Source organism: Gorilla gorilla, chromosome 14 (genome assembly GCF_029281585.2).
Source record: "Gorilla gorilla gorilla isolate KB3781 chromosome 14, NHGRI_mGorGor1-v2.1_pri, whole genome shotgun sequence".
Taxonomy (NCBI): domain Eukaryota; kingdom Metazoa; phylum Chordata; class Mammalia; order Primates; family Hominidae; genus Gorilla; species Gorilla gorilla.
This window is the reverse complement of record NC_073238.2, coordinates 120,384,067-120,528,245: the sequence shown is the minus strand read 5'-3', so window position 1 is coordinate 120,528,245 and position 144,179 is coordinate 120,384,067. Positions and strand designations below refer to the sequence as shown.

Below are 144,179 nucleotides of genomic sequence, written 5' to 3'. Positions count from 1 at the left end.
ACATGGTTCATAGTGAGATCAAAGTTAGCTGAAAGGAAAGTATCCATTCTAATGGCTACAGTTACAGGAAGGGAAGCTGGGAGATTTTTTAAAAGGTTACATTTTCTTCCTTACCTTTCCTTTCTTTTTTCATTTTCTTCCTTTCCTTTCCTTCCCTTCCTTTCCTTTCCTTCCCTTCCTTTCCTTCTGCTTCTTCCTTTCCTTCCCTTCTTTTCCTTCTGCTTGTCTTCCTTGCTTCCCAGTAATTCTTCCCGGTAATTCTTCTCTTCCTTGCTTCCCAGTAATTCTTCTCTTCCTTGATTCCCGGTAATTCTTCCCAGTAATTCCCAGTAAATCCTTGCTTCCCAGTAATTCTGTACTTTCTTTTCAATCACAGTTGTTACAATATTTGCTAAACTCTGATGGTTACCATTAATGACTAAATTTTGTTTTATTAATATTAAACCAAAACCAATATTAATATTAAATATTAATATTACAGCCAAGAAAAACCAAACAAAAAACTTGATTAAAGGTATTACCTCAATTATGTACAGAAAAAAAGATCATGATTGTTGTATTAAAAAGTAGCAGAGGCTTGTGACAGCAAGTTTGGATGGACTTGCAAGCATTCTTTAATTTGTCATTTGCACAGATTATAGCAAAGTGAATGAGTAGGTGTATATTGTCTAAAAGAAATCAAGAAGATGCTGGGTAATACAAAGCACTCAATAATGAGACTTTATCATTTTTTTCTATGCAAAATTACTTATTTTACTGTTAACTCATTTTTGTTGGAGTTTGTTTGTTCTTCTCCTATGTGAAATGGTACATTATAAAAAAAAATCAAGTAAGAAAACATTCTTTGCCAAAATTGTAGGCTCAAATTGGTCATTCTTTTCAGATGAAGAGGTAATTAGAACTATTTCTAGTTTTTCAAAAGACATTAATTTCTTGGTTTTGCTACATCAAATGTAAGGAGATTACCTTAAGAAACTCTCCTAACAAGAACAAAACAACACATCTTTGTAAATAGTTAAGAGAACATAACGAAGATTCTAAAATGTCACAAGAGGAAGACATTCATTGAAGAACAAAAATTACTCCATGGAAAAGACTAAAAATGGGGGTGGAAGAAAATTACTTTCCTGCTTTTCTTTTAAATGAGTTTCTTTTTAAAGGATAAGCATTTTGTGTAGTGATCTGTTTCTCTTTCTGATTTTTTGTTTTCATGCTGTGACTCTTTCTGGTCATGATTGGTTTTTAGTCCTCTGAAAATCTATAATATTCTATAATTGTGAGATCGGAGGGATTAAAAATAATCGTCTGTTTTTATAATTGTCTATTGTATATAATGGACAGATAGTTGGGGCAAGTTTGAGATCAAAGCCAGCAAGAAAGACTTGGATAATGGCATGGAAGCAATTTGGAAAACTAGCCAATCAATAACTCAAGGGGATGTCAGGATGGAGCTGAAAAGAGGCTTTCCGTGTTGGAAGGTCGGTGGTGTCTACTCATCAAGAGATGGGTTGAATTGCAGTGTATGGGGTCTGTGAGGTCACCGACGGATCTGTGAGGTCTGCCATGGATGAGCATGTGCAAGAGTCTTGATAAGATTCTTGTACTTTTGTAGCCCCATATTAGTGTAAAAATGGATAAAAAGTGGCTCAGAATATGCTGAGGTATATAAAAGCAAAAAGTGCAAGGAGTTTCAACTCAGCTTCAGTGACTACGTCTGGGGAGATCCTGTTCAAAGGAATCCAACGTGAGTTTAAGGAACTGCAATATTAGTTTAGGTAAACTTGAAGCCCAGATGAGAACATAGGAGTCATATTTTAAGAAGACTGGAAATGAGGAAAAAATCACCTTTACAAAATGACTTGTGTGTGTGTGGCAGACACTAGGTTAGACACCATAGATACATAACTTATTCACTTTCTAAAACAAGTTCGATATTATTTTCTCTGCAGTGAAGTCATTGCGCCTCGCAAAGGTTAAGTCACCTTTTCAACACTGTACGACAATCAGCACCTGGATCAATGAGACTCCCGAGCCATTCTTTCTCCTGGACCATTCTCTTTCCTTGTTTTTCTTTTCATTTCTTCTCACATGATACATGGCAGATGATACGGTTTGGATTTGTGTCCCCACCCAAATCTCATGTTGAATTGTAATCGCCAGTGTTGGGGGAGGGTCCTGGTGGGAGGTGATTGGATCATGGGGTGGATGTCTCCCTTGCTGTTTTCATGACAGAGAATGACTTGTCACAAGATCTGGTTGTTAAAAAGTGTGCAGTACCTCCTCCTTCACGCTCTTCCGCCTTCTCTGCCATGTGAAGAAGGCGCTTGCTTCCCCTTCGCCCTTCCGCCATGATCATAAGTTTCCTGAGGCCTACCCAGCCAGCTTTATGTACAGCCTGCAGAACTGCATGTCAATTAAACCTCTTTTCTTTAAAAATTACCCAGTCTCAGGTGGTTATTTAGAGCCGTGTGAAGTGTAAAAATGGGCTAATACAGTAGATAACCCTCTGTGTGTCTGTATATGACTCCTTCTCATAGGAGAACCTGGAACTTGGCTAAGTTTCTCCCTTTGTCTCCACCTCTTTCCTGTCTCCTCCAGAAAGCATTTTTGAACACGGGTGAATAACACTATTTCAAAAAGTTAATCCTGAATCTGTCCTAATAAAAACAGCAGCTACTATTTGCTGAGTTACTTACTTTGGGCCAGGCAATGAACTAAGTGTCTCACAAGTGTTAATCTCTTTCAATCTCTCCACCAGACCAATGAGGTAGTAAAACTAGCCTTAGAAATTAGGAAGAGCCAGCAGTGTTGTTTAAATCCACATTTCTAATTTCAAAGTCCTGCTCTTCACAACTGCTGAGGGTTGCTCCTCAGAAATGCAGAGTGAAAGTGGTGCCAAAGCTTTTCATATATACTTACGAGAGATGTGCTATATATGTGAATAAGAAATAATTTACAAAAAGGTAAATCATTCTCAACCTCTCATATTGTGACTGAATGCTAATAAAATATTTGCGATAGTTTTGACCCCTGACATCAACCCATGGGTGAGTAATAAAACTGTAAGAGAAATTTTCCCTTGGTCAGTTTCTCTTTGCGGCAAATGCCTTCAATTTTCTGGCAGAGAGAAAAAGCCAAAACCAGAGAAAGCAAGTGAGATGATGAAGACATTGGGAAGTATGTGATCTCCCCATACCGACGGTGTTTAAGAACTGGTAGTTGTTCTGGCTGTGTTTCAAAATAATGGCACACATGGTCTTGCCTGAGAAAACTCATTTTCCAGTGTGAGAACAAAGGACAGATAAGCAAAGTGTTACAAGGTGCTTTGTTAAGGGTTCCAACAGAGGCAACTGCTGAGTACCATGGCATCCAAGAAGGGTCTAGTGCCACCTCAAGAGAGGAGAGGCAGTGACAAAATTTAGGTACTCGACAGGAATCAAGTTGATAGCTTGTTTTATGGAGAGGATGGCCAGGTTTCTCAAATAAAAATAAAAGCATCCCAATTAAATTGGAATGTCACATAAACATTCATTTTTTCTGGTATAAATATGTCCCAAACGTTGCATAAGATATACTTAACTAAATAAAACAATTCCATGTTCTTTGTTATTTTAAAGATGGTGTCTTGCTCTTTCACCCAGGTTGGAGTACAGTGGCACGAGCATAGCGTACTGCAGCCTCTAACTCCTGGGCTCAAGCAGTCCTCCTGCTTCAGCCTCCTGAGTAGCCGAGACCACAGGCATGCCATCATGCCAGCTTAATTTTTGTATTTTTTGTAGATACTGGGTCTCACCATGTTTCCCAGGATAATCTCGAACTCCTGGCTTCAAGTGATCCTCCCACCAGCCTCCCAAGGTGCTGGGATTACAGGGGTGAGCCACCGCACCCAGCTGATCTCCTGTTTATCTGAAACTTAAATTTAACTGGGAAGCCTATATTTTATCTGGCAACCTTGTTTATTGGTAATCTAGAGCCCAGATAAGTTGACGAGTAGGATAGATAGAGATTTTCATATCTAATTCACACTCTCAGGTCCTCACCTTTAATAATCTTTAAAAAAATTACCACTTGTACTCTTACAAAAATTGTCTAATATAAGTTTGTAATACTATGGAGGGCTGTGTAAACTATATTCTCAATTGAGAGGGAAGGCTTACTTAAGATATTTTTATAAATACTAAAACTTTTTCTCAGCCCAAAGTAGATCTGATTTACCAAGATATTTTGATATATCACCACTTAAATGAAGCACGAGTGGGGGAGTTACAACTGAGCACGTTCCAAGTCCTTGTCCAACCCAGAGATTGACTCAGAAACGAAAAAGCAGCAGGAGGTACAATTCCTTACTCACCTCAAAAATATTGCCCAAATGCCTCTTAGAATAGACCTGGGTTCAAAATTTTCTTTCTGAAGTTGGATATTACCTCATGTTTCCCTAAACCTTCTATTACAAATATAATAATTAAGTAATTAATAATGGTTAAGTGACATGCCTGAGACTACACCCTGGGTCACCGGCTGAACAGGGAGCAGAGTTCTCAGCTTTGAGTTTTCAGTCCTCTGCCTCAGCCATGCGGCTGCTCCTGGCTTCTCCCTACTTTAAAATGCATGTCCCTGATAGCTTCAGACATTAACTTCATCAGTGATTGAACAGACGCAAGAAAATTGGGCCTTGAATGCTATATGTGAATCAGCCAGGATTTAAACAGTATTCTCTGCCAAAAATGTACGCTGGGAGCCTCGTTCGAAACTTAGTTGTAGAAGGACACAGATTCATTTCTCCATAAAATCACACACCAATACCTATATCCAAAAACCCAAAGAAAAAGGAGCTGACATTTCTGTAATTCCACTGAAAAATAAATGTTTACTTGGAAAATGGACCTTTTTAATATCTATTTGCTTATGAACTCTAAAGAGAAACTCCAAGTTGGATGAGCTAATGTAAACGGACTTTAAAAAGCAAACACATATTTTTATGTAGTTTTCAGTTTTCCTAGTTGTATGTTTCTTTTGCCAAGTCACTTAGTCTCCCTCACTCCAGAGCTTGTGGGGAAAATATATGGGACAGTAATAAGTGAGCACAAATTCTTATCTTTTAAAAAATGCATATACCCTCATTCTCTTCTCCAGGAAATAAATTGTAGAATACCACCAGTAATTGTTTTTCAATAATTTTAAAAGAACAGTTTCTGGCATTTTATTCTATGCAAATATACAGTTTGCTTAATTTTCTAGTCTTTTCTTCATGTTTCTATAAAGAATTTGGCTCAGGCAACGGAGATAGATCACCCTATCTGTTTTTCAACTGTTTTTAACCCTGTCTGTTTACTCAACTCTCAGTAGCATCCCTCATATTGGAGAGATAGATTATTTCACAGGCTGTCCTCTGGCTTTGCCTCCTAAGGTCACTCACAATCACATTAGGCCACTGACTGTTCAGTAGTCTAGCCCTTCAAAGGAGCATTATGTGTAAGCGTTGATTAAAAAAAGAAAAATAAATCAGTGTGGTAAACTCCTTTCCCAAATGTTGCAGGAATTTTTCTCTGCATTTATTGGCTTTTCTAACACTTGGTGATAAATATGTATAAAATGTTTAATATCAAGAGGGAAAAAAATGTCAAATGGTTCTTTCCAAAATGTGAAGGAATGTTTGGGAGATACATTGAGATGCAGAAGGAATCTGGATAGAGCAGAAAGTGGCAGCGACAAGCCTGACAAGGAAAATATGGCTCTAAGATCCTCAGTGACAGCAGGTAATGGAGACCCTTGCCACAGACATGACCTCAATTATCCATGCAGGACAGGTTCCCTTCATTCTTCTTCCCTTAATGGAGCCGGTTAGGTTGAGATTCTAGCCCAGTGCTGTCATCCTTCCCTCATCTAGAGGGACAGTTGGAAAGCCAAAATCATCAGCCAACCTGAAGTCTACTATGTCTGGAAGCAGCCAGGAGATGCTGCTGCCATAGCATCTGCTCATGGTAAGGGCAAGAGAAAGGAGCCTTAGCAAGGGAAACTCTTCTCCTGTCCAGTTTGTGCCCTGCATTCACAGAGAAACCAGTTGTGCTGGTAAGTGATATAAGCGCAAGCCATCTGGGTCTTCCTCATGAAACTTGTCATGTCTATTAATAAATTGTATTGCTTTTCTTCAGGACTGCATAGGAAAGCAAGGGAGATAAAAGACTTGGGTGTACTTTGATCTTAAAGGTCAGGTGGACAAAGATGTTGGAGATTTTTGCTTCATTTTTCTTGACTACAGAGATTCGATGTATCCTTCTAGGCTCTGAGAGGACCACTAGCGTGTGGCTCGTTCTGCTGAATGTCTGGTACATTTCCAAGCTGTGCTCTCTCTTGCTTATTTATGGAACTAATTCATGGAGCCTCAGCACTTTTCATCAGGGAAAAGAAAGGAAGCCTATTGATCCCTTAAAATGTACCTTTTCCCACATTTATAATCCTTTATTTCTGCTCCTTCATACATTTTTAACCACTATATTGTGAAGAAAACATTAATAGAGATGTAGAAACATATAGTTGTGCCTTGTTGGTAAACATCTCTCATGGAATGTTCCATTGGTGGTTCAAAGAGCTGTGCCTAAAATACATATACATACATATGTGTATATGTGATAATATATATACACATATATATGTGTATATGATAATATATATACACATATACATGTGTATATATATAATATATATACACATATATATGTGTATATGATTATATATATACACATATATATGTATATGATAATATATATATACACATATATATGTGTATATGATAATATATATACACATATATATGTGTATATGATAATATAATATACACATATATATGTGTATATGATAATATAATATACACATATATATGTGTATATGATAATATATATACACATATATATGTGTATATGATAATATATATACACATATATATGTGTATATGATAATATATATACACATATATATGTGTATATGATAATATATATACACATATATATGTGTATATGATAATATATATATACACATATATATGTGTATATGATAATATATATATACACATATATATGTGTATATGATAATATATATGCACATATATATGTGTATATGATAATATATATACACATATATGTGTATATAATATATATACACATATATGTGTATATAATATATATACACATACATGTGTACATGATAATATATATACACATATATATGTGTATGTGATATATATACACATATATATGTGTATATATCATATACACATATATATGTGTATATATCATATACACATATATTATATATGATATATATAGACATATATTATATATATGATATATATAGACATATATTATATATATGATATATATACACATATATTATATATATGATATATATACACATATATTATATATATGATATATATACACATATATTATATATATGATATATATACACATATATTATATATATGATATATATACACATATATTATATATATGATATATACACATATATTATATATGATATATACATATATATTATATACATATATGTATGTGTGCTTGTGTATATATATATATATAATTTAGAGATAATTCATACGTATTACCAGACTTTTCTATATCATGAACTATCTGACTCTTGTTTTTAAAAGTGGGCCTCAATTCAGAAAGAAGTTAATCATAGAAAATATAATTTGTCCATAGTTAGGTAATTCTAACTTTAAAACTTTACTTTCAAGTTAAGTAAATTTGGAGTGGAAAAGAGAAAGATGTAGACCAAGTACACAATGAAATCTCAGAATTAGCTTCTTATATTTTACTATTTTCTGATTATAAAAGCAAAGTCAAAATTATGGACATGTTTTAAAATACAGAAAGATATAAATAAGAAAACAAATACACTTATATATGTGTGTACACATACATGAACATACATGGAAAATCAATGCTGCATGATTATCTATTCTCTACTCTCTTTCCCTCACCTATTGCTGGCTGAGGATTGCTGCCCAGATTAACTTGAAAAAGCTCCCTGTTGAAAATGGCAGCATTTCTATCAGAATGAGTCCCTGAATGACAGCCTCCTAACAATGAGATTTTATATGTTAAGAAATAAATTTTTATTTGGGGAAATCTTCTAGAATATTTATTTATTATAGCAGCGAATTCAACTTTAACTAATATAGGCCATACTTAATAATTTTTTTCTAGATTTCTTTTCCACAAAAATATGAGTATTTTTCCATGTCACCACTTTTTTCTTCTTTGTTAAAAGTATTCAATGTTTGCATGATATTCTACTATATGTATACAGAACATTAAACTCCTGCTATTGCGCATTCACATTGTTTCAACTTTTCACTATTGAATCTGTTTGTTGCAACATATTTTTACATATCTCTATTTCTGTAGGAAACATGCTTACATTTATAATTATGGCACCAAAGGGTTGACCCGTTTTTGTGTGTATATATATATATATAAAATATATATACACTATATATATTATATATACTATATATAGTATATACTATATATAGTATATATATAGTATATATATACTATATATAGTATATATATAGTATATATATACTATATATAGTATATATATAGTATATATATACTATATATAGTATATACTATATATAGTATATATATACTATATATAGTATATACTATATAAAGTATATACTATATTTTTTATAGTATATACTATATATCTATACTATATATAGTATACTATATATACTATATATACTATATATACTGTATATATACTATATATACTATATATATACTATATATAGTATATATAGTATATATACACTATATATAGTATATATATAGTGTATATATACTATATATACTATATATAGTGTATATACTATATATATACTATATATACTATATATAGTATATATATCTACTACAAAAAATATATATATAGTACAAAAAATATATATATGTATAGTTTCCTGGGACTTTAGAAGGGTTGCACCAATACTGCCAATTATACATATATACATATATAGTACATATATACTTTATACATATACATACACATATATGCAATATACATATATATGCTACTCTCTCTCTATATATATATATTTATTTATTTATTTATGTTTTTTCCTGTGACTTCAGAAGGGTTGCACCAATACTGCGGATTGCTCTAATACTGCTGACGAGAGTGTAACCTCTCATAATAATACTAATTTTTATTTTGACTTCTAAGGGCTTCATTGGCTGAATTTTAAGGATTGCGATCATGAAACCATTATTGGACCGGTTTTTCATACAAGTGACATAAACAGTGTTCATACAATTCACATAAACACTGTTCTATAACAGTGTTATGAAAAAAGGGCCTCTTGCTCATTTATTAGTAGGATTCATGCATAATTTTCTTGGCGTGCAAAGATCTTCCTCTGAAAGAAAGTAGCATTTTTATTCAGCTTCTGTTTAAAATCACCATTCTTAAATTGAGGGTGATTTGCTATGACAGTATTTAACGCAGCTCTTTCTTCTGCTTCCTTACTCTCGTCCCACTCACGTTACAACCATTCCACTTGTCCTCCAGATACATGGTAATAGAATCTTATTCTATGGGAAAATATCTTCTTCTCCCTATATTTTCTAGTTATTTTAATTTTTTAAAATTAAATTACAGAGAAATGGGAAAATAGTTCATGTCCTACAATTCTCATTGCTCATATTAAGTGGTAAAATATGTTGAGAGTAGCAGCAATAGAATGCTTTAAGAGATATCTTCCAACTCATATGATATGTTTTCCCATCTGGGGACTCCACATCTTTCTCTTTCATCATAATAAAAAGGCTTATATATTAGAGTTTTTAAATTTCTATATTTCCAACTGAATTATTAGTATTTATGAAGAAAAAATAAAGCTGTATTATTTTATTACATGGATTACATACCTTATTTTTGTCAGTGACATAAATAAGTACAAAAATAATAGATGCTTAGTGAGATGTCTTTCTTTTTTTTAGAACTGCTTTCAGATTACATAACAGGATTAATTATATTATGAGTAATTTTTCTTTGTCATATTTTTAAAAATTAAAGGTCCAACAAAACTGGGAGAAATATCTGTAGAATCTTTGAGAATCTAAAACACTTGCTAGTCATTTGTGTGGAGCTCTTTATATCAGTATTTAGATGGGTATGCTAAATGCTCTGTTTGCTGTATTATTAGCTAAATGAGTCAAGGGGTTCTGGCTTTTGCAAATTAATAGAGCATCTTTTTATCTTGATGTAGTCTGTCAAATGATTCTCCGTACTTTTTTAAAAAACAACTTTTTATTCAAAAAGCCTTTATAGGGGAGTAAGGACTTTGGGTCAATTTTACCCAGAGCTACATGTCAAAGATCAACTATTTTATTAGTCTGATGTGAATAAGGATTATAATTACAGTTCAATGTGATTGATTTATATGTGGGCTTTAAAATTATTTTTATTAATGCATAGTAGACATTATCTCCTTGGATTGTATTTAATATATTCAGTATAAATTTGAAATATAAGTTTGTGAAAAATACTAGAGCAAATTATATTTGTTTCTCAACCAAATCTGTACCCATTAGATTTCTAGATAACAGTAAGTCTGTCGTGTACAGTGAATAATGCAAACCGTAAATGACAGCATTCCTTCAACCAGAGGGGTGGATGAAATTGTCCACTAAAGTCCAGTTTGGTTGCTTGTCTGAAAGACCACATTTTTTTCAAATATGTTCAAATTAAAATACTTAAGTCATGAGATTAAAATGTTTACTTTAAATCAATTGCATCTGTTTAGCTTGTATTATATTAAAAAGAAAATAACAGAGTTCAGTAATGAAGAATAGGAGAGGGAAATAATCACAACCAAACTCTAACACTGTAAAGCTACCACAATTCACTCTGAGCCTCTTTCTGAGCTTTCTAGTAGCCAAAGTAAATACAGAAAACCAGAAATTTTATGGCTCCCCTTTTCTAATAAAAGGAAGTAAATTAATCAGAAGAGATCATTTTTGCCTAATCTGATAGAATTTTTTACACATCTTTTATGAGGAATATTGAATACCATGGTAAAGACTGTCTTCAGAGGGAGTTTTACCACAGAAAATGCATTGGTGTTTCATCTATGGCTATGTGATACAGCCATCTTCCATAAAATCTGTTAACAGACATTGTTTGGCTTCATGAAGGCCTGAAGGTGCTTTATCTTGCCAAACTGTGGGCACCTACAGGAATGATTAGCATCCCTAAGTACCTGTGATGAGCAGATACAGTATGTTGTGGTGAGAAAGGACACAAGTGCTGAGGCCAGACCACCTGCATTTAAACTACAGCTCTACTCCTAGGTAGCTGTGCGACCTATGGCAAGGTACTAACATTTTTGTATAGGAGTACATTACTTAGAAAATGTCTGATTTATGTTAATTACTCAAGATAAGTTAGCCATTATTATTTTTATTAGTATTGTTATCAATGTGTACTTTGAAAACCAGAAATATTCTACTTGTTCAAATATATTGTAATAAAGATGAATTTGTGGCCAGTTAAACAGCCATTTCTCTTGTTTCCTGTCCACATTTGGCAATCATGAGATGTGTTGAAGAATTACGTTCCATTGCTTCAAAGGCATTGTGCAAAAGGGTTTCATGAGGAAAGCCACATTCCAAATGAGACACTCTGCTTGTCACATATATGGCACTTTTCCATTGGAACGTAAAAAACAAATAAAAGAGAAAGAAGCTGCATTCAAGTACACAATAGTGTACTTTTATGTGCAAAAATAGAATATTCGTAGTGGTGGGCAGTAATAAGGAATAAAGATCTGTTTATAATATGAATCTTTATGTGACAAGCTAAAGGGCCAAATGGCAGCTATAATGAGGTCTTGGAACACAATGTGTCACTTCTTTAAACTCTGTTTACCCAGAGGTGTCCACTGGGTCAGACTCATCACCTAGGTTGCAGAAATTATAGGGCCAGAACCAATTTCTTCTGTTTTTCCTCACTCACATCACTAAAATCAGCTTACAGACCATTTTTCCTAAGACATATATAATGATCTCGAGCAAAATGCTCAACCTCTTTGGACATTAGCTAACTCATCTGCATTTAGATTTAAATACCTGTTATTTCTGACTAACAGAGGGGTTGTGTTGATCAAATGAAAACCAGATCCATGAAAATAAATTGCTCATTGTGATGGAATAACAGGATACAATGAGAAGATCTCTGCCTGCCCAGCAGATTGTTACTAGCTGGGTGAGATTGTTCACTTGACCCATTTGGAAATGAGCTTTATTCTTTGTGACATGATGGCATCAGTGTCTATCCCACATAGTTATGCTGTTATATTCCCTCATTATTTCAACACATATTTATTGAGTGGCTGTCATGTGCCAAGAACTGAAATTGTTGAGTGCCTATGACATCATTATCACCACCACCACCATGATCATCTTCATTATCATTTAAGCAGCTAATATTTTTTGTCATAATATTCTTTCCACTGTGCCACTATTCTCAGATGAATTATTTCATTTTGTCCTCACAACATTACTATTTTATAGTACTAATGATACCATTTTACGGATAGAGAACTCCAGGCTCAGAGAACTTATGTAACTTGCATATTTGCATGCAGAATGAGTATGCCTTGGTTATTATGAAATATTGCCTTGACAATTATTAAATATTGTCCCCCATATATACAGTTTAGTATGAAGGTTTTGAAGGCTGCTAGAGCAGTGACTACAGACAGCAATATCCAGGTAAGGAACATAGACTCAGTTCTGTTTTATATAATTATGTGAACAGATGGGAGCGGCTAATGACTTAATCCCAGTTGCATTTAACAATATTAAAGACGCTGACAAAGACCAAAGGTCTGTGCTGAAGACTTTCTATTGCATTACCCATATCCCAACTCATTTTGTCTCTGAGTGTTGGCATCATTCTTTTAGCCTGTACTGAGGACTGTGTGTACTATGTGTGTAGGTGCATGCACTGCTATCTCTTTTTTCCCTATGACATCACAGATCCTTAATACCAGCTTCAGACCATTTTGATTTCCTGTTTATAGGAGGCTAGAAATGACTGCAGCCTTTGGGTACACAGCTTCATAGCTATTTTAGGCTCTGCTACTTAATTAACTGTGGATGGACCATCTGGGCTTTTCCAAGTTTTGCATGGCATTTTCTCCAACTCACCTCGGAATTTTATATTTAGGCATATTTGTCAACTTATGAACAAGCTTCTTGGGTAAACAGCAAGATCTGTTCATGAGCCATTCATTATAGAAGTGTAGGGGAAAATGGAGGCATTTCACTACTTTTTTATTGCTTAGAATTGAGAAAGCTAAAAATGTATAGGTTAGCATAACTTGGAATTACTCTGTTTGTCACATAATCTTTCTATACAAATTTTGGAACACAATCCTGCATTCAGTTTCCCCCATCTCATATTGCTTTGTGATTCAGCCTTCTTTCTTTAATTTTGTTCAATTTCAACTTCTGGCAATCGAATAAAATAAGGTATGGGGACATGTTGTAAATACGTTAACTCAGTTTCCAATATTACAAAAAAAGTTTATGAAAAACATATTGTTTCATATATACTTCACTAAAATTGGTTGAACGATATATTCTGTTTACACACCAAAGGTTCTTTGTAACATAAGCCATAGCTAAAGACTGCCTGCTGTTGCCATCACTGTGTAGAGGATATACGTAATGCATTTTCTTATGAATAAGTCTTCAGTCTGTTAATGCAGTAAGTCAATAATGGAGAATGAACTGTCTCAAACAGGCACACATATAACAAACTAAGATACTACATGTATGTGGTAGATCATGTCTGTGTATATGAATGGTTTTAAGAAATTGTAACAAGAAGCAATATAAATCTTTATTTCTTCCTGCAAAGGATCTTAGATGTACTACTATGGAAGTGATTGGTTTCATAATTGTTTAGAGCCAATAGGCTTAGGAAATCCTTTGTAATAAAAACAGACCATGCCATTTGCTTTCTCCTTTTTGGAGAATGAACATATAAACTCAATATGTAAAATGCAAATAGTTTAATTTAAAATTACTTACATTTGAAGAGTTTTTGAAAAAAAGATTTTAAAGACTGAAGCAATGACACAAGAACATGATCATAAATATTTATAAATTAATATTCAAAGTTGTGTATTACATTCATCACTTTCAGAAAATAGCCTTTTGTTTTCTTATTTTCTCTAGTATTGTACTGTATAAATCTGATAATCATTGAGAATATAAATACTATTATTGCAACAACCCAAACTGTAACATACATAGAGCTACCTAACCATAATGCATTACTCTGAACAAGTTCCATGTGAACTCAATAAAAGACTAACTGAAATAAATAGTACAGGATGGCAAACATAATGATAACAATGGCAGCAGTGGTACTAATAAAACCAACATCAACAATAACAAGATATTGTCATAAAACAACTTTGTGCTTAAAGAAATTACTATGTTACCCTAAAGAAAGCTATTATCCAAAAAGTTTAAAAAAATAAAAACAGCACTTTTTTCTAAATCCATATAGCATGTAGCATGCTTCAACTTTGGCCTGACAGAAATTCTATGTTTTTCAAAGTATTAGCCTACCATCCACAAGTCTGACTAATTACAGCAGAAATTTTGGATCAGCATTATTTAAAGGCAAGTTGGTGCCCTTACTCCTTTCCAGAGCTTTTTGGCTCAGTGAAACTCTTTCTAACCATATATGCCTGCCTGTATCCTGGTCCTTGTATTTATTATCGCTTTTACTTTTGCCAAAAATATTCATTGATTTCCCCCAAACTGTCTCTAAAATTTTTGTAACTTTAAAACTAAAATTAAAAATAATCTTGAAGTTCTGAACTTTACATTTCAGAAAACACTAATACTGTAATACTAAGACAGGAATAGGCTTAAGCATCAGTGCAATATCTTTTTATAGTGAACATGAAAAGAAATTGATTTAAGCATTATTGCCCAAAGCTCGAAATTTTTAGTGCTTTTTATTTCTTACCAAAGAGCTTCTAGAAAATAAATTTAAAATGGAAAATATTCAAATAGTATGGAGGTTTACTTTTTTTGGTTTGCTTCTTACTTAACAGACCATTTCTTTTTCTTTATTGGTCGTTTGTTTGTTAGTTAGACACATTGTCTGGGAAAGGGTGATTGAGAGAATGCTGGATACACTGGAGAGGGAATTCCAAGATTGAAATTCTCTGAGATGGGCAGAAAGGGGACGGAAGGGCACAGGACAGTAAACATCAATGGAAACATCCCTTTCTCCCTCAGTTAGACCTGGGCTTGGATCCTGGCTCTTCCATTTCCTAGTTGGATGCCCCTGGGCAATTTAATGAACTTTTGAATTTGTTGATCTTTAAATGACAGTAAACATAGTTACTTAGCGTGCAAACATCCTGTTACATTCTGTTTTACTAGGAAACGATATCTTTGAATATCTGCTGTATATTTCATAAACGAATGTACTTTTGCATAATGTCTAATTTACTTGGTGGTACAACATAATGACTTGAGAAGACAAATACACAGAGGAAGATTTCTTGGGAGAGTTTACAACAGATCCTTGTGACAAACATTGTCAAAGCAATGACCTGATCCAATTCAGCAACTTCCAGATGTACCACAAAGGAGATAGAAGACATAGTAGAGTGGAGTTATCCATTGACTGCAGGTTGATTGATGGGAAAAGTGGCAAGGAGGAAGAATCAATTTCCCAAAATTCCAGGCAGCACTGCTTCCAAATTGTGTTGATTTTCCCATAGCAGAAAAGAATATATTTCATAATTGTGGTGCTCCCTATGTTAACAGAAAAACAGTCAAAATGTAAGGAATGACAGTGGTCATAATCCAACCTCTAGAAAAAACAAGGGCTCAACCCAATCTTCCACGAGAAACATTTTAATGAGTCAAGACTCAAAACCCGAGTGTCTTTAAATTCAATAAATAAGGATTGAAAACTATGAATGGAGAGAAAGCAAAACTCTGTATTTGCATACTAGGCCAACTCTTTGGTATCCTTGGTGGGTCTTTTCTTATCCTCTTGGTCCTTCCTTTTCTCCCTTGAAAGTCCCTATGTATGGTAAGGTGACAGGGTGAGGGTCTCACCCCACTGATAGGTGCTTCCAATATTTTTTCCATTCACTATCAGAAGGATACATGGAAGCCTATGTAACAGACAGAGAAGTGGAGGTTTGAGACTGGCTACGCTTTTTGCACCTAGTTCATATTAGCTTTTGGTGTTTTGGTCTTTAGATCTTACAGAAGTGATTCTGTAGCTTGGCTGGCAAGATGTGACATAGCATGCTAGTTTTCCTCAAAAGCACGGGATCAACACGCTGCATCTTCCTGGAAGATTCAGAGGTGGAGAAAATAATTTATATTAAAAAATATGGTCAGATATGGCAGAAAATTTGAAATTCACATAAATGTTGTAAAAGCAAAACTTTGAAAAAAATTTGTGTGTTTGGCGTGCTGCATTAGGCCCTGACTCTGGGTGATGGTGCTATGGGCTTGGGCATGGAGGAGAGGTGAGAGAAATGCTTAGAGGCCATTGCCCCATATTAATAAATAGTGCATGTTTTCTAGAGTTGCCTTTGAAACTCTCTCTATTAGGAACTGGAGTTATTCTCATTGATAACATGGAAATATCCATGCTGGCTGTCATCATTATGACCAAAAATTATGTATGTTGTTATATTTTGTAAAATGTAAAGCACAGAACACAAAGAAGGCTATATGATGTTAAATTTGAAGATGTTTTCATTCTGAACTTGTTAATTTTTCTCTATTAGACAGAATACTCTTTAATCAAGCATATCTTTACAAAAATTATGAAGGTGTATAGGCAAGTATGTGTGTTTGTATATGAGTTTTGGTGAACTAAATTCTTTTTTCTACAGAAATTAGTTCTTTTTTCTTTATGGTACATTCTCAAATTGAGTTATGACACATTAATTGACTCTACTGTAAATAAACAGAATTTTCGTGTCTATAACAATTTATAGTTCACATGGTAGATGATACACCATTGTTTTCTTTTAATTGACTGATATTTCTCCAGGAAAAATTTTATGAAACTTGTGGAAATGGAAAATTAGGAAAACTTGATTTGACAAACAGCTGCCTAAATTCCATTTCTCCACTCCTACAGTTTTTATAATGCCATTAATGTTTATACATGCACAAGACACAGGAAATACTCAAAAAGTTAAGAATTTGTTTGGGTTGATCTAATTGGTTTATTGGCTTACCTACAAGAGCTTTTGAAAAAACACATGTGGAACATCTCAATGGTAGCTATTTGTTTTAAGTTTCTTAAGTAAAATGCAGGCAGCAGTAAGTCAATTTTAAGTTTTTATACATTTTCTTAAAGAAACCTAAGAACATTTCCATGTTTTAATTTTATGTTTCTTTAATTTATATTGCAAATACTGTATTGACAACTTGAAAAACATCATACATTCTCTCAGAGGTCACATATTTTCACAAGTGTTTCCAATAAGGCAGTCTACATACATATCAATGAAATGAAGCATTACATGAACGCATAGAAAGCTGAAGACCACTCCTGTTATCAGGTAAGCATTTTTACCAAATCCACAGGTGTACAAATGTTATCATTTAAGAATATTGTGCATGTAAAGAATTGATATTCATCTTTGAGGACTAAACACCTTAATATGGGCTCTTCTCACCTCTTTTATTACATTAATTGCCACCTGATATGGTTTGTCCCCACTCAAATCTCAGGCTGAATCATAATCCCTAATGTTGGAGACGGATCCTGGTGGTAGGTGATTACATCATGAGGGTGGATCCGTCGTGAATGGTTTAGCACCATCACCTTGGTGCTGTTAGTGTGATAGTGAGTTCTGGTGCGGTGGCTCACGTCTGCAATTCTAGCACTTCGGGAGGCCAAGGCGGGCGGGTCACACGGTCAGGAGATGGAGACCATCCTGGCTAACACGGTGAAACCCCGTCTCTACTAAAAGTACAAAAAATACACACACACACAAAAATTAGCTGTGCGTGGTGGCGGGCGCCTGTAGTTCCAGCTACTCTGGAGACTGAGGGAGGAGAATGGCGTGAACCTGGGAGGCGGAGCTTGCAGTGAGCCGAGATCGCGCCACTGCACTCCAGCCTGGGCGACACAGTGAGATTCCGTGTCAAAAAAACAAAAACAAAAACAGAAACAAAACAACAAAAACAAATGCAAAAGATAGTGAGTTCTTATGAGACCTGGTTGTCTAAAACTGTGTAGCACCTCCCCGCCCTTCCTCCTCCAGCCGCAAGTGCCTCACCCCCCTTTGCCTTCCGCCATGACTATGTTTCCTGAGGCCTCCCTAGAAGCTGATGCTGCCATGGTTCCTGTACAGCCTGCGGAGACATGAGTCAATTAAACCTCTTTTCTTTATCAATTACCCAGTCTCAGGTATTTCTTTTTTTTTTCTTTTTCTTTTCTTTTCTTTTTTTTTTTTTTTTTTTTTGAGACGGAATCTTGCTCTGTCGCCCGGGCTGGAGCGCAGTGGCGCGATCTCCGCTCACTGCAAGCTCCGCCTCCCGGGTTCGCGCCATTCTTCCGCCTCAGCCTCCTGAGTAGCTGGGACTACAGGCACCTGCCACCACGCCCGGCTAATTTTTTGTATTTTTAGTAGAGACGGGGTTCCACCGTGATAGCCAGGATGGTCTTGATCTCCTGACCTCGTGATCCGCCCGCCTCAGCCTTCCAAAGTGCTGGGATTACAGGCGTGAGCCACCGCGCCCGGCCTCAGGTATTTCTTTATAGCAATGTGAGAACGGCTTAATACACTACCTAATTCCTTTCTCCTCCAGTTGTTTTGCTATTTTACCTTTCTTAGTCAGGCAAATATTTTCTAAAACGTCTTTTTCACGATGGCATGCTTTAGTCTTAGAGCCTGCATGAAACCTCCGTCCCTACCACTTCAAACAACTCTGCTTGTATTTTCAATTTATAAAGTGTTTCTTGTCCTTATATGTTTATCAATTGTGTTCATATTTGTACTTCTCTGGCTAAAGATAATGCTCTCTTTCCTTTTACTTCAGGTGAGACTCTAAGTCTCACTTAAAATTCTTACTAATGCTTGTAAAAATGACAGATTTGGGGCCTTTCCCCATTAATGCAAGATCTGTTATTTATTTATTTATTTATTTATTTATTTATTTATTTATTTTTTGAGACGGAGTTTCACTCTTGTTGCCAAGGCTGGAGTGCACTGCTGCAATCTCGGCTCACCACAACCTCTGCTTCCCAGGTTCAAGCGATTCTCCTGCCTCAGCCTCGGTAGTAGTTGGGATTACAGGCATGTGCCACCATCCTCAGCTAATTTTGTATTTTTAGTAGAGACGGGGTTTCTCCATGTTGGTCAGGCTGGTCTCGAACTCCTGGCCTCAGGTGATCCACCCGCCTCGGCCTCCAAAAATGCTGGGATTACAAGTTTGTTTGTTTGTTTTCTGAATTAGAGTCTCGCTCTGTCTCCCAGGCCGGAGTGCAGTAGCGCAATCTTGACTCATTGCAACCTCTGCCTACTGGGTTCAAGCGATTCTCCTGCCTCAGCCTCCCAAGTAGCTGAGATTACAGGCACCCACCACCACGCCTGGCCAATTTTTATATTTTTAGCAGAGAAAGGGTTTCACCATTTTGGTCAGGTTGATCTTGAACTCCTGACCTCAAGTGATCCACCTGCCTCAGCCTACCAAAGTTCTAGGATTGCAGGCATAAGCCACCGTGCTCAGCAGATCTGTGAATTTACATAGAATTTTACATTACAATCATGGATTTCTTATAACTAAAAAACTGTGATAAACTGAATATGACTTCAAAAAAGCCAAAGATCATGCTTACTAATAGAAGCATAACGCTGAACCTAACAAGTGGATTTGGGAAAAATGCTCACTGGATAACAGATGTGGTCTTTCACTTTGCATGCATTCACTGTAATGCCCATTTATTCATATGTATGTTCAGTGCATTATTGGCAACAATTTTTAAAGTATGTGACCTCTGAGAGAGTATATGATGTTTTTCAAATCAAGACAGTATTTGCAATATAAAGAAGCATAAAATCAAAACATGAAAATGCTCTTGGTTTTTAAAAAGAAAAACTTACAAAATATTGGATGTTGTTCTCCTAGAACTTATACTATGTTCTAATCCTTTATTCCAGCAAAGTGTTAATGAAATAAACATGAGAGTTATTCAGATAAGTACTCCTAGAACTTATGCTATGTTCTAATCCTTTATTCCAATGAAGTGTTAGTGAAACAAACATGAGAGTTATTCAGATATGTAAAAATGTTAACTTAAACCCATTTATTTTTTATTCATATAGTATAGTAGCTTAACATGGATTTTATGTATTATATTCTTTCTAAAAACCTAAATACACTTAAACTTAGGAAACAAATTAGAGATGGAACTTTCATCTTTATAGCTTCTGTTGTTCAAGAACAATTACATCAAAGTTGGAAACTATAATATTTTGATGTATAAAATTATCAAGATCATCACAGAGGTAGACATATATTCATTCATATGCAACTATGAGATGAAATGTTTATTCAGTAACTTAAACAAGACCTTAGAGGTCCATTGGTAACTTAGCTATTTACAAATGCACATAATTAAACAGTTTTTCAGTGTGTAGAAGGCCAAGCTATGTAGTTAGGCATTGCATTATTTGACATGTTTGAAAATTGACAGTTCATGCTAAGTGCTGTAGGTATTAATAGTTGAGTTGACATTTTTAGTTCATTTGGCCAATACACAACTTCTTCGTGGATGGAAATGAGGGGGAAAAGACTTGAAACACAACTATATTTTAGTTGCTTACTATTTGTGGTTTATATAGTTTTTCAAATATGTACACTAGAGAGTATATGATACAGTATATTTTTGTCAATATTGGAAATATTTGCAGACAGAGCAGAAGTCATAGGTAATAAAGTTGCCTCCACTCCCGCTATTATAGAAACTTGATAAGAGCAACGACTTTGCAATTTGTTAACAACTATATCCTAGCAAGTAGAAAAGGGCCTTATGTACTGTATGGTAGGTTATTCGTAGATATTTGTTAAAGAAAAAAAAGGATATAACATCCTACTGTTTATAAAATAGGAAGGACCTGATACACCTGTTCAAGCAAACCAATGGTCATGATTGATAATGATCACCTGATTATCCCTTATGAAGCTTAGCAAAAGAGCATATTTCAGGCTCAAATATATCCAATTTGAATTCTGGTGCTAATGCTTATACTAACTCTATGACTGTGGGCAAGATATTTAAGCTTTTTCAGCTCCAATGTGTTCACTAATAAAATTGGGATAATGCACTAACTTCTGGGAATACTGGAATATTATTGAATAAGTAACATATATGAGTTGCCTAAAATAGCACTTGGAATGAAATAGGCACTCAATAAATCTTGTTATCGTTCCTTCAATTGCAGAAGTGCCATGGAAGTCATTATAACATCATGCCCAGGTCTGTTACCTTTGCTCCTACCTAGATCTCTCCAAACCATCTCCTATTGGGACATTTTCTCTGCTTTGATCTGGTGACAACTCAGAAATGATCTGATGAACTGACATCCAATTAAAGTATTATTAACAGACAATGGATTAAGACTTCAAGGGTGATTAGTTATTTATAAAGGGAATTGTTGAAGCCTTTAAAGTCTCACTACAATAGAACAAAGATGCAATGATACACTTTTAGATACAGGGTCAAGAAAATGAGCAAGAAAACTTTGACTAGGAGCACAACCTTCCAAATGACAATATCACTTTATATGGCTACTGGTGCCGAGTATTAACCTGGTAATGAGAATGAATGTTCTCAAACTTTCTGTGATTTTTTTTTTCACTTAAGCCTTAATAATGAACTTGAGGCACTTAAGTATTTGAGTGGGTAAAAAGATGAATTCATGGAAGAGTATTGGCGGGCTTCTCTTTCTCCGGAATCTCAGTGCATCCTGAAGAAAAAATAAAAGCAACCAACAAGTATGTGGCTATGATCCCAGTTTTGGAATGTTCTAATTATGGCTTTGAATGTTCCTGGTATATCATGACCACTGTTTAGGAAAACCTGGTCATATCAGGATGTGAGTTTTTACTGGATCCACTCTCTTGTGTTATCTGCTGTTTATTATAGTAATAGCAGATGTTCTGTGAAGTAGGTCAAGGATTTTTAAGGTTATCTAGGGAAGATATGTTAGAATCCCACTGAAGAGACTAAAAATTACCTTTCGCATAGAACAACTACATCAGTTCATGGATTGTTCCCATGCAGAGAATTTTAGAACCTACATGCTGTAGATCTTTGCTAATGATGACCATGGCTACATAAATATACTTTAATAATAATACAGTTAGAATCATAAGGTCATCTACTTCACAGAGTGATTCTGAGTATCAATTAAGCTAATGAAATTAAATAGTATTGATCACAGAGTCTCTATCCCAGTCTGTCTCAATCTTAAAGGCATATGACTCAGTTCCAAGTTAACGCTATAAGTGAGAATTTTTGTCAAGCATCTGAACCTGCTGCATGCAGTTAGAGGAGACCTTTGCTGGTATTTTGATGCCTCAGGGAATCTCCTGTTCCTGGGGAATGTGAGATCTCTAGAGGAAAGATAAAAAGAAATTATGTCAGCATTGTGAAAATGATCAACAGCCCACCAAAATCACCAACTGTCTGTTGCCAGGCAGTTATCAAACATATATTGACTGTCTACCTTGATTGAGATACTCCAGGAAGCCCTGAGTATAGAAAGATGAAAAAGAAAAACAGCGCTTTCCTCAAGAAGGATAGTTTTTGGAAATAATCAGCCATAAAAATGTTATAAGAGCTATAAAATGAGAATGTATATAATGTTCTTTGAGAACATAGCAGAGAATATTGGCTTCTGCCCAGAAAAGAAGGTTAGAGTCAAGAGAGGTTTCAGAGTTTCATAAAGGATGAGTAAGTGTTTTTACAAAGACGAAGAAATAACAAGTGTACAAGGGTTTGGTCTGTTCAGGAAGATTCATAAAATACAATGAGGACACATGGACACAGGGAGGGGAACAACACAGCACTGGGGCTTGTCGGGGGCAGGGGAAGGGAGAGCATCAGGATAAATAGCTAATACATACGGGGCTTAATACCTCAGTGATGGGTTGATAGGTGCAGCAAACCACCATGGCACATGTTTCCCTATGTAATAAACCTGCACATCCTGCACATGTATCCCAGAACTTAAATTAAATTAAATTAAATTTGAAAAAAAATATAATATTTTTGTAATATAGGATATACTGGAAGACAGTGGCAAAAGAATGGGGTTGGAAAGATGGCCAGGGCTCAGACATTTGAGGATTTTGTTTGCCAAGCTAAGGAGTTAAGCCTTCCTAGTCTAAATCATAGAGTTCATTAAAGAATTTTCAGCAGAGAAAATAAAAACATGATTGGCTTTGAATTTCTTAAAGATTACCTTCAGCAGTGGGAAAAACAATACATACATAGGCAAGCCAGGAGGCAGGAAAACACGTTGGAAGTTTGCTGCGTCAACTTGGTCCAGAAGTGACGGGGTTTGAATCAAAGCTGTGGGAGTTAAGGTGGAAGAGGACCACTAGGAAATAGAGACTGTTGCATGGAGAACAATGTGTCTGCCTAAAATTCAGGGCTTTGTTAAAGGAGAAAGGGGAGAAGGAATATTGGAGTAGGCAGATGGTGTTCTTAGCCATTGTCAACAGGACCAGTCAATGACACCGAACGTTTTTCCATCTACTCCTCCCACAATTCTGGCCTCTTCTAAGCAGGTAGTCTGGCCCGATGTGACAACATTTACATTGGAGTGCTACACGACAGTAATTCCAATGTTTTTAAACTTTGGGTTTGAAAGTTTGTCTTGGCAGATTTCCCTCGTTTTGGGTTTGGTTTGTTTGGCTAGAAAGTGGCATATTCAGACAGGCTTAAATACCAACCCTAGCAAACACAATCTCAGGCTTTTCAGATTCTTTAGTTCAACACACCGGTGATCCTAGGTAGACAGCCCTGGATTATACATGTGACGTGCTGGTGAGATGTGGAAGTTAAGTAATGGATACGGCTGCCTCGCTGGCATAGAGGGAGGAAGAAATCTGCATCTGGAGTCTGGAAAGTTGGTTCAGGCCTGACTTTGCCACTTGCTCGTTTTATTCCCTTGGGGAAAATATGTCAAATTAAACTTTTAGATAAACAACAAAATAGCTAAATTTTAGACAAACTTCCTATAAATAATCACCTATCCATTTGTTTCTCATTTCAATTTTGTTATCTAGAAAACTTTCATAGGCGAAACATATTTCTGCTTTGTGCTTACATCAACTTATCTTCCTATTTTGAGTAAAACAGCCACGTTGATAATTTAAAATATACTTTTGGTTATTTATATGACACTACTGCCTTAAACAAAACGATTACTGGCATTTGATAATTTAATGAATCTTTATTTTTCCTGGAACCAAGCACATCGATGTAATAAAGGAAATGATTATAAATGTTTTATTAAAAGAAAATCCGGTAATCAAATATAATCTAAAATTGAGACAGGTACATATGGCTTAGTGGACTGGAGGAACATAATGTCTTTTAGCAGAAAACAATCTATTATAAAAGAAATAACCAGCACTTATTACCTTGACAACTCTTTGGTCCAGGGATGCTTACATCTAACATTTGGACACTAATAGCTAGACTGCTGTTGTCTCTGAGCTTGTATAGCTCTTTTGTAAGTTGGGAAGGTCGTCCATTTCACTGGCTTGTGAGGAGTTAATAAAACAACATACTATATGTAAAATCATATTGAATATTTAAAGCCAAAGTACAAATGTTTATTATTATTGTTATTCTCACAGGAGGCTAAGATTTTCCATTAGTTACAACGGCTCTAAGGAGGATTCAGAAAATTTTTCCATGAGACAGTTTTCCATGGACACATAGAATTTGGGGTTTGACTCTTAGATAATACAAATGGGTAACCTTGCTTCAATTGCCCAAGGAAAAACATCTCACTAAGGGAACTGGATAATGGCACTGTAAAGCACATTTGCAGACGGGTCTAGTGAGAAATATTAAACTTAAAATGGACATGGAAAATAACCTATTGCAGCATGAGATAGTTGCTTTAAAAATTGACACAGAGGATATTGCTTCAGCCAAGAATGGCAAGAAAAATAAATGAGAGATTCATGTATATGTATATAAACATATACATATAAACATATATATATATAAACATACATGTGTGGGTGTTTTTTTTTTCCTCTAGTGACAGAGAAAAGAGAAAAAAATTAGAATATGACATACAAAATAACCCTGGATTACAAATGTGAGTTTACCCATAGCACAGTGTTTTTATTAGGATGATTTAATTATGTCTATAATTCTAGAAGATATAACATTCACTTGATAGATGATCTGATTTCCATATAACAACTAAATTGTTTGATTATTATAATCAATCTTACGAAAAGATACAAGGTTTGCTTTGTCTATTGTTTTCCAAAAGTTGTTATGTATGTGATAGGTGCAATTCAGGTACTGTTGACCCTTGAACTACATGGGTTTGAACTGTGCACATCCACTTATGCACAGATTTTATACACAGATTTTTTAAAATAAATATACTGGAAAATTTTTGGAGATTTGTGACAATTTGAAAAGCTTGCAGATGAACTGCCATCCCTGAGACAGCAAGACCCACCCCTCTTTTTCCTCCTCTTCAACCAACTCAATGTAGAGACCATGAGAATGACCTTCATGATGATCCACTTCCACTTAATAAATAGGAAATACATTTTCTCTTCCTTATGATTTTCTTAATATCATATTAAGTATTCAAATATCATATTTCAAATTTTCTTTTCTCTACCTTAGTTTTATTGTAACAGTATAGTATATAATACATAACATACAAAATGTGTGTTAACCAACTCTTTGTATAATCAGTAAGACTTCTGGTCAGCAGTAGACTATCGGTAGTTAAATTTGGTGATTCAAAAGTTGTATGCAAATTTTCGACTGTGCAGGGAGGAAGGTCAGCACCTCTAACCCTTGCACTGTTCAAAGGGCAATTGCATAAATGTTGTATCTTTCTCTAGCAGTAACAAGGTTTTAAAAAATAATCCCAGGCAATATGTTGATTTATTTATAAACATTATCTCGTTTTATTCCCCAAAAGGAACCCTTAAAGTAGGTACTATTTTCATCTTCAGTTACATGGTCAACTGAGCCTCAAGACAGTTGAACAATTATCCTTAGATCACACAGCCAGCACATGGCCAACCCAGAACTGAATCCAGATCTGTCTGATACAAAACCGCTTGTTTTTAGTAAACTTACATACTGATGCTTAGCAAATTTACAATGGTTTGTTATAATCTCAGAGGGACTCTCAAATTATCTGTGGTGAAGGGCCAATTTTTGTTTTTGTTTTTTAAATTTCCAGTTCGTGGAGGACTCATGTTTTTATCAAATATGCTAAAAAGATACAGTGATGTCCAATTTCTGTAAAAGTTTTTAAATGCTTACTCTCACTGTCTACATTTACTATAATTCATTTTGTTCCAGCTTTATTGAGGTATAATTGGCAAATAGAAATTGTATATATTTAAGGTATACAGTTTGATATTTTGATACACATATAAATTGATGTCTTAGTCCATTTTGCTTTGCTATAAAGGAATGCCTGAGACTGAGTAATTTATAAAGAAAAGAAGTTTATTTAGCTCATGGTTCTGCAGGCTGTACAAGAAGCATAGCACCAGCATCTGGGTGCCATGGGAGGGCTTCAGGCAGCTTCCACTCATGGAGAAAGGTGAAGTGGAGCAGATGTATAGAGATCACATGATGACAGAGAAGCAAGGGAAAGAAAAGAGGGAGAGAAAGAGTGGAGGTTCCAGGATCTTTTCAACGATCAATTCTCATGGTAACTAATACGACAAGAATTCGCTCATTATCTTGAGGGTAGCACTGACACATTCATGATGAGCCCTCATATTGATCCACAAACCTCCCACCAGGTCCTGTCTCCAACACTGGGGATCAAATTTCAACATGAGATTTGGAGGGGACAAATCTCCAAACCCTATCAGTTGTCAAATGATTACTACAATCAAGTTAATTAACTTAGCTATTATCTCACAGTTACCTTTTTGTGTTTATGTTAAGAATACTTAAATTCTATTATCTTAGCAAGTTTTAAGTATGCAACACATAATTATTAACCATAGTCATCATGCTGTACATTAAGTCTCCAGAACTTACTCATCTTAGAACTGCAAATTTGTACCTTTTAACCAACATCTTCCCATTTCATCCCACATCCTGATCCCAGATAACTATCATTCTACTCTTTGTTTTTATAAATTTAAATTTTTTTACTTTCACATATAAGTGAGATCATTCAGTATTTGTCTCTGTGTTTGGCATATTTCAGATAGCATTATATTCTCCAGATTCATCCATGTTGTCATAATGACAGAATTTCTTTTTTTATTTAAAGGCTGAGTAATATTCCATTCTACAATTGACTCTTGAGCAACACAGTGGTTAGGGGGATTGATACCTCACAGTTGAAAACCTACATTTAACTTTTAATTTTCCAAAAACTTTTAATTTTCCAAAAACTTAACTACTAATAGCTATTGTTGATTGTAAGATTTACCAATGACAGAAACAGTTAATTAACCCATAAATAGACTAGTAACTATATATACTCTATGCATTCATGGTACATCTTTTTTTCTCAATTTAAAAAATATTTCTAGGCTATATGGTTTATCTGTAAATTTTTTCAAATCATCACAAATCTCCAAAAATTTTTCCAGCATATTTATTGAAAAATATCTGTCTATAATTTCATATTTGTGTTGTTCACTGGTCAACTGTGTTCATATATACATACATAAATATATACCACATTTTCTTTATCCATTCAACAGTCAATGAACACCCACATTGTTTATCTTGGCTATGTGACTAATGCTACAATGAACATGGGAATACAGATATCTCTTCAAGATAGTGATTTTCTTTCCTTTAAATGTATACCCAAAAATATAATTGCATAATTGTATAGTTTTATTTTTAATTTTTTGTGGAAACTTCATACATTTTTCCATAATGGCTGTACCAATTTACATTTTCACTCATGTTTTATAAGTGTCTCCTTTTCTACACATCCTTGACAACACTTGTTATCTTTTCACTTTCTGATAGTAGCCATCCAAACAGTTTGAGGTGTTACCTCATTGTGGTTTTGATTTGCATTTCCCTGACTATTAGCACTGTTGAGCATTTTTCATATACCTGGTGGCCAATTGTTCATATTATTTAGATAAATGTCTATTTAAGTCCTTTTCTCACTTTTAAATTTTAAAATTTTAAGTTTAATTTTCAATTTTACATTTATTTATTTGGCTATTTTTTTTAGGTCCCACATATAAGTGAGATCATTCAGTATTTGTCTTTCTGTGTCTGGCTTATTTCAAATAGCATTACATTCTTCAGACTCATCCATGTAAAATGGCAGAATTTCTTTTTTTTTAAGGCTGAATAACATTCCATTCAATAATTGACCCTTGAATGACATAGAGATTAGGGGAATATACCTCTCACAGTTGAAAATTTACATTTAACTTTTGACTTTCCAAAAACGTAACTACTAATAGCCTACTGCTGACCTCAAGCTTTACCAATAACATAAACCATTGATTAACCCATAAAATAGACTAGTGTCTACATATATTCTATGCATTCATGACATATGTGATATACCACATTAACACAATGAAAGAGAAAAATCATGTGATCATCTCAATAGATGCAGAGAAAAGCATTTGACAAAATTCAACTTTTTTATGATAAAAACTCTCAACAAAGTAGGAATAGCAGGAATGTCCCTTATTTCTCTGGCTAGGACTTTCAGTATACCATATTGAATAGAAGTGGTGAGAGTAGGCATCCTTGTCTTGTTCCTGATCTCAGAAGAAAAGCTTTCAACTTTTCACCATTGAGGATGATAATAGCTGTGAATTTGTTATATATGGCCTATACTGTGTCTTGTTTAATTTATTTCATCAATGTTTTATAGTTTCAGTGTATAGATCTTTTAGTGTATGGTTATTTTGCCTATTAATCCCTTATCAGATATATAGTTTGCAAATATTTTCTTCCATCCTGTAAGTTGCCTTTTCATTTTGTTGATTTGTTCTCTTTGCCATGAAGAAACTTGATACAGTCTCACTTGTTTATTTTTGCTTTTGTTATGTTTGCTTTGGTGTCATATCCAAAAATTGATTGGCAAGGCCAATATCATGCAGCCTTTCCCATATGTTTTATTCTAGAAATTTTATGGTCTCAGGTCCTACATTATTAGTCTTTAATCCATTTTGAGTTGATTTGTATGTATGGTATAAGGTAAGGATCCAATTTCTTTCTTTTTTTTGCATGTAAATATCCAATTTTCCCAACACCAATTATGGAAGATACTATCCTTTTCTCATTGTGTTTACTTGGCACTTTTATTTCTGGGCTGTCAGTTCTATATCCCTAATCTATGTGCTTTTCTTTAAGCTAGAGCTAGTACTGTGCTGTTTGGATTACTATAGATTCATAACATTATTTGAAATAAGAAACAAATCACAGCTTTGTTCTTCTTGTACAAGATGGTTTTAGCTACCTCTTCTATTAAGATGATCACATGATTTTCATCCTTCATTCTATTAATGTGGTGTATCACATTCATATATTTGTATATTTTGAACCATCCTTGTATTCCTGAAATAAATCTCACTTGATCATGGTGTGATCCTTTTAATGTGCTGTCAAGTGTGGTTTGTTAGTGTTTTGTTGAGGATTTTTGCATTTATGTTTGTAGGGGATACTGGTTCATAATTTTCTTTTTTAGCAATATCTTTGTTTGGCTTTGTTATCAGGGTAATGCTGGCCTTGTAAAATCAGTTTAGAAGTATTCCCTACTCTTTAATTTTTAAAGAAGGATTTGAGAATGATTAGTATTTAATTTTTTCTTTAAATGTTTAGTAGAATTTATCAATGAAAGCATCACATTCTGGGTTTTTCTTTGATAGGATGTTTTTGATTCCTGATATAATTTCCTTACTTGTTATTGGTCTGTTCAGATTTTCTATTTTTTCATAATTTAGTCTTGTTGGGTCGTATGCTTCTATGGGATGGGATATTCTGGATACGTTTGTTAGGCTTATTTGGTCTAAAATGTCCTTATTTAAACACTTATTCAAATAATCTTTATAGAGTCCAATGTTTCTGATTTTCTGTCTGGATGATCTATCCATTGTTGAAAGTGAGTGTATAGAAGTTCCCTACTAGCCTTGGATTGCTGTCTATCTCTCCCATTAGATCTGTTAATACTTTCTTTATATATTTAGATGCTCTGAAATTGGGTGAATACATATTTATAATTTTTATATCCTCTTGATAAATAGTGAAGATTGTATTTATTATTATATTGTGACCTTCTTTGGTTCCTGTTACAGTTTTTGACTTAAACTCTATTTTGTCTGAAATATGTATTGCCACTCCTTAAAGCTAAAGTGAGTCTCTTTTAGGAAGTATATAATTGGGTCTTTTAAAAAGACCCATTTAATTACTCTATGTCCTTTGATTGAAGAATTTAATCCATTTGGGTTTAAGATAATTATTTATAGTTAAGGACTTACTACCAACATTTTGTTAACTGCCTTCTCATTGTTTTGTAGTTTCTTTGTTCCTCTTTTGCTGTCTTTCCTTGTGATTTGGTTATTTTCTGTAGTGATATGTTTTGATTCCTTTTTCTTTATTTATTTTTGTATCTACTCTTATGTTTTGCTTTGCAGTTATCATGAGGATTACGTTAAACACTTACTCTCACCCTCTACAGTATTCTCATTGTAATTCTATAATAAACTGTTCACAAACAGGTCCCAATCTCCTTCGAGCAGCATGAACATAAATTTCAATTGAGGGGTTCCTAGACTTTATTTTCTAGAAGTTTATGATGTCATTGAATTCAAGTTGCAGAAAGATTTTCCTCCAGGAACATAATTATATTCATTATTTGCAATAAAAAATATAAATGTCTAATATAATTTGAGAGCACCAGGAAGTTTTATTATCTTGTCTCTAACAACAGTCATGCCCCAGAAATTCTCTTGGTTAGCTTTATAGATTGTATACTATAAACATAATAGTGTGTTTTAAAAATACCATTTTTATTTAATTGTGTTTTTCATCATTATCCAAGATAGTATGGGGTGGTTTTAGGGTTTTATTATTATTGGTGATGGGAATAAGAACCAGTGTATTTTGCTGCAGTCTTTTTTGTTTGTATGTTTTTTTCTTCGCTTCTTAGTGTTTACTTGTCCTTCAGCTAGCTTGATCAGAGTCTAAACTTTAATACAGATTCCCCTTCACATGGCATGAATATTAAGAGTACTAGGCATTTTAGCCTAGTTTTCTTTTTTTTTTTTTTTTAAATTGATGGATGGGGTTCTTACTGTGTTTCCCAGGCTGGACTCTAACTTCTGTGCTCAAGAGATTTTCCCACCTCAGCCTCTTGAGTAGCTGGCATTACAGATAAATTGTTCTGTTTTCAATCAGATATATTGCCTAGGAGAAGGTTATCATTTATTTAACTATTAGAGATGGCAACCTTATGTGGCCACAGGGAGCATGTCCGTAATTTAAATGAGTACAGACATCAGGTGAAAAAAGCATAGCTTGTTAGGGCTTTGGCAAAATGGAGAGTCCTTACCCCATATAAAGATATTCACATTCAGTATTGTAAATCACTTCACGAAGAAAACAAAAAGTGTCTGGGCAGATTTGGCTAATGACATTTCTATTTTCATCCTATGTACACGTTAGCAGGATGAATTTTCAAAGCCTGAATATACAATAAAATCAAATTCTAAACCGTTAAGTTTTATCTAATATAAAAGTGTGTTTAATTTTCTGACTTATAAGCTGCTTATACGAGTTTTCCCCTCACAAAATCCTCCCAGTTCTAAGCATTATAATGATGAAAGGGGACAAAATGTAAAATAAAAAGCAGAATTTGAGATGTATTTTAGACTAATTTGCTGACTCAGGGCCGGAGAACTCCTGGTCCCAAAAAGCTGGCATATTGCTTTTACACAGGGGTAAGGTGGGGTGGATTAGCTGGGGTGGGGGCTGACAAAGGAGGCTGGAATTCAACTAAGGAAGTGCTCCTACTGGCTGTTAACTTTTAATGGATTCTTACTGTGAGCCAAGAACTGAGCTGGGAAATCTTGGTGGCATGCTTTCAGTGACTTCATAAATGAATTACTCCCAATTTCTTATGATGTTTGCTGTGTTTTCACAAGGAATGTTTAAGCAAATGTAGATTATTTTGTTCATCTTTATTTACATGCATAATTCACAACTCTTTATAGCAAACATTGAGGATGAAAGAGATTGTATCTATTTCAAATGCTCGTATTTGCCTAGATAATGACTTATTTTTTTTGTTCATCCCTCTAGCAGTTTTGAGATCCTACAGGTCAGAGGACATGTAGTCCTTCTCCTTGGATCTCGTCTATGGCCCGCTAGAATGTAACCTTCATGAGGGTGGGGAGCTTTCCTGTCTAGTTCATTGCTGTATCTCTCAGATCTAGAGCAGCATCAGCCTCATAGCAAGATCTCAATAAATGTTTCCTAATGAGTAAAGTGAGTGAATTTTTTTTTTCCATTTTACAGGTAAGGAACTAAAATATTTAGTAATCTGATTAGGGTTACAAGATTCTGACAGTCTGAATAAAAGCTATTCCTCTTAACAATTGCCTTAACTTCTGTTCAATGAAGAGCCACTAATTAGAATAATTACTTGTACAAATATAGGACTCAGGAAGATCATCCTGGTATCATTAAGAAGAGATGGTGATACCAGTGTGTAGGACATGGTAGGCACTGAGCCCATGATGGCTCTTTTTGTAATTTAAGAATTGGGGACAAGGATTAAAGAGACACTCTTCAGGACAAATTAATAGTGAGAAATAAGAGAAGGATAGTCACAGATGGCTTTGAATTTCCTGAGATTGGAGTTTGAATCTTCATGGGAGTGTCCAGCATTTTCTTCTCCATACCTGACCCATAGAACAATTTCCCTTGTTTGACTGTATTACCCCCTATAGCAGGAATCTATCAAGCAGAATCAAGCCTGGAAATTACAGAACTTGCCAGAGCTAGATTCTCCTCATATCCAGTGTGAAATACTGCCAAGAAAAGAGAACACAAGTGACTAATTCCTCTTAAGGTTGTGTAGAGCAGAGGCCTGACACACATTGCTCATTCTGCTCATGATAGCAAGTACAACTCTGGCCGTTAGAAGTTTATTCCATTTACTCACTGCCAATCCACTTCTGAGGCTGTCTGTGTTCTTGAACTTGTCATTTCGGTTGGTACTATTCTAAAACATATTATCATATACTCTTTAGCAGTTGTTTCAGAGATATTCTCCTGTAATTCATGTTGAATGCATGCTTTAACTTTCATTAGATCACAAGCAATTAAAGAGAAAAGACAATCCCTTTTATCTATTTAGATTTCCTACAATTAAAACTATCATCATCATATGCCATATATGCTCAAATAATGTTGATACATCAGTAACAATTTCTCAATTGAATAAATTCTTCCATTGAAGTCAGTGATGATAGCTAGCTAGCTAGTTAGCTAGATGATAGATAGATTTGTGATAGATAGATGGATAGATAGGTAATAAATAGATAGATATGGTCTGACCTGACCCTTCCCAGTGAATAACTCATACCTGGTGGAAAATTACCTACCTTTGAGAAGACAAGTTTCCTGTTTTTAGGGTATCATTGCCAAAAAAGGTTATTGTATTCTCATTTCTTGAAAAACAATTCATCTTCTAATCATAGGCAATTTATTTCAGGAATTGGTTTACTCAACTGGAATATTAGACATACAGTAAGCATCTATCAATTGATGTAAGACCCTAAAAAAGGTGTAGTTTCAAGATTTTAGAGCCTACATTTTTTATTTTATTTTATTTTTTTAGACAGAGTCTGGCTCTTTTGCCAGGCTGGAGTGCAGTGGCACAATCTCTGCTCACTTCAACCTCCGCTTCCCAGGTTCACATGACTCTCCTGCCTCAGCCTCCCTAGTAGCTGGGACTATAGATGCGTGCCACCATGCCTAGCTAATGTTTGTATTTTTAGTAGAGACGGGGTTTTACCATTTTTGCCAGGATGGTCTCCATCTCTTGACCTCGTGATCCGCCCGCCTCAGCCTCCCAAACTGCTGGGATTACAGGCATGAGCCACTGTACCCAGCCGAGCCTATATTTTAAAAAGAACTTTAGCCTACCTGAAATTCACTGGAGAATGTAATAAAGAAAATAATAAATAACCGAAAGTCAAATTAATAGTGTAAGAGGACTCTCACAGGACTCTTGAAAATCTTCCTGTTTCTCTCAAACGATTTTCTTCTGCTGAAGTACTGATTTTATGTCACAGGTTTGGGGCTCTGTATTACATTGGATTACAATACATAATGAACCTTAATGCCAGATGTAGCTTTTATCACTAAAGCCTTATAGAGATTGAATTTAATACAATTTATTGAAGAGATAATATAAGCTCAAAAGCATGACTGTTTGCTGAAAACAATATAATTCTAAGCTCAGTGACTCTTTATGCCAATTAATGATTTCACAATTATTTACTAGGGCATTGCAAGTTCACAGAAAGTTTTAAAAGCGCTGAAACTGTTTACCACGCTATCATTTCAAAAGCAATAGAAATGAAAGCAAAAGGAAATGCTTCAACCACCTTCATTAAGAAGTTCATTGAGCTGCTCATTTCAACAGCAGGCTAGAAACAGAGAAAACAGCCCTTAGAAATAAATATTAAAAGCTCATCTCCATAGACCAATAGGAGAGAACAGAGAGCTAGCAACCTTTGATATCACAAGAGAGACCATTCCTCAGCTGGAAATGTACCAAAGAAAACCTTTCCAAGAAAGAAATCTTTTTCTGAGAATGAAATGGAAAATTTCTAAAAACCTATTAAAACACTCAGTGTGAAATAATAGAAAAAACTTAAAGGATGCATCATAAAATAATATAGCCTAAGAAATCAGCAGGTTATAACAGAAAAGAAAAAATACCACCTCAGTCATGTTAATAAAACGAGAAGTGAAATTAAACACTATAAATAAGATTTCTTACAGTCTTTAAAAAGAAAATGGTTCAAACAGAATCATTTTCTGAGGCTTAACTATTTCAAATAATTTCTTTTGAAATCCAACATGTTTATTCTGAGTCTCAGATGGTTTGGGATCTTGACAATGGGATGCTGAGAGAGTATGGTGGAAAGAACAGGGATTGGCAAGAAAATGGATCAGGTTCAAAGCTTGGTTTTGTTTCCTGTTGTAGACCTTAGACTATTACCTAACTTCCATGGTCTTGCTTTGTTACCCATAAGTTGAGTGCTGTCCATGTTCGCTGGTGGTTGGGAACACCGGTTTTAGATGAGGGCAGACCTGAGTTGGAATTTGCCATTTATGATGTATGAGCAAGCAAGTGGACAGGACTGAAGAAATTAAGAAACACTTGGTTTAGCATCAGGCATGTAGTAAGTGCTCAGTGGATCAGGGCCAACATGATGTTGGTGATGATAGTAAGAAAGATTAAATAATATGCCTTGTACAATGTCCCCAAAACCTGGCAAATGCTGGATAAACAGGAATTTCACTTCTTCTCTTACACTATTTTCTATCAAAATGTATGGATTTTAATGGCAAAGACTAGCAATTATTACAGTGCTTATTGCATATAAATACTTTCTTAATATTTGCTAAATGAATAACTGATTAAATACACACACACACACGAGCACACACACATACACACCAATCTTACAGTTATATAGTGCCTGAGAATGTATCAGCCATTCTCATGTATATCACCTCATTTGAAATGCACAGTAACCCTATGAGGTAGATAGCACTGGCATAGATATCCTGATTTCAAAAATGGTTAGGATTCAGAAAAATAAACTAGGCTAATGACATTGCTGGTTAGTGGATTCAGTATTTCTGCCACTCAATTCAGTGTACTTTCCATGATCATACATCATCTTTGGTATGTTAGAGAATTTTGTACAGAGAAGTTGTTGCCCACACACAAGAAGTAAGAGTCTTGCTGGGAATACACCAAAACTTCCCCAGAAAGATCCTTCTGGGTAATGCAGAAAACTCTGTATCCCTCTCTTGAAGCCACCCCAGGATCTCACTGGCCTCAGACAGCCTTCAAGGATTATCTTCTCCAAAAATGCAAACTCAACCAAATGTAATTCTGCTCACTTTGCACACAACAACAAATCTTATGAAACAAGTAGAGCACGGAAACATAGTTGACCAGGATGTGCCTTTAACTGACAGTCAAGACCCAAGCTTTCCACCCAGCTTCCAAGTCAGAAAATGTTATGAAGTCAAAAATAGACTGGTAAAGATGGAGAGAGGATGCAGAACAGAGTTGCTTTTACTGACTGGGAAGGTATGACAGAAACGTAACCGAAAAGAGCAGAGGGCTCTGGGACAAGAATGTTTCTCTCTTCTCCCTCCCTTTTCCTGCTCTAATTATTAACCTTGTTCTTTTCATGTTAAGTCAATTTGTAAAATTCCTGTCTCCTGACTCCCCCCTTTCCCTTCCTGTCTTAAGCTCTGTGGATTAATGCACTGACGGTCAGATCTTGGCCACCAGCAACCACAGGTGGCTCTAGCTTGTAAACAGAAAGGCAAGGTGGTTTTATTGTTTATATGCAAGTCACTGAGTAGATCAGTGGCTGGATTAACTTGAAACCTTTTCTTCCTGGGAAAGGCTGGACTGGTTCCTTGCAGGCTTGCTCCTACTGCATGCAAAGCACCCCACCTGCCTGCCCTTGGACCCCCTAGGACATAGATTGTGAGTCCATTTTATTAAAAATAATTCATAATCATGCTATGGTGACTGCCACTCGGATGTTTTCAAATGGAAACACTCAGGGGGAGCCCATTGAAACCAAAAGGTCTCAGGTTAGATGCACATGTGAGAAGAATCTTTAAATTAATTTAGAATGAGGCAATTACTGCCCTAAATAAATTGTGCCGTCTAAAATACTGGAAGCACTTTTCAGTTTCCTCTGAGATCCATTCTTTGAATAGGAAGCATAATTATCCTGAAAGTGGAGATGACAGGGGTCTGATAAAGAAAGCTGAAAAACAGTGAATCCATTTCCTGACTCAGCAGCAATTCAGCTGCCTTTCGATTGCCTTGTAGCACAGCGTGCAGAAGGTTGGCTTGACTGAGTCACAGGCCTGGGTGAAAGCATGCTTTCTACTGAGAATGGACCTTGTGGTTTTGGAGAGCTTATTCAATCTCCACTACTTCTTTGTATGTTGCTCCATTTGCAGAAACACCTGTGCCATAGTTGATAGTAAATATTCAACAAATGCAAGCTCTCCTTTTCACACAGACACTCTTCTCAGACCAGTCTTTACTCTAACAGAACCATTTTGCCACTGAAGAATAGAATGTGTTGTATCTGGTTTTCTGTTTCCAGCGTATGTGGCTGAGTGTTAGGCAAGAGCCGTGGATGTGCTAGATAGAGCCTTTTGTTACTCCTAGCAGATTAGTCATTAACTGAGATGAACTCCAGGAATCTTTTCTGTGCTTGGTTCTACTGCTGTCCTATAGAAACCATTTTATCCCAATCGGTATAGACAGTCAAAGATAACTCAGGCAACTTAATTAATCATTTTGTCTCTGTAACTTGATCCAATGAATTGGCTAATTGCCTAGTGTGAATGAGGTGGCGTGCAGATAATGATGACAATTATACTAATGAAAGCCTGAGATATTGAGTTAATAATGGCCATATTAGTAATGCAAAGAATAAATAGCTAAGCATTCATGAGGAATGGTGAGCACAATTCATGTTGTAATACTAATAGAATAAAGTGTATTATTATGCCAATAGGTCAATTAGGAAGAAAAAGAAAAATATACTTTTAAATGAATGAATGGTACTTTTGACAAACAGAGAGAGTATGTGAAATTAGGAGCTATCGACTCTCAGCCATGACCCTGAAACTTGGTAGAAAGCACAATTCCACAAGGAGACTGTGTGCTGGGCTACCCCAGACTGCCCGCCTGAGGACGGCGGCAAGACAGTGGCAACCAAGCACACTGAGATCAAAGGACACCCAGTGATCAAATGAGGAGGCTTTTTGTTAGTGTCTGGCTTCCTGAGGATGGAGAGTATAAACAAAGATAGTGGCCTTCACAAAAGCAGTACTATCCACCAGGACTTTGCTGATCTTGAGTAAAAAGAGTCCTCTGGAATTGAAACTTCTCAGGGGTATTACATCAAAAGATGATCGCTGAAATTCCTTCTTGCTTCTCTTTCTGTCATAGCAGACTGTTCTGAAAAGTAAACTGTGAATTTTGTGTGCAGAAATGCTATGTCGTGGTGAATGCAGAAGAAAATAAAAATCCCAGGTGTATTAGAAATTTATGTGAAAACCTTTCTCTCGGACTCTCCCTCCCTGCCTCTCTTTCACCTCAGATCCTCAAATTGCAAGGGAATTCAATTAATTAAACAGGATGTCATTCAGTCATGCCCTGTTCTGAAACAGGGCAGGGCTTGTCCATAGGTCTCTAGGCATTTTAGGCTACCAATTAGTGCCTGAGTGCCAATGCCCATCTCTATCTAAAGGGGAGCTGGCGCAAGGCACAACATCCCTCAGCTTCGTTTTGGGGCTGAACTTGCCCCTGGGCTCTGCTTATAAGCTCCATTATCTTTCTCCGAGGCCTTGGTTGCTAAATAACTGAATTTTTAGATCTGTGGCACCAAATATGACTTTTGTTAACTATTTAGATTTTCTGAAAAAGTGCTTTTGGACCATTATACCTTTATAGCCATAATTCTCAAACTTTAAGACATCGTTTAAAACGTCAACTTCCTAAGTTGAAGATTTCAAGAATTGTGATTTAGTGACTCAGTATACAGCCGAGAAATCTACATTTTAAATAAACATTTCAGGTGTATGTCAGCAGTGAAGGCTGTCTGCAGACCACATGTACAATAAAAAATGAAACTGCTTTATGGTACCGGCTATAGCTTACTTCTCTCTAGTCTCAAATTCTTACCTATTTGTGCTGAAAATATCTGATTTTTCCAGCCTGTGTTGTCTTCCAGAGCCTCACCCTCGATTACCTGCTTTCTGCCAGCCTTCCTAACTCTGTTGGACTTCTGTTTCTGGTCATACCTGAGGAACAAAGGTGTCTTATACTTCAGAACAAATAAATATTGGTACTTTCCTTCATGCTGTATAGACAAGTTAGCAAATAGGAAAAGGGGAAAATTAATCTAGTATTTTGTCCTCTTCCTTTCTTACATCCCAATTAATAGAGGCAAAAGTATCTGAAAATATCTACCAAAATATTGAAGAGAAGTTCAGGAAGAGGAGAGACATCCAAAGACTATAGGTGAGTTGGGGAGATCAGGGGTGAGGGGAGAAATTATACATATTTTAAAGTAGTGGATAGACATTAACTACACTGAACTGATTCTTTCATTAATTTACAAATAGATCAATTAGCTGGATTTCCATTTTCCTGCTATAGCCAACTTTAGTTGAATACTTCTAACACTCCCTTAAGGTTTTCATGGGTAGTTATGGAAGAGAGGAGTATTCGTTGTATTTAGCTGTTTTTTATTTCCTCTCTCTTCCTCTCTGCATGTGAAGATGACTATAATACCTGTTTCCCATTGGCTGGCATGAGAAAGTCAGGTAGACACTGCCCCCACCCCCGCTCCCCCTTCCCTCCTGCCATAGCCAGAATACCTGTAAACCAGCATGAGGCCTTAGCATGTGTTTTTAATAAAATAAAGATTATTTAAATATTAACTGCTTCTTTATATAGCCCAGATCTTTATATCTCATTTCCATTGTAAAGACTAATAAATAATTGTGGATAATAATTCTATCACAAATATAAGCTGTATATTTTTTCCTTTAGAAACAAATAATTTTCTTAAACATTGAACAGTGTTTAATTTACATAAAATAATTTGCTGCATTGAAAAATTTTAAATTAATTATTCTTTCACCTATACTGATAGAATTTAGGGCATTTAAGCTATAAGATTCTTATTAAGAAATCATTTATATTTTTCCCCAAGTTTGTACAACCCCAAATAATTTCCTAGTGACTTCATGCTGACTTCTGGGTGCTAAAATGTAACACTGCATGAGATTATAAACCATTATTCTTAATCTATCTGCTTACCTTTCTCACACTCCAAATTAACTCAGTTCTTTGCTATTTCTAGTCCTCTGTCCACAACCAATTAACTTCCTGTGAAGTCAGAACATCATCATTCTGCTGAATGGTACTGGCTTGCTTTATACAAAAATTCCTGATATTCTTTGTAGGTTTGTTTTTATTTTGACAGAGAGATTATAAAGATCAAGAATGTGCAACACCAAAGTAGCTGTCTTTCAAACAGTGAGATTCCAGAAGTTATAAATAAATAGATAGTGGAAAACTTCAAATTACACCTGAAGGACATCCACATTGCTTGTTTTGTGTACAGAGCTTTTTAGACAACTGCAAATGTATTATCCTGTATATGAATAAATGTTGCATCAAGGTTAATCACATATGTACTTGGAATAATCTTTGGCTCAAGCATGATCTCTATTTTTTTAGATACTTTAAAGAGAATATTTTCTGTTCTTATTTTAAAATACTGGTATTAGTTTGAAGAGTTTAGAATTATTTTTGTGGTGGTGGGTTTGAATTGAAGATATCAGTACGAACTTATTTAGCTTAATATAGGTCCAGATGGCTACATACAGAATATTTATAGGTGTGTGTATATATCCAGGTTAGTACATAAACACACATTTTCTTGCTCTGTCAACTGAGAGAACTAGAAGCAACGACACCTCAGCAGCAATGAGCACACCTACTTCCTAGATCTTGGCTTCTAACACCATTTTCTAATAAAAGGAACCAAGCTTCCTGGTGAAATAGATGATTCTGGGACTTAGGAAGGAAAATACAAGTTAATCCCAGAGCATCTGGAAACGTCAAAAAGTATGGAAGTATTCTAAAGGAAAAGTGAAAAATGCCACCAAATTGATGAGATATGTCAAAGGGCTATAAAAGCAAACTGGAAGAGCCAACTCTGGAAAAATCAGAGCAAGTGAATAACTAAATTAGCATTAGATTATGATCCAACAAAAATAAATATCTATGCATCTATACTGATATAAATATACTGATATAAATAAATGATGGCAAAAATAAACAGATGGGAAACAAGGCACCAATATCCCATTCAGAATTTCAAATAATTTGTGTAGATCCTCCACTTTCAAGAAGTGAAGTAAAATTCCCCAATTCCTGGGTGTCAGCTACATGTAGTGACCTCCTTCCATAATACACTGTGGCAAGCGGTTAAGAAAAGAGCACCTGTACAGTCAAGAAACCTGACAAACTCTATCTCAGCCAGGTGATTAAAGTCAATGCCAACAGCATTTGTTGATATTACGTATCCTTGGTGTAATGTGATAGCCCAGTCTAATTATGAAAGAAAAAGACAAATTCTAATTGAGGGACAATCTACAATATATCTGACCAGTTCCCACCAAAACAGTCAAGGTCATTAAAAATGAAATGAATTAGAGAAACTGCCACAGGCAAGGGGAGTCCAAGGAGGCACAACAACTAAAGTGTCATGTGGTATCCTAGATGTGAAGGCAGAACAGAAAAGGACAATAAGTGAAAACTTAGGAAGTCTGCACCAAATATGAACTTTAGTTAAAAATAATGTTGAAATATTGATTTATCATTAGTAAGCAACATATCATCCTAATATAACATGCTAATATTAGAAGATATTGGGTGTGGGGAATATGACAGTTCTCTGTTCTATCTTCGAATTTCTCTGTAAATCTAAAATTGTTCTAAAAAATAAGGCTTATTTAAAAATGGTAAGAAAATAGTCTTTAAAATATGTTACAACAAAAATAGCATTTAGGTATATTCTATCTAAATCATTTATAGGAAACTTGATAAATTCTTATTCATCCATAGTTTATCACTTTAGAAATTTTGAATGTGATAGATTTTAATTTTTCCAGTAGAGAGGAATTAGACTGCAATCCCACTAGACAATTTTCTTCCACAGCCTCTTTTCTCCGAATACATGCTTTGAATATTTTTTTTCTATTTGACACTTCCCCTTATTTTTGCTGCCTTATTCTTTTGTTATAAACTTTAAAAGCCAAAATCTGAACCTCTCAACAGTACACGTAATAATTTAAGCTTCACCAAATAGATGTGGATTGAATTTTTATCTCCTAGTTACACGAGATAATTTAAGTGACACAAATTACTTTAGCTCATTTCGGAGGCAAGTCATGATCATCTTCATAAGCCAGAAGATTTGAGATATATCAGAACGATGTAAAAGTTGAATCTTGCTGTAATGTACTAGTTTACTAAAACTTACTTTGCATCAACAGTCGGGACACTGCTTTTAAGAGAGGCAAAAATGTTTTTAATAAACTTATTATGCATACATTTAATGATTCTACTCTCTAGTGTACATTTTTATATTATAAGTGCTTTTCTATTAAAGAGTCCAAAACATTGTTGAATTGTTTTTAATGTAGAATTACAGCAACGTGTGAGAATCTATTTTTAGAAAAAAATGTTTTATTTTGCTATAAATTGTTCACATCATATATACAAAATTAAAGTGGTTTCTTCTTTCTTTTTTTAAAATGTACCAAGTTAAAGCTAGAGAGGAGGTTATGATTATTTGCTGATTACTCCCAGACCCCAGTATCTAGTGTCAAACTTTGATTCAATTGCCCAGAGGCACTTCTATTTAGGTATCTCATCATCACTTCTTTCTAACTCAGTGTTTTTTGAGAAGATTGCACCCAATCTAACTTGTCTTCTCATTTCTATTGAGAGTTCCATTCTGCTCATCTTCTTATTCATGATTCCTTTCTCCCACTTTGAATGTCATATGTTCATGGCCAATGTGGGCACATCTGACTTTGTGTTGCATATTTTTTGAGATCCCTTCTATCCCCTAAGTTACATTAATCTTTCAAGTCTTAGACCACAATACCCTCGAATCTTAACTAATTTGGAGGGGGGATTCTAAAATGTGTTTTGGGTCTGGATAATTTGTCAGCTATGGTACCAAATCCTAGCTCTCTGAATACTCTTCTGTGGATTTCTGCAATGTCCTCCCCATGGTCTTCTGTCTACACATTTTCTCTGATGCTGAGGGTCAAGGCTTCCATTTGTCCTCTAGCTTCTACTATCTCCCCTGTTTAATGACTTTGCTCTTTCAATTACCCTCCCCATGTGCTAATTCATCCATCATTCCATGTATGCTAGATTATTTCCTTCAGCATAATACATTGCTTTAATATCTCCTATTTTACAAAATTGTGCTGATATACTATATCCTTCTTATATGACTTCCTCGTTTCTTTACTCACCATCCACCACACAATTTCTCAAGAGATTTGTTAAACCTCACTGTCTCTTTTCCTTGCTTTCCATTCACAATTCAATTCACTTCACTCTGAGTTTTCATCACCACTATAGTGAAATTGATCTTTTTAAAGTCACCGTTGACCTTTATGTTGCCAGATTCAAATGGATACTTCTATAGATCATTCTTGAATTATTTAAAACACATCTAACCAGTTGAGTAATGCTTTCTGCTCATATTTTTGACTTGCATTTATTCTTCTTATTTCATTTGTACACACCAATTTGACATGAGAGAATCACCCAACCACGACCACTCTGCAAGCCAAGAATGAAGTTTATTAACCTGATCTCTGTTGTTTAAAGAATTCATGATAATCAGTGTTACCCTGCATGCTGTGCTTAGCATTGGCCAAGGAGGACCTGTAGCTTGACTTCTATGCAGGCCTCATCAAAACTCTTTTGTACATCTTTTACTATGCGTTCTTAAAGGAAAAGATGACTGTGTCTAAATGTTGTGAAAGTGTGTTGGGTCATTACACTGCCCATATAGAGATAGGCATAGCTTCAGAATGTGGAGAAAGAGCTGTCATTTCTCAGTAGCGCTGGAACTGACTTTCTTGCTTCTCATTGTGCTGTCGTGCTCCAATTTATTTTTCCAGAGGAATGCACTAATTAGCATGATATTTGTGTGTGTGCCCGTGTGTGAGTGTGTGTGTCTCTTTGCATGGGGCAGTCGAGAAACATTTGCAATTTTCTACAATCCCTGTTACTCAAATTTAGATGTATGCAAGTCTATATTTACAGGGTATAACAATGAATTCTCATACTGGCAAGTAGATATGCTTTAAATTCTTAATTGTAAGTTCATCAAAAAATATTATTAAATCATTTTTAAAAGGAAAGCTTAGTTTTGTTGAAATTATTTAATATATCATGGTATTAATTAATTGTAATCTACTATTTTGTTGTTTGAAAACAACCTCAAACACCTTCAAAACATGACACATTTGAAAATATGAAAAATATTATCTTAATTTTTCTAATTTTACATGTACCTCCATTTATAACTTTTATGAAAATATGCTTTGGGTTTGATATGCTTTGAGTAATTGCATTTTGAAAAAATGTTTTAGTGAAATTCAAATTATGTGAAATGCCTGATAATTATTTAATTAGTAATTTTATTGAAATAAAGAAAATTATTTGTATGAATAACTATATAATTATTTGTGAATTACATGTCTTAATATCATCATTTATTTAAACATATTAATAGTGATTTGATTCAATCATCTTTCATGTCTTGTCAAATTTCTATTAAAACCATATTTGTACACATATTTCTCAATATGAAGGTATATTTGTTCAGGTAAGAGAAAATATTTCAGTGAAAAATTTGTTAGCTAAGTTTATAGTATTTAACTATTTAAACATATGGTTTGTGGGTCTTAACCTTGGCTAACCAATTCTTGGGTATATAACTTTTGAACTGAAGAAGACAATATCCAAAAATATTTAAACTTGCTTACTTCTAACTTACAGTAGTGACACACTGACAAGAGCATACTACTGTTACTTAGATCAGCAATATTTTGAAATATTTCTTTTATGTTTGTTCAGTTTTATGCACTTAAAAATATTTTTCCCATCAACTTGTTTTCCTAAGGTTAGCTTAATCTGTATTCTGTTGCTTGCAATCAAAGTTTTTTAAGTAATACACCTATTTTTTGCCTTCAGTAATATTAAGTGGTCCTATATCTTTCTTCATACCTCAGTGGACTCTCTGTCTCTGCTAGCCCTTTCTCTAGAATAATTTGGGGTTTGGTCTTAGGCCCTTTTCTTTAATTACATTGGTTTTTTTTTTTTTTTTTTTTTTTTTAGATGGAGTCTTGCTCTGTCTCCCAGGCTGGACTGCAGTGGCACAATCTTGGCTCACTGCAACCTCCATCTCCTGGGTTCAAGCTATTCTCTTGCCTCAGCCTCCTGAGTAGCTGGGATTACAAGCCAGTGCCACCACACCCGGCTAATTTTTGTAATTTTAGTAGAGATGGGGTTTCACCACGTTGGTCAGACTGGTCTCGAACTCCTGACCTCGTGATCCACCCACCTCGGCCTCCCAAAGTGCTGGGGTTACAGGCATGAGGCACCCCTCTCAGTCTTCTAATTACATTCTCTTATGAGGTATTTTCTAGTTTCATGATTTTCAGTACCATCTAGTGCTGATGGCTCCTTGATCCATAAGTGCAGTTTCAACCTCACTGCTGAGCTCCAGACCCATGGTAAATGTTCCATAGCTCTTTGTTAAATAAAAATAGCCATAGTGGCGGAGATTGCAGGGAATGAGGGCATTGCTAGTGGTGAAATAGTGGCTGAAAGGATTGACCCTAAGATCTAGATACTGATATCCAAATACTAGATAAATCCTGTATCAAGACAAGGCTTATAGGCTAAGAGAATAAGCAGAGGCAGTAGAAATGGTGATACCACTTAGGTCAATGCAGACATGGTGCATGTGGGGAGTGAGTGAGGTAGTGAAGTAAATAGGAAGCTGTGGCTCAAAAAGCAAATTTCAGAATTTAAAACATCCTACCATTTTAGGTCAAGACAAATAATTAAATGTATGTATGAGAGTGGGTTACATAAATGAGGTATGCATAGATAAAGTAACAGTAAAAGATGACAAGAATGTTTGAAGCTAGACATGTTGGTGGGCATCTACCACATAAAACATTTAGAAAGAATGTGAGTTTTGTGTGAACACCTTGGTGCATAGAAGTCTAGGGGCTGAAAATTAGCAAGGTGACAAGACTCAATATGGGAATAACAATATCTGCCCGTACAAAGTAAGAACAATAGCCAATACCCTCACCTTTCCATTTTAGCATGGGAACTACTGGAGGAGGGGTGTGTGTGAGAATAGTAATTAAATGGAGAAAAGGAGAGAGGGAGAGGAGGGGAGGAAAGAAAGAAAAAAGAAAAAGAAGGAAGAGGAGAAGAAGGAGATGGAAAAAGAAGGAGAAAGAGAAGAGGAAGAAGAGGAGGAGGAAGGAAGGAGGGTTAGAGAGGAGAGAGAGGAGAGAGAGGAGAGGAGAGGAGGGGAGGGGAGGAAAGAGGAGGGGAGGGGAACAAATGCTCCCAAATGCTGCTAAAATAAATAAAGGATATATGAATTGCAGGTACCACAAGCGCTTAACAAATCATCCTCAAGATATACAATGACACAAACAAAATAGGAATTTAATCCTCACTATTCCCCAGAGTGAGTGGTTTAAGATCCACAGCAGAGGTTCTGTTCCAAGTAAGTCTCTGAAGAATCAGGCTGATAGGAGATCTTTCATCTCTAACTTCTAAGATGGCAATAGTCGTTCCATTGACACAGCTAATAGGACAGAACGTGGAAAATTATGACTCGAAAGTATTTACTGTTTAGGGAGTCAGGCTTGGAAATGTCACACATCTCTTCTTGTGCATATTCCACTGACCACAAGTCCAATGTCCTGGCCACAGCTAACTGCAACACATACCCTGCTTATGTGTCCAGGAGCAGAAGAAAACCTGGATTTGGATGAGCAGAGAGCAGTCCCTATCACAGTTCACTAAATTAAATAAAATTTTGGTTGACTTACAGGTATTTTTTTCTGTCTTAACATTAAAAAAAAATCCAGATGCTTAATGGTTAATGTCTAAATGACTCAAAATTTTCTCTCTTCACTAACATTGCTGTACAGCTACATCCTGAATTTGCATGTCTCTGTTATTTTCTCCAACTGGAAACTTGATTCTCAACACTATTTGATGAAAATAGCTTCCTATAAAAAGATTTGGAGTTCCCACAAGTACAACTCAGTCAGAACCTTTATTTAGTCTCTTTAAAATGAAAAACCATTTGGAAAATAAATATTTCAGGGTGGAACAGGATGTGTACAAATTGTAATTAAAACAAATTCAAGACAAGACAAAACCATTAGTCTTCATGGAAAATCTAGGAGGAACATTCACAGTTCAATGCCACTCTCATTGGTGAGTAATTGATCTTAAGACACTAGCAAGTTTCTAAATTATCCCACATAAGTCTCAGATCCAACAGCCTAGCAGTGAGTCACATTAACTAGTTGACTTCGCAACAATCACAAGAGATGATTTTCTTGGATGGCTTGGCATCTGCACATTCTGCTGATCTTCCACTTCCTTACTTTACCATCTCAATATATTTTTCTCTCCCTTTCTGTTTCCTACACACAGACACTTTTGTCTTCCTATAGTCTTTACTTCAGCAATCCCACATTATTACTTCTAATGGATGTTTCTCCTACTGAGTGACTTCTGGCCTGCCGTCTCAGGTGTCCTCCCATATCCTAAAATAGAAAAATGTTCACTATCATGATAGTATTCACCAATGAACTCCTTTTTTTTTTTTTCTTTTTTTGAGACAGAGTCTCGCTCTGTCACCCAGGCTGGAGGGCAGTGGTGTGATCTCAGCTCACTGCAACCTCTGCCTCCTGGGTTCAAGCAATTCTCCTGCCTCAGCCTCCCAAGTAGCTGGGATTACAGGCATGCATCACCATGCTCAGCTAATTTTTTTGTATTTTGAGTACAGACGGGTTTTCACCATATTGGCCAGGCTGGTCTTGAACTCCTGACCTTGTGATCCACCCACCTCGGCCTCCCAAAGTCCTGGGATTATAGGCGTGAGCCACTGCGCCTGGCCACCAACACCTCTTTTACATCACAGAAAATAGTTCACAAGTACTTGCAAGGGATACACATGAACTCCTAACTTTTGAAATCTGAGTTGTTTTCCATAACTTTCTCTCCCTGTAACTGATCACCAGTCAAGTCCAGATATTATGAATTCAATCTGTGTGATCACTTCCATATTTTACTTTTACTGCCTTATTACTTTCCTTATTATCCTGTGCTTGGCAGGTGCTATAACCTCTCAGCTAACATTCCAGTCTCTAATTCTCACTCTTGTCCATTGTTCACATTTTTTTGCTAAATTAACCGGTATCATCGCTATGATAATGTATTCCCAATATTTAACAATCTACAGTGGCTTCTTGTGATTCTAATAGCATAAAACCCCCAAAATATTAACATAGCGTAAAAACCTTGTTGAAGTTTTGCCCAAAATTTTATTTTACAGGGCAAGCCTTTATTTAACCTAATTCTTTGTCTTATGCTTTATTATTGAACTGTCACTAACTTTGACGTTTATCCTTAAGGAAGTGTATTATGTACATATACTATTGTTTAGAATGGATATATCTAGAACAAGTGTAATATTTCCAGGGCAAAATGTGGATATGCAACTTTTATTTATTTATTTTTTCTTTTTGAGACTGCAGTCTCAATCTCCTGAGTATCTGAGTATCCGTCCTCCCTGGCAAATTTTTAAAAATTTTTTGTAGAGGCGAGGTCTTACTATGTTGCTCAAGCTCCTGGGCTCAAGCAGTCCTCCCACTTTGGCCTCTCAAAGTGCTAAAATTGCAGGTGTGAGTCACCACAACCGATAGATACGCAGGTTTTCCTATTTCAAGCTTATCATTATTTTCCTCATTGCCAAAACTTTTAGGTACTTAATTCAAGGTTATTTCAATCTAATCCCCCTTCTTCTCTAGGACTGATGCACAATTCTGGAGACTTATTAATAGCAACAATATTAGGTGGTGAATGTCTGGCCTTGTTATCTGGCTCACACTGGCGTCCTCACAGTTGACACTGCCCTGTCTGGTCTTGTGAGCATCCACTGCGATGACTTTGCATATGAAATCTGGCCTACGGCCCACACTGTCATCTGCAAACAGATTTCTTCATCCCAACCCCATGGCCTCTCTAAGTCTGCTGCCCTTCACTCATCTAAGTGCATGCCCTTCCTGTGGACATGGGAAATGTTGGCTGCTTTGCAGGTGCTCTTTGGAGCACCAGTGAATTTTGTGAGGCAATCTCAGCCCTCCACTGTCTTGACACCACACACAGTGCCCTTGGCATTAATTATGCCATGGTTTTCAGAGAGTGCTGCAAGCTGCTGTTTTTATTTTTTCCTTCCATTTTTCCATTTCCAAATGGGAAGTAGGACATGGCTATTTTCTACTTTCACATTCATAAACTTATTTAGGTTTTGCATGATGTGATTTCTGGTGATGGAAAAAGGAGATGGGGAGCAGGAAGAGAACTGGAGTCAAAGACAGAAAGATTTCTCTCACGGTCCCATGCTGTTCCCTTTTCCAGCTCTCCTCAGCCCAGAAGGAGAAAATTTAATTCATTGGGCATTGTTTTCGTCAACTATAACAAAATACCATAGGCTGGGTGACTTAAACACCAGAAATTTATTTCTCATGGTTCTGGAGGCTGAAAAGCCCCAGACTGGAGTGTTATTATGGGCAGGTTCCAGTGAGGACTTTCCTCCTGGCTTGCAGATGGTCACATTCTTACTGTGGCCTCATGTGGCAGAGGAAGAATGAAAAGCTGTGGTGTGTTTTTCTTATAAGGGCACAAATTGCACCATGAGGCCCCACCCTCACGCCCACATCTAAGCCCAGTTACCTCCCAAAGGCACCATCTCCACATAATCATCACATTGAGAGTTAGGCCTTCAACATATGAATTTTAGGAGGACATAAACATTTAGTCCATAATGGGCATTCTTCTTTATAGCAAATTGCATACTCGTTATGATGAGAATCCTTCCAAAGTATCGACAGGCTATGCATTTGAAACCTTTATTTCCAACTGTGCTTGAATAAACTCTTGCTTGGCAGATTACTCGATCCCTGAATTAGTAGCCTCCTTAGGTCTAGACTTTAGCTTAGATGGGTGAAGGATTAGAAGAGGAAAAACAGAACTGTAAATGAAAAACACCACAGTTAACATTTCCAAATAACCTTCTAGGAAGAAAGGTTATATTATAATAGATACAGGCCCAGATATATAGATATAAACATATACTATCTATTATCTTTGTAGACACTAACATAAGGACTAAGAGATTTGAGAAATATGTTGAATTAATGAAAAATATAAAATATGTCTTTATATAATACAATTTGTAAACAAGTTGGGTACAGGAATAATAAAAGCTAAGTTAAGTAGTTGCTTGGTATTCTATTTTTATTCAATAAATAAAGCAGCTACTAAAATATTACGTTTTAAACACTAGTAGGAGTTTGTCATTTAATTTGTTTCATTCACTTGTAAATGTTCACAACCTATCAGTAGGTGCTGAAATTTCTATAGCTTCAGTATAAAATGAAAGCTTTCAAAGTACTACTTTTCTCAGTGCCAGATATTAAAGCCTTAAATGGCCAATTCTGAAGATATTTGAACATTGCTTACTGTTTCACAAATACTTTATATAACATGTAAAAAATGACATTTATTAGCTCCCTGGTTATTTTTCTTTATGACTGTGAACAATGCAGCTCAGAAAGGAAAGAAAGAGATTGCATTTGAAACCTGAAAAAGCTACACATAATTAACTGGGAAAAAACAACTAATAGGAAGGAGAATGAGAGAAACAAACAAAAAATAATGTAAAATCTTGATAGAATGAGACGTATAAAGTATATTCAGAAAATAAAAGATTTTATTCTCATTTGATTATTTTATCTTAGAGGTCTAAAAATATCATTTTAAAATTAGCTAAGAAAAAAATCCAAAGATTTGTGACTGTAATATTAGAGGAGGTTGAAATTTGTAATAAAGACATTTAATCTTGTAATGGTCAGCAATAGGGATAAATTAAAAATTTTTAAAATGTGCCATGATAAAACTTATACATTTTATTCTCTGGTATCTATTCACTGGGCATATAATTGCTGAGCATTCAGTGTGATCATGACTCAGTTATAAGTGCTGGACAATCTTAGAATTCCATCGTGGAAAAAGCATAGCATTAGAAATAAGAAGGCAGAGATTCAAGTTCAAATTTCTACTGTTTATAAACAATATGAGCCTGGTCAAATGACTATACTCTTCAACTCTTCTGTTTTAACACTTATAAAAGGGGATGATTATGAGAATGATAAGAAAATCTCTTTCACCAAATGATGCATAAAACATCCAGTATGTTAATACATATTAAAGTGCTTTATACATTGCTAATCAAAATAAAATTTAATATATTTCACATTTCAGTCTAAGATTTTTTTCTTTTCCATTTCAAATTTTGCAAGCTTTAATTGAAAATACCTAGAGTGAGAGAGAAATATGTAGTGTTTCCATGGGAATTATTATTGAACTAAGGTTTTTACTATTCCAAGCACCAAGTTCATTGAAGTCATTTTCATTTGCTTTACTTCTGAAGTCTCTGATGCCATATGATATCTATCTACATTGAGTTGAATTGCACTTAGGAAATTATTTCTCTGTACGACTCAAAGAGAACTTGATATCATGTGAGGCAGGTATTACTGTAAGGCATTGTGACTCAGAAGAGAAGAAAGCTGCTCATTATGTCAATTACATTTATGGGAAGCAGGGGAACCCAGTTTCCCATCCCTCTTGTGAATTCTTTCAGCAAATTAAATTATGAGCATGCAGACTTGTTTAATTAATGGAGTGCATTGCAACTTGGAATTGTATCATCTGTGCACAAAGAAATCATCACATCACAGTCTCGGAGATGTTTTCTACTTGGCCTTCCATCATGGATGGCTGTACATCATACTCAGTCTTTGAGAGAAGAGAGTCTCACTATTGTCATGTTTCTATAAACATCGGTAATCTCTGAGTTTGGCATTGTGAATTGTACTTGGATAAGAAGAATATAGTCTATAAAAATTATAGGGCATGCTCATAGTAGAAATCATCTTCCCAGTAATTTTGACCAATAAATAATTGCTATGCATATCAAAATATGTCAGAAACACTGGAGTAGCTTGTACCTTCTTGGCATAGCTATGTTGGATGATTGAAGCTGATTGGATTAACAAGAATAATATGAACGGCTCTGAAATATTTCTGTTGCTAAGTGTCCAAAAATTCAATTTAGCAAATGTTTGCTGAGTTTATGTTTTATGCGAAGCACTTTCTTAGACATCCTGGTTTGTAAAGCTGAGAAGACAACCTTGGCAACTCGCGGTTAACTAAGGTAGACTGAAATGTAAATATAAATTCCTGCAAATACGTGATTAGTACCTTGACAGGGATTTTTCCAATGTCATGGAAATATAGATTCAAGAGCAACTCCATCTACTAGGGGAAGTGAGGGGCTAGTGGAGACAGGGGCCAGGAAAAACTGTGCAGTACAAATGTTCCAGCTAATGCCAAGCCACGGAAGCATAAAAAATGAGTCCCATTTCTGGGAACACTGGGCAGTCTACTTTGGGTTATGATTAGAGATAAAGCCATAAAGGAACACTGAGCTATGCTTAGAAATTCAAATGTTTGTAAGTACATATGCATTAATACGTTTTAAACAAGAGTGACGCCTGGGCACGGTAGCTCATGCCTGTAATCCCAGCACTTTGAGAGGCTGAGGTGGGTGGATCACCTGAGGTCAGGAGTTCGAGACCAGCCTGGCCAACATGGCAAAATCCTGTGTCTACTAAAAATACAAAAATTAGCTGGGCATGGTGGCATGGGCCTGTAGTCATAACTACTTGGGAGGCTGAGGCAGGAGAATCTCTTGAACCCAGGAGGTGGAGTTTGCAGTGAGCCGAGATCACGCCACTGCACTCCAGTCTGGGTGACAGATCAAGACTCCATCTCAAAAAAAAAAAAAAAGAGTGACAAGATTATACCTGTTTCAATCAAATCAGTCATCTCATCTGACTGGAGAATATTAGAGGGAGAAGACATTCTTCACAGGATGGTAGATCAACAAGGAAATGGTTTGAAGTGTTCCCGTAGGGGATGAAGGATGCCTGGACAATGGCAGCAGGTATGGAGAAGACAGAGTGGGGGGACACACCTTTTGTTTCTGGCATTTTTTCCCCCCGGTAACAGGACCTCAACTGTCTTTTGACAAACGATCTCTTTCTCCACGGTCAGCTGTGTGGTTTGAGGAAGCTGACACCATCTGTTCTCCAAGTGGGTGAACAGGCAATAAAGGACAAGTTAATTTGTACAGTTCATCAAGACACTCTCCAGGGATTAGGAGTATATATGTGCAGTCAGAGTGAATCTCAGGGCATATTGGGAACCAATACAAAGGTACTTTATAGTTTCAATGGGATCTGCATGAGGAGGAAGGCAAGACTGAAAAGTTCTAGCTGTTCTAATTGGGATCAGGACTGGGCTAGCTTCAGAACCAAGGCAGAGAAATGGAAATAATTTTTCAGATAAAGGAATAGAATAAACATTTGAAAGTAAGTGTCCTGAAATTAAGAAAGAGGATTGAATGATTTGCCTATTGGGAATGGACTCTATTGGTAATGAATGAGTTAACTGGGGAGACTTGTATATATTGAGAGAAGACAGGGACCCAGGGAAGAAATCCTGGTGAACAATGGCATTTAGGAATCTGATTTGATGTAAGGTGTGGGTTATAGAGGGCTCTCATGTTCTAATTTGTACTTTTTAAAATTGTATACTCTTAAATTTAGCACATATTATATTTGTACTGAAAATATTTTCCCCCCTAGGTCAGTTGAAATACAAAATAATACTAGGTGAAGAAGTAGTGTCTTGGTTGAGGAACTCTTGAAGATGAGAACACATGCATGGAGTGACCACATTTTCAAAGCAAAGTTTGCTGGGGATGGGGTGGTGGTGATAGAAAAAGCATTGAGAAAGCAAGATCCAAGGAGAGATCACTTCCAGATAAAGAACAAGCTGTTTGTGAATGGCAACATTTTAGTTGTCTTTGAAAAATAAATAAAATTTTGACATTAATAGGAGTGGATGGGGGTCAGGGTGAAGTTGATGAAAATTTTCTAGTCTTTGATTTGTTTGCTGATGACTGGACTCCATTCTGAAAATCTCTTGACTGGTCATCTTTGGTTCATGTTCTTGAGCCTTATCTTTATTAAACAGTGTAGATAGAAGAAGATACTTCAGACTCTAGTCCTGTAAACATATACTTATAATTCATAAAAGCATGACTTGGATGGATCCAATTATAAATCAGCAGCTGTTAACTACAGGATGCTAGCTCTGTCACAGTTCAATATTCTGAAACTTTTGTTCTCCTATAAAAGGCAATTACATATTCTACTTTGATCCTGTAATAATTCAAGTCTAAAAATTTATCCTAAGAACATAATTATACATTTTCTATAAGAGTGTTCATTGCAGGCTTATTTTTAACAGGAAAATATATGAGCAAAAATCTCTCCATGGCAACAATAGGGAGATAGGTTAAGTGAATTATGATATGGCAATATAATGAAATTCATGCATGTAAATAGAAATCATATAGAAAAATTGTAAAGATATGAAAAGTACTTAAGATATATTGCTTTGTCTTCTCAACTTACTCAACTGTGTGTTTGTGTTTGTACATGTGTATGTAAACATATGTCTGCATAGATACACACATATATAACCACATTTTTATTTAAAAGTGTTGTAAAAATCTTGAGTTACACAACAAAATGTTGACATTTTATTAGTTCTGGGTGGATGAGTTTGGAGTGCTATTGTGTTTCTCTTTGCTTATCTACATTTTCTAATTATTCTATAATGGACATATTAAACCTTGGTGGTAATAATGTAAGTTGTGTTTCATAAATCTGCATTTAACAAAACAATACAACTTTAGTTATTGGTGCTTTTCCTTCTTTTGGATGCCCCGTATTTCAGCTCAGTTCTCTCTCTAAATCTACCTTAGTACAAAAAATAAAAAGAAATAATGAAAACATAAATGCTTGCTTTCTAAGACCTTTATAGCTTCAGTAAGGCTACCAGACCTAAGCAAGTTCTCACTTGGGTCTTTGCATGGGTGACGGCCAGCATGGATTCTGTAGAATTCATTCCCCTGGAGCTAGTAGCATCAGTGGTCCAAAGACAGTGGTGGTCATCTAGGGCTTGTGGCAACTGCACACCACCCTGGTTGTTCCTGAGTGTGACCTTAATTTTTGTTATAGTGAGCCACTTGTCTAGACCTGAGTTGTTAAGTCTGGTTGTATAGGCTTCCTGTTGATTTTCCAAGTTACCTGCACGCCTGCAATAAACTGTTTTCTGTGTCTGTTAGTCAATATTATTTCTTTTCTTCCAAGCAAAATATCAGTTTCCAAATAAACCTGATTGACAAAGGGCTAGCCTTGTTTGACCAGTATATCAAGCCTATATATTTAGATTTCTTAGGAACAACTAGACACAATTTCAGAATCTTAATGAGAAACCACATAGGATTTTTTGTGACATATCTCATAGACTGAAAATTAATGATAGCTAGACTTCTGGAAAAATAGAGCTATAGAATAACCTATTTATTATCATTTTAGATGAGAATCATGAGCTATAAGGAAATATTGTCATAATCATAAGTTTTAAACGTGTCTTATACAAGAAAGTACAGTTTCAGTGTTAGTTTTATCTCCATGCCACTTAAAATTATTTTATATACATTTTTAAGTCACACAATTTTTAAAGTGCTATTCCTTACTTGAACTTATTTTCCATGAATTTAAAGCATTTTGTAAAAATTTAGTATCCTTTTCATATTTCTTTAGAAATTTTACCATTTCAGATTCTCAATTACTTTACGTGGACATCTGGATCAAGTCAATTATTGCACCTTTCTCATTCAATACATGAGCAAGCACCCATAGAGAATGATAGCTGCTGTTTGGTTAATTGCATTAATATCTGGGAGAATATGAAATAATTTTACATCTTTATTACTAGCGTAACTCAGAAATCTGGAATGAGAAATCTATTCTCATCATCTTTTTTCAGTTGTCCATTTGCTGTCTGCAGATATTGAAGCAAAATCTTTGGTATGATTACTACTGATAATATTTTGTGTAAAAATAATTATCTCACTATTTCACTTTGTTTACTTTTTCTTTTTTTTATTATACTTTAAGTTTTAGGGTACATGTGCACAACATGCAGGTTAGTTACATATGTATACATGTGCCACGTTGGTGTGCTGCACCCATTAACTCGTCATTTAACATTAGGTATATCTCCTAATGCTATCCCTCCCCCCTCCCCCTACCCCACAACAGGCCCCAGTGTGTGATGTTCCCCTTCCTGTGTCCATGTGGTCTCATTGTTCAATTCCCATCTATGAGTGAGAACATGCGGTGTTTGGTTTTTTGTCCTTGCGATAGTTTGCTGAGGAGAATGATGGTTTCCAACTTCATCCATGTCCCTACAAAGGACATGAACTCATCCTTTTTTATGGCTGCATAGTATTTCATGGTGTATATGTGCCACATTTTCTTAATCCAGTCTATCATTGTTGGACATTTGGGTTGGTTCCAAGTCTTTGCTATTGTGAATAGTGCCACAATAAACATATGTGTGCATGTGTCTTTATAGCAGCATGACTTATAATCCTTTGGGTATATACCGAGTAATGGGATGGCTGGGTCAAATGGTATTTCTAGTTCTAGATCCCTGAGGAATCGCCACACTGACTTCCACAATGGTTGAACTAGTTTACAGTCCCACCAACAGTGTAAAAGTGTTCCTATTTCTCCACATCCTCTCCAGCACCTGTTGTTTCCTGACTTTTTAATGATTGCCATTCTAACTGGTGTAAGACAGTATCTCATTGTGGTTTTGATTTGCATTTCTCTGATGGCCAGTGATGATGAGCATTTTTTCATGTGTCTTTTGGCTGCATGAATGTCTTCTTTTGAGAAGTGTCTGTTCATGTCCTTCACCCACTTGTTGATGGGGTTGTTTGTTTATTTCTTGTAAGTTTTTTTGAGTTCCTTGGAGATTCTGGATATTAGCCCTTTGTCAGATGAGTAGATTGCAAAAAGTTTCTCCCATTCTGTAGGTTGCCTGTTCACTCTGATGGTAGTTTCTTTTGCTGTGCAGAAGCTCTTTAGTTTAATTAGATCCCATTTGTCAATTTTGGCTTTTGTTGCCATTGCTTTTGGTGTTTTAGACATGAAGTCTTTGCCCATGCCTATGTCCTGAATGGTATTGCCTAGGTTTTCTTCTAGGGTTTTTATGGTTTTAGGTCTAACATTTAAGTCTTTAATCTATCTTGAATTAATTTTTGTATAAGGTGTAAGGAAGGGATCCAGTTTCAGCTTTCTACATATGGCTAACCAGTTTTCCCAGCATCATTTATTAAATAGGGAATCCTTTCCCCATTTCTTGTTTTTGTCAGGTGTGTCAAAGATCAGATAGCTGTAGATATGTGGCATTATTTCTGAGGGCTCTGTTCTGTTCCATTGGTCTGTATCTCTGTTTTGGTACCAGTACCATGCTGTTTTGGTTACTGTAGCCTTGTAGTATAGTTTGAAGTCAGGTAGCGTGATGTCTCCAGCTTTGTTCTTTTGGCTTAGGATTGACTTGGCATTGCGGGCTCTCTTTTGGTTCCATATGAACTTTAAAGTAGTTTTTTCCTGTTCTGTGAAGAAAGTCATTGGTAGCTTGATGGATATGAAGGACCTCTTCAAGGAGAACTACAAACCACTGCTCAGTGAAATAAAAGAGGATACAAACAAATGGAGGAACATTCCATGCTCATTGGTGGGAAGAATCAATATTGTGAAAATGGCCATACTGCCCAAGGTAACTTGTTTACTTTTTAATTCAAATACTGACTATCTCCATTTAGCAGACATAATGTTCTCACTTAGAGGACAAATTTTCTCAAAGTTCAACAGATTTTTCTGGAAAGGAAAGAATGATGAGTAGGAGTTTATAATAAAAATCATAACACAACATAAATATAAAGTGATTTTCTGAAGATAATGATTAAACTAATATCTATCAATTGCTCAGCTTTAGCTATAGATGTGCAGGCTACAAATAAATGCTAAAAAATTAAAGTAATTATTTTTTTGATTAAAAACTACTTTCTTCAAGCAGGGTGGTAAAAAAGAAAAATCTTAGTAAATTTTGGTTTTATTCTCTGAATCTTCTGCACCAGGCAGTATCAGTGCTATTTCAAACACCATGTTAAACACGTAAACAGTCTGCTATGCAAAACCATTAAAATCACAGTGGCATTATTCAGATATTTCATGACTTTGCAAGTGTATTTAGGGATACAGAAGTAAGTAAGGGGGAGGTGTAAGGATAAGATTCACCTTTAAACTGACATATACACAGTTGACCCTTGAACAGTGCAGGGGCTAGGAGTGCTCACTCATGCATGATTGGAAATCTGAATATAGATTTTGACTCCCCCAAAACTTATCTACTAGTCTACTGTTTACTGGAAACCTTAATGACAATATAAACAGCCAATTAACACATATTTTTTATATTGCATGTATTAAATACTGCACTCTTACAATGGAGAAAAGAAAATTGCATTAAGAAAATCATGAGGAAGAGAAAATATATTTAATATTTATTACATGGAAGTAGATCATCATAAAGGTCTTCATCCTTGTGGTCTTCATGTTGGGTAGGCTGAAGAGGAGGAAGAAGAGAAGGGGTTGGTTTTGCTATCTCAGGGGTGGCAGTTCATCTGTGAGGTTTTTTCAAATTATTGCAAATCTCCAAAACTTTTCCAATACACCTATTGAAAAAAATTTACATGTAAGTAGACCCACACCATTCAAACTCATGCTGTTCAAGGATCAACTGCCCTGTAGTTTAACAAAATATTTCATTTGTTTTCTCTTTTTTAAATAAACCTTGAAAACTGTTACCCTACAATTTGATGTAAAAGTCAAAGAAAATAATCTAATGAAAACTAAATTCAATTAAATTTAATTTTAAAGAAATAGAGTATTTGCTGTCAGATTTAAGCAGTAGAGTAACTTAGAATTAAACTAGACAGTAGCAGGGTCTTAGGGCAGTAACATCAAAATACAAAACAAAGTTTCTGAAGGATAGCATTTTGGGCAAATAAAACATTTGGTCTGTTCAATTCCCTTTAAATTAGGCTCATTCATGATACATCTGATTGCTCTGAACATTTCAGTTAACGGAGCATGAGAGGAGCAAGGTTATTTCTTTTTGACCAGTAACCAAAGCTTCTTTGGGAATCCCTCCGAGAGGCTTCACTCATCTACAAGGCCTTGGGGAAAGTCAGGAGTGTGCAGCTTTCAGAAGCTGTGACCTTGAAAGAGCCCAGAAAAGGCGTCAGGAGAAGCAACTTATTGGAAGCAAAACAAGCAGCAGAACAAAAACTAAACTAATGAAATTGCATGCCAGATCTATTCACTCTTTTGAAAGTTTAGAACTTTAGCTGGTAAGATACATTTGGTTCAAATTCCTGCTTTCCTTAGAGTTAGAATTTTCCTTTTTTGTGTGTGTTCACTGAACACAGGCCTCCTCCATCCCAGGAGTCTCAATAATCAACTGCAAAGACACTTAATTATTTTCCAAGTTGTAGGTCACTCTAGCCAGGTAGTTCTGCTGTAGATCACTTTCTGCTGCTGCAACCCAACAGTAACAGCAGGGAAATACGTGCTGAGGGTTTTGTAGAAGAAGCAGTAGACAGATTAAGACTGGATTTTGAACCATAATGTCAATTTAAAGACTTCAGTTTCGAACACAGACTAGGCAATTCTGATGCTTCCTAATGGCCTGAGCTCCTAACTTTAGAGTTCTTCGAACGTTGGCTGGGTTCTTCCATTAGGTTGGAATTGGAGGAACCCTGAGGTTTCCAGCAACCAGTAAAGGGGTTTGAAAAAAATACCTAGAAACTGCAAAAATTATAGATCTACAATCAAATATTCACATCAAGTGTATTTAGGTGGAATCAGAAACATATTTTTAAGACATCTTCAGGTGATTCTGATGTTTAATATAGAAATCTTCCCATGATTAAGTGTCTATGGAGATTATTGTATTAGTCTGTTCTCACGCTGCTATGAGGAAATACCCGAGACTGGGTAATTTTTAAAGGAAAGAGGTTTAATTGACTCACAGTTTTGCAGGACTGGGGAGGCCTCAGGGAACTTACAATCATGGCAGAAGGGGAAGCGAACACATCCTTCTTCACATGGCAGCAGGAAGGAGAAGTGCAGAGTGAAGGAGAAAAAAGACCCTTATAAAACCATCAGATCTTGTGAGAACTCACTCACTATCATGATAACAGCATGGGGGGACCACTTCCTTGCTGTAATCACCTCCCATGAGGTCCCTCCCACAACACATGGATATTACAATTCAAATTACTATTCAAGATGGGATTTGGGTGAGAGCACAGAGCCAGACCATAATAAAGATTATATATAATCTGTCTATATTTTGTATATAACCCATGTATCTTTATCTCCAAAATATATATACATGTGTCATCAATATATAATCTATCATATGCTAAATCTCTATCTATATTTCTATCTAATCAATGCCATATATCTTTCTTTAGCTTTTCTTTACAAAGGTGGCACTTCTCATTTCCTCAGGCTACCTGTGATGAATTTAGCACAGAAGATATGCAAAGACAGAACTAATTTTTGCTCCTATGAGAAGGTTTGGAATAATAATTATATTCTCCTGCAGAAGTTATTACTACGCGCTTACTATGGCCATAGGATAGGTTTGATGAAATTGCAAATCTGATGAAGTTACATTTCATGATAGACTTCAGTAAGCCTTAAAAAGATATTCTCCACTTTTACTTTCTATTCTCACATATTCAACCCAAAGTTAACCCTCAAAACTGGAAAAAGCTTTATGGCAACAACAGAGGTCCCTATAGAAGTGGAATGTCACCCATCTGGGGCCAGCCTGCCAAGGTTGGCTGCAGAAAACACCTTTCCTCATATCCACATAAATCACTGGCCCTTCTGGTGGTCCCAGGTGTCCCTCTGAGGAAATATCTGCCTAGTCTTTTATTTGACTTCAGGAATATGGCCTTCCCTCATTTCCTTGGCTGAGAATCTAATGTCTAAACCATATATTCTGAGATCCCTATTCGTCTTGTTTTTGAACTCTCTCGTTCTTAGTCTTTCATTAAAGGTTGACCTAGCACCACTGATTTTGCAACCAAGCTTTATGATATTCTGCTTTCTTTCTGAATCTACACATCCTAAAATATTCACTCAATTATTTACACTTCTGCCATCTAGCTACCTGAAACACACATGCCCTCGTCACTAATCATACCTCCTTCCTTTGGAGCACACATGCATTGTATTAGCACCTTGAACAACCCACTTCAAGTTGTCTTCTCCTAATTTAAGACTCATGATACCTGATTCCTTCTATGCCTTTGAGGATGTGCTATTCTTACCACCTTTTCCACTCATGAAAATTTTTCTCTTGTTCACACCAGTCTTTTTGTTGTTGTTCAAACTATTAACTCTTAGCTCAGGGCTGTAAGAAAACTCCTGCCACAGACTATTTGATTAGTGAAACAAGCACACTCTATACTCTGTTTTCTTAGTTTCCTTTTTTATTCCTGTATTTCTCAATATTATTTGACCTTGAAGCTGCCATTCTGCCTGCAGATTATTTCTAAGTTGCTGACACCATTATATGCAATGAAAACAGACAAGGTGAAATAGCTTGGCCCCAGTCATGACTCGTATTATGCCTGTTGTTCTTCATATAGCCATGAATAAGCCTACTTACATAGTTGATGCATGTTAGTATCTATTTGACATTATTAGTAAATCAATCATGTCACAAGTATTTATTAAAATAGCTTTAATTGTACTCACTTTGTCCCACAATCTACCTTCAAACAAGACACTTTTCCCTGCCCAATACAATAGGGAGACAAGGATTAGCAAACCTAAAATAACAGAGTATTGTAATATTTAATATAATACAAATATTCATGACATAATTGGCGATAAACTAAAATTGCAATCAAATTTAGTGGACAAGACAATCTAGGAAGACCAAAGGATTCAAGGAAAGCTATATGGACAAGTGAGAAATAAAACCAGGGTTTTTTTTGCAAAATTTTTTTGATATCTTGTAATTTGGTAGAGAGATTGTTATGATAGGTGCAAATCTTTGTTTTGTGTTTTTCCTAGAGTTGCTGTACTCCTCTTGCACAGCCTTGCTACCATTATCCCAAGGCAGCTGTCCTTGGCATTTCCACGATATCTGACCTTAGAAAAACTCTGGGGGCATGGGAATATCACGGGCAAGTGGCCTTGGGAGTCTCTCCTTTGGGACATTTTTGATCTTCCTGATCCTTTTTTAATTTAATAATAAGGCACATAAAAACTACCTGGGCATTTGTTAACATCAAGATCCCCATCACAACCACAAATATTCTAATATTTTGGGTTTTGGTTGAAATCTCCAAATCAGTACTTTTAATTCTGATACTGAGGGTCTATGACTTTTTGAACAAACACCACACAGTGGATAAACTTCTAATCACCATATTCATTCCTGGTTTGTAACATGCTTTATTAGTGTACTTGACCTTCAAGTCTGGCCAGAAATCTCGTCATTATTATCTTTATTTGTATGTGTTAACACTACTTGCAGCAGTTTCTCCCAGGTCTTTTAAATAGAAGAATAGGGCAATATTTTCTATGTGTTTCACAGACTCTGGCAACCATGACTCTGTTGAGTGTTCTGCTCAGAACAAGGGTTCCATCTCTGAAGATGACTGGAACATAATGGAGTTAAACAAGTGAACCTGACTCTCAGCTTGAAGGTTGCCTCAGAATAAGAGTAAGAATTTGCCTAAAGCTTAAGAATCTCCAGCAGGGGCCGGGCGCGGTGGCTCACGTCTGTAATCCCAGCACTTTGGGAGGCAGAGGCGGGCAGATCATGAGGTCAGGAGATGGAGACCATCCTGGCTAACATAATGAAACCCCGTCTCTACTAAAAAAATACAAAAAAATTAGCCTGGCCTGCTGGTGGGCGCCTGTAGTCCCAGCTACTTGGGAGGCTGAGGCAGAAGAATGGCATGAACCCGGGAGGAGGAGCTTGCAGTGAGCCAAGATCGTGCCAATGCACTCCAGCCTGGGCGACAAAGCGAGACTCAGTCTCAATAAATAAATAAATAAATAAATAAATAAATAAATAAATAAATAAATAAAAATAAATACATAAATCTCCAGTAGGAGGTTAGTATGTATATACATCCCTTCCCCAGGTAAGCTTGGGAAATAAGAATATAAGTTTGGAAAATGACACAACTAGAATGAAGAGACTCAGACATACAAGGAACTACTGATGTTTTCTACTTTTACTGCTTTTATTTTGCATCCTTTTATCTAAAACAAATCGTCAGTGCTATTGAAAAAAAAATCACCGTGGATGCTGCTGAAACACAGCTGGTGGCAGGGGTATGGATGAAGAGCCAGACTGTAATAATTTAGGCTTTACAAGAAACCGTAGACAAAAGTAAATGAGTGAGTAACTGTTTGCTTATGAAACTTTATTATAGTACCACCCGCAAGTCTTTAGACCGTAGTTTGCTGACCTCTTGTCTAGAGTTGGACAGCCAACATCCTGAGAAAACTGCTATATTCTAACTTATTCCCCATATATTTTATTCCTCCTTAGGATAAAGATAGGGAATAAACTCACTTTTAAAATCATATATTTATTAAAAACATGCTACAGAAAGTTCATTTATTCATTCATTCTTCAACACTTTATTGAACATCAACCATATGCTGGGTGCATGGACCTTTTGTCCCTCGTCTGATTCTGGCTAGTTTCTTTTTTTATTATACTTTAAGTTCTGAGATACATGTGCAGAACATGCAGGTTTGTTACATAGGTGTACACGTGTGATGGTGGTTTGCAGCACCCATCAACCCGTCATCTACATTAGGTATTTCTCCTAATGCTATCCCTACCCTAGCCCCCCACCCCGGGACAGGCCCCAGTGTGTGATGTTCCCCTCCCTGTATCAATGTGTTCTCATTGTTCAACTCCCACTTATGAGTGAGAACATGTGGTATTTGATTTTCTGTTCCCATGTTAGTTTGCTGAGAATGATGGTTTCCAGCTTCATCCATGTCCCTGCAAAGGACATAAACTCATCCTTTTTTTTTTTTTTTTTTTTTTTTTTTTTTTGAGACAGTCTCACTTTGTTGCCCAGGCTGGAGTGCAGTGGTGCCATCTCCGCTCACTGCAACCTCTGCCTCTCAGGTTCAAGCTATTCTCATGTCTCAGCCTCCTGAGTAGCTGAGACTACAGGCATGTGCTACCATGCCCAGCTAATTTTTGTATTTTTAGTAGAGACGGGGTTTCACCATATTGGTCAGGATGGTGTCACTCTCCTGACCTCATGATCTGCCCACCTTGGCTTCCCAAAGTGCCGGGATTATGGGCATGAGCCACTGTGCCCTGCCAAACTCATCCTTTTTTATGGCTGCATAGTATTCCATGGTGCATATTTGCCACATTTTCTTTATCCAGTCTATCACTGATGGGCATTATTAGGGTTGGTTCCAAGTCTTTGCCATTGTGAACAGTGATGCAATAAACATACGTGTGCATGTGTCTTTATAGTAGAATGATTTATAATCCTTTGGGCATAAACCCGGTAGTGGGGTTGCTGGGTCAAATGCTATTTCTGGTTCTAGATCCTTGAGGAATCGCCACACTGTCTTCCACAGTGGTTGAACTAATTTACACTTCCACCAACAGTGTAAAAGTGTTCCTATTTCTCTACATCATCTCCAGCGTCTGTTGTTTCCTGACTTTTTAATGATCGCCATCCTAACTGACATGGGATGGTACCTCACTGTGGTTTTGATTTGCATTTCTCTTATGACCAGTGATGATGAGCTTTTTTTTCATATGTTTGTTGGTCGCATAAATGTCTTCTTTTGAGAAGTGTCTGTTCATATCCTTTGCCCACTTTCTGGCTAGCTTCTTAGTAATTGTGAGAACCTAGTTAACATCTTTGAGTGTTAGCTTGGGATGATGACAGATAAATTAAAAGGAGATTTGTATGAGGGATTTTAGCAGTGGCTACACTGTCATCTCACCTTCCGTTTGTAGTGAGTTCCCAGTTCTTTGTGAGCTTGAACATATGAAACAGATGACTTTTAAACTAAATGAATACCTTTATGCTTATCAATGGCCTTTCTGTTTTGTTCCATTTTAACCAGTAGTTTTGGGGGCTTTTCCATTGTTACCTACATAACTATATCACTAAGATTGTAAAGAAGAAACTGCCAGATTCTTCCTAATATCATTTATAACACCTTATAGAGGGCATAGCCCAAATTAGACCTTCAACAAATATTTGAGGAATGGATTAATGTTTATTGTTTTAATCTATTGGGATGATATCAAATTCAAGGTCTCTGAAGCAAAATGTGATCAATAGCCTACTTTGATAAGCATAACACATGTTCTCATTTCTTAATTGGTGTGTTTATTTTCATAGTTTTAAAAATCTTGTTCATTTTGAAAAATATGTGGCGAGAAAAATGGCTATGAAATATGATCTTGGCAGAGCAAGGATAGACCTAAATGATATATTGATTTTTTTAGTTAAATTTCTAGTAAAGCAGACAAAATACATTCACTATCATTAACTACTCATAGGAAAATGAGAACTGAAAAGGTGAAAATGGGACATATTAAGAAATTTGATGATTTGGAAGATATGTAATAGTTGATTCCATTTCAGTATAGAAAACTTCTATGCCTCTCTCTTATAATGCTTGTTGTGGAAATGTTCTTATATGATACAGAACAGATTGTATTTTGTTTTTTGTAGAGTTGATCAATTGGACAAGCAATTTATTTTCTGAAAATGAAGTAAAATCTATTTAAACCTTAATGAACATAAGGCCCAATCTTTACATTCTACCTGAGGTAGATATACACACATTTTTAAAAATGAATCATTAAAGTGGAATGTATAACATAGAAGTAATCTTTGTTGATATAGAAAAATAAGTAGATTGATGATCACATTCTGTTGGATTGATGATCACATTCTGTTGAATGAGCACATTCATAAACACTCTGATGCTCAGGTTCTCTCATTATTTTTCTTGCAGGAGATGGATGTCAAACCAATCTTCCACAAATCTCACCTGAGGTTAGGTTTAAGCAGGATTCATTCTTTGTAAAGTGAACAGTTTTTGATGGGTTGTAAAGAGCCTTAATTTCCTTTTCAGATTTCCAGCAGTAATTGGCAGAAATAATACATTCTTCTCATAATTATATTTATATCTCTGTAGTTCCTAAATGGTATTTATGATATTTCCTTCTTAGGAGGGATTTTTTTTCCTTCCCTAAATACACTTGAACAATAGGTCAAAAGCTAGGAACAATTAAAAAACCCCATTTGATATAATTTCCTACAACAATGCTTCCCTTTCCACATCTTTATCATCGTTTTTACCAGTGATGATGGAAGAAAAGTGGAGTACCATTTCCTGTGGCTTCTCCATTAACTGCCTCACACTAAAATTAAGGGCAATTGTACTGTTGTCTACACTGACCTCTGGAATAAAGTTCAATGTGGACATAACTTTTAAAACCATTTTTTTAAAGTTTACTTTATTTTCTTTTTTATTATTATTATTATACTTTAAGTTTTAGGGTACATGTGCACAATGTGCAGGTTAGTTACATATGTATACATGTGCCATGTTGGTGTGCTGCACCCATTAACTCATCATTTACATTAGGTATATCTCCTAATGCTAGCCCTCCCCCTCTCCCCCCACCCCACAACAGTCCCCAGAGTGTGATGTTCCCCTTCCTGTGTCTATGTGTTCTCATTGTTCAATTCCCATCTATGAGTGAGAACATGCGGTGTTTGGTTTTTTGTCCTTGCGATAGTTTACTGAGAATGATGATTTCCAATTTCATCCATGTCCCTACAAAGGACATGAACTCATCATTTTTTATGGCTGCATAGTATTCCATGGTGTATGTGTACCACATTTTCTTAATCCAGTCTATCATTGTTGGACATTTGGGTGGGTTCCAAGTCTTTGCTATTGTGAATAGTGCCACAATAAACATACCTGTGCATGTGTCTTTCTAGCAGCATGATTTATAGTCCTTTGGGCATATACCCAGTAATGGGATGGCTGGGTCAAATGGTATTTCTAGTTCTAGATCCCTGAGGAATTGCCACACTGACTTCCACAATGGTTGAACTAGTTTACAATCCCACCAACAGTGTAAAAGTGTTTCTATTTCTCCACATCCTCTCCAGCAACTGTTGTTTCCTGACTTTTTAATGATTGCCATTCTAACTGGTGTAAGATGGCATCTCGCTGTGGTTTTGATTTGCATTTCTCTGATGGCCAGTGATGATGAGCATTTTTTCATGTGTCTTTTGGCTGCATAAATGTCTTCTTTTGAAAAGTGTCTGTTCATATCCTTTGCCCACTTTTTGATGGGGTTGTTTGTTTTTTTCTTGTAAATTTGTTTGAGTTCATTGTAGATTCTGGATATCAGCCCTTTGTCAGATGAGTAGGTTGCAAAAATTTTCTCCCATTCTGTAGGTTGCCTGTTCACTCTGATGGTAGTTTCTTTTGCTGTGCAGAAGCTCTGTAGTTTCTTTCTTTCATTGTTTCAAAATGCACACATTCCCCAAAGTATTTCCAGAATTTGAGTGTCTGTCTCTTCATATGTGACTTGTCCTACTGAAGGGCTCCGGGGAGTAGGAGCTCTGATGAACTCTTACACATAATATATTCAGGACAAACATCAGAGGGCAATCTGGCCAATTCATCAAAGTATACAATGTGCATACATTTTTACCCTGCAATTCCACCTATGGAAATTTATCTTGCTGGAACATAAACATAAGTGGCAAAGATATATCTGTAAGGATGGTCATTAAAGCATTTCAATGGCAAAAGGGGGAACCATGCCAACTCTATAGCAGTAGAAGGAGGGTTAAGTAAATGATGGCGTATCCAAACAATGGACTACTAGGTAGGCATTTTAAAAGTCCAGGAAAAATAGGGAAAGGAGGTCTTCATAGAACATTAAGTAGAGAAAGTAACTTAATGAGAAAACATACAGGATACAAACTAAAAATGCTCCCAGGGCCTAGCTAGGTAACATCAGGGCAGATGTGACCCAAGACAGCTATTGCCCTGCGTTCTTCTTGTCACAAGGAGAAGGCTGGGTGAACTGATCTAAACGTCCTCCCAGTGCCCACCAATTGTTGCCATGCAGGTACCAGTGCCCTATTTTGTCAGATATTTAGATTTTTCTAGAAAAGGGAAGTAGATTCAGGTATTAATGTATATTCTTGGGTGTGTGTTTAATGTTTTCATTTCATTTAAATGCTTTCAGATACAGTGTTAGCCAAGCAAAATATGTGTGTAGGCAAATCTTGGCCAGGCCACGATTTGTTACTCCTGCTGTCTAGACATTGAAAAATGTAGAAAGTTATACATCTAATCATGACACTGATAAGTTCTGCAGAGTAGGTTTGGAAATCAGATGACAAAATGGCATTGTAATTTATACACTCCTATATTGTTTGATCTTGTTTCACTGCATGTACATACATGGTATATTTTCTGTGTTCATGCTATTAAAAAATCCCATAAAGTCCCATGTTCTAAGGAGAAAAAGTAATTTTGGGTTTAGGCACCATCTCTATCTTTGTGACTTAGGCAATTTACTCCAACTTTCTATAACTCAATTTCTTCATTTGCATAAGGGGGATAAAAAGGTTTGCCTTGTGTATTAGTAAGAATTATGTAAGATGATATTTACAAGTGCTCTGTATGTAGTTCTTGCTTTGTGAATGTTCAAACCAACCATTATTTGGTGATGCCAAGAAGCAAATGAAGGGTGAGAAGAGACTGTTTTAAATTAAGATTGTTAAAATGTTTTTCTTCATTCAGCTGGCAATGAATACCAAAATGTGTATCTACACTCAAGAACAATTTGTCTACATTAAAGATTAAGTAGTTCCATAATTGTTTTCTTAACATAACTAGGGACTTGGGAATTATTACTAATCTTTTTATTTGCTCTTTCAGTAAATCATTTCAATTATCCTTTGCTCTTTAAGAAGTTACCCTAATTTGGCCGGGCGCGGTGGTTCATGCCTGTAATCCCAGCACTTTGGGAGGCTGAGGCGGGTGGATCATGAGGTCAGGAGATCGAGACCATCCTGTGAATGGTGAGACCCCGTCTCTACTAAAAATACAAAAAATTAGCCTGGTGTGGTGGCGGGTGCCTGTAAACCCAGCTACTCAGGAGGCTGAGGCAGGAGAATGGCATGAACCCAGGAGGTGGAGCTTGTAGTGAGCTGAGATCGCATCACTGCACTCCAGCCTGGGAGACAGAGCAAGACTCTGTCTCAAAAAAAAAAAAAAAAAAAAAAGAAGTTACCCTAATTTAATACTGGGTAAAAAGCAGTGTAGTATATATCATTTAAAATGTTTAAAATTGCAGGCATGGCGTTGTCAGTTTTCTGGAGGTGTGAGAGAGGCTTTCTTTACTAAAGAATCTGGTCCCCTTAAACATTTTCACGTTCAAGTGAGTTATCAAAAACAGGAAAAAAAAATAAGGTTGGAAGCTTCTTGATATAAGGGAAATAACCTGATTTTGAATATAGACTTTTTTTTTCTCAGAGAAACGAAAATGCAATTTAAGAAATTAATATAATTATTTTTGTACGTAAAAATAACCTCTTAACACTACTTCCCACCTATTGCTTTAACCCAGAAAAGTCTTCCTGTGAATTTTATTTTCCGTAATGACACTAATATCCATCTGAAGGAGAAGAAAAATGACAACAACAACAAAAAGACAATATGAGTATTGCTCTTTGCAAGAAATCCAGAAGAAATTTTGAAAAACAAAGGACAATTTACACACAAACACGCACAGCCTCAAAAACAGAAACAAATACACAAAATGTAAGGCTACCTGCAATTAATCAATCAGATATTTTTAAAACATCCAGTGAAATTCTAATGGTGAGAGTTTAAATATTATGTAACAAGATCTATCACTTTACCTCAGCCACAAGAGAATATGGACTTTTCCACACGAGAAATATTACCTGTTCATTCACACTTATTACATTTTTGTGGAAGTTGTGAAATTGCAAAAACTTGTGATATAGTGAAAAGTTTCCTTAAGTTTCCTTAGGAAATGCCTCAGCTCTCCAGATAAGCCTCCTGCAAAACAATTGCATTGGGGTGCTGTCCTGGGGGCCCACAGGGTTCCTGACTTCGGAGCCAACGCCACCGTTGCTAGGCAATTACTTATGCTGTGTCATGTCCCCCGAGAGTACCCTCCGCCCTGTAGCCTTCAATCTTTTTGTCAGAAAATGAGCAAGGCTTTGAAACCAGAGCATCATGAGACTGCATTCTGAATCCACCTCTTACTGGGTTCGTGGCCTACAGAGGTGAGGACTTTACACCCTCTGACACCAAGTTCCCTGATCTAGGAAACTGGCTCATAATTCCCACCTTGTAAGGTTGTTTTAAGTGTTTAAAAAAAATACACATAAAGTCTTTGTTGTATTGTAGCTGCTCGATAGAAAGTATTAGTGTATCATTGTTGCTATAATACGTAAGAGTACATTAAGCCACATTTAATTCTTCTATTGGACAAATATTGTCATTTTAAATACTATATTAATGCAGTTTTAAATGTCAGTTGCTAAGAACTTACGGCCAAGTATGGCTATTAATATACATAGAGGCCAGGTGCTCTTGCTCACGCCTGTAATCCCAGCACTTTGGGAGGCCGAGGCAGGGGGATCACGAGGTCGAGAGTTCGAGACCATCCTGGCCAACATGGTGAAACCCTGTCTCTACTAAAAATACAAAAATTAGCTGGGTGTGGTGGCACACGCCTGTAGTCCCAGCTACTCAGGGGGCTGAGGCAGGAGAATCCCTTGAACCCAGGAGGCAGAGGTTGCAGTGAGCCGAGATCGTGCCACCGCACTCCAGAGTGGTGACACTGTGAGACTCTGTCTCAAATATGTATATACATACACACATAGAAGAGCAGAGGTTTATTAGGTTCAGACAGTAGTTGGAAGGAGTCCAAAAAGACTAAATTGAAAGAGGTAAAGAAACTAGCGGAAAGGACTGTGAGCTCTTCCCATCATCTTAAGAATGATAAAATAAAAACAACTAACAAATATTTAATCATTTTACATGAGACATAATTCTAACTGCTTTGTGATATTAATTTATTTAATCATCCCAGCAAGCTTATATTGTGATTTATATTACCATACCTATTCTACAGCTGAAATAAAAATTAGGCACCAAGAAGTTCATTTATTCACGCATAATGGTGGAAATAACAGCAAGATTCTTACTCGCATGAAAGTTACATCATATCTGGACATAAAGACAAACACAGAAACAACAGCAACAAAATACATATATATAATGTTTGGAGGAGGTAAGTTAATGGAGGAGAAAGAAAGTAGAATGAGGACTCAAGAGGGTGATGAGGGTGCCACAGCATCAAGGCTGGCCAATGAATGCTGCCCCGCTACTAAGGTGAAACTTGAATAAAAGCCAGAATCATAAGAGGGGACAAACTGAGCAGATGCCATAATGAAGAGCATTGTGGGCAAAGGGAAGCACATGTGCAATGACCTCAAGGTGAAGTCTGTCTGCAGAGGGCAAGAAGTTCACGTGGCTGGAGCAGAGTGAGAGAGTTTGTAGCAAAGACTGAGATCAGGTGAGAATTTAAGGCAGAGTCTTAAATTCATTGAAGGATTGGGAATTTTATTTTGAGTAAGATGATGAACCATTGAAGCCTTTGGGGCAAAATAGAGATTCAACCCAACATTAAAATGATAACAGGTTGTGTATGACATTGTAATGGTGGACACATGTCATTATCCATTTGCTAAAACCTATAGGATGTCCAGCACCAAGAGTGAACCTTAATCTAAACTATGGATTCTGGGTGATAATGATGTGTCAATGATTGCAACCAATGGCTACTCTGGCGTGAGATATTGATTGTGGGGGAGGTTGCACACGTGGGGGCAGGGGACATATGAGAACTCTCTGTTCTTTCTCCTGAAATTTTCTATAAACCTAAAACTGCTTTAAATATAAAGTCTATTTAAAAGAAGAATAACTGGAAGTCTTGTAGATATTAAGCCGTAGGGAGAAAAATAGAATCAGAAAGACAATTTAAGAGATTATAGTAATTGTCTAGGTGAGAAATAATGTTGTCTTTTATAAGACAGCAGGTATGAAGGTTTTAAGAAGTGTTAGATTCTGGACCTATTTTGAAAATAGAATTGATGGTATATATTTTTTAATAGGTTGAATGAATTGCATAAGAGAAAGTAAGGTGTTAAGAATGGCTTCAAGGTTGTTGGCCTGAGAGTCCTAAAGACTTGAGATGCCATTTACCAAGAGAGGAGAATTGAGGAGAAAATCAGTTTTAGGGAGGTAGATGGAGTTTGGTTTTGAGCAAAAGTTTGAGACATGGCACACTTGAGAAGCAAAGGAAATTCCTGCAAGGTCACCCAGGTTTGTAAATAGCAAAGCTAAGACTAGGACCAGATAACATAAACAGAGAAAGCGACTCTTACTGGAAGGTTTATTATGCCTTAGCCACCTTTCAGCAGCACTGAGTATAAGTTTTTATATATAAACACAATAAATGCTCAGTGGCTTCACGAGACCAAGTACTGTATGTTGGTCTCACTGACTGATCATTCCTTAGTACCTAACATAGAGTCTGCCATGTATTCACAAAAACAAAAATATATTTAAAAAATTTTTTAATTCATAGATTTTTTAAAAACCGGAAATAGAAATCTGTCCGACATGCAAAAGTTGAGCAAGGTGCTAAAAACAGATATGGTACATTTTATTTTATATTGGAGAATTTAGACAAGTAACTAATGGCCTTTTTGTGTGATTCATTCAGAAATCTGAGAATACACTTCTTATTCAAGATAATTAAAACTTTAGTCAAGAACAACACAAAGCAAATTGTACATTTTTTGTCAATAAGTTAAAATTCTGGGTGAGTTATGAAGGATTAATAATTTGTTAGAGAAAAAAGCAACAAGTTTGTAAAAGAAGAAAAATGTCTGAGAAATAAGTCCATGCAGGAAACTATACAATAAATACTGAAACTGAGAAAATTTTTTTCCAACAAAGATAAATTTTTTTTCCAACAAAGATAACGAAAAATTACTCTTTTTTAAATGAATACGGCAAATACAACTAGATAAACTGATAATGTACTAGGAAAGACATAAAATGCCAATCAATGAACTCAAAATAATAATTGTCTAATGCCCTACCTGCTGGTGCTGGGCAGGTTGGCCTCGCTGGAAGGGGTTTCCCAGGAGTTTCCCATAAACTCCAGCTATGTAGCATGTGAAACCATAAACAGATTTTGCAGCTAACATACCACAGTCTGGCAAAAGTGGTTTAAGTCTCTCTGGACAGGCATAACTTCCTAAGACTCAGTTGCTGGATCATGAGCCGTGAGATTGATATCCAGTAAAATAACTGCAAGAAACCATTCAGCTGGACATGGGAAGAGGACTCTAGCAAAGACCATTCTCCACACCTAGGCTTCTACAACAGAGCATTGTGTTGTGTAAAGGGGCCAGATTCAATTCATGGCACAGAGGAGAAATAGGCATAATTCAAAAACAGAATGTAATTGACCAATCGTTATGAAAAAATGCTTAATGGCACTAATAACAAAAGGAAAACAAACTAGAATCTCATTCATCATTCATTCATTCATTCCACACATGATTTTTGAATATCTTTTATGTGCACATATTGGGAATACAGCATTGAACAAAAGTGACCGATACCTCTACCATGGCAAAGCCCATGTTATTATAGGAGAAAATAAAAATTACACAAATAAATAATATATTATTTGATGTTAGTATGAAATGCAACAGAGGAAAAGGAAACAGGGCAGGTGTGTGGGGAAGGGCCGTTACACCTGTGGATGGCAGGTGTAGCAGTTCTAAGTAGAATGAAAGGAGAAGGCTTCCAGGAGAAAATGACATATGTTCAAAGACCTGAAATAGTGTTTTGTTGTGTAATGTTGGTGAAACATACAATGGACTTGGAGCTTAGAATCTGACTGTGTTGGGGTGTACAACTCACTGCATACTGTGTTATAATTTCCTCATTTGCACATCAGGGGTAACCCCTTCAGTTGTTGAGAATTTAAGTAAGATTTCAATATTGTGTCACAGGCAGAAAGCAAGAAAGCTTAGTTTTCCTTTTTGTTAGAAAACCATTGCAGATGTTTTTGAAGGATAATGTTTAATGTTAATAAGCACAGAGCAATATCTTGGTAAAGATGGGGCACAATTAATACAATTAAGGGAAAATTTGTGCTAGTTAGGATGTTTTCAGATCCATGCAACTGAAATTCCAATTAAACAATAAAGAACTTTATAAATCCATGACAGGAAACCTGGAGTTAGGGTGGCCATCAGGGCTGGTTTATGTGGAGGTCGAGGTGCACCAAGGCCTGGGGTTCTCTCAATTGCTTCTCTTTTCTGTCTTTACTGTTGCTCTTTCTGAAGACCTGGAGCAGAAGGGTGACTTGTATCCAGGAAAGACACTATTTAGGGCTATGCTCGTCAATACAATGGCGACTAGCTACAAGGCTATTTACATGCAAATTAACCAAAACTAAATAAAATTCAAAGTTCAATCTATATATTGTTTATAGAATGATAAAATTGTAATTTTTTTGTCTTATTTTTATTTTCTGCTTTTTTCTGATTTAAACTGTATTCTCTGAGAAATAACCATTAAAAAATACATACCCACACAACACACACAATACCCACAGACATCATTAAAATAATGTATTCTCAACTAATATAATACGGAAGGATTCTTCTTAATTAATATGTGAAGAGAGAATATTACATGTTGAATATTATTACAACAGAGAAAAATATAGTCACAGAATAAGACTGGAAAGAAATTTTAGATATTTTAACAAACAGTGACACTAGGTTAGCAGTAAAATTATTAGTGATAATTCTTCCTACCTTCCTCATTTTATTAAATGTATATTATTTCTATGCTAGAACTTTTTAAAAAGTGTTTAAGAAGGAAAAAGTGTGTATTTTAGGAATACTGCCTTTTACAATTCTAGGCTCACATTCGACTGTTTCACAATTAGCCTTGTCAATTCTTCTGGTATAAAAAATTACAAACAAGGCCCTTATTTCCTTCAATATTGAACCTACAATGTCAATTTTTTTTGTTTCGTGCATATTATAATGGTAGACTATTTGATAACTAAAGGCTTAATATCTTACAAAACTTACCCTTTTTGAATAGATTTGTGTTTTAGCAAGGAGCGAAGTTACATATAAATTTGAAGTTTTGAAAGTGAGCTTCGTGGAAGCCTAGGGCTTGCTGGAAGGTCCCTGTGGGTCCTTAGAAGGGAATCAGTCAGGCCAGCTGGAGAGGGGAGGAAAGGACTTTGAGCCTCCAACCACCCACTTTCCCCTGAGCAGCTGGACTTTCCTCTGCTATCTTCTACATTTGATTGCTATGTAATTTTCTATTTAGGAAAAAGCTGTATCTCAATTATGTAGAAAGTCAGTGTTTTAAATGATAGAATGACTCTCCAGTGATCAGATTTCTATCTTGCAGAATAACTGCTGAGAGGAAGTTTGAGGGAGTGCTGTGGTTCTCTACATCTGGACTGGTATGCAGCCTGCTTCTCCGTTTGTTTGTGTACAAGCCAGACCTCCTCCTCCAGTTACTGAGTGCACTAGCGACTGTCACAAGGCAGTCTCCCTTGTGGCAGTCTGCCACCTGCCTCCCAGAAGCAGGTGTAGACCATTTCCTCACATTTTGAGCTTTCCTCTATATGCACAGCTCTAAGAAACTGAAAAAATGGAAGCCTGTTGGCAGAGCTTCAAATGTGAGGAAATGGTCTACACCTGCTTCTGGGCTCTTTTTTAATGAACACATGCAGTGTTCAGCATCACAAGCATTGAGGGCTGCACAAAAAAAGACTAAGGTGGCCGGGAGCAGTGGCTCATGCCTGTAATCCCAATGGTTTGGGAGGCCTAGGTGGGTGGATAACTTGAGGTCAGGAGTTTGAGACCAGCCTGGCCAACATAGGGAAAACCCATCTCTACTAAAAATATAAAAATTAGCCAGGCATGGTGGCACACACCTGTAATACCAGCTATTTGGGAGGCTTAGACAAGAGAATCACTTGAACCTGAGAGGCGGAGGTTACAGTGAGTGGAGATCACACCACTGCACTCCAGCCTGGGTGACAGAGTGAGACTCTGCCTCAAAAAACAAAACAAACAAACAAAAAGACTAAAGCATGCCTCTCACAATGACATCGCTTACATTTTATTCCGAGTAAAGGTGAAGAATGTAGGCAGCATAAATTAAAGGGCTAGTGTATATTAGTTAAGATGTTTTAAATAAATGAAACAGAAATTCAAACCTAACTAATAAGGAATGTTTTATAAATACTTAACAAGGTTAGAGTAATCATCTGGGCTGGTTTGTTTAGAGGTTCAATAATGCACCAAGGATGTGGGATTTTTCCACTGCTCCTTGTGCAATCCTTGTTATTCGTTTTGTCTGCCTGCTTGTAACACAACAATGACCTTTATCCAAGCATGATGCCATCTAGAAATATGCTTTTCAGACTCATCATCACTAGCCATACCTGGCTATTTACATTAAATTCATCAAAATTAATAAAACCAAAGTTCAGTTATCCAGTGGAATTAGTCACATTTTAAAGCTAAACAACCACATGTAGCTAGTGGCCATCATATTGGATTGCACAGATATAGACGATTTACATATTTTCAAGGAGCTGTATTGGACAGCACTGGATTTTGGCAAAAAAGGAAAATCATGTTCCTGTGCTTCTTTCTTAAGAACCAGGACATTTCTCAAAAGCTTCTGAGAAGACCTATCTTTGTGGTTCTTTTACCATTAATTTTCATGTCCATTCTGGATCAAAACCTTGACAAGACAAGGGGATTATAGCAGGACCCATTAACTTACCACAGACATAGGGGTAGAGCTGATATCCCCCTAGTTACATAGCTGCAATGGTGTGGCTGTGTTTCAACAACACTTTATTTATATAACCAGGCAGTGGGCCAGATTTGACCCTCTACGCATAGTTCATGGACCCCTGTTTTAATTCACAAGTCTAAAATCAGTAGTGAGAGTCATTTGGTTTATATTTTAAAGATCAATAAAAATTTTCTTCTCATGCTCCCATCTTGTTATGCATATTCAATCAGAATTCTAGGCTATGGTTTTCAATTTTAAAAGCCGGGTATATCTGAAACTCAAAGCATAAACATTTGTTAAATCATTCATGGCGTCTGGAAAGGGTATTCTGAAAGTTAATTCCTAATGATGAAAACAATAGTATATATAAGCATGATTTGAAAAGATAAACACAGAATATAAGTTATTTTAACCACTATACTTCTAAATAACTAATATCAAGAAATTGCTATCCTTTAAAGAAATATTGGCAGTGTGCTACAATGCCACCTATTAATAATATTTATATATCAACATTTTATGTTATAGTTCCTATATGTGAGTACCTAGACCAATGCTGACTTCTGAGATGGGTCAACCAATTCCTGACTATACCCACACTCATGCGTAGGTGTGTCCATGATTTTACCACATCCAAGAACTTCAGAGCTGGCCAATATCCCAAAATCCCTAAGAGAAATCAAGATCGTCTTATAGAAAAACAAGCGCTCTCCACATGTTCAGCTTCTCTAGCTCTTTTTTTTTTTTTTGGTTTATTTTTATAGGAATGTGTATTTGTGGAGGAACTTCACAGGTATGAGGCAAGCAAAAGCTTTCATTCATTTAGGGAGAGTGATGGAAGAACTATGCAGAGAGGCAGCCACACAGTGGCAGGAGGTGGGAAGAGGGTGCATTCAGACATTCTCTGCAAATTTTGCAGCCAAAAGAACTATTTCTTTTTTTAGAATTTTCTAAATATACAAGTAAAAAAGAATTGTGAAGCATGTATGCATCACATAACATTGCAAATCATGACATAATATAATATAATGTAGTCATCTTTTTTGTGGAGCAGAATGTGTATGCCATGTTGCTTTCCCAGAATATTTATAGATTTCCTGAGAGTGACTAATTGTTCTCCAAAATTATATTTTTAGTTGCCTTCGCTGTATCCACAGCTCTAAGAAACTGAAAAAATGGAAGCCTTTTGGCACAAGTATCAATGAACTCCCATCTGCTGTTAGTGGTTTCATTACAAAAACGTGTGTATCTCTAGAAGAATTTTTTTAGAAAGAAGCCATTTCAGCTCCATGTCAATCGATAGCTTTACAAGTAACCCGTCATAGTTGATTTTATATGAGCTTAGCCCTTTCAGGAAAAAGAAATCATTCCATGAAGCAATCTTACAAAAACTGTGCTAGGATATTATATGTATGAGAAGACTCCAAGAACACAAACCCATGAACTGAAGCTAATGAATTATCTATGGATTTCAGTTCAGATTTCCCAGGTTTACTTGAGAAGATGAATATATTCAGAGAAATAAATGCCATTACTATTTTTTTGTCTGCTAGCAAATGGCATTATCAATGGATTTGTCTTTATAAGATGTACACATTTCTTTACCTAGGGTAGTTGAGAAAATATTAATCATCAGAAATACTGTAAATTCCAGTCATGTATTTATGAAATATATTGATATTGTCAGTCTCTATTTATTACAGTGTGCTACAAAGTCTAGACAAAGTAATCACACATTCTTTGTAAAGGCATGGATTGCAAAAATCATTGAATTTGCTGTAATGCTAATCCCTGGGTCTCATGCATTAATTTTTTATAGTTGATTTTACATTCCTATGAAGAAAAAATAATTAACAACACTTTTCCACCCTTCTAATTTAACTAGAATCTTGCATTTAGAATAACAAGTAATGTTTAATTTGACCATTGAGCTATGTCTTCATTTGCCCATTTCTCAATTCCAATTTAAAATGCAAACATTAACAATTTCAAATATTTCCTCTCTAAGAACATCTCATAGTGATGCAGCTTGTGTCACTATAAAAACATCAATTTCCAAATTCTCATTCATTGCAGATCCTCATCTAGTTGCTGAATAAAAACAGTATCTCTAACCCTGAAGTTTTATTGTCCATTAGCTTAAATTCAACCTGATTTTTAAAAATGTAAAAGCCATTACTAAAAATACTAAATGTAAAGAAAAACAGAGCTAACATGTGACAAATCTAAGTGGGCTGACTGACATAGAATGAGGAATCTATTAAATCTTCAAAGATGTAGTTTTCTGCAGCCCCCAACCTCCTTTGCTCTAGGCAATTCCAAATATCTAGCATTAATCATGCATTAGTTCCTCTTGCCCCAGCTTCCTCTCCCATACTTCCTAAAATGCAGCGTAACATTTATTGCCATCCCTGGAACTGATTCGGTGCACACTACCACTCAACAGAAGAGTTTATATTTAAATTATGGACTCTCCAATAGTTTAAACATGTTTATTTTCCTCTTGCCTTGCTCTTGGTCTTGTCCACAGGAAATTTATTTTTGCCTGACAGCCATCCATTTATAAAAAGTTGCTTTGTACAAACTTCTTTATCTTCTTTGCTGATGGTCTCATTTTCTTTGCGGTCTATTTGTCTGTACTGATATTTTTCTGTGTGATAAGAAGGTTATCTACCAAATGGCAGTAGACTTACTGCCAGTAGTGGCAGCTGTTCAATTTTAGATGATCTTCTGAATCATAACTTTCCTAGGGAAAAGACACAGTGTATGTGCATTAAATGTGATTATTTTAAAATTTGCTTATTCACATATACAATCAGAAATTTAGCTTTCCATCTTTGGGGCAGAAGAATAACTCTCCGTAAAAAGAGGTCTTGCATTTTTCTGATGACGTTCACTCCAGGCAGCCTAACAGCTTTCAATTCTGTCTCCACCACTTATCCAGCATTTGACTTTGGTCAGGATACTAAATTTCTATGTCTTCACTTTGCTCATCCCCAAAGTGAAGATAAAAATATTACCATCTTTGGGAGTATTGCTAGCAGGATTGAGTGAGTTAATATGTGTGAAGCTCTCAGTTGGTGCCTGGCAGGTAGAAGGCACTCCATGAACGTTGGCCATTCATATTATTGCAAGAATAACTTTGTCTCAATGACAATCAAAACATCATCTTGGGTTTTGTCTGTATGACTGATGGACTGGCATTTACATCACATCAACCATTATTTAGGATAGTATAATCTCAGTTGTTGAGTGATGTTATTACAGAAGTTCAGTAACATTCAAGAAAGTCTCAGCAACACTATTCAATAACATTGAAGAACCATATCACCTTTTACAGTCAATTTAAATAACCAGGAAACTGTAAACAACCACACTTTTTCCAGAGTTGCTTTCCTGATGGGGCATGCAGAACAGTACAATCGGTACAATGTACATCAGGTGTGGGCTTTTCTCAATAATGTTAAGTGTAAATATAAATATAGGAATGTAAAAAATGTAAAGGCTATTTTAATTGTATGTGTGTGTTATGAAGGTATTCTGACAAAAAATTGAAAACATTTATCTTATTCCATCAGATGCAGAAACAAAGGAAGTAGTAGTATGGGCTGCTTCATATTTTGAGACACAGAAGTCCAGACAGGTACCTAGTTACATGTTAAGGCCGGAAACAGGGGAGCTGTTACTGACTCCTCTCTTTCCCTCCACCACATCACCCAGCTGTGCTCCTACTTACTGCTCATTCAGCCCTGTTGGCTGCAGACTCTAAGTGTCTCTTAAATCTATCCCCATTGGTTATTCTCAAGGATGAAGCTCCACCATCTTGAGCTTGGATGACTGCAATAGTCTCCTCAACGGTGTCCAAATTCGATTTTCTCACCTAAAACCATAACCAGAGAAACCTTTTTAAACCTGTATTTGGGGCATGGTCCTTAGAGGCTTAAGCCTTAAGTGGCTTCCTATTGCCTACCAAATGAAGTCTCCAATCTTCAGCTTGACGGTGGGGCTGTGAGTAACTGAGCCCTGCCTCCTGGACAGCCAGGGTCCCTCTTTGCTCTGCTCACTTATTACTTTGGTCTTCCTATCCTGGAGTGTGGCTCACTCTCCACACCATCAACTGTTTAATTGCTGCCCACCCTTCAAATCTCAGCGTCAACAGTGTCCTTCGATACAGGCCTTTTCTCCCTGCACTGGCACCCCGTTCATAAACACCTGCTATTTCTAATCACACCAACCTGTGCTTCTCCTTTTGAAGTGTTCACTCCGTGGGATACTTGTTGACATTTTCTCCATTCGAATATGAGCTCCACGGGGGCAGGCACCATATTTGTCTTGTGGCAGATGTTAGCCTCTGATTGGGCAGAATATCTCATATATAATTTTCAATGCTCGTTGAATATGTAAATAAATTTAGAGAATGCCTAGATAATTTCTTAATACCCAATTACTATATTTTGAGATGGCTTGCTGAACTGGTTTAAATTTGGATCTGAATAATGCCAGACCTACTTAATTAAATGAAATTTTAAATTATTCAATGAAGGTATTTGACCATGAAATGGAAATATAATGGAGCTGTTAAAAACATCGTCACCATGGCTGGAATGCGGTGTTCAAATACTGCCTGTGCAACTGAGATGTGTCCCTGGGCTAATTACTGACCTCTAGTTCCTCCATTTCCTCGGCTGTCATATTGTGAGAAGTAAACACATGAAAATATCTAAAGCACTTAGAAGCATAATAAGCCTAATAGTTCAGACACAATCATCTAAAAGGAAAACTCTCTTTTCTTCTTCCATCAATTGCATGCTTGTCTTTCATATTTTCAAGCTAAAACTTTAGATAATATAAAATTATAAAATTGCACAAAGTAAAAACTCTGAAAAATTTTTCTATGAGCTTTCCTTTCACCAAATATCCAGATTGGTCTGGTCTGAACAATTTAGATGTTTGGAGTCTACAACAACATAGCACATATGCACTCCACCCAGTCAGGTGGATGGAACAAATTAATCTTGGTATCATCATCCAGAGTATTTGCCCATCACAGGTTTTCTCTTTTCACTCACTGAGCTGAGTATAGACAGTCTCTCAGACACTTCCAGATTGTCCATGGCAGGAAATTTCCTACCTGGACAGCAGTGGGTGGCCCATTGAAGGGAGAAACCAAGCATTTCGTCAGGATTCTTGATAAACTGCCATTATCTGAGCAGAGGGTTTTCCTTTTGTCCTGACAAAAATGTCTGTACACGTCTATTTTCATGTATTTTTATGTGATAATTTCCTATTCTACCACCTTAAGAATTCAAAATAATCTTTCATGGAAAAGCATCAAGAGCTTAACAAAAATCACATTGAGTTACAGTTTCTGGTTTTTCTAAAGAACAAAGCCTTATTAAGTTCTTAAGTATGATTCAACAATTAAATCAAATGAAATCACTAATTTCCGCCCCCCTCTTTCACTCACCCCAGACTGCTTTATAGAGGATGTAATCCATTGTGACGCTACTAAAGGCAGGACACGTCTTCCAAGGTATATTCACTCTTAAGAAATGATCAGGTTGGTTTGGATAAATAACTTTGAAGTCTTCATATCTTAAAGAAGCTGCATTTAGAGTACAAGATTATAATTGGCCATTTCTGTCAAACTGAAAAAAATCTTTTCACCATCAATAATCCACTTTAGATAAAGAGTGATGCAAAAACATTTCATCTTTTAAATTGATTGCATATTAGCACATTTTGGTCAATGAGTTTATTTTTCTTTTTATTTCCAAAGATGCAATAAGTAAGAAAAAAAAGCTTTTAAACAGGCTTTTAAACAGCCAGAAATGACATGATTTATTTGCATGAATTGCACATATGGCTGAAGTTCTTCCTGTGCCATATTTTCAATACATTAAAATATTTTCTACATTATGATGTTTTATAAAATTATTCTCAGCAACTCTGGGGAATATAGCTATTATATCCTTAGGAAGATGAAATGATCCTCATTCTTCTGGGAGTTTAGTGTTATTAAGGAGGTTTATAAGCACTAGATATGGAAGCTAAATTTATTTACCTTAGTTTTCTTTTGTGTTTGTAATTAAGCATCATAAAAATGCAGAAAAGAGCAGACACAGGAAGTAATAAATGTAAAAATATTGTATAACTTCACTGTACTTCAAATGTATATTGACCCATTTTGCCTTCAGAGTAAATGAACTTGGGAAATCATTATATATATATATATATATACACACACACACACACATACATATACTTATTAGATCCATAAATATATATGTAATTTTAGGACTGCTATATCAGAGGCAAATAAAGGGTTTTCTATTTCCCTGAATTTCCACTACACACATTTTAAAAGCAAAGTGGGTTTACTAGTGGTGACATTTTAAAACAGGAACTTTTGGATGATTTGAAGTGAACCAATTCTGAGACTCAGTCATTACCATGGCAACACCAGGGTTCAGAAGTCTTCATGTGGAGGCAATCATTGGGTACTCTCGCATAAAGCACAGATGATTTAGTCCTGCTTTTGTCAGAAACGTTAAATGGATTTTTTTAATTAACTGGAAAATGTGCCAATAAGTCCAATATTCATGAAAGTAGATATCACTAATGGTTCATTAACCTAAGTCTTCCCACCAAGGGTTCAACTTCCTTCAAAGCATGTGGGAGAGTCATTTCCCCCCATTTCTGAGATGGTATGTTGTTAGCCTTTCAAAAAGCGAAGGACACTAATTGATTCCTTTATTCAATTTTACAAATCATTCCTTGTGTATAACTTTTGCTAAGAAAGCAAAATAAATTTCTACCTATCCATCCAAAATATTCCTGTATCACAAAGGTTAAGGAAGGGATAAGCATAAATGTTCCACTCTCCCCCTTGATGGAGGAGGGTGGAGGGAGAAAAACAAAACAAAACAGAGCAGAAACTAAGATGCCTTGAGAAGGCTCTCACGACATTTTATTGACTGAGGGCCATCACAGACAATGCCTTCTCCACTTATTTATTTGGACACTTTGCTTAAGGAGAATAAAATAAACTCTTGGTATATTTCCATTTTTAGGGTTAAATTAGATTTTCTGTAACAACATACAAATATATGCAATTCACAGTCATCAAAGATGATACCTGTTGGTGGTGGCGGGATGGAACAGACTTTAAGCTTAAAGCTGTGTGTAGACTGCTCTTGACCATGTAGTATTTCCAGAAGATCTTATCAAGTAAGAGGCTTTGCATAATTCTGTAACTGTGTGTTTAGAGCTTCCCGAGGAACAACCACAGACTGAGAGACTCTGGGACACGAGCACAGCCATAGCTTCCAGTCCTTCCTATGTGTGTTATCTACAGGGTGGTCTTTATTCCAAGTGAATCATTTCCATCCTGTACACCAGTACATGTGCTGAGCACACTTTCATAGACCACAAATAGAACTGATGATTAACAAAATTCCTCCGTAGGATTTATAGAGGATTGGGAAGAGAATTAGAAATGAGATTGAGTTCACCCCATGTGCATTTAAGAGGGTTCAAGACTTGCCTTCCTCCAATTTACAGACATCCACAGAGAAACCATTAAGCACAAGTACAAGCTAGTTGCAGAAAAAGCAGATAATGTCTCAGTCCCTATATAGCAGGAAAGATGGTCATGCCATTTATGTATAAGAAAATAGTTCATTTTCAATATAAGAAGTGTTTAAAACAAAGTCTTCTATAGGACCAAAGGATACTATGAGTGTTGGGAGTCAGGGAAGAAAAAATACTTTTTGTTTATTAACCTCTCTTAATGTAGTGAAACACAACTATCAAATCTTAACAAGAAATGGAACATGGTCTTGTTATTATTTCTTTCCACATCATGATATGGTTTCTGTGAGCCAGGAGTCCACGGATTCCTTATGGGGGCTAATCAGATGTCAGCTGGGCTGTGTTCTCAGCTATGCAAGAATCCACTTTTAATCTCATTCAGGTTTGGGGCAGAATCAGCTTGCAGCTGTATGATTCAGAGCCTCAGCTGATGCTGTTTGTTGATGAGATACTGGCCTTGGCGTGGGGATGTTCCCAGCATGGCTGCTCACGTCATCAGGCCAGCAAAAAGAGCCTCTCTTCCTTCTACCAAGATGGAGCTGTACACAGTACAACACAAAGCCTAATAACTGGAGCAACATCAGTGAAGAAGGAAGGAAGTCGGCGGTCTCGCTTGCATTCAAGAGGAAAGGATGTGAATGTTAGGAGCATGAGGGCCCCCTGGCTTCTATTCACCACACGATCTACCATCCCATTTTACAGAAATAGTGTCTGAAATGATGGCTTGCTAGAATTCCCATGGTGGAAGACAAACCCATCTTTAAACACCAGTCTCTGGGTCTCTGCTGACTCCACTGCTTCTCCAGTGCAGGGCATAGAAGACAACCTTGAGTCATAACTCATGGAAAATGGTTAATGTCCTCCCAGATTACTGAACAATTCATTCTTCACTTTCCAGAGTTCTTCCAAATATAGATTATTGGTGCTGCACTAGCAATGTCCTGGGAACACTCAGCTTTTCAGTTCAGCTTTCTTTTTCCTATAATGAACTTGATTATATATGGCTAAGTTTTAGATAGAATTTTCAGTTCAGCTTTTTCTTGTAATGAACTTGATTATATAGGGCTAAATTTTATATAGAATTAAAGCCAAAAAACTGGAACTCCTGGTGCCTAAGAAAAAAGGATATTAGTGTAAAGAAAGTGGAAATGGGATTGACCAAGTGGTATAAATTTTTCCAAATTTTGGCTGCCAACATCCTAATTTTATTTTAAATGACATCGTTGTTATATTCCCAGTATATCGAATAAGTAAACATGATTACTGATTCATTCATTCACTTAACATATTCATTGAGGGACAATTCTGACAGGCACATCTAAGAAGCTAAGCTTGGACATGATAAGGCCACTGGCCCTCAGGATGTTTTTGTTCTACTGGGGAGATAGGTAATAGCCAGCATGTAATGTGATTTTGTGTGTGTGTGTTTGTGTGTGTGTGTGTGTGTGTGTGTGTGTGTGTGATTTTAGGAAGTAGTAAGTCATCAGAAGAAAAATAAAACAAGATAGATAGAGAGTTCCCTGAAGGAGGGTAACCCTCTAATTAAAAGCCAACTAAAGACTTTCCTCTTAAAAAAATAGCATTTGAGCAGAGAGCTGGATAGAGTAGTGACAGAATGAGCTGTGTGTTGTTCTGGGGCAGATATGTTTCAATAGAGGCAAATGCAGGTGTTACCACCATGAAGGAGCAGACTGAAGTGGATACAGCAGGTATAGACAACTCTTTTGAAATGTGTTGTGAAATTGTAGGAGAGGGTTTATAATCAGGGAAGGTTTTGTTGATGTTGTAATTCTTACGATTAAAGGTATTACAACATATTTATGAGGATATAAAAATGATACCAAAGAGAAATAATACTTGATGAATTAATAGAGTAAGTGAAAATGTCAAATACAAAGGCCTTGAACAGGCACAAGAAGATGAAAGCCATTTCTCATACAGTATTGGATAGGAAGACAGGTTCAGACACAGGAGCTTGGCAGCCCTGATGGAAGGCTGGATTTCTCCTGAATGTTTCCACTTTCTCAGTGAAATAAGAAGCTAAGCCATCAGCTGAGAGTGAGAGAAAGAAAAGATGGGACTGGAGAAGACAGACAAAGTTGAGAAATTTATTGTTTGTTAGTGAGTGAAAGACCAAATTAAAGGTAAGATTGCTGGACAAAGCCAAAGGTGCACTTCTATTTTTCCAACCAGAAATCTCAAAGATAATTTGTCAGAATGATTGGGTATTTTCTTATAGCCATATTTACCTGCTCTGGTCTAGCCAGGGTGGTGTTTGGCCAAGCTCATCTACTAGAGAGAGAAGGGTCAAGGCAGCTGTGAATATAGCCATGGGAGAGATTAGTGTGGGAAGGGGCCACTGGCAAAGGTGGGGGCACTATGAACAAGGGAAGGACAGGGAGTGAGGAATGCTGAAGGCCTTGAAGCATCGCAGAAGAGGCATCTAGGGCGAGTTGTAGAGGCCATTGTGGAGCCTTCTTATCTGGTCTCTCCCCTTTCCTGGACTGTCCACTCTGAATGGCCCTATGCACAATACCTGTGACTCTTGATAGGGAAGAAGCTATTGTCAGTATCTATTTTAACTGGGTGATAGCAGTAGTAAAATAGTTGATAACAGGGCGTGTTGTTGCCAGTGAATTAAAAAAAAATGATAGAACCATCAGAAATCTGTTTTAAAACAACAGAGGTAAAAGGAGAAAAAAAAATGTGCTTATATCACAGGAATACACACTCACCCTCAATGCCCTTTTTCTATCATTCCAAACACATACTAGAGATCACTTGTCCAAGGCAGAATAGACCAATTACACTTTAGCAGAAACCTGAGGTCATTATACAGATCTAATCAAACCTGTTACCATTGTGATGTACAAGACACACACACAAATGCCAAACTACGGAGGTGAAAGAAGAGGTGAAATCTCAAAATCTGAGGATCTGACTGAAGAACTAGCTAGCCTTGAGAATAAATCTTTGAGTAAATGGAATGTTGATACATAACATATGAGTCTGAAATTCAAGAGAACAGGTGGGGATGGAAACATAAATTTCAGAAGGTAAATATGAAAGTCATTAAAAGCTACAAGACCGAATGGAATTAGCATAAGAGTGAGTGCAGGCAGAAACAAGAAGAGGCTCAAGAACGGAGCCTTTGGTGGCCCCATGTTATAAGGATAAAGACAAAAAGAGGGAAAGAAACTGAGAAAGATCAGCCAGAAAGTGTGAGGACAATCAAGGAAAGCTGGCGTCTTGAGAAGCAAGTGAAAAATGTATTGGAAGGAGAAAGAAATTGGGTCGGTGTTCTATTCTTCTTCTTCCTCATTGCTACCTCCAGACCATTCATTTTCCATAAAAACTTGCATCTATGTACAACACTTCTACAGCACAGAAAGATGAGACATGGATGTGGATTTTGATTTTAGGTTTTAGAAATGTAGAGGTTGTTGAGTGCTTTCATAGCAATAGATTTGATCACAGAGTAGAGGTGAATTTTATTTGGATAAATCTAAGAGAAGAGTTGCAGGGAAAAAAACAAGTACAAATAACTATTTCTGGGGCATTCTTCTGTTTGAGAATAGGGGAGGACATGATCTGGAGAAGGATATGGGTTAACAATAAGAGCGTGTTTATACACTGAAGGGAATGACTTATTAGTGAAGAAAAATGTGTTAATGCAGAGGAAAATGGGAAACTTAATTGAATGATGTTCATAAGTGGTTGAATAAGACAGAGTCTAATGCACTTTGCAGGCTGGGCCCCAGAGAGGAGCATGACCTGGCCGAGCCACCCACAGCAAAAGAAGAGAAGGCAGAATGCACAGATGCATATTCAGTCCGTTGAGGGAGCCTGTAGGAATTTTCTGACTGCTTCTATTTTCTATCCGAATCAAAAATCAAGAAACCAGTTTGGTGTGAGAATGGAGGAGGAGGTGTTGGAAGTTTGAGGAAAGGAAAGGTGTGAAAGAGAAATGTAAAAGAGGAGAGTGAACAGGGAATATGTTATGGGTATAGTTGCCAGGCAGTATTAAGAGCCCTTTTGGGGTTAGTGACCATGAACTTAAAGTGGTACCTGCCAGCATGGATGTGTATATTTCTCCAGCCATGATTAGTTCCATAAAAGGTTGTACAAATGTAGGTATGGAAGAGACAGAAAGTTGGTTATACTCAGCCAGTAATGTGGTTTTTTCTAAGCAACCATGATGAAGCAAGGGGAGGATAAACATTTAGGGTGTACACCAGGTAGTAACTGTGCTTAGGGGCCATGGAAATTATTCTGCATGAAGGGAAAAGTGAATTGGCAAAAGAGAGAATAAAGGTATGGTAGGATTAAAGGGCTGTGGGTTCCTGTAAGGTCAAAGGGTTCTAGAGGGAGTGAACTAGGAAGATGGTGTTTGGAGACAAGGATACTTGAGCCTTGGTCATGACCACAACTAGGAAATGACCATGGGAGCCGTGGCTGAGTTGAGTGAGGATAAGTTTATGAAAGGAGAGGATTTCCAGGAACTCAGAGGTCCGGTTGTTGAATGGATCACCTACGCAAGAATTCAAATTACTAAGAATAATAGCAACAGAGAATGGGATCTGATAGCTGGTAAATGACAGCAACAAGGAGCAGGAGGAAGATGTGTGTGATATTCACAGCAGGGTTTTCATAGAGGGGACAGTGTCAGAAAGCAGGAATCAGAAGTAAGGAATCATGCACCTTCTCTCTAGGTTTAGTAGAAGCCTGTGAAATAGAAGCAGCCCCACCATGGAAGCAGACATCCATCTTCCTTCCATTGCCGAGTGCTCCATTTCCTCTACAGCCCCCAGTCCAAGTTCCTGAGAAATGAAGTGTGATTGTCCAAGCATTTGTTTTGAATCTTGCCATGCCAGCTTGTGATTAATGACTCCTCTGTCATGTCGTCACCCACAGTCCCATGGTCTGGAGTTGGGAGTAGGAACTAGGAGTGGCTGGAGGTTGTGATTTGGTTATGATTTGGTTTTGCCAACCATGACCCCATAGAGACTGCTGCCTTGTTAATTAATGTGAAATTCTTTTCGAAAAAAAATCTTGCAGTTAGGAAGTTATGTTGCATGCAAAAACATGAAAAACATTCTACATGGTTTTTTTTTGATAAAATATATTATATTACAATTCTGTTTTTCTACCCAATTGGTATCTGGCCAACATGAAAGTATCTTGCTCAACAATAATCCAGTGAGAGGCAGTGTGTGAAACAAGAGTTCTGCGGTCTTTCCTGCTTCCTTTGTCCTCCTGATGGGACTTTTTGCATGCACAATGTTTATGTTGGCTAATCTTTAGTGGTAGCCTGTCAAGGCTGTGCCTCCAATGCTTCCAAACACTCAGATTGTTTATGGAGCATAAGAGCGATCACAATTAACTTGATTTGCATCTTTCTTAAATAGGGAACCATACTTAGCTAGAGACCAAGTAACTAGAACCAAATGTAATTGGAATAATGTGTTTACAGCACACTTTTAGCAAAAAGAGATATTTACTACTTTCCAACTCACACACACACACACACAAATGTTCACACATGTATGCGCATCCTACCACACATACACATTAAAGATTTAAGTGCTAAAAACCAAGCAAATCAAAACAGAGTTATTTAATTACATAATTTTAAGTCTACTGTACAATACAATGAATCTTGAAGTCCAGAATGTAAGTTTAGCTACTTAATCCTCAAAAAGAGTATAATCATTCAATTTTAGTTGTTTAAGTAGGAAAAAGGAATTGAAGCAAATAAGATGAAAACAGAATGCTGAGCTGTATTAAGTCATAGTAAGTTAAGCATTCTGTTTCTTTAACAATACTATGTTTCAATGCAAGATGTTGCAGGGAGACTATCATAGGAGCTAAACTGTGATGAGTTTTAATGAAGATATTACATGGAAGGCTAGCTGACTTCCTCTTCATATATTTGAAATTCTTTGCAGAATTACAACTTGTAATCAGAAACAGAACACCTGTTCTGGTCTGGGCTTGTAGAAAAAATTGAATATTTATTCAGTATTTCTTTACAGACAAATGAAGTATATAACTGGAAAATCAAGTGTTTGTGTATGTGGTGCAGATGGAAACTTAGAGCTGATATATAGAAGCCAAATAGGTGTGCAGCTCTGATCCTAACTTAATACATTCTTCTCTCCCTGCAGGGTGCATTGACTGGGAGCCTCAGGCTCTCTTCCAGCAGGAAGTGAACTAGGATGCAATGTCTGTTCTTTGTGCTCACCTGGCATATATCCTTTGATTCTTCTAGTTGTAGTTCAGTAGTAAACCTAAGTAAATGCAACCTCGAACCAAGATCAAATTGTCATTCCCCACAACCGTCCAGCCTAGATAAGCCATGTGTTTCTTCCTTGATGCCACTTGTGAAGCAAATGAAATACACATGCAGAGCTTTTGCTTATTGTACTAGTGGAGTTTGAACTTTGTACAAGCAAGTGCCTGCCAATTGCTTTAGGTGCAATTGTATAACAGTGGCCTGAGAACTGTGAAAAAGGGCAGTTTCCATAATGGCTTTGATCGATAACATTCTGTTGAATAAGGTTGGGAATAAGCGTCAAGCCTCTTTATTCTCGTGGAAGACAGCAATTGGATGTTACTTTTCTACTTATTCTCTCGCAAATAGAATTGGTGAAATAAACATGTGGATCACTTAGTACTATTCATTTACATTTGTCATGGTGGTTTTAGCTCATGCAATCTCATTAGCATTTCTCTTCATCTGCCATTGGGCATTTTTCTTCTGCTGATATGTAGCGACAATCTTTTTAATGTATTTGGTTTGTAAACATGGGATTTTTGTCTTGTGTCTATGCTGTTGACTTTCATGTTAGACCATATGAAATAATAACTAGAATTGTTATATAGAATAAGCAATAATAACTAGAATTGTTATATGGAGCAATAATAACTAGAATTGTTGTACATAGAATTGTTCCTTTTTCATTCACGTATTTATAACTGCTCATTAAAATTAAGGCAATAGTTATATTCAATAAATTAAAGACTACATAACATTTCCTAATGCAAAACAGTGAGGTCATCCCACTAACTATTACAGTCGTCTGTGAAAATTTTCAGACTACTTGGTTTCATTGAAATGTTAATAATAGCTTTTTATTTTTTATAATAACTTCTCTTACATGATTCCTTTTGTTGTTCATCCAAACAAACCAATATCCAAACATCAAGGTACTTTCAGACAACAACTCTGAGAGTTGTTCCCAGAAAAATTACATGCAGTGAAATTATCTTTAAAAGAGAAAGTATACAAGGTCTCAGAGAGAATCTCACAGTGTTTAATTCTAATATAAGCAAAGAACAAAATTTTGACCTTTAAAAAATTATTAACTTATTGAAAAAAACTTTCCCACCTTTGTCTCCCAATTTGTTGCAAAGAAGCAAAAAGAAGCCAAAATATTGAAGTTAGTCCCCTGCAAAAAGACATTGTTTTACTGGGTGATTTTCCAAAAAGTCCCTGGAAATCTGTGGTCTTAAAAATTTATGACCTAAGTATATCAATCAGAATGAGCATTCCTGAGGTTGATTTCAAATTTGTGAATAAACAGATAAATACTTGTCAACAATTTCAAATTTCTAGATCTTGAAATGTTTTCGATATACTTACAAATTATCAGTATTTCTTCATCAGCTGTTATATACTTTTGCTAATGTGAATATTTTAGAGGACAAAAGGAAGATGGTGCAGAGACAATTTTTATAACTTTTTCCCCACCATTGCCAGCAGTCTATGATTTCTTTTTTATGTCCATTTATTTGGCAGGAGTTGCTGATTTTATTGTTGCCATTTTTTTTTTCCGTGAAGAGCTGGAAGATAAAGCTATTCTTTAGTTTTCTCATCTGCAAATGGCATCCCATGGGTCCTCAGCAAAGCACAGAAATGCATTTCAGATACCTGCCATAATTCTTCTGCTGCTGTCCTTAAAATAACCTTCAAAGTTGCAAATATTCTCATCCAAAATGGGATGCAGATTGATTACCTAATCAAGAGATTAGTTAAATAATTAAACAATTGAAAAAAGTCATAGCTGCAGACACAGTATTATCTATATAATAGACCATTTAATCAGGAAGGAAACAACAACAGGCATATAAGAAAGCTTTTGGGAGCTGAGCATAGTAGCTCATGCCTGTAATCTCAACAATTTGGGAGGGCAAGGCAGGAAAATTCCTGAAGTTGATAGAACTGAGAAAAAGAACCAGACAATTCTTCAAGTATGTGCTGATATTTTAACATTCAGCCTTATTAACTGATAAAAGAAATAGAAAGTAAAAATATAGAAGACTTAATCTACTTGACACCTAGAATCAAATTAATCTACTTGACACCTAGAATACTCTTTGTAACAATATAAGAATTGACATTCTGAAGTTCACATGCAACATTTACCAAAATAGACCATGTTATGGATAATAAAGCAAGTCTTAATTTATTTAACACGATTCATATCATATAAGGTATGTTCTCTGGTGAAAGTAAAATTAAATAAGAAATAAATAACAGAAAGATATATGGACATTCCCGAATTATTTTGGTATTAAATAACATACTTAAAGACAATCCATGTGTCAAATAACAAACCAAAATGGAAATATTAAAATATTTGAAAGGAATGAAAATAAAAATTCATCATGTCAGGATAGGTAAGATACTACTGAAGCAGTGCTTAGCTGAATGTATAGTACTAAACATCTGTATTAGAAAAAGAAAGGGCTCCAAATTATTGACTTCACCTTCCAACTTAAGAAACTAGAAAAGAATCACCAAATTAATCACAAAATATAGAGAATAAATAAAATAGTAAAAATCAGATAGTAATCAATAAAATAAAATACAAACCAGAGAAATTCAAAAAAGTAAAGACGGATCTTTGAGTCAATCAAGAAAATGTATAAATCCCTAGCCAGAATGATCTGCAAAAAAAAATAGCACCAAATTTCCAAAGAATGGGAGTGGCATTACTAAAGATCCATAGATATTAGGCAATAAAAAAGAATGCTGTAAACAACTGTATGCCAGGAAATATGACAGCTTCGAAAAATGAACACACTTATTGAGAAAATACAACAGTAGTCACTCAAGAAGAGTTAGATTACTTGAAGTACTCTACAATGTAGTTAAAAACCTGCCTCCACCAAAATTCCAGACCCAGATGGTTTCACTGATGATTTATATCAAATATTTACAGAAAAATAGCAATTCTATCCAAGTTCTCCCAGAAAATTTAAAAGGTGGAACCACTTCCCAACACATTTTGTGGCCTGGATTTACTCTGATATCATAACCAGACAATTATATTAGTAGAAAAGAAAGCATAGACTAATATTCATCATGAGCAAAAATGCAAAAGTCTAACAAAATTATAACAAATCAAATCCAACAATATACAAAAATAATAACATATAAAAAATAAGAGATGTTTATTCTAAGAATTAAGGTTTGGTTTTATGTACGAAAAGTAACCTGAAATTACACACATTTGTAAACTGAATTTCCTGATAAGTATTCTTATAAGAGTTAAGACAGAAACATCTCAATCTGAAAAATGGTATCAGAAATGCTTACAGCTAACATCAAACTTAATAGCGAAAGACTGAAACTTTTTTCACTAATGTGAGGAACAAAACAAATTCAATTCTCACCACTTTTATTTAACATTTTACTGGAATTTTTAGTCAATGAAATAAGGAAAGAAAAAGAAAAAAATTCACCAAGATTGGAAAGGAAGAAATACTACTATATGTATTCATTAAAATTCTAGGCTGTCTTTTTTAGAAATTAGCTAACTGTTTCTAAAATAAATACAGAAATGCAAGGCTTCTAAAATAGTCAGAATATGTTGAATAAAAAAGACGAAGTTGTAGACCTAACATTATTAGATTTCAAGACTTATTATATGATGACAAACATGAGACCAAGAGAATGAATAGATATTCCAGAAGTAGATCTATACACATATGGACAACTAATTTTTGACAAAGCTTTACAGAAGATTAAATGGAAAAAGGATAGCCTTTAAATAAATGGTGCTAGACTAATTGGATATCCATATGTAAATAATGTATCTCTAATTCATATCATGCCTTATATAAAATATTAACTCAAGATTTTAGAGTTAAGTCTAAAATTACAAAAATTCCAGAAAAAGGAAACAAATTCTTTGTGACATAGATTAGGCTCAGATCAATAATAGAATAAATTGATATGTTGTAATTCATCTAATTCATCAAAATTAAACTGCCCTTCAAAAGGTACCATGAATGAAAAGACAAGCCACAGATTGGGAAAAACTGATTATCAAGTTATATGTGTAATGTCTAATAAAGAACTTGCATTCAAAATATTTTAAAAAATATTCTCAAAACTTAAAAATAACAAACCACCCTATTAAAAGATGGGTAACTGATTTGAATAGACACTTCATCAAAGAAGACATGTAGATAGCAATAAGCACATTAAAAGATGTTCAATGTACTTAGAAAAAGTCCAAATGAAGTGCACAATCTCATAGCACTATACACCTATTTGAATAGCTCAATTTCAAGACACTGTCCACACTAAATTTAGTCAAGAATCCTGAGAGAACTGGAATTTTCACACTACTGGTGAGAATATAAAGCCATGGAGTTATTTTAGAAAATAGTTTGACAGTTGATTAACATTTTAAATACATACCTACAGTAGTATTTACTGATTCCCATTCTAGGTGTTTCCCCACAGGAAATGAAAACATATGTCCATGCAAATATTTGTACATACAAGTTCATACCAGTTTTATTTGTAACAGCGCAAATTTGGAAACAACTCAAATGTTCATTAACAGATGATTGAATATAAAAACTGTAGCACACTCATGCAATGAAAAACTACCAAGCAGGAAAAAATAAACTAAGTGTTGATACACTCAACTATGTGAATGAATCTCAAAAAGAAATACATCATTCTGAATGAAATAAGTCGAACAACAACAACAAAAGGTACACTGTATAATTACATTTACACAAACTTCTAGGAAATGTAAGCTAATAGATAAGGCCAGGAAGTAGATCAGTGGTTGCTTTGGGATGGGGCAGTCAGTATCAGTTTTAAGGGGTAAACATATGCCAAAACCTGTTAAGTGGTACATTTTAAACATGTAAAATTTATTTTGTATCAACTTTTTCCTAATATAGCAGTTAACAAAAAGATAATTTTAACTACATTTATGACAATATTTTGGTCTGGGCTTCATGAACAATTACCTAAATGATGGCTCAAAAATCTCCTTTTGACATCTGATCAGATGAAAGAAGATAGTAAATGCTGCAACATGTGTGCCAGTGGAGGATCTGTAATTCTGTCCGCATAAATGTAACTTAAAGTTTACCAAGAGACTATCTGGTTTAATGTAATAACCAAATAATCTTTTACAGACATTCATACTCTCACTCATTCTTCTGCACTCATCAAATATTTAATTAGATGCATGCTCTCTGAAACATGTACGTATATCATGTTTTAAAAATCAGATGCAAATTTTGTCTTTTTGCTCTCATAGGAAAGGATGTTACACAAATTATGTACAAACAACTAAGTCATTTTAAATCCTTAAAATACGTAACACAGAGCTTGATACATAGGATATACTCAATTACAGTAGCACATCGTAAACAAGAGTGATAAAAGGATAAACCCAGTATCATGGGGCATTTAGAGAAGGAAGATGTGTGTGTGTGTGTGTGTGTGTGTGTGTGTGTGTGCGCGCAGAAGGGGTATGTTTGAGGGGAAGTGTGAGTATCTAGAAAGCTTCCTGAACTGGATGACTTTGAGAACCGATTCAGCGCTGTCCTGCATCACAGGGCTACAGGTAATATGAAGATGAAGCTGGGTAAATAGATCGGAAGAAGAAAAACAGGTTTAGGTCTGAATTTTATATTTTTCCTTTTTCAAAAAAAAATTGATTTCCCCCTCCTCTTCATTGTAATCTTCATTAATAGAACAGAAAATACATTGAAAATAAATAATTAAAATGCCAGTTTTATGACATACATCAAAAATGGAGGTTTGGAAATTAATTATATATGAGAAGACAGCTACCTGCTGTTAAAAAATAAGAAAAAAATATACAGACATCACACAAAAAGTTTCCCACACCAGGTTTTTTCATAGCTTACACACAGCTTCTTCCTTTCATCACTGGACTCATTTTCCCACCTTCCCGACCCCAGTTTAGGATGCAGTTCATTCCGTGAAATTTCTAGCCATAAACTCTAGAGTATAGAAAAACATTCACATTACTCTGGGTGTTTGGTTCAGGAGTTTACCTTGAGTATCAGGTTGGATGTTTTACTCGCAAATGTTTATAAACCTGCTACTGCATGCAACGCACTGCTCTAGGTACTAGAGGAGACATGCCAAATAGTGAAAATACTTCACCATCAATGGAGACTGCAATAGACAGATACGGATGATGGAGATAACATACCTACAATGTCGAAGAGGAAAAATGTATTGAGTAAAGAACAGGCTTACCTCAAGGTTTTGCTTGCACCTTGTGGCAGTTCTAATTCCTTTTGCATCTCCTGGAGGTGTTTACTAGCTTCTATATGCATATATTACCACACCATGAAGTAGTGTCTATATACTTGAGAGATGATACTTCAAGCTTCTATTTCTTTAGAGCTCTTTTTTAAAGGTTTAATGTTTGAAAATGTTAGTAGGTGTTATACGACTGCATATGTTAAGTGTATCTCCCTTGCGTAGTTGAATGGTGTGGGAGTGCACTGTTAAACCATCTGGTTGGTCCAGTTGAAAAATCCCTTTTACTTGATGAGATGGGGATGTAGGCTGAAGAGCCGGCCTGGTTGAAGAGCCGTGGGAACACCCTCCTCCTTCCTTCCTTATTTCTTCTGAGGTGGAAGTGTGATGCTCCAAAACAGTTCCTCTCTCTTCAGTTCCTTCTGTCCTTTTCTTAAGCTTAATAGTTCTGTGTTCTGGAAACCATTTCATTGGTTTTTGATTTTATAGTGCTCTCTTTACTCAAATGTACACAGCCAAGGGTACTGAGGAGTAAACAAAGTAGAACAGTGTTACACCCCTTTCAAATTCATTCACACTTCCACCAGAGTGATATTTCACAGGTTTAAATATTATCAGGTGACTTTCCTATGTAAAAGCACCTAGTCACTCTCCATGACAAAGCCCAGCTCCTTGACATAGCTTGTCCATATCCATACCTCCCTACCTTTCCAGGTTTCTTTCCCATAGCCTCTTTGTAGAATTCACTGCAGCCTAACTGCCTTCCTAACAGCCTAACTGCCTTCCTTCTGCCTGCCCAGAAGTGTACCAGGCTCACTCGTGCCTTTGCTCACTCGGATGCCTCCCTAGATCACGTTTTCACCTCCCTTGTTCATCTGGCTCTCCCCACCCTCCTACTTTCAGACTTATCCTTCTAGGTCAGCAAATCTGGAGAGCTTCTCCTCTTGCTCTAGGGTGAGCCAAGTGCCTCTTTGTTCTCTTTGCCCAGTGAACACACTCCTAAAGCAATGCATGATGTATGTTACCCCATTAAATCACAGGTTATATTTTGGCATCTGTGCCTGGCACATACAGGCACTCAATAAATATTTATTGGGCTGAAGTGAAATAAATAGTGTTTTAGATAATCAAGTACAAAGCAGAGTTTTAAGAGGCTAAATAGGTCAGTGTGATCATCTTTGTCATAGATTGTAGTAAAAATAATCTGTGAAAAGTGAGTGATTATTGACAGGTAGCCTTGGGTATGCAGCTCAAGTAGGCATTATAAAATAAAAAACATAACATACCATGTATTTTCAAAAAAAGCTTCTGGCTTACTCAAAAGGTAAGTGTTCTTTAAACAACTTCAATGGAAAAGGAGTTTCTTCCAAATGCTTGGAGAACTCCTTCTCAAGTCCGGAATAAAGCAAGGTCTACAGAGACAAAGTATAAATAAAACCATGGTGCTGAGCTGGTACCACTATTGGGCTGCTAAGCAGTGCTAAGCATTGCCTTCAGATGAGTTACCTAGCCTTTGTGAACCTCAGATTCCACAGCTATAAACTGAGATGAATAATAATACACAAAACACTAAGCTGTTGAGTAGATTAAATGAAATTATTTATGTAGAGCAAATAGAACAGTACTGTACCTTATAAAATTTAAAACCAAAATGTAAATTCTGATTTTTACCCAAGGGTCAACTCCACACAATTTTGCAATGGACCCTTCCCCAGCCCTCCAGAAGCTGAATATTGTTGTGTATCATATCCAAATTCAGTATCACCAGGGCATAGAGTAAGTGCCAACTGTGAGGCCATAGCTATGCATCCACTCCCCTGAAACACATTGTGTACCTTCATTCTTAGAGTTGAGCCTTTGCATTTCACCCTCTAGAGTGAGAACAGACTGCGTGTTGGAGAGGTCAGGGAAATTACGTCTTTCTATGTCTAGCCCTTTATACGTCTGATTATTTGAATGCTTGACATCATCTATCCACTTATCTATCCCTGCAATAATAAAATACGGGACTAAAGTAGCTCTTATCTCTAGTGGGAGAGTGCATATATTTTATACGTCAGTTCTTTAAAAGGAGAAATTCTTTCAGAGCTTCAGAAAATATCACGGAAGAGTTAAAAGAATGTTTGAGAAGAACACGTCTGAGTATTACCTACTAGAATTACAATTTTACTGCTTTAAAGTAATTATAATTTTCATTGAGGGATCTATTAAAAAGGCTTTTACCTGACAGTAATTCTTCTTGTACTTACAGGTCATTATTACAATGAAGGGAAGAAAGGAAGACATGAAGGGGAAATGGGACTATTTACCAAGTGTATCTGCATAGACTAAAGGAGACAAGAGGAAGTACTGAGCACCTTGATTCCTGCAGATAATTATTTAAGAACCATAAGAATTCTTTCCTAGCTTCTCATAAGCCTGCTTATTCAAAGGGTGAGTAGTTGACATGATTTTACATCCCATTTATATTTCTTTATTAGATAATTTTATTTCAAATCTAGTCTTATTTTTTCTGAACTTTCTGGGATATATAACATTTTATATTATCATTTATGTCATCAAGAATGGAGATTTATATTCTTTTCTATTCACATGTTTATATAAATAATTGAACACCTCTAAACGACAGATACTATCATTTTATATATTGTTAATAAGTATCTTCATGGCTGGGCGTGGTGGCTCACGCCCGTAATCCCAGCACTTTGGGAGGCCGAGGTGGGCGGATCACCTGAGGTCAGGAGTTTGCGATCAGCCTGGCCAACGTGGTGAAACCCCATCTCTACTAAAAACAACAAAAATTAGCTGGGCATGGTAGCGTGCGCCTATAGTCCCAGCTACTAGGGAGGCCAAGGCAGGAGAATCGATCGCTCAAACCTGGGAGGCAGAGGTTTCAGTGAGCCGATATCGTGCCACTGCACTCTGGCCTGGGCAACAGAATGAGACCGTGCTTCAATAAATAAATTAATTAATTAATTAATAAATAAAGTATCTTAATGACAAACATTTAAATATATATAAATATTTACATTTATATATGGGAAGAGAGATCTGAAATTTTAAGCAACTTTTATCCAAAAAACCTATTTTTTTCAAAGTTCCTCCAACATCTATAAAAGAAGTAAAGTCACTTATAGATCTGTCTTACTTCAGGGCCTATGTTTTCCTCTACCATACAACACTGCACATTCACAGACACAGAAATCTTTTACATTTCTAAAATAAATAAAACATCCAACCTTCAGTTTAAAAAAAAATGCATTCTACAGATCCACCATAGACTAAACGACCAAACATAGTCAGAGGTGTTTACTTGTTTGTTTCGGTCTTAAGGGAATCTTCAAACTACCCTAGAGCCTCGTGTATCCAATGAGTGTAGTTTGGACATTGAATGAACGGTGATGTCATTAAATGAGCTATGGAGCAAGATGTAGGAACACGTTTTAGAGTAAATAACATATTTGGCCTCTGAGGTATAAAAAGGGAAGGAGGCTTTCTCAGGACATTTGGGTACCTGGTCCTTCATACTCAGGAGGTTTTTCCATCTTCATGTCACGGAATAAACTATGCTTTAAAGAAATGCTGCATCAGCAGAAAGTGTTTCAAATGTAAGGAAATTGTCATAGCTTTGAAATTATGTCAAATATCATTTTAACTAAGAGAGCCATTGTCTTTCCATATATTTATCTAGAAGAAAATTTACTGGACAAAATAAATATAGAACAACTTCATGTGTAGTCATTAACGGTTGGATAGGCAGTTACTATAAAATATGAATAATCTAAAAATCATTTTAGCCATTTGTTTTTAATAAATCTCACTTGTGATTGATTTATTAAAAACAGGGCCTCCAGAAGAAAGAAACTTAATACCTTTCCTCCATCATTATGAAGGCACTAGTACTGACGTAACTAAAATTAGATGGCAGGTTGAGGGAGGAAGAGATGATGCAGAGATGGTGTGTAATCTGTGTAAACAGTCTCTCAACTGTCTAGAGTTGGCTGTACGAATCTGTTGTTGGCTCCAGTTATAAGAACCAAGATATGTATGTAAGAACAAACATCCTTAATTTGCTTAGCAAGTCGTATGTATTTGATGGACCACCAATTTTATTTTATTTTATTTTATTTTTGAGATGGAGTCTTGCTCTGTCACCTGGGCTGGAGTGCAGTGGCGCGATCTCGGCTCACTGCAACCTCCATTTAGCAGGTTCAAGTGATTCTTCTGCCTCAGCCTCCCGAGTAGCTGGGATTACAAGTGCTCAAAACCACCCCCGGCTAATGTTTTTTTCTTTTCTTTTCTTTTCTTTTCTTTTCTTTTTTTAGTAGTAGACACAGGGTTTCACTATGTTGGCCAGGCTGGTCTCAAACTCCTGACCTCGTGATCTGCCCACCTCGGCCTCCCAAAGTGCTGGGATGATGGGATTACAAGCGTGAGCCACTACACCAGCCCTGATTTTTAAAAGGGATTTTAGAATTTCAGTTGAACATGTGTTTTTGAAGTAACTCCATATTGAATAGGGGAATCAGAGTAAGTAAACCACTACAGGAAAATCAGGAAGGCAGACTCCAATTTATGTTTTCTGTGTATAACCTACTTTAATAAGGAATTAAAAATCATAAGAGTAGCTTTATCTAGTGGCCTAGAACTTGATTATGAAAAGTAAGACAAAGGAAATCTGACCTCATGCCAGTGTCTGGAAGCCTTACAGGAACTGAAAGGACCCACGTGGAACAGCTGGCAACTGAAACTCATCTTGTCAATTTCAAGTGTAGTCCCTCTTCCCAATTCACCAGAGAAAACACAGCCAGCTTTGCATACAGTGTCTGGTGTCACCAGAGAAAACACAGCCAGGTTTGCATACAATATCTGGTGTCAGAATGACCAAACGATTGGCTTCTATCCCTTCAGGATTGTGAACAGAGAGCCAAGGCATACAACCAGTATGCCCACTCCGTCAGCTGCAAGACAGAGGAGATAAAGAATGCTGAACATTATGGGTCACTGCTTTGAAGTATTCAGAGGCCAAAATAGTTCAAAATAATTGTGTTAATCATTAAAAGTAGAAGAAGTAGAAGCCAAAATTATGCCTGCCTATATTTCAGTTTTGAATGTGTGGAGATCAGAAATTTAAAAAAAAAGTTTATGAGTTTCCCCTTTCAAACTTTGAGAAAAGACCATAAGAACCGGTGTTTTAGTAAATCATCTTCAAGAGTAATTTACTCATAAAAAGAAAAGAACTCACGATACCGTGTAAACAAAAGGCTAATAAATGCTGGTGTAAATAAGATTAAGGGAGGATAAAGATTAAGGAAAGCAGGATGTATCAAAAAACAAATAAATGAGAAATTTTCAGAGCTTGAATATACAAACAGGCACATCGAAAGAGGTTCAGTGGAAACCTAGTGCAATGAATGGGACAATTAATGCTTTTAAACATCACTTGGAACCACAGAAAATACCAACAGAAAAATCTGGTCACGTACAAGAGATAAGAGTCAGGGTTCCATGGATGTTCTTCTTAGATGAGAAGGACACTTCACTTTTATGGCGTTGTTCCCACAAATCCATAACCCAAGTTTCATCATGAGCAAGCCTCAGCCAAAGAAAAATTGAGATGTATTTTACAACATACCTGTTCAAGCCCTTTAAAAATGTCAAAATTGGCCAGGCACCATGGCTTCCACCTGTAATCCCAGCACTTTGGGAGGCCGAGATGGGTGGATCATTTGAGGTCAGGAGTTCGAGACTAGCCTGGACAATATGGGGAAACCCCAACTGCACTAAAAAAAAATAACAAAATTAGCCAGGTGTGGTGGTGTGGGCCTGTAATCCCAGCTACTTGGGAGGCTGAGGCAGGAGAATCTCTTGAACCCAGGAGCCAGGAGGCGGAGGTTGCAGTGAGCCAAGATCATGCCACTGTACTCCAACCTGGGCAACAGAGCAAAACTCCATCTCCCAAAAAAAAAAAAAAAAAAGCAAAGTCGTGAAAAACAAAGTAAGACTAAGGAACTGTCAGATTAGAGGGGACTGAGGAAACATGAAAATTAGATGAAATAGGGTATACAGTTTAGAATTATAGAACAGAAAGCAGGACATCAGTTGAACAACTAAAGAAATACAAATAAAGTCTATTTTAGTTAATATTGTTGTACCAATATTAATTTCTTAGTTGTAACAAATAAAATATCATTATGTAAGATGGCAACTTTAGGAAAAGTGGGGGGAAAGATATACAGGAATACTTTGTATTATCTTAGAAACTATTATGTCAATATTTTAATATAAAATTGTTAGAAATTGTGTCAGAAACACTGGATGTTAGAAGACAATGGAGGAATACCTCAAAAAATCTACAGAGAACTTCTTTTCAATCTATCATCATAGCATCAATCAAGTATGAGCTTCAAATTATGATATTTTATAATATGAGAATAATTCCGAAAATTTACCTTATACCAATATTTTCTTAGAAGATTACTTTAGGACGTGCTATAGTCAAACAGAGGGATAAACTAAGAAAAAGTATGATATGAGATATAGAAAATATATAGAAACAATTTAGAAAAATAATAAAAAGTAGTCCTATGATAATAGCAATATAAGAATGTTTAGATTGGAATAGAAGATGAATGCCCTCAAGAGTATAACCTCTGAAAGAAAAATTAAATAAATAAAAAAATTCTGACAGGATACCTGATCAGATAGAGATGTGACAAACCAGTATGTTGAAAGGTGATGACAGAAAGAGAGAATGGAAAGAGAGAGGCAGGAAGGAAAGGGGAAAAAAAGAAAGAAATGAAAGGCAATTCTCACACCAGTTAGAATGGTGATTATTAAAAAGTCAGGAAACAACAGGTGCTAGACAGGATGTGGAGAAATAGGAACACTTTTACACTATTGGTGGGACTGTAAACTAGTTCAACCATTGTGGAAGTCAGTGTGGCGATTCCTCAGGGATCTAGAACTAGAAATACCATTTGACCCAGTCATCCCATTACTGGCTATATACCCAAAGGATTATAAATCATGCTTCTATAAAGACACATGCACACGTATGTTTATTGCGGCACTATTCACAATAGCAAAGACTTGGAACCAACACAAATGTCCAACAATGATAGACTGGATTAAGAAAATGTGGCACATATACACCATGGAATACTATGCAGCCATAAAAAATGATGAGTTCATGTCCTTTGTAGGGACATGGATGAAGCTGGAAACCATCATTCTCAGCAAACTATCGCAAGGACAGAAAACCAAACACCGCATGTTCTCACTCATAGGTGGGAATTGAATAATGGGAACACCTGGACACAGGAAGGGGAACATCACACACCAGGGCCTGTTGTGGGGTGGGGGGAGGGGGGAGGGATAGTATTAGGAGATATACCTAATGCTAAATGACGAGTTAACGGGTGCAGCACACCAGCATGGCACATGTATACATATGTAACTAACCTGCACATTGTGCCCATGTACCCTAGAACTTAAAGTATAATATATATATTATATATATATAAAGAAATTCCAAGAAAATCAAAAGGCTGCATACAAATGAAATACTATATGACCATTATTTCCTTCTTGGCTTTTCCAAGAACAACATTTACTTAGTTACCACACTGAAATTACTATTCATTAATTTTAAGTAAACTGGCATTGAAAATATGGTTAATCTGGTTTTTTGTTGTTGTTGTTGTTGTTGTTGTTGTTTTTGAGACAGGGTCTCGCTCTGTTACCCAGGCTGGAGTGCAGTGCTGTGATCTTAGGTCACTGCAACCTCTGCCTCCCAGGTTCCAACAATCCTCCCACCTCAGCTTCCCCCAGTAGCTGGGATTACAGCTGTGTGCCACCATGCACAGCTAATTTTATATTTTTAGTAGAGATGGGGTTCGCCCTGCTGGCCAGGCTGGCCTCGAACTCCTGACTTCAAGTGATCTGCCTGCCTCAGCCTCCCCAAGTGTTGGGATTACAGGTGTGAGCCACCGTGCCCAGCCCAGAAATGTGTTTAGTAGTTTGAAGGGGCAAGTACCAGGTGCTAAGAGTTCACAGGGGAGGGATACTGGACTTAGACCTTCGGAATCAAGAAAAGCTTTCTATAGAAAGCACTGCCTAAGCTGAAGACTGAACACTGACCAGGCTGAATGAAAGATGTAGTGCTGGAGAGGATTTCAGTCAGAAAAAACATTTGAGAAGGTCCAGAAGAAAAATAAAACATCCTGTGTTCAAGGTACTGAAATAAATTGAGATTAAGGGGAGTGAAGAGTCAAGGTCTGGAGAGGTATTGAGTTGTCAAGAAATACAGTTTGAGAGGTAAAGGCCATATTAGGAAGTAATATATTTTTAAACTTTTGAAGCTTATTCTAAGGCTAATAACAAAGTGGTGTAGGCAGGAAAGTTGCAGTTATTATAAAACTTTCAGAAAGATTTATTTAAATTAATTAGAATTGAGAAAGAAAGAAGGCATTATTTTACATAATAAAAATATTTATTTGTTGTGTGAAAAATAAATAGTTTGGCCTAGAGGAGAACAGGGCCAGTAAGGAAGAGGGAAGAAATGCATAGATATAAAGGGTGTTAGGATAAAGCATAAGTAAGACTTAATGATAATTTAAACTTAAGGAACAAGGAAAATGAAGGAGCAATGAATACTTGAGTCACTTTGTAGATAGAGTCACCAATCACTCAACTCAGACAGAGTAGACTAGAGGTGGTTTTGGGGAAGCTAAAGACTCCACTTTTAGATCTCTGGAATACCCAAGATGGGAATTCAATTAGGCTATGATTTCAAGTTCAAACAAGAGAAACGGGATGGAGATATTTTTAGATACCATCTGATAATGATTAGTGATTGAAGCCATGGGAATGGATATTTTGTCAATGTTCTTTTGAGAGTTGTATCCTTCCGTAGTTATCTGATGGGTTTTTTAAATGGCGTAAAATAATCAGTAATTTAGAAGTTTCTATAAAGAAAGTTCGGCTACAAATACTTATCCTTTCTCTTTCATTCTCAAACCATGCATTAACCACCTATTAATGTGTTTAGAAAAACAGTAAGTAATTCAGGGTTCATGCTGGCAGAGAAGACCCACATAAGCAAACGTCTTTATAATGCAAGGAGCTAAATTCCCCAATATAAGAATGCAGTGTGCTCTGTGAGAATATGGAGAAACAAAGATAAGGAAAACCTAGGCAGAAATAGTTCAATTGATTGTTATTTCATACTGAGACAAATTTGCCAAGTATAAACTATATCCTATTACAAATTTAGATGCTTTGGGCCATGGGTCAGCTCCACGGCGACACCTACACTGAAGTTGTATTTAAGCTATCTGTCTGGATCACTTGGTTCACAAAAATGTTTGGATTACAAAAAGGAAATAGCATACACCTTGGAAGAACTGGCTCATTAGTCAAGATGCTGCTTACCAGTTGCCTGGGTTGGCTGCTCTGGTAAAGCAATATCAGTTGGAAAGCCGGGGGTGGAAGTCGGGGAGAGGCTGTCTTCTATGTCTTACATTTGCTATGTCTTTGGAGGAAAGATGCTTTCAGCAGTGTTCCTTAAATTTAAATATCTTTTCCTTTTGGACTCAAGGGTATGTTTATTCGACTTCATCATATCTAATCTCCTAGAATATTATTAACCTGAAGTTATTGTCAGTATCATATGATATTTATTGAATAACAACATGCTCTGATACTGCATATGAAATGAAATAACAAATGAACCTCCCTTACTTTAACTTAACTACTAATTAATTAGAAAAGAACCTTCACTCAAGGGGTTTGGAAAGGTCCAACAAGGGAATTAACAGATGAGAATTTAAGAGTACATGAACCCATCTGGATTTGAGATTTACGTGATGCTGGGTGATTAGTGATAAGAACAGAATGAAGTCACCTCAGGAGGCATCGTGATCTGGAAAGGAGGGAGATATTTCAGTGAATAATTGAGAGGATTCAGACAAAGTCATATGAGAGAAGCAGAGACAGACAGAGGGCTGGAGTCAGTGGATATGAGAATGATACTAGGAAGATGAAGAATGGACTGATTTGTAAAGAAATTGAGACCCAAGTTATCCTGTGTTAAGAGATAAGTTAAAACCATTAAAAAATATTGGTAGATCCTGAACTGCTGCTTTCAAGCCTAGTAATTTGATGTAAGAAATAATGAGAAATGCTCTTGATGTTGTGTCTGTTTCAGGGAAAGTTTTGTGGAGACAATGAAATAAATAAAATAGCATATTTAGATCAAGAGGCTGGTTTTCTTTTTCACAGGAAACATCTAAGAAACTCCTCTTAAAAGGGACAAGGTTTGAGTGTCAGAACCTGAAATAGGGCTATGGTAATAAATTGTTACCATTCCGAAGATTATCAAATTATCTCCTAGCTAAAAAAAGAGTTTTTAAACAAACATATGAAGATATACAATATAATAAATAAACTACTATGTTTATTTCAGATTCAACCATTTTAATCACAAAGAACAAAGCAACCTCAACTGAGAGCAGGCTTGATTTAGGTAAGCAAAGATTTGGATTTGAGGCAGTGAATATAGGAGGCATTGGAAAAGTTTGGGAAAAGACTGGTGGGCTTTGTGAGACAAAGTGACCATGCCATGAGAATTGTGAAAATAATGTAGATGTGGAATCCTGTAACAATGGCAATTAGTGATGAAGTGGTGACATGGGAATAAAGAGAAATGGGTCAACGTGATCATTTTTAGAAGGAAAAGCATTGAAACTTTGGAATGAGATTATGAAAAACAGAGGATGAGAAATTATGTTTCCAAGGTTTATTGCAAAAGCTGTGATGATGGCATACCTCAGATAGAAATGAATTATTTTAAAGGAAACCAGTTTTTAGAGAAAGATAATGAATCCAATTTTGAACACATTGAATTCAAAGTGACAATCCATCATCCATGCAGACTACCATGTAGACAGATAACCAAATAGAATAGAAACACCCGCCATATATAATAAAACCACAGGTGCACTCATTGAGTGAACCAGTACAGATAAACTATATTGTAGGGGCTCTCACATCTGGGAATAGGAAGACTCAATGAAGGCAATAAGGGGAAGTTAAAAAGAATAAGATAAACTGGGGAATTCAAGAAGATCTTCTTTGGCTTCCATAAGATCCTAGACTGTTTCTAGGAAGCAGTCACTGTTCAGCCATGGCCCAGAATGGTGATGACTGAGGGCAGGGCCATGGTTTGGTGCTCAGAGACCATTTGCCCTCTAGGAGCAACTGATGGAGAGAATAAATTGGGGAGAGAATAAATCTAGGGCAGTTGAAGGAGAGAATAAATTGGAAACCAAGAATGCCATAGCTAAAAAGGAAGCAGCAGGCAAGTTTGCACTTTTGAGGAGAAATTCTAGGAAGGGATTTCTCCACATTTCCATTTTAGGCCAGAAGTCTTTGACATGCTAGAGAGAAACATGGATTTTTTTTAAATGAATAAATGAGATAGTTGGCATTTTTGGCAAAGAAAGATTTCATTTTCAAGACCAAAATTTAAACAGCAATATTTAGCACAAAAATGTTTGTCAAATTCCTCCTGAATTTGAAAGCAACAACATATTAAAGCTTTTTCTTCTTTCCTGCAATAGCTGATGTTCACGATACAGTATTCCCTTGCCCTGGTGGGAATATGTCCTCGCTTATCCTGGTGGGAATATGTTCCCCTTTATCCTGGTGGGATATACTCCCTCTTATCCTAGTGGGACATGTTCCAACACTCCCAGTGGATGCCTGAAACCATGAATGGTATACCAAGCCCTACACACACTATGTTTTCATCATATACACACACATATGATAAAGTTTAATTTATAAATTAGGCATAGTTAGAGATAAACAATAATAGCTAATAATAAAATAGAATAATTATAACAATATACTATAATAAAAGTTGTCTGATGTGGTCTCTCTTTCTTTCAAAATATCTTATTGTACTGTACTCACCCTTTTTTGATGATGTGAGAAGATACCATGCCTATGTGATGTGATGAAGTAAGGTGAATGAGAAAGGCATCATGACGCAGGGTGGCCTACTATTGACCTAATAAGCAGGTTGTGTCTGCAGCATGGAGACCCTGGAAAAGGGATGATTCATGTCAAGGGAAGAATTGAATGGGACAGCACAGATTTCATCACATTACTCACAGCAGTGCACAATTTAAAACTTATGAATTGTTTATTTATAGAATTTTCCATTTAATATTTTGAAAAGGCAGTGTGCCACAGGTAATTGAAACCACAGAAAGTGAAACTGCAGATGAGGGAGGACTACTGTATTCTTAGAGCAATTGTATGTCATTGGAATATTATTGATAGTTTAATGAAAAAACAAATTAGATCAACATGGGTGGTACCATTAGGAAAGATGGTAGATTTTCAATTCAAATTCACAACTTTCAAAGAAAAATATTGTGAGTCTCTGCTATGAGATAGATATTGAGAAATGGTGTAGATATGTATTCGTCTGTTTTCATGGTGCTAACAAAGACACACCTGAGACTGGGCAATTTACAAAAGAAAGAGGTTTAAGAGACGCACAGTTCCACGTGGCTGGGGAGGCCTCACAATCATGATGGAAGGCAAGGATGAGCAAGTCACGTCTTACACGGATGGCAGCGGGCAAAGAGAGAGAACTTGTGCAGGGAAACTCCTGTTTGTTAAAACTATCAGATCTCATGAGACATAGTCACTATCATAAGAAAAGCACAGGAAAGATCCACCCCATGATTCAGTTACCTCTTACGAGATTCCTTCCACAACGTGTGGGAATTCTGGGAGTTACAGTTCAGGATGAGATTTGGGTGGGGACACAGCCAAACCATATCAAGATATCAGCAGAAATGAACAAAAAATGAGTGATTTTAAAATTACTCAGTTTATTACTGATATTCTGATGTGCATTCCATAAGAGATAATTACATTGTACACCTAATGCCAAAGTTCTTACAGTTCAAACTCTAGGAGCAAGAGCTGCCCAAGAACCATTGCCAAAAAGTTACAGGGAGAGCCTCAGTGTTTGTTTGGACTCTCCAGCTCCTACCTTCCCCTCTCTCTTTCCTTGCTCTTCTCTCTCCATCATTCTTCCCAGCCTTCCCAGGTGCTGGGGACTCAGCTTCCATGATGCTGCCTCAGACTTTCTATCCATACGGTATTATTGCACTGTGTCTCAGAGGAGAAGAGGGAGGCCATCTGGAGAAGGTTCAGGGCACCTCAGCAGTATCTCTTGCCTGTCCTTTGCTCCTGCTTCCTGATCCCTGCCAGGGGCACACCTGGAGAAACTTAGAAAACCCTTCAGAAAAGAGTAACAGAGAAAACTCACCAAATACAAGCCATTCAATGTGCCGTCATAAGTTCAACCCAAATCTTGTTTCAAGTTACAGATAGAGAATTCCAGTGCTTCTTATCAGCTTTATGCACTTTATTCATGCTTCAGAAAGTTGCTAAACAGTGTAAATGAATATTTGGGAGAAGAATAAAGAACTACTCTGAAAATCTGAAAAGAGTTAAAATAAATTCCAGTGCACTTTGATTCTTCCTTTACAAATACAAAGGATTTATGGTCTTTTGCATCAGCCAGGGTGGCCACTGGGAAGTCAGAGTTTATCTATATCCATCTTCACATTTATTACAACCACACACAGCATTTATCATACTTGTATTCAGACATGATGCTATTATTATTTTCCACTGGCATGGCTTTTAAACCCCAAAGCATTAGAGACAGATAGATAGATAGATAGATAGACAGAGATATTTATACAATAAAAGAATTATATATATAAATAAAATGTCTTTATATAATGAAGAAATTCATATAAAGGAATATATTATATACTATATATGGTTGTATAAAATTATATATTATAAATTATATATTATATGTAATTTGCATGTTTATAATTTATAATTACATTATATATAATTATATAATTTATAAAATTATATATAAAATTTGTGTATATTATAAAATATGTAATATATAATTTATAATATAATTTATATATAATATATTATATTATAATTTATATATATTATATTATAATTTATATATAATATATAATATATTATATATAATTTATAATATAATATATTATAAATATATATAATTTATATATAATATATTATATATATCATGTATTGTATATATACATACATATTTCCACCAATGTGATTTTAAAAGACTACCATAAACTCACTGAAAAGAAAAAATAGCAGTTGGTTTCCAAGACATGAGGACATCAGTTGGAATAACGTTTCTTCCATAGAATTAAATGCATCTCTGGTGTCTTGGAAAGGCAATTTCCTATCAAATGGGTAAAGTGTTTGTACTAATACTGTATAAAGATGACTACAATAAAATAGGCACAAAGAATCTCACAACTTAAAACATCCCATCTTTATTCTATAGCTGTAAACTCAGAGAGACAATGATCCCATGATTTTATGGGAGTAGAAAAACACTTTATTGAGTGTTTTCTATGTACCAGACACTGTGTACATTTTGCCATGTTGTCCCGATTTTATTAAATGCAGTCCTTTTCCTGTTCAGTGTCACCATTCGGAGGTTTTTTTCAAGACACTCTGGTGCTCCATGAGATCTAATCTCCATTAATGTGACATATATGCTGATATTATGTAAGTGTGTGTGCATATGTACACTGACACACATCGTTTGCATTTGTAATTTTTTTTTTACCCAGTTGCCTCATAAAAGATTAAAATGGAAGATTAGACTCCATTCAGAGTTTGACAATGCCTCAATAATAAATCAGTTCTCATCATTTGAAGAACTATGAGGTGGAACAAAAAATGATTTGAGATTCATACCGTTGTATACCTACTCTTTAAAAAAAAGATGCAATTTACACATCTGCAAATCTTAGGAAATGGCTTAGAGAATTTGCATGATTTGGGCACATGAAGCCATTTTAGCACGTAAATTCCTTCCTTTCATCTCTAACGGGTGTAGAAAGGATACAAACATATTTTTTGCAGATGATGTGAATTATTGACTGGCATAAATAGCAACTCACACTAAATGCTTCAGAAATGTGTTTTTTAATTGAGTGAAGATGGAATAAAAAAATGCAGGAAAAGTCCTGTTCTACGAGAGCTGAAGATATGGAATTAGATACAGTATTTGTGAGTGTGTTTGTATGTGTGTGCCATAGCTAATATTATAATTTTTGGTTGGTCTTCCTTGTCCATTTAATATTTGTAGCATTTGTTGATGGATTTTTACTAAATGATGACAAAATAATGAAGCAGATTAGTAAGAAAACCTACAAATTGTTTACTAGATCTTCACTGTCTATATAAAATACATGAACTAAAAGGTAAATACGGATTTTTACCTACTAAAGAAAACTACTAGAATTTATTGCACTTTAAAAATATCATGTAGTGTGTTGTAAAATGAACCCAATCAGATGTTCTCTTAAAGGACTATATTAGGGTATTGTAAATAGTTTTCCTAAAAGTGGATTTTTTTTTGCACCACAATTCAAATAATGCCAGAATTGCCAGCTATAAACCAAATGTGAAGTCCATGAGCTTGAAAAGCCCATAGTGTTCACAGGGATCAGTCCCTTTTTTACACTGGAAACAGCCCCAGAAAGTTCCAGCCAGTAATGAAAGATGGTGCACAATGGCTGTGACAGAACCGTGATCAAATCCGGTCATTGTGAGTCTTCTGGCCAGCGTCGATTTTCTACCACATGTGTTTTGTGGCCTCCATAAGATGTTAAAGGAACACTGAATCATTGGAAATCCATAATACTCAGATTCTTGGCTTAGAGAGATTATTTACCCCGGGGTGCCTTTCTGACATAAACACTAGCCTTGGGTATAGTAACAGGGAGTAAATAGAATAGTCCAACTCATATGAATGCAAGAAATTATAATGTGATTAATTTTTTTGGTCATTTCAATTTATTGAAGGTAATTCAGTTGGCTCTGTGAATGTATATAGGAAATTTAGAAATATAAATATGTTTTTTTTTCCCACTAGGTTAACTGCAGTGAATCAAACTATTGGATTATAATTCCATGAAGGTAAGAAAGAGCTCCAGATGGTTTTCATCCTATCACCAGGACCTGCACAGTATGAGTGCCTGGTGCATAACAAACTTTATTAATTATCTTTTCTGTCTTTCTTTCCCCAACCATGTGTATACATACACACGCACACACACATATATATGTACATACACATATATACATGTGTATGGATGCATAATCACATACACACGTGTATATATACACATATATACATGTGTATGGACACACGTACACATATGTGTATATATACACATATATACATGTGTATGGGCATATACATATATATAATACATGTGTATGGGCACATTCCTCTATATACACACATACACGTACATACAATAAATAAATGGTTGAATGGCAAAATGACTAAATGGATTTAGTACAACCTAATGATATGCCACAGATTTGTCAAAGAGCCCTGGAATTGAGTAAAAGTGAATGAACTAAATTCCAAGATCTTTTACAACCTATGATTTCATTCCAGCAGAAATTTGTAAATATGTGTACCATAGATTTATACAAAACGTTAATGGTGGCATTATTTGGAATAGCTCCAAATGGGAAAAAGCCCAAATGTCAATCAACAGTAGAATGGATGGATTTTGGTATATCCATAGAATGGAATTCTAGACCACAGTTAAAATGAGTAGATTATTGCTACACCCAGCAACATGGATGAAACTCAAAACTCCTTGAGTGGATAAAGCCAGGCTGTTTACGATTACATTCTCTATAAGAACTTTTATTCAAATTTCAAATACAAGCAAAACTATTCTACAGTGAGACAAGTCAGTGGTTACCTTTGGCAGTTAGTGTACCCAGGCTGGCGCAGGAGGGAAGTTTCTAGGTGATGAAGATGTTTTAATTCCTGATCTAATCCTAGCTTTACTGATGGGTTTACTTTGAAAAATTCATCAAGATGACTATGCACTTTCTGTAGGTTTACATGAAAATTTCAATGACACACTTGATTGTATGACTTTGGACATTACTTTTCTTTTCTGTGCCTTAATTTCCTCAATTGAAAAGTGAGGAAGAGAATGCTTACCTCTAAGGATTGACATAAAGATTAGTGGCTGAGCACGGTGGTTCACACCTGTAATCCCAGCACTTTGGGAGGCAGAGGCAGGCGGATCACAAGATCAGGAGTTTGAAACCAGCCTGGGCAAGATGGTGAAACCCCGTCTCTACTAAAAAAATACAAAAAAAAAAAAAAAAAATTAGCCAGGCATGGTGGCATACGCCTGTATTCCCAGCTACTTGGGAGGCTGAGTCATGAGAATTGCTTGAACCCGGGAGGCGGAGGTTGCAGTGAGCTGAGATCACGCCACTACACTCCAGCCTGAGCAACAACAGAGCAAGACTCCATCTAAAAAAACAAAACAAAACAAAAACAAACAAACAAACGAAAAGATTAGATTAGCAAGTAGAGTATGTGTAAAACCACCTGGAAAAATGCCTGGAGTGTGTGTTCAGTATTTAATTGTAGAAACAGTTACCTTCATAAACAACAGGACATTGTGGGAACATCTGTTAATTACCGAACAGTCTTTTTAGGACCCCCTGGGGTTTGTGGATAGTAATTTTTATTAATAACACCTTTATATGGGCTGAAATCACAATGATACTGTGTCAAATTAACCAGCAGTTAAGAGCTATGCTTCTTCTTTTTGCCAATTTACTTGTTTTATTTGTTTTTAATTGACAAATAAAATTGTGTGTATTTATCTTGCACAACAAGGTGTTTTAAAATATGTATACATTGTGGAATGGCTAAATTGAGTTAATTAACATATGCATTACCTCACACAGTTATTTTAGGAACTATGTTTCTAGAAGTCTGTAAGGTAGATGGATTGATATTTTTAACCTGATTCATTCATTCATTTCTTCATTTAACCCAGGAATTTTTTGAGGGTCAGTTTCAGAGCATGCGCTACACTAAGTGTCGGGATTACTAAAATCAAGGAACAGTTACTGACACAACAAATCGACGTGAAGTCCTAAAAGAGAGAACATAGACACATAAAAACATAGTATAACACAATATATTAAAATATACACAACGAAACATATAAGATAAACACAGAAATGTTTGGAGCAATGAATTAGATACTTAACTGGTTTAGAAATGTTTTGAAAAAATGTATGCTAATATGTCTTTTGTTCAAAATTTATTAATTATATAATTAACTTTTAATTATGATAAAATACATAATATAAAATTTATTATCTTAAGTACTTTTAAGTATTCAGTTCAGTCATGTTCACTATATTTATATTGATGTGGAACAGATCTCTAAAACATTTTTATCTTGCAAAACTGAGACTCTACACCCATTGAACAACCTTCCATTAATATTGTTTACATGTTAACATTTAATTATATTATAATGTATTATCGATAACATATTATATATAAATATATTTATAAATATACATGAAATTTGTATATTTGAAGTATTAGTTTCAAACAATGCTACATATATCTAAGGCTTCTAGTCCTATATTGGACTTACAGTGGAAATCTGGGAAATTGGCCAGCATTTCAGTGTGAAGGAGGAAGGATGCCGTGTTCTCTCCCACCTGTTTCAGAAAACCAGTGTGGAGAAGATGCATAATGGGCTTGATGCATTTTTTATAATGATGTTTATATTTTCATTTTCTTTTTCATAGTCACAATGAAAGTGAAAGCAAAGGACAGAGCTAATGTCCCACAGGCCACTGGGTAATAGCGAACTGTGAAGGGTGTGGAGTGGACTCACCGGGAGACGGGAGCCCGTGGACCCTTCCCCAGCTCCTTTGCTCCCACAGCAATCTTTTCCCTTCTCTTTGTCTCACAGTCTAGAAGAGTGACATTTCAAAAATTATAGCAGCAGAAGTGTTTTTACCTATAGCAAAAGATGTACATGTAATCACATTATGACATACTACAAAATAGGTAAAAACAGTAGTTTTTAGTACTTTTATAAATTCAAACTTAGCAATTTTCCTTATTTCAACATTAATATCAATAGGCATTAATGCCAGTTTTTTAATGCCAGTGATTTTTAACCTGCTGAAATTTGTTTTATAACTTACTGCGGGGTAAATGAGATATTTAGTTATACTTTTGAAAGTATTGCTTGTGTATAAAACACCTTGAAATAAAAGTTTGAAGATGTCCTATGAGTTGCCGTGAAAAGAGTAGTTGTGAAAGTTTCAAAATGACAGATGCATTTTAATGGCAGAGTAGGAGTTCATTTATCCAAAAAAGAGGGAAATACAGCTCAAAGAGTAAGAAAGAATTTAGCAGATGCAGAGAACAGCAAACAATGGTCAGAGCATTGTGAATCTTCAGCTTTGATCTTGAGTACCTAGCTAGATATTACTGTCAATGGCTAAGATTAAAATGTAACAATGTCAGGGGAAATGCATTTGAGAACAGTAAAACATTTATTTTGTACATATATAGCTTGAAATGCATATGGGAAATGTAGGTGGAGATTTTTAGTAGGCAATAGCATATGTGAGTTTGAAATGTAATGCAGATATATAATCTAAAACTGGTTCTCAATTCTGACTGCGCGTTAGGAAATTTACTGCTTAAAATGACTAAATCTCAGGCCCAACTGCAGATTGATTAAATTAAAATTTATGGGGATGTGCGCCTGAATTTTTTTTTTCATTAAAAAAAAAAAGACTCCCCAGGCGATTATTAGAAACTGCCAGCTTTGGAAACTGCTGGCCTACAATTAGTGTCAACGTCATCATCGTGTGGGCTGTTGTTGGATGGATGAGAACATCTAGAGAGTGCAGGTTGTTCCTCTTCTTGTCTTCTATTTGCCCTTCAGATCTGCCCTTTCATGTAGTCTGGGCACCAGAGCACCCTGAGCCCAGTGGACTGCACCAGTGGACTCTTCCATCCTCAGGTTTTTGGTAAGCACCATCTAGAGGAGGCATAGAGAGAAAATCAGGGACCCAGGAAGGTGAAAACAGGTTTTGTTTTCCCAGCTTCCTTTCTGCTGGGTCAAGCGGTAACTGCAGGTTGAGGGTCATCCTCAGTCAAAGGCCACAGCTGCAGCAGGTGCACCTCTTCACACAGCTGCTTCTAGAGTCTGCTTAGCTGCTTCAGGTCAAGGGATGATGAGGTCTCCCAACTGTTGCTAGCTCTATAGTTCTCAGCCATCTTCAGTTGATTCCCCTAAATCCCGCCTGCCCCTTCGTAGACAGTACCTTCATTAAATATTCCTCATTGGTTAAAAAGTAGTGACCTTGTGCTGAATATTCTATGCCAAGCCTCTGCCTGCTGCAGTAACATAAGAAGAATTGTGGGCTGAAGATGGAACCTAGAGAGAAAATGACCTTGAAAAGATGGAACGAGGGGCCCAGGGAAAGTTTTGGCAATGGAATCTGAGCATGTAGAGTTTAAATGTAAGAACGGAAAAATATCTGTTGTATTTGAAAGGTCATGAAAGGCTTCTTCCCGAGAGGAATTTTAGCGGTGCGCTAAGAAAAATCAGATGGCAGGGGCTGGGGCATCAATGCAAGTGAAGAAATGAAGGGTGGTTATTTGACAAGTTTGATGATAGGAGGAATAAAGAGTTCGGATTTATTAAAAAGAAGACGTGGAACTAATCAATTGAGATTGCCAAACTCTTTTAATGAAAATTAGCTGTGCTCTATCTCCAGCAGTTGCAACAGAGCACTAATAATATCACCGAGACTATTGATGTGAGGGCAATATACATACTCAGTGCTGTAAAGGCTTAGATTTTTGATAGCTACTCAAGGAAGAACACAAAGAATTAAGTCTTGATTTTTAAAATGAACAAAGATATAAAGAGAGAAAATACAGAATGTATATGAATAATCAAAACATATGAAACGATGGCCATCTCTGGTAATCAAAAGAAGGCTACTACAAGCAATGATATATGTTTTGCCTTATAACTTCATAAAGATTCAGAAAATGGGCCATAGCCACTATTGGCAAGAAGGCAAATAAAGTCCATTTTTGGTCAGAATGTCAATTTATGTATCTTTTCTGAAGTCTGGTCTTTGCACTCTTACCCTTTTAAAGAAAACATTAATTGTTTCACTGAAGCTCTGAGTTCATATGGCCATGCGCTCCTGCCCAGGTGTTCTCTCCCTTAAGCCTTCTTTTGAGCACTTATGTGCCACTAATCATCGCGACTTCAGTCCTTAAAGTTTCTTTAATACCACTGGACTATAAAATAGGATTGACAAAAAGACCCATTCAACATTCCATTGAAGGATTGAGTGCTATGTTTTAAGATATAATTTTATAACATACATCTATCATGAAATCCATTGACTCTTCACAATTAGATGCTCTTACATAGAATACATAGTTACTTACAAAGTGATGGTTGAAATGAATCTCTGCTGTAATGCCATTACATATCCCTAAAACATATTTAAGAATTATGAAGAGGAGCATTATTGAAAAACAAAATGTATTGACACTAAAGAGTAACTATTTTAAAAAGGTAATATCATGATACTCATATGAATATCAAATGAATGCATGTCAAATATTTTATTTAACTCTTTAACTAATGAAGAAATGGGTGTGATGCTACACCCAATTCAAGGTAGAATTCAAAATTCAAAATAAACACATATATACATAAATCAGGAATTTTGAAATGAATGTACAAAATGATGCAAAACTGGCTTTTTCCATGGAGATTGGGGTCGTTGTCCAGGAATCAGTAGTTATTTCCAGGGACAGAATTCATTTGCATTTCTATGGGCAGGTGTCATTTAAACTGCAATCAGTTATCTACAATTTATGGAATCGTAACCACTTTAAAAAAGATGAAAAGTTAACCTGAAAGTTGCTCCTGCACTAAATGAGAAAGAAGCTCAGTTATTTTTAAATTTGCTTATTTTTGTCTTGTTCTTTTTTTTTAATTTCACAATATTTGACTGACAGTAACTTACCTGATAGTGATAAATCAATTTGTGCCACATCTCATGGCATATCAGCTTTCTGTGTCTTTGTCCATCTCAAACAACCCCACATGCCTACCTCAACATGAGTTTTATCTCCCTTCAAACTGGATTAATGGTATCCATGTTACATGACTTTATACGTGTTCTTCACTTTACAGCAAATAGTTATGAACAATTAATGGAACACACACACACACCCAGATAGGAATGGGACCCTCTGAGTTTTGTTCACAGAGTCTATACTCTTTTCTACTGTGTCATATAATGGTGACAATTCAATTAGGTGGCCTATGTCCACAATCCATAGCATAAACGCCGGTAAATTTACAGATTCTCCGCATCCTATTTGGCATGTGCTTCAGTGATATCTGTAGCCTGAAGAGAAAAGCTAAGTTTTTCCTATTTCTCTCTCTTCTTTCCTTCTCTTTTCTTTTGAATTTCCTAAAACAAAGGAAGAAAAAGGAGGGGAAGAATTTGGCAATGTGTCAGTTAATTTCATCAGTGTAGACAAGGTTAAATTAGGAGGCTGAATTATCAAGACTGGCTGTTTCCATTGATGAAATTAAATCAGGTAAATTGCCAGTGCTTCACAAATGCTGTCTCAGGTGTGACTGAAGTTGTGATTGATTGGAAAGTACTCACAGAGAAAACAAGTACAGGAAAAACAGCACTATTCCAAAATGCAGAACAAAACCACACATATTTAGGCTTTACAATTTTCGTGCTCCTTCATATTCTTACTTTGATGTATTTCTGACTTTTAATTTAGCCTTTTCCTAAAAAAAATAGTTTGCTTTACACTTTACAAAGTAAGATATGCCTTAAGAGGTAGAAAAATGAGGCAAGTGAAAATGAATTAAAAAAAAAAAAAAGAATCCAGGAGCAAAGTCAGTCCACAAAGTTTGTCTGTGACATCATTGTCCTTCCAAACAAGGAGCTTCAAGTTCAACTCCAAACATTTAGCGGTGCAGACGGGAAAATGCAGTGACCAAAATCAGAGTCCCTGGGTGAAAAGCAAGCCATTTAATAGGAATGAAAGAGTCCTGCTATAACTACTACAGAAAATAATTTTCAAATCTACTCTCCTAAGGAGAACACTGTGCAACATAATGAATATCATCTTTAGAAACATCTTCTTGTAATTATTTCTTAAAATATCCTTCCAGACAAAGCAATGACATCATTACAAACTCCAACTTAGCAAAACGCTTTTTGGAAAAAGGAAAGTGGAAGGACATTGAATGATGTCCACATATGTAGCTCTCTGATGATTTGACTTCATCCAAGAATCGTGTGGAAACAGCTAGAATGGGGTGAATTTTATATCTCCCAAACAGTTTTTCATAAATATCATTTTATTTGACTAAGCTTTCAAGTGTGACTCAATGATAGTAAAGGGGAGAACCTAATTCCTGACAATTGCATGAGATGTTGGTCTTCAATGTTGCCAGTTAACTGAGAAACTATGTTAATAATCAGCCATGTTAGCCCTTTTCTGTTAGATAATTTTATTATTCGCAATTCTCTTTGATGGGTATTAGGTTTAGACAATTGACCAGCAAACTATTTTTTTTTGAAAATGACCACAAACATGTTAAAAATGTATGAACCCTGAGAGGAGACAGGAAAACAGCACCTAAAAATAGTAGAAGGATATTATTTCTCTGCCATTATGGACTTACCTTTTAGTAATAAACATTTAGTTGGTTCACTTTTTTAGTATCAACACTTTTATTAATTGCTTCTTTTTTTACAAATTTGATTTTATTATTTTGATACCTACTGATCTCTAATTTCTTAAGTCTGTCTTACTTTAATAAAATGATATACAGTGCATTTTAAACTTAAATACTGTATATTCATATTTAAATCTGAGATTATTGGGACATAATGATATAAGAATTTATATAAGGCCATCCTCTGAATCCATATTCAATTAAACTAAAAAAGGATGTCCGATTTAGGAATCCCACAGACCCATCAGTAATCAGGCAAGTACTTAACAGCCATCCTATCATTGGTCTCTCTAGTTTTTATTTATTCTTGTAGTATTAGCAGATGATTTCTATGTTGATCAAATCAGATTTACGATCTAAGTTGAGTTAAATCTCAGAGAATCAAACTCCATTGTGGAATGGAAGTTTTTAGTTTCTTATATATGGCAATATTTTGTAAGATATTTTCATAACTAACAAAGTATTCTCATTATAAATTAAGTACATTTCTCCCTTAAGCTTTTTTAAAAAAAATGATTTTAGAAAATTCCCGAAATAAGTATCAAAATGCAAGATTGTAAAATACGTTTTGATAAATCAGAAACATTCTTAAGAGTTTTCTTTATTAATAAGTTATACTTCTATGTTTATAAAATATGTTGTATTGTTAAATGAAGCCAATGAAATTGATCAAGGGTTAGGTTTTAGAATATTTCTGTCCAGAGCTTTGCTCCTCCAAATTCTGTCGTGTTAGAATTTTATTTTTTGGCTACAGGAGGATAGAAGCCTAAAACATTTTAAAACTACATAATCCGTTTTTAAAATTACACATGTAAAATGATGTGCACAAATAAATACTCTGTCACGCAAACATGAACACAGAGCATAAACACAGGTACACACATTACATATTAATGCTTCTTCTAGGACAGAGATTAATAAGTAGTAGAGAAAAAAGAATTACAGATACAATCTCAAAACTTGTCATATTTCTACAAGGTAAATATATATCTCAGTGATAGTGCTATCAAAACCATACCATCAGGTTAAAGAAGTGGGTAAATATTATCAGAATTTAATGTGAAAACAGGATTATATTCCTACTATTGCCTGGTGACATAGTACTCAACACATTTTTTTTCGTGTTATTCATGTTAAATGTTAATCTGTTAATTTAAATTAAATCAAATTAAATGAAATCTGTTAAAGAAAATTGTTCAAATAGCTTCTCCCTAAAGTTTTCTTTAGTTCAAAAGATTCTGATGCTATATTTTAACCTACAAACAAATTTGGGTCTTTTAAAACTTCCATTCCCTCAATTTTAGTAAAAAAGAACCCCACTTTTATAACTTACATTAAACGTTGGAAATAATGTATAACTTACTTATTAGTCTTAACTTTGGGAGAGGAGAGGTTTAAGTACGTATTTTTAAAAAAACAACATAAATGAGTACTCATGATAAATAGTATATGCACCTAAAATATACTAAAATTAATGAGTACAAATACTCATTCAGCTCTCAAAGTAACTCTCCCAACTGAATAAACACGTTTAAAAATATTTTAATGTATTTATTTGAGTTACACAAATCCATTAGTTTAGTATTTAGATAATATGACAATGATATATGAGACACAATTTATTTTAAGAATATTTATATAATAAATAAATAAATAAATAAATAATAAATAAATAAAAATAACATAACCTAAGTATACCTTAGAAAAACCATGGGGAAATGTTAAAGATAAGGCTTGGGAATTTTGCCAGCCCAGTGTGGGTATCATAGTGTAGGTATTCTTATTTCGATTAAACTAGTTGCTTTCAGTTTAAAAAGTGGATGATTTTACATACAAGTTTGCACTTCTAGCTTCTCTTTTCAAAATGAGTTCAGGCCTTCCCATCCTGACACCTTAAAAAAGCTGTGGCGAGGCCGGGCGCGGTGGCTCACGCCTGTAATCCCAGCACTTTGGGAGGCTGAGGCGGGCGGCTCACGAGGTCAGGAGATCGAGACCATCCTGGCTAACACGGTGAAACCCCGTCTCTACTAAAAATACGAAAAATTAGCCGGGCCTGGTGGCGGGCGCCTGTGGTCCCAGCTACTCCGGAGGCTGAGGCTAGAGAATGGCGTGAACCCGGGAGGCGGAGCTTGCAATGAGCTGAGATGGCGCCACTGAAGTCCGGTCTGGGCGAAAGAGCGAGACTCCGTCTCAAAAAAACAAAAAACAAAAAACCAAAAGCTGCAGCGAGGCCGTTTCTGAAGATGGCGGGTATTGGGCACTCTCTACTTCCTCGACTCGACTCCTGCACTCTGAGACTGACCGTATAACATTTCCGATTTTCTTTGATTTGTGGTATTGTTTTTCTTATAGCTAAGGGAAATGTGAAATATTATTGTACCTTTGTCTGTCAAAATTTAGAAAAATGAAAAATAGACCAAAGGTGGGAGTATAATTCATTGCAAAAACTTGATATCCTAAGCTAGTGTGTCAAAAGTGTACAATTTCGAGCATTATTATGAAATAAATTTAGTAAGTTCTATCACCAATCTATAAGAAATAGGATACAAAGTTTTATGAACTAAAAAGAAAATTCTCATTGAATTGTTTTTAATCAAATTACATGAAGCTACATCGAAATATTTAAAAACATGTTGGCAATGATGAGTCTATAAAGCAATTTAGTGGGTATAACCCTCCCAATTTGCTGATATGGGCCCTGCCTGGTTTTGGGGGCCTTGAATCTGCAATCCCTGGTGGAGGACAACACCCCTGTTTCTCCAGACCTGAGAGTTTTTCTTTTAATTTAATTTCATTCACATCACATTTTAATCAATCATTAGCTTATCTTCAAACTTTTTTAAGAATGATTTAAAAAAATTAAAAGTACTTTACAATGTACTGCATTTACTATGTTTGAATAAAACATTATTTTGCCACTATCCCAAAGGATTGTTATATTTTTCTATTTTAGTAAGTTTATTGAAGACAAACAGGCCTTGGGCCACTGCCTCTGTCTCTCCTGCCTTCCCCACTGAAACTCCAGCCCACATTCACAAACAAAGACAAACCTGTGTCAACTGAAGCACCACAAAACTACTTTTATGAAAGCAGAATGGAAGGTAAGTGTCATAATCTGTTCCCCCTTGTACTGTAGCATAAACGTTCTTGAACTCACTGCAGCAAATACGTTTGTCATTCACCAAGAAATGGAAATTGTTTGGTGTAATTGTGCCTTACCTTCCCGAGGTATATTTCTGGATTTGATTTACTGAATTCAAAGTTGAATGATTCACCAGACTTCTTGGTTTTCAATGCTTAAAGTCCCAGATAACTTTTCTTAAAATCAGAGCTGCCAAAGTTAGGAATGATTTTAATATCAATTCCCGAGAGGTGTAGAAGTAGCTACTGTGCTATTTCTCACACTTTATCAACCAAAGTCACCTTCACAAGCATCCTCGGGATGAAGACTTCAATAACTCTTAGGCTGTCCATTTCTCTAATGCACATTTGTGGTTGTCAGAAAATTTTTTTTATATTGATTTGAATCAATTGATCCATATTTTGCCCACCAGAACAACAGAAACCAAATGTACTCTTTTTCTAGTACTTTTCATTTTTAAAAACAATTACTAGAATCCCCTGAGCCTTCTTTTGTTCTGTGGTCCTTCCCCCAGGCGCCTGCCCTTCCAACCCTCTCCTCTCTTTCAGACAACTTTGTCCATGTCCCTTTGCAGAGGCCCTGGGCAGAGATTCCCTCTGGGAGGTCTGCTCAGACCAGTGCACGCTGAAGCTAATGAGTCATTTTATATGGACTTGGTGATGATCTCAGTGTCATAAAAAGGAGATTCCATTATTTCTCTTTCAAATACAGCCCTAGCTGCTGAGGCAGATCTCTCTGATTCTGTATTTTAAATTGATTTTTGAATTTAAATTGAGAGCTTTCAGGTCTTATACTTTTAGAGCCAAAAGAGAACGTTCACATCAACTGGAGATTAGGGTTAATGTTCTAGATCGACGGCCAAATAGTTACGTGGGCTTGAACAACTGTCCCAGTTGGCCTCCTGGGACAGCTGTTTGCTATAATATGGGAATAGGAATGTCATCTCCCCCTGCCTTACAGGACTGTTATGAGGATCTAGTAAAGAATACCCATAAAAGTCTTTTAAAAAGGTTAGAGAACAGAAGATGTCATTGGTTTATACGTGTATCCTGATTCCACTCCTTCCATATCATTGTTTCTTCGTGAAAACCAGACTTCTCTAAAAGCTCTTGTATTATTATTATTTTTTTCCAAACACCAACCAATACTCTGACACCATCTGTGTGGACAGCAGTTCAATTGGATTCTAACTAACCAGAGTTAGAGAAAACCACACAGGATGAGGGCCCAATGCCACAAGATTGCCCCCATATCACATGCCAGCCCCAAAAAGAGTGCCAGCCTTCCTGGTCTCCTGCCAGGCCCACTACAAACACAGGGTTCCCACCATTCCCACCCCTCCAAATGTGACAACTTTTTAGAACAACTCATAGAACTCAGGAGAACACTACACTTACTGATTTTTTGGTTTATTATGAAGGACAGTTCAGGACCGGTCAAATGGAAGTGGTGCACAGGACGGGCTGGGTATGGGGTGAGGGAATGACTGGGAGCGTCCTCACCCTCTCTGGGCGCACCACCCTCCCGGCACATCCATGTGTTTGCCAGCTTGGAAGCTCCTTGAATCTCTTTGCTCACGAGTTTTTATAACCCAATCTCTAATACCTTCCTTTCCCTGGAGGTTAGGGGGTATAGCTGAAGATTTCCAATGCCTAATCACCATTTGGTCTTTGTTGTGACCAGCCCTATCCTGAAGCTGTACAGAGGGCCGCACCCTAGGTTACCTCAGTGGCATAAACACAGGTGTAGTAGAAAGGGGCTTGTTATGAATAACAGAAGGCACTCCCATTTCTGCTAGTCCCGAGGGTTTTGGTAGTTCTGTGCCAAGAACAGGGGAAAAAGATGAAGTACAATTTTTATTACACCACTGCTGTCCGTACTGGTTACCAGCATTTTCTTTGGTCTCTCCTCAAATGACACCACTCTCCGCTGCCCTGTCACTTCCCTGAACAGTTCTCTTGGTGATTTTCTCTCCTCATCCTACGTTCCCTTTCATGAGCACAAGAAGTAGTTAAGCAGTGAACCCTTTATCATTCTTGAAGCACCTCTCACTTTGGAGACTTTAATACCACAACCTGCTTGTTTTCCTTCCATGCTTCTGACTCTTCCTGCTTTGTCTCCTTGGAGATATATTAGTGACAGAAGTAAAATGTTGCAACTGGTTTAAATGATAATTTGATATACAGATATATGCATTCTCCAGGGCACAGAATGCATTTATATTGCTAAGAAATGTGCTAAAAAGAGGAGACAAGGCCTGAAGAATCCCTGAGCAGACAACACTAGTCAGGCCTCATAAGTGACCTCAACCTCGTTTGATTTGCAAACATAAGTGAAAGTCAGCTTGAGCTATTTCTTGTAAATGCCTGTATTCAAAACAGAACTTAAGCTTAACCAGTCAGAAGCAGTCTACTCACTTATAATCCTATAACTGGGGGGACTTTCCAATGGGATAGATCAAATAAGGCAACTGTATAACTGAAACCAACCAAGTGCTTTCTCTGATTTACTTCTGTGTTGTTCTATAAAAGCCTCCTCTTTCTGTTTCCTCAGTAAAGCTCCTGAACCAGTTCTACTTTGGAGGTGCCCAATTCATGAATTGCTTGCTCAAATATTCTTTTAAAATTTATTGGGCCTCCATTTACTTTCAAATAACAGTAATTATTTGCATGCTAATGGAAGGAAACATTGGTATTACTGTCTTTTTTTCTTTTTTTACAATTTAAGTTCTAACTCTACAGAATTGTAAAATAACATAAGAATTAACCCAAAATGTGCATTCCTATCAAATCAGATAATCACCCAGAGATCCTGCTAAAATAATTTCCAGAATTTCACTGAAAGGACACCTAGTCATTTCTTTTGCCCATTTCCTGACAGTATCTCCACTAGTAATAAAAATAATATTGAAAGAAAATTCTTAATATCGAACAGGCCAAGGATGCCCATAAGGTTTGACCTGATATTTACACAGTTGCAGAAGAATTTAAACTAACCATATGGGCATCTTTGAGTTTATTCTGTAGTTCTTAATCAATGAATTATTAAGCAACTACTAAGACCAGAGAATAAACTTATGACTAGGAGTTTTCACAAGGAATCTTTGATTGGTGTTCTAAAAATCCCTATTATTTTCTATTCTGTGTTAGTTCATTTTCACACTGCTATAAAGAACTACCTGAGACTGAGTAATTTATGAAGAATAGAGGTTTAATTGACTCACAGTTCTGCAGGCTTAACAGGAAGCATGACTTAGGGGTCTCAGGAAACTTACAATCATGCCAGAAGGCTAAGGGGAAGCAAGCACATCTTACCATGGCAGAGCAGGAGACAGAGCGAGCGAACAAAGGGGGAAGTGCCACACATTTTCAAACCACCAGATCTCTTGAGAACTCACTCACTATCACAAGAATAACAAGGGAGAAGTCTGCCTCCATGATTCAATCACCTCCCACCAGGCCCCTTTCCCGACACATGGGGATTACAATTCAAGATGAGATTTGGGTGGGGACACAGAGCCAAACCATAACATATTCTAAGACCAGGAAACTGACCACAAGAAACTCTCCAGCAGATTTCACATGCATTTCCTACATTCAGGTGAATCCTTTAAATTGACTGAGGCACATCCTGTACCAAGAAGAGACCTTTGTTACTGCCTTTGATCCTGAGACCTTCTGAGCCAGGTACTTGGGTGCTTTTCCTGGGGAGGCTTTGAGGCTTTTACTCCACACATAATGTCAAACATGTTTTATAATAGTGGGATAGTCAGACTTGATTAAATTAGAATTATTTTCAAATATGATACTAAGTAAGGTCTTGAGTGTAGAATCAAATTGCCCAATTATATCCTAATAAAAAGGAAGACAGATTCTTAGTGGACCTATTCAACTATCTATACAGCAGTTTCATAAAACATTAGGAAATTTAGTAAACCTTATTACTTCTGGGGAGTCAGTGAGAATCAGATACATTTCTTAAATGTTTCATTTCATCAAGAGCAGAGTCTATGAAATTAAGGGTAAGATTTGCTTCAAATCTTAAGAAGAAAGCACTTTGATATATATCTTTTAAAACTAAAAACAACATTGATGGTATTCTACAATACTTGCATTTTCCTCTCACCTATGTAGTTAATTCCTGTTCTCAGGAACCCTGCTTTTAAGAGGAAGGTCTTGGCCAGGCGCAGTGGCTCACACCTGTAATCCCAGCACTTTGGCAGGCCGAGGTGGGCAGATCACCTGAGGTCAGGAGTTCAAGACCAGCCTGACCAAAATGGTGAAACCCCATCTCTACTAAAAATACAAAAATTAGCCAGGCATGGTGGCAGGTGCCTGTAGTCCCAGCTACACGGGAGGCTGAGACAGGAGAATTGCTTGAACCTGGGAGGCGGAGGTTGCAGTAAGCCAAGATCACACCACTGCACTCCAGCCTGGGCAACAGAGTGAGACTCCATCTCAAAATAAATAAATAAATAAATAAATAAATAAATAAATACAGTGTCCTGGAAAGCCTGACTTGGTAGATGGTTACCCTCTAAGGGTTGGCTAAGTAATATCACCTCAGCAGCTTGTACATAAGAGACCATTCTGGAAGTATAAAAAGTTAAAGTTGCTGGTACAAACATTTCCACAAGGCTCTAAGAGCCCTCTTTTACTGAAGACAAACTGTGGTGTGAATCTTACATCAGTATCCAACATCAGAGTAAAGAGAAACTACCTGTAGATGACAAAGACTGAATGGCTGTGGCCAATTTATTATAATAACCAATTATGTCAGAATGGAGAAGAGGGGAATTCTCTATGGGGTGTAGTAGGCAACAATTCCATAGGAGTTTGGCAATGTTTCTCCTGTGCTGAGAATTATCATGTACAGCCAGAGTACTGGCAAATCTTCTGGGCCTTCCCATGAATTATATAATTTCTAAAATATTTATATTAATAATTTATATTAATAAATGAAATTGTGTCCTTGAAGTTCATACATCAAATTCCTAACCACGAATAGGACTCTATTTGGAGATAAGGGCTTTGTGGAGGTAATGAAGTTTGAATGAGATCGTAAGGGCAGGGTACTGTGATCATAAGAACCCCAATATGACTGGTGTCCTTATAAGAAGAGGGAGAGACACAAGGAACATGCTTACAAGAAAAGGCAATATGAGGACATAGTGAGAAGGTGGCCGTCTGCAAATCAAGGAGAGAGACCTTACAAGAAACCTACCTTGCCAGCACCGTGGTCTTGGATTTCCAGCCCCTAGAACTGTGAGAAAATAGGTTTATGTTGTTCAAGCCACCCAGACAGTGTTATTTTATTATGGCAGCCAAAGAGACTAATACAATAATATTTTTCTGTTTAAATTTTATCTAGCAATAGCTGAGGATCTTTCCCAATTTAATAATGCTTGCTATGCAGCTCTCACAATAGTGTCGAGGTAATTTAAGAAATACAGTGCACATCACAAAACATAATTATTTGTAGCATCGCTCTTTTCATAAGGTGAAAGAAAAAATTTTATGAAATCTCAAAAGAGACGTAGACATTTTATTCATTTTTCTTAATTTAGGATACAATCTTAGAAAGCCAAAATCTAAATAATTGTTGGTGGAGATTTGGGCACTTATTTAGGATAAGATCATGAATACCTAAAAAACAGTGGTTGGTTAATTCATCAAAATGACATCAAAATATTTTAAAGTAAACTTGGAAGTTTCCACAACTATAAATATTCTTAGCTCTTTCCAAAGCTAGAAAATGTTTTATTTTTAGTAATCAAAGATATATGAAAGTAAACACAGAAAAATTATTCAAGTGGGATACAGAATCTCTATCACCTATTATCAGAATTTTGATTACACAAAAGATTAAAAAATGACTTTTCACATTGTAGGCAAGTCACGCATCATTAAACCAAGGGAACAAGCACATCAAAAACAGAGTGAAATTTTCCAAAATGTAAAATATTTTAGTTTTGTTTTAGATTAATGTGTTATTAACAAAGACAAAATTCAATTTCTAAGTTTTGTTTTTCACTATACTCTTTCATATTCTGGAAAGATCTGTCACTTTTCTAAAATACAAAACTAATTCTTTTCCTTGAAAGACAAAAATATACAGACTTGTGTTTCCCTGACTGTATTATCCTTAGTAGAGTCTCAATCACCCATTTGATTAAGCTTATTTCATAGAAAAAACTGGGTTAATGGGGGAATAATTAAGAACTGATGTCATACAGTATTTACTGTATTACCAAAGGTCACAGGAAACACACCTGGTGGCCGTGTCATCCGTCCTTTACATCTGCTTGCCATGGCAAAAATAAATATACTCACTGATATAGATGTATCCCAAGAGATAGTCTTCTGGACAGCATATAAAAATAACAAGCACAAGTATGTAAACTTAAATTTATATTTAGTAGTCAAGGACTCAACTGTTAAACATTCATTAGAAATTACTTTGTTTTCTAAGAATTCTCCAATTTTAAGGGTATTTAACATTAGTCAAGGTCTTAAGTAACCTAAAGAAGTTAGAAACTAAGTTAAAGCTGTCACACTGCAACACATAGTTACTATTGATAGAAAAGGTTTATCATAATAATAATTTAATGCAATTTTTCATATTTTACACATTGTGCAGAAATAATGTTAGTTTTTATGATCGATAGACCACTGTAAATTCAGAAATTGCAGTTTGACTCTTATCATCATGAGAAAAGCAACCAAAATAAAGTGAATTGTAGGTCAAATTATATTTAGTGTGGCTTTATCAGAAAAAACATATAGACTTTTTAATAAATGAAATTATTTACGTAATTTTCCTAATAATGGAATTAGATAAACTTGGAATTTAAAAATGCTTCCGAACTAAAAGTTTTATAAGAAGATTTTAAATGTTTTCCAACTTTATTGGTTTATAATTAACATAAAAAATGTATATGTTGGGTTGATGCAAAACAGCAATTACTTTTACACAAACCAAATATTTAATGTACAACTTGATGTTGTGACATACATATACACTGTGACGTGACAATCACAAACAACTTAGCGTATGTAGCTATTACATACCATGGTTATCTTTGTGTGTTTGTGGTGAAAACTCTTAATATCTATCCACTTAGCAAATTTTAAGTATACAATACACTATTAAAGATGATATTTTTAATCTAGTGTATTTAAAGTATTAGTTTATTTTTCTTTTTTTTTGAATTTGGAAAAATTGGATTTATATGTACATTTATCTTTAAAAGCCAGTTAGAATAGTACCTCTTTAATTAAAGAGATAGGAACATTTATATCCACTAACTAAGGTCAAGACCTTTCACAATTACAGAGCCACAAACGTGTTAGAGAGCTCACAGCCTGGTATCTTCCACTTCAGCCACAAGTCAAGAATACACACAAAGATGCAAAAATCCAATGGCTGAGATCTCAAAGAGAAGTTCAGTTTCCCAATGTGCATAAAATTCTCAATTGATTTGAGCTCACAAGTAAAACAAAATAGACAATAAGAATAATAAGCCAGATTACGTCATCTTTTATTCAACAGACAGTAGACCTACAGAGACCATCGAATTGGCAGATCATAAAGCCAAATTCCTAATTGCTTCCTCCAGTGGAAAATAAGCTGTCAGCTATGTCTTACTCAGCAACAAAACAAAATATATAGTTAGTAGGAAACAAAGTTAAAGAAACAGAGTGAACAAGGTTAAATATCTATTGCCATTTGATACCCTCTCTGGGAGGCAGGAAAATTGTTCATGGGCTTAAGCAATTCAGGAGGTCCATTTCTTCAGCCCCACAGTTTACCTGACTCTAAGTTGATGAACTAGACATTTTGGCAGATAATCTACCTCTAAACCCATTAACACATAACATTCACACAGGTAAAATCACAATTCTCATGGAAATATCAAATAAACATATGTCAAATGTTATTTAACTCATCAGCTTAACGAAAGAACCAGTAAGATGTTGAAATCAGTTCTCAGAAATTTGTTGTTTTTTTTTCAACCAAGAACTCCCCACTGACACCAACCCTATCAAAAATTGCCATTTGACATTTCATCTGGATGTTTTAGAGGCCTCTCAATTCACTGTGTCCAAAAAGGAATTCATGACTTTCTTTTCCAAATCTCTTTCCTTCTCTTGGGGTGTTCACTACTTCTGGCAATGATCCCACTTTCTGTTGAATTATTTACGCCAGAAATCTAAGACTAATACATGATACTTTATCTCACTACACTTTCACCTGCCATTACATGTTTATTACCAAACTCTGTTGATTTTACTTTCTAAATATCTCTTACCTGTATCTGCTTCTAACTTAACCACGTTCATCCATACCATGACACCACCATCACCATTTCATCTGGACCATATCACTTAGACTAAACCATTAGTCATATGTTTTTCTCATTGTTTTCACTACCTCAAGCATCTTCTTATCCCTCCAGTTTTGTCCATATATCAGCCAGAGTGATAGATATGATATTGTATTCTACTATTAGAAATCCGTAATGATTTCCTATTGCTCTTGGGATAAAAAACAAAACACTATGAAGCCCCATTGATCTTAGGATAGGGACTTAAACTTTATTATTCTCCACCGTTTTTGTGATAGAGACTCAAACACTGTGATCCTCCCTCCTCTTATAATAAAGACCCAAACCTTATAACACTTCATCTCTCTTAGGATAAAGACCAAAATCTATGATACCCTGCTGCTCTCAGGATAGAGACCCAAGCCCTCTATCTGGAGTACAAGGCTCTCTTACAATGCTGCTACTTACCCTACCTTCCTCTCTTCGATATTGTCATGAACCAGGATTCCCCTCACTTTCTGGTTCAGCCTGCCTTAATTTCTTCATAGGTTTCTCAACTTCTCATCACTGCATCTTAGAAGTGTATAATTTATTTATTTATTTATTTTTACTTTCAATATTTTTCTCTTAAATCTCCTACTTTGCTGCCTGGTTCAAACCTATGATTATCCAAGTTTATCTCATTTTTATTTTGTCAGGGCCTTTTCCTTGACTGTTCAGGCAAGACCAAGTTATACCCCTCTCCTGATAGCACTTAAAAAACATTGTAATCTTGGCCAGGTGTGGTGGCTCACGCCTGTAATCCCAGCACTTTGGGAGACCGAGGTGGGCGTATCACGAGGTAGGGAGTTCCAGACCAGCCTGGCCAATGTGGTGAAACCCTGTCTTTACTAAAACTATGAAAATTAGCCAGGCACGGTGGCTCATGCCTGTAATTCTAGCTACTCGGGTGGCTGAGACAGAAGAATTGCTTGAATCTGGGAGGCAGAGGTTGCAGTGAGCTGAACTGAGATCACATCACTGCACTCCAGCCTGGGCGACAGAGCGTGACTCCGTCTCAAAAAAAAAAAAAAAAAATTGTAATCTTACATTGAATTTTGTGATTCAGTTTTTTCTCTACCACTGCACAGTTAATTTCAAGAAGGCAGGGCCATGTCTAATTCTACTTATTATATTCCTACTGAATATTATGTAGCTGACATATATTAAATAATTTTAATTTAAATAAAATGTATTTATTGAGTGAATGTAGGACTTGCTGTCATATAACATATTTCTAAGTCTGATTCTATCTTCTACTATACTAGATAATTAGTTCCAAATTTGATGTATATACGTTATAATGTGATTAGACTCCCATAAAAATGTATTAAATAATAAAGAGGGTTAATATGTCATATCACAAGAAGGCTAGAAGTAGGAAAGTTGTAGTAGTTTAGCCTCCGAATCAGATGGGGTTATAAATTAACTTCTTTTACTCACCAGCTGGGTGAGCACAGTTATATATTTACAGATCACTGAAACATTTTTTTGAAATTCAGTCTGCTCAAGAAAAAAAAAACGGGAATCAGAATATTACCTTTCACACAGGGATTCTTTCAGAATTACTGAATTAATGCATTCAAAGAATTCTTTCAGTGCTGTTCAAGCACTTCAATATTACCAATGACAGTTTCCTGCGGTATCTTGGATATTATTCACGTGGACCTGTAGAGTGTTAGCCATTTAGAAGACATCAGCTGCTTTTGCTGTCTCCGTGTTTATTACAGCATTTAGGACTAGGTTCAACTACTCATAACAGAAGATGTTACTGTAGTGGCTTAAACACAAATAATTTATCTTGTGCAAAACATTCAGGGGTAAGCATCTGGGGAGAATAACACCAAGAAGCCAGACCCTTTGTAACTTCCTGCAGTGGTTTTAGCACCTTCAGGCGGGAAAGTCAAAGAAGAGAGGAGTGACATTGGGAGACTTTGATGTACATATCACTGCCCAGAAGCAATCATTTCTAACAGTGAAAAAGGAGGGGAAATGAAGGTTTTTGCCTCCACGATCTCTATAGTAGAAGCAGACAAGGCAATAGGGGAAGGGAAAAAAGTTTGGTCCATCATATATCCTAGGTGTGGGTATTTGAGGGTGATGACCATACCGGTTAATTAGGGGGAGATGAGTAGATCCTCATCTCTTCCAAGTATAGGAAGCTAACTTTGCCATAATTGTTACTAATACACCCTTCAAAATCACCATTTTGAAAGGTTTTGTGAAATGAGCATTATTTTCTTTTAATACAAGGTCAGACCTTCAGAATGATGAAGAAACTCATTTGAGGAAAAGTACCAATTCAGAGCTGATGTAAAGTAGGCATTTTCAAGAAGAAGAAATACTTCTCATGTTTGAACTGTGTAAGCAAGTCTTTATTTATTTTTTGAATCCTGAGACAGCAATTAGAAAAGAGAGAGGAAGATATTTCCTTTTCTGAAGGCTGCCAAGAATAAATCCTATTCTCATTTGTTAAAATAAAAAGAGGTAATAAGCTAAAGTAAGAATACACTAACCTTATTCTTGAACCCAGCCGCCTCTAGAAAAAAACACTATAAAAGTGAAGCTAAGTTCAGTAATTTTTGCAGTCATTGCCTTTTTGTTAGCTCTAGTTATCTTTCAAGTTTTATTGATAATAAAACATTAATTGCAAGGACAACTTTTGAAATCTATTATTGAATATCTAGGACACTCATGATGTCTCTCCACATTCTTGCCAAGGAATTGCTTTATGAATTAAACCACTTGGGGAAGTAGGTCTTTTCATTCTACCAATTAAACATACAGTTATATAAGGATAGACACATACTACTTTACATGCAAAAATTTAGGCCATAGCAATTTAGTAACTACCACGTTACAGGGACTGGAACTTTTCACTCCCCCACTTCTTCTATCTCACCACTCTGTTATATGAAGCTATGATTCTCCATTCAGAATATAACTACATTAGTTTTTGAAATAGGAAAATATGAAGGACAGACTCTAGAAATATCAGAATCACTTGGACAACAAAGTCCAAAATATGTATTATGAAAGTGAGTTATCATGTTTGACTCAATATGTTGCTGCAAATAAATAAAAATTATTTGCTCAATATAGATACTCCTTATATGCCTCAATATTTTATATACACTGACTGAATATTTATGACTATGTATGAGCAGAATAATGAGAAAACAACTTACTAAAAAATCTAATTATTTTGTTCCTTTTCTTAATAAATGTCCCATTTCACAGTTATAACACTTTCTGGATTTTTATTTTTATTCTGACTTTATAAAATAAACATTATTTTTAGAATAGTTTTAAATTAACAAAAAAACACACAGAGCTTACAGAATGCTCCATATATGTTACACACATATATATATTATATATACACACACACACACATATATTTAAATACGTATATTATATGTATATTTTATATATCCCGTCCCCTCCCCTAGAAATCACTGAATTGTTTACTGGCTCTAAAGTTTTGCTCTCATTATTAAATATGTAACAAATATATATAATATATATTTATATACAATGTATATAAAATAAATATATATGATATACACATGTAAAATATATATATATATATATATTTTGCCTGCTCCAGAATTCCATTCCATCCAGGATACCACAGAACTTTCACTAATCTTGTCTCTTTGGGTGCTTCTTGGCTATAACAGTTTCTTAGAATTTTCTTATTTTTGATGACCTTCACAGTTTTGAGGCGTGCTGGTCAGATATTTTGTAAAATGTTCCTTTCTTGGAATTTTTCTGATTTTTTACCATGATTAGACTGGACTTAGGGGTTGTGGGGATGGACTGTCACAGAGGTAAAATACATTCTCATCACAGCGTATCAAGGGTTTATACTATTGACATGACTTAAAACTATTGACGTTAACACTGATCACCTGGTCGAGGTGGTATTTGTCAGGATTCTCCACTATAAAATTAATTTTTTCCCTGTTTCTATATTGTATTTTAGCTATATCAATAAGAACTCATGGACATTTCTCTTGTACTTTGGGTTATAATCCAATCTTTTTTATTTTTGCTCAAATTGTTCCAGCTTTGGTCATCTGACACTTTAAGTAGCTGCTGTGTGCTTTTGATGTTATTGCAGCTTGGTCTGTTTAGCACTTTCTTACTTTCTAAAATGTCAAGATGCTCCAGGCTTATCTTGTATATTACCTTATGTAGCTCCAGGATTAACCATTTCTCTAAGGTTTTGACAAACTCATAGTGTCATGTATTCACCATTACAGTATCATACAGAATAATTTTACAGCCCAAGAACAGCCCTGTGATTCACCCAGTCAAACTTTCCCTCCCTTAGAAATTACTGATTGCTTACTGGCTCTAAAGTTTTGCTCTTTACAGAATATCATATAAATGAACTCATGGGTATGTAGCTTTTACAGACTGACTTCCTTCATTTAGTAATATGGATTTAAGATTCATCCATGTCTTTGTGTATGTTGATAGCCCATTTTTAAATCACTGAATAATATTTCATCACATGGATATACCATGGTTTATTTATTCATTCACCTATTGAAAGGCATCTTGATTGTTTCCAGTTTGGGACAATTATAAATAAAGTTGCCACATGTATAAATATGCATGCTGCTTTTTGTGTGGATATAAATGTTCAAATAAGTTAGTTAAACACCTGGTAGCCTGATTGCTGGATTATATGATAATGCTACATTTTTCCTTGTTAAGAAACTGACAAATTGTCTTCTAAAGCAATTGTGCCAATTTGAGTTCTGATCAGCAGTGGATGAAAGTTCCCATTACTCCATTTCATTGTCAACAATTATTTTCATTATGTTGTTTTCTTTTTGGTGAGTTTTAAAATGGCTTTGTATATTTTGTATGTAAGTGATTTATTAGATATGTGTTTTGCAAATATCTCCTTTTAGTCTGTGGATTGTCTTTTTATTCTTTGAACAATTTATTTTATAAAACATAAGTTTTTAATTTTAATAAAGTCCAACACATCTATTTGTTTAATTGATTGTGCTATTGGTGTTATATTTAAAAACTCATCACCAAATCCTGGGTCAGACAGATTTTCTATTATGTTTTTGTCTAGAAATTTCATCATTTGTATTTTACATACATTTGTGATCCATTTTGATTTAATTTTGTGTAAGGTATAAGGTCTTTTTCTAAGTTTATTTATTTATTTATTTTTGTATGTGGATGTTCAATTAATCCAGAATCATTTGTTGAAAAAACTGTTCTCGGGCCGGGCGCGGTGGCTCACGCCTGTAATCCCAGCACTTTGGGAGGCCGAGGCGGGCGGATCACGAGGTCAGGAGATCGAGACCATCCTGGCTAACACGGTGAAACCCCGTCTCTACTAAAAATACAAAAAATTAGCCGGGCGTGGTAGTGGGCGCCTGTAGTCCCAGCTACTCGGGAGGCTGAGGCAGGAGAATGGTGTGAACCCGGGAGGTGGAGCTTGCAGTGAGCCGAGATCGCGCCACTGCACTCCAGCCTGGGCGACAAAGCAAGACTCCGTCTCAAAAAAAAAAAAAAAAAAAAACTGTTCTCTTTTTCTTTCAAACTTTTTGGCCCTTTTGTCAAAGATTAAATGATGGTATTTCTGTACAATAATCATATGATATGGCTGTGTCCCAACCCAAATCTCATCTTGAATTGTAGTTCCCATGATTCCCACGTGTTGTGGGAGGGACCCTGTGGAAGATAATTGAATCATGGGTGAGGTTTTCCCTATACTGTTCTTGTTGTAGTGAATAAGTCTCATGAGATTTGATGGTTTTATAAGGGGCACCTCTTTCACTCGGTTCCCATTTTCTCTTTTGCTGCCGCCATGTGGGACGTGCCTTTTTCCTTCCACCAGGGTTGTGGGCCTCCCCAGCCACGTGGAACTGTGAGTCCATTGAACCTCTTTTACTTTGTGGATTGCCCAGTTTTTATCAGGAGCACGAAATAAACTAATACCAATGATATCTGTCTTTTCTGTTCTGTTCCATTCATCTAAGTGTTTATTGATTGGCTAATATCATGCTATCTTGATTACTGTAGCTTTATAGTAAATCATGAAGGCTAATAGGACAAGTCTTTTGACTTTCTTCTTATTCTTTTTTACTACTGTATTTGTTTTTCCAGGTCTTGTGCCATTTGTATGAAATTTAGAATCAGTTTGTTTCCATCTACAAAATAGCTTGCCACGATTTTCTTTTTGTGGTTACACTGAATCTACAGATTAGGTTGAAGGAAATTGACATCTCAACAATGTTATGTCTTCTAATGCATAAACATGAAATATTGCTCCGTTTATTGAGATCTTTGATTTTTTCATCAATGTTTTATAGTTTTCAACATACAAATCCTGTGCATATTTTGTTAGATTTATATTTGAGTATATCATTTATTGGATGCTATTGTAAATTATAAGGTTTTTTTTACATTTTAATTCCAAATCTTTGTCTTCCATGTATGAGAAAGCCATGGACTTTTTATATTGCCCTGATATCCTGTAACCTTGCTGTATTCACTTATTATTCCAGCTAAGCGGATCTCAGCTGCGTCTGCTGGATGAGGTGGTGCTTTATCCTATAACTTCTATTCTCTGATGCATCCAACAAAATTCATTGATTTTCACTTTGTCCTGCTTTTCCTTGTAAGAACAGGAATAATGAAGTCCAAGCTTTCACACATAGGAGATAAAACTGAAAGTCACACATTCTGATTTTTAAAAATCTTCTATTCTTTTGTTTTGCTATTCATATGTGTTTTTTAAACGTTTATGCTTGAGGTTTGAATTGTTTATGTAATGTAGAATCCACAGATAAACACAATTAGCAAATGTAAGCTATAATTCTTATAGTTTTAAAGGTACCTGTGTATGTACCCCACAAAAAATAGATGTCAACAATTTGGAGGCTACTTTTTATTTAAGTAATTTTACACCTGCTTTCTCTTTTTTTTTAATGGAACCCAGTTGCAGTTATTTGAACACCAGGAAAAACTTCCTAGCAACCTCTGATGTATTCCTGCATCTAGAGTAGAAACACAGCACAGTAGAGAATTGAAAAATTTGAGAAAAAGAGTCAGTTGTTGGCCACATTGACTAAGACTCAGGCACGCACATACACATACCAAAGTGATTAGCACCTTAGTTGAGCTCAAATAAGGAGGGAAAACACCAGCATTACAAGAGTGAGACAGTGGCAGGTTACTACTAGCCCTGCCTGTGGTATTTCTCTTCCATTTGACCAGAAATGTCAAATTCTGTTGAAAAGAATGGCCCATTTTCAGGCAAAGCTTTAGGAAGCACATGATTTCCACATAGAATCTGGCCTTAGTCAGACATGGTATGGGACTGTAAAAATGACTTATTCCAAGATGAGAACACATGGGGTAGAGCTTTAAAACCTGCAAGCCATGCGTCGTTCTCTTATTGAAGTTTTGTTAAAGCTGTTCCAGACGTTTGCTGCCTTTGCTTCCATTTTTGGACTTGAGAGAGAAGAGGCATCGAGACGTCTGCAGGGGGGACATGAATAAGTGTGTGTGCACATGCGCACCTGTGTGGATATGTCAAAATAATAAAGTTTAATAATTGATTTCTATAGTTATTAAATATAGCTATACTAATTGATAGCTATAATTATTAAACATAGCTATAATTATTAAATATTAAATTATTTTATATGTTTAGAAAAAATCCTATACCTTTGATAATATTCATGTGTGCAAAATATATTCTTCTGTCCTGGTAACTGCTCTGTTCATAATCATCTTTTTTTGGACAAACAAAGAAAACATATAGACAAATAGGATTAATATAAAATTTAACAATCATATAGCAATACAGTGGCTAACTATAGCTACTCTAATCAATTACCTATTCTAGAGTGATTGGACTATCGCAGGTATAAACCCTAGCAGGGATAAAATCTTTTTATTTATACACTATATAAATAAAGTATGTTCTAAGACACTTGCATGAGTTATTCCACGAATACTGCATGGATTTCGTTGCACGTGAGAATTCCTCTGCCTGTTCTTCCTATTAACCACTAAATGTTATGTCATGCTGGGGATGTGAGCCCTGAAGCAGTGACAGGAAATATCTGCAAAATGGCAAATGCCTCCCATTACTGAGAGTGCTGATTACAAAGCTACATTTACATGTGGATTATTTATGTTTGCAGCAATATAACGAACTGGTTTATAGGTTTTCAAGAAGAAAGCGTCTGTAGTATAGTAAAAATTACTCTGAATCTTGGATCGAAGAATCCGGGTTCCAATCCAGCCTTTGTTACCAGTAGCAGTGTTAGTTAACTATTGCTGTGTAACAAATTATCCCAAGACTTAGTGGCTTAAAACAGTAAGTATTTGTTATCTCTTACAGATTTGATGGGTCAAGCATTTGGGAATGGCTAAACTGGACGGTTCTGGCTTGGGATCTTTCATGAGGTTACAGTGATGATGCCAGTCAGGGCAGCAGCCACCTGTAGGTATGACAGTGGCTGCAGCATCAGCATCCGAGGTATCTTATTTATGTGGTATTGGCAGAAGATATCCACTCCTCACTGGCAGCTTGACTGGCCTCACTTTTTAGCAGCTGACTTTCCCCAGAATGGGAGATACAAGAAAGAGAGGGTGAGAAGGAAACCATAATGCCTTTTTGACCTGGTCTTAGAAGTCACAGGTCACCATTTATACACATTCAGTTTATTGGAAGTGAGTCACTAAGGGTGGTCATACTTCAGAGCAAGAAAACTAGCCTCCCTTGTATGAAGTGAGGAATGATATAAAAAAAAGGGTGTATTTTCATACCACCATGGTGGCCACATGAGCTTGAGTAGTTAAACCTCGCTGAACATCAGTCTTCTCCACTAATGAAAATAACAATATCTACCTCAAAGAATTATTGGGGCTGTTCAGTAAGATGATGCATCTGACATATTTTGTAAAATGTAAGCTACTGCATCAATGTAAAGTTGATTGAATGTAATGTCAGTGATGTTTTGTCATAGACATCACCAATGCGTGTTGAGGAAATCTTGTTTAGTGACTTCCAAGTTAGGCAGACACTGGTACTGTGCACCCTCCTCTCAAAAAAGAAGCATGCAAATCTTTGACTGTTAAAGTATATAGCATTCAAAGATTTCGTTGTAATCATTGAGAATAATAATTTAATTATTTATGTATAATTATTTAATTATTGTTTAATTATTAATTAAATTATTATTTAATTATATATAAATATATATAATTATTTAATTATTATATAATGAATCAGGTGCAGTGGTTCATGCCTGTAATCCTAATCCCAGCACTTTGGGAGGCCGAGGCTGGTGGATCTCCTGACGTCAGGAGTTCGAGACCAGCCTGGCCAACATGGTGAAACCCCGTTTCTACTAAAAATATAAAAATTAGCCAAGCATGGTGGCGCATGCCTGTAATCCCAGCAACTCGGGAGGCTGAGACAGGAGAATCGCTTGAAACCCAGGAAGCGGAGGTTGCAGTGAGCTGACATTGCACCACTACATTCCAGTCTGGGCAACAAAGCAAGACTCCATCTCATAAATAATAATAATAATTTGTTAATGAAAAATGTTAATTTCCAAAGAATGATAGAGTTTAAATATCAGAATTATTTATCTTATTATTTTTGGTGGATTGCCCAAATATGCAGACTTTGTTTTTCGTGTTTTTGTTTGTTTTCCCATATGACAAGAGGCTGGAGACTGGCAGGCAGGCAGCATGAGCTTCTGCAGCAGCACAGTTCTGTGAGCCATGGCCCCTCTGTTTCTGGGTAATCACCCTCGTCCTTGGTACCTTCTGCCTGCTCCCCTTGCAGCACTGATCCTTCATTCCAGGCAGATGGAACAAGATCAAAGCACAAAAAAAAAGTTTGCTGAATATGCTCTGTTTTATTTTAATTTCTTATTTTCAAATAAATTGAGACTTTTGGAAAAACTGTAAAGATAGTAGAAAGTTTTTGTATACTTTTCATCCAGATTCACTTAAGGATAACGTCTTTTATAATCATGGTATATTTATTGAAATCAGAAAACCAACATTCACTATGAGCCAATTGGTATTAGTTACACTATAACTAATTATTATTAACTAATAGTATCATTATTTACTTATCCATAATACAATGATGTAATAACAAAATATAGTATATAATATTAAATACAGCAATATAGGATATTAATGATAGTATTACTGCTAGTTTTAGTTAATAATATTAACTAATTTACAGGCCTTATTAAAATGTTTTCAGTTTTACCACTAATGTCTTTCTTCTGGCTTCACGATTCACAATGCATTTATGTGTCATGTCACCACTGTTGTCTGCAATCTGTGCCAGTCCCTCACTCTTCTTGTCTTTTGCGAACTTGAAACTCATGGAGAACACTTGGTCTGTTATTGTGTATAGAATGCCCCTCAGTTTGGGTTAGTCTGATGTTTTCACATGACTAAATTGAGGTTATGCAATTTTTCAAAACTGCGGCAGATGTGATGATACTGTGCTTTTCCCACTATATGATATCATGTGATGTATGAGGTGTAAACACGGATCATTGTTTTCTTTTCTTTTTTTTTTAAGACGGAGTCTCGCTCTGTCCCCAGGCCAGAGTTCAGTGGCATGATCTCGGCTCACTTTAACCTCTACCTCCCAGATTCAAGCGATTCTCCTGCCTCAGCCTCCCAAGTAGCTGGGATTACAAGCATGCGCCACCACCCCCAGCTAATTTTCGCATTTTTCGTAGGACGAGATTTCACCACGTTGGCCAGAATGGTCTGGATCTGTCAACCTCGTGATCCATCCACCTCAGCCTTCCAAAGTGCTGGGATTATAGGCATGAGCCACCATGCCCAGTGGATCATTTTTTTTTTGATGTTTTGTTTGTTTGTTTGTTTTGATTTTTATGTTGTCTGTCAGATGTCTTTACTTTTAAGTGATTTTTTTTTTAAATTTATAACTTGTAAGTATCTTCTGGGAAGATATTTTTAGGCTATGGAAATACTCTGTTTTTCATCATAGAG

At 36.0% G+C, this 144,179-nt stretch overlaps 2 long non-coding RNA genes across 4 annotated transcripts; one reads left to right on the top strand and one right to left on the bottom strand.

The window, feature by feature from the left end:
• Nucleotides 1-79,063: 79,063 nt before the first annotated feature.
• Nucleotides 79,064-98,659, bottom strand: LOC129526266 (uncharacterized). 3 transcript variants are annotated; one of them, XR_010130621.1, is made up of 6 exons: nt 98,541-98,659; nt 97,829-98,358; nt 83,153-83,290; nt 81,921-82,036; nt 81,422-81,565; nt 79,064-80,431 (listed from the first exon to the last, which is right to left on the bottom strand). It is a non-coding gene; the product is annotated as an uncharacterized lncRNA (long non-coding RNA). The 3 variants fall into 3 exon arrangements; XR_010130622.1 differs by having other exon boundaries at nt 98,533-98,657; XR_010130623.1 differs by lacking the exon at nt 81,921-82,036.
• On the top strand, nt 98,588-128,446 carry LOC109029318 (uncharacterized). The gene is made up of 6 exons (XR_002008375.4): nt 98,588-98,788; nt 100,086-100,267; nt 108,303-108,362; nt 113,880-113,923; nt 124,580-124,727; nt 128,369-128,446. It is a non-coding gene; the product is annotated as an uncharacterized lncRNA (long non-coding RNA).
• Nucleotides 128,447-144,179: the final 15,733 nt, after the last annotated feature.